The sequence below is a fragment of the Atractosteus spatula genome, chromosome 6, assembly GCF_055471065.1.
Source record: "Atractosteus spatula isolate fAtrSpa1 chromosome 6, fAtrSpa1.hap1, whole genome shotgun sequence".
In the NCBI taxonomy this organism is placed as follows: Eukaryota; Metazoa; Chordata; class Actinopteri; order Semionotiformes; family Lepisosteidae; genus Atractosteus; species Atractosteus spatula.
In genome coordinates this window covers 7,208,206-7,323,498 of record NC_142711.1, presented here as the reverse complement: position 1 = coordinate 7,323,498, position 115,293 = coordinate 7,208,206, and the positions used below count along the sequence as shown (strand labels likewise).

The window sequence follows — 115,293 nt, the reverse complement described above, 5'->3', positions numbered from 1 at the left end:
CTTTTCAACTGCACTGGCAAAAATAAATGATGGTTCACAAAGCTCAGAGGCCAGATACCTGTAGTGTGCACAACTGTAATTGCCAATAAGGAAATAGCCTACATTCTGAAAAAGACTTGCAGCCAAATGGTAGCTAAACGTTTTCTGTCGCAAATTTTTAAAAAGCTAATTGGGCAGCACATTCACATGGTGACTTGTGCTACTGCCTCAGAACTCTATGGTCCTAGGTTTGATTCCAGTTAGAGGTGTCTGTCTGTGGAGAGTTTACATGTTGTCCCTGTGTTTGCATGGCTTTTCCCTGGTTACACTCCCCCTCCAAGGGATCCAATTTAGGCTAGACCAATTTCTCCAGATTGTCCTTGCTCAGGCCTTAATCCTAAACAAGTAGGATTCCTCTGCCAGCTGTGGGATTTGAACCAGCAACCTTCTAGCCATAGGCACAGATCCTTAGCCACAGTGCCACCCCTATTACCACACCTGAAGAAGGTGCCACAGCCAAAATGTTGTGTTTCTTTTCTTCTCTTTTCAGCATGGAATAAACCTTTATTTGTTCCTTTGCAGCCAATGTATGCTGATGCAGCTACCTACAGTACTTGAACTAAGATATATTATGTTAAGTAAATGAAAGATTGGATCATAACTTGAAAAGTCCACAGGTATCTAAACTTATGTTAAATATCCATGGTTAAAAGTCTTCAGACCGAAACTACACTACAGTTCAGCAGTTTCAGCACTGTCTTGGTTCAAGACAAGGAATAAATGTCATGGACAGTCAAATGCATACCGATAGAGTTGTATTAAAGAAAAGGACATAAAAACGAAAACTGTGTTGTACAGCATTCTGTACTAGGGGTTGTCGTAGCTGAGGAAAGTTCCAGAAACATAGCAGAAAGCTTTTCACAGACTGATTGAGAGGGTTACAGAACAAGACAGTCTACCTTCAGGAATCTTGTCTCAGCCTCCTGTTTGAATTTGGTTTTATCAGTAGTATCTGAAAGTAGGTTGGCTTGGAATTGGGAGAAAAGGAATTATGGGTGGGGTACAATAAATGCTTTTAAAAACCTTTTAGATGCTGTCTTACCTCATGGATGATGTACCGATACTAAGAAGAATCTTTGCAAATCTCCTTATACATTGAATAGATTTACATTTGTTGGGTATTGCAAACACACCTTATCACAAAGAAAACAGATTACATTGCTGAATGCCATTTTCCTTAGCCAGTTACTTTATTTATAATAATTGGTCATTCAGGTAGATGGATGTTTGCCCATTATGCTTTCCGACATGTAGGAGCAACAACATCCTGTTGTTGTTACTGTAACATTAGTTTTTTTACAGGCCAGGGTTGTTAGCCTTGTGCCCAACCTCAAGGATGGAGGACCTGGCACCCAACATGGTACACAAACCCACTACCCTGAGATAATGAGTCTCATGCTCTACCAACAGAACTAGTCAGGGCTTCATTCAGGTAGGAGGCTATTCTAAATATATTTTATGAAACATAACTTTATATGATTCAGAATGGATTTGTTCCTTAAACTCAATGCAGTCCTCCTGACCATCTAATTAGGGAAACAAGATTTTATTGTGTCAGGTCAATGTTACTGATTAAAATTTCAGTTGCACTGGGTACTATTCAATAATAGCTTAATATGTAAGATCTGTTTCTTATATACCATACACATACACCTACATATACACTTAGAATAAGTGAACTGAACAATCATCTTTTTTTATCGAGGGCAGCATTTTTACATTATTATTTATATTATAAGATATTTTGTTTCAATTAAAACTTGAACCTTGATTTTGTGTTGCCTTCAGTTGTGAATTAACTGAAATGCCTTTGAAATGCATGTTCTCACAATACGTGGAATGAGACTTGTCAAACTTGAACTGACCACATTGTGAAGGTGAAAGTACCAGTAATTCCAGAAGTACAGCCGTTGTTTGAAAAGTATGAAGCGTCTTCAGGTCCTCAGCATTTCCCTCTCTCCCACATACCTGAAGCAGGCTTGTCATTCTTTCTACTTTTCTGTGTGCAGTTCAACTAGATTTATTCCAGTGCTGGAATCATGTTTTGTTACAGGTGGAAGAACTGCTCCATGGCTCAGATAAATAATGCTCCCTTAAAATCTGCATGCAAGTGTCTCATTACCTGTCTCTTGTTCTCTACAACCACCATCTTTGTCCTTTAGTGTAAAACTATTTCACAAGCTCCAAACCCACATATATAAAACACCTTTTCTGACCACCCCATCATCTCATATAGCCGACCACCTAATCTGTGTAACCTTCTTGTTCACCGCTCCCTTGACCACCCTCAACAATCATCCACACCAGGCACTTTCCCCTGCACTCTCTCCCAGCTTTTGTTCTCCTGCTACATTACCTTTGCTTACTGCCCTGTCTTTCTCACACCTGAAGAAGGCTCCACGGCCGAAATGTTGTGTTTTCTTTCTTCTCTTTTCAATCATGGAATAAACCTATTACTTGTTCTTATATAAAACACCATCCTTATCAGTTGATCTAGAACAAAACAACTCTTTTTTTTCTGATGGTTTGAATTATCCTGGCCATTACTTTTCAGTTTTGCCAACTATTCATACTAGTCCAGAAGGTATGAACCCAGTGGCATAATAACAACACCCCTTTAACAAGCCAGTGTGTGCATGAGGGCTATTTCTGCTAATCCAAATCATAATAACCTTAAAAGGACATATGAAACTGCTAATACTGAGAGTTTCTGGCTGCGGCCCAATCCTGCATGAGAAAGCACAGCTCAATGGAATTCATACTGGATTTCATTGAGGAAACAGAGCACCACTTGATAGAGAAGGCTATATTTTATCATTATGTATGATGCTGCATCATTGTCCCATACACATGCTTATACATTTACATAAACTACTCCTTATATGAATTTCATAAGTGTCTAAATGAGCATTTAATGTATTTTCATCATTATCTACCCATTGTCTATAGCTGCTTCATCCAGAGGGCTGCAGTGTGGCAGAGCCCACTGATGTAGATACAGGGGGCACAGTAGGTCATCATCGGTCACTGGACTCACATAGAGGGAGTGTTTAGACACATCAAATGACATAGTCAGCATGTCTTTGAAAAGCAGCTTGAAGAAACCCCACTTTCACCATTGATGAAAGTTAAAAGCTTCTCATGCCACAGCATTTTAAAATAATTTAATGGACACTGAGAAGTAGAAAGAAAAATCACAGTTTTAACTGTTGAGTCTTCTCTGGGTGTCCACCTCTCTGGCACCCTTGCCCTCCTCTCTTATTAAACTCATGTCTTGTCTCTTCACAGCAAGTTTACCCAAGACCAGACCCTCCAACCACCTCCGATTCCTCTAAGGACACTGTCTCGGCATCCTCACGCTGAAACATTTCCCGAAGAAGCTCCACAGCCGAAACAATCCTTTTTGCTTTTCAGTGTTACAGTTCCACCTGCTCTTTTGTAGCCAACACATGCTGACACAGCTCCCCACTCAAACTGCCAAGAATATAAATACATTTATAGATGCCTTTAAAATAAATTAAAATTCAATGGACAGGTACTATCTAATATCTGCATTAGACATCTATCATATGTGGGATGGAGCCCACTCTGAGTTTAATTTAATTGATAGGTCAGTTGTACCCACTACTGAACTGACAATACCACTGGTATCTAATGTAAACACCAAGAAATTATATTTTTATGATAAAACTCTCTATTGTAAAGACACATTTTTTTTTAGTTTTAGACTTCATACGTAACACTTCCTCCTATCACACGTCCTGAATGAAGTGGCATGTAACGTGTACGGATTTTCCAAGCTTCTGCTCTCTGTGTTATGTCTGAAGAAGGGTTTTCGTCCTGACTAAAATCACTCTGGGCTGAAAAGTGAACTTTTCAAAGGCGACCGACTGACCTTTAGAGAATTCCAAACTCGGCACTAAACAGCAGGATTCCAGTGGCAAGACGCAGGCAGTATCTGACCAGAAGAAATGAAATCCCACATCCACTGACATGTTTGGAATTTGTGGACGGCAGTGGGTTAAGGTTTGAATTGATCTGATGAGGGCCTTAGTCCGCCTGTATAAGGAGTGGATGTAAATTGTCAGCTTTGTGAATTTCCATTCAGACAAACACATGCCTGATCGTGCACAATAGGAGCTTTCACTTTTGGGAAATGGAACTTTGGAAGTTGCTGCGCAGACTCCACTTGTTAAGATGCTGGGGTGGTATGTGCAGGAAAGAGCTAACGATGTCATTCTACAGAGCTTATAGTGATGGCATTCAGGATTCAGTGCAACTTTCATTCCTCGGTTCCTTTTTATTTTGGGGTAAATTAAGCACTGTTTGACTACGAATGTATGTGGAGGGTCTGAAAGCAACTCTAATAATTTTTGCCTCTCCGAGGAAAATTCAGAAATGTATAGACAATTGCGTATATTATAACCTGACATTTCAGCAGTGTGATCCTCATGTCAGGCCTTTAATATGAAATGCAAAGACTAATTAAATGCCTATAGATGCTTTTGTATGTTTCTTGCTACTACATTACCTTTTGCATGATTTAATCATTTCTATTACTGTCGTCCAGCTGACATAGAGGTCTTATCAAGTAATTAGATGACCTGCGATACTGTACTAAGCACTGCAAAATTTGAATTTCCACCAATCCTTTTTTGGAATCCACGAATGGGTAAGAAAATATATCTTGTATTTTGTATATTTATTAAAAAGTTAAAGAGGATTATCATGTACTCACTGCTTTTGCAGTACAATTATCACTACATTATTATTGCAGTATTCTGTAATATCTTTGGAAATATTTCAAACTCACATCCAAGTACTTGTATTGCCAATAGTGATACAATTGAACCACAAGAAATGCTGAACATGATTAAGATTTTTGACATCTAGTTATTAGACAATTTAAAAAAATATAACGAAACAAATATTATATGTAAAAAAACAGCAATAAGTCTAATTAACCCTCACTGCAGTAATGAGTATCAGAACTATAATGCAACAGGTGAGCAAATGTGCTAGAGTCAAAAAACGGGTGTGATTCTTTTAGGAGAGGGAACTGTTCCAAATAAAATAAGTAAATTAATCACCTTTTTGGAAACGGACAGAAATGGGTAATTGGTCCTCTGTTGTGCGTAATAAAGTGATTCACTCATGAAAATCTAATTATCTTAGAAGGAGAGAACTTTTCTCTGGTATTTGCAGACCTTTTAGGTCAAATCACAGCCTTGCAGCAGCCCCTACTGGCCATTCTTATTGAGCTAAACGCTGACCACAGATAAGAAAGCTGTCACTGTGGGCCTCCGCATGTTTACTGCGATAAACCACTGAAAAACTGCTGGGGTTCTAAAAATAATGCTTTGCAGTGCTGAGCTGCCACGGCCCTTGCATTTAGTTTCTTGGAACACAGCTACAATACTTCTGTTTCCACTTGGAGTCTCTGGTTCCCCATCAGCCAGACATGACACATACCGTACCTGATTCCAAAATCTAAGATGCATCATTAATCATTTGGAGTTTTTTTTTATCTCACCACAAACTGCAACACTGTCCCAGTCTCTTTGTTAAATTAGGACATAAATGAAAAAAAAAAAATCTTGTTGAAATGGATTCATTCCAGTGTTTATGTTTTGATTGTTTTATATGGGCATTTTGTGTCATACTTACTCTCAGACTGTTAAGAATATCAATAACTTACATATACACTACTATACATAGAATGGTCTTCTGTTCTCAGAGACCTGGTGTGCCTTTGGGTTTTCTAGTTCTGTTTAAACCAGCAGCACCTGAACAGCTGGGAGAAGTGGTTAAATTGGGCTAATTAAGCTGATTAACTCATTAAGCACTGAGCTGTAATAAAAAGTTGCAGACTCACTAAACATCCAGCACCAGATGAAAGCAATCAATAACTTACATTTTGACCAATATGTACAATAATTTGCACACACCGAGATCGCAAAATAATTAAAACAAGATCAATATAAAATAGTTCTTCTATAAAAGCTTGTACATGTAACTTAATGATCATGCCATTTAAAAAAGAAACATCTGAAGCAGCCACACTACAGATATTTATTTTGTTTTATACAGCAATAAAATGCACTTTCAAGAGCTTTTGAATGCTGAATCCAAACCCAGGCAATTATAGTATTGCAATTTTCTTAGCATGCAATCATGATTGGACACATTTTGTGTGTTCTTATAAAACCAACAACTTTTATGTGTCGAGTAGTACTGTCAGTCCAAGCCAAATAACAGTTCCAAGTAGCAGAGTGAATATATCCTAGGAAATAATTCTGCATAGTACTGCAGTGAAGCAAACTGTTAGGCCAAATAGGTTACGTAAAATAGTTCATGTTTACTCTTGTAAAAAACTTTATTACCCATAAGAAAGGTTGCAAACAAGAGGAAGCAGACCCATCTTGCTCGTCCTGTAGCTAGTAACTTAATGATCAAATCGCAGAAAAGCTTTCTTTCCAATGTTAAAAGTGCTCCAACAATGTAAAGATTCAGTTACAGACTACAATGATCTGCTGTGTAAAGAAGTGTCTCTTCTCTTAAAATTAGTCATTTCCTGGTTTTGGTTTTGTTTCCTCATAAGTATATTTTTATATAAAATTTGCTGTTTCATCATATTCAAGCCTGTGCTTTATTCATGATCAGTGAACTCAGAAACGCATTAGATTGAAACACTTGAATCTTAGAATGTCACTGGACCCCAATCACAAATACATGCACTTGAAGAATGTCATGCAACTGTCACATTATTTATGATAATACAGGTCATGATCGTTAATTGGCTTCTTTCAAGAAATGATGTAATGAGATCTTGGATTAATTTTCTCCTGTCTACTAAAATGGGTTAGAGTGGCCGAATGGCTACATTTTGTTTGTAACTTTTCTTAAAACACTTCAAAATAATTTTGCTTTGTCTAAACTCAAACATCATAATGAATTTTATTGTTTTATAAAAAAACAATGTTAACACATTAAACTACAACAATAAAAATACATTTCCTAATTCCATAATTATCCATTGAACACCAATTAATTCAAGTCAAAAAAGAAACCTAGATACATATTAGATGTAGATTAAATAAGACTTTCCACACAACAGAAAATGTGTATCTGAGCAAAGAAACGATTCAAAAGGTATCATTCCCACAATTTTTGAAAAAGGATCAGCATGTTTTTCCTAACCTGGGAAAATTATGATAAGATCTATGATCAATTTTCAATAACAGCTCAGTGTTAATGGATTTGCTTCATGCATGATTACACAAAGCAAGTACCCCCAACCCTGGCAATGCAGAGCCCCAGTCCAGCAACCTTTAGAGGTAACCACGAAATCACTCATTTATAAAGGCTTGGAAAATATTTTAGATCAATAAAGAAGGTAATTTGTTACATTAAGCAATTGAGTAATTTGGAAATCAAAATCCTAGTACTTCATGGCCCCCTAAGACCACACAGCTTTCTTAACTAAATCGATTGGTTGCTTATTTGATTAATAACGTTGAGATGTTCTCAAATATTAGGAATATGTGACATCAAACCAGGGCTGGAGTATGGTTTAGAAGTCTCGATACACACAGCAGATCTCCACAGTCAGATACAGCCAAATCATTTTATTATAATAAAGTGTCTGATACAACAACAAAAAAAAAGTGGAAATATTTTGTGGCAAAGAAAAAAAATAATATAATGGCAAACAAACCCAAGCAAATTCAGATTTTACACAGCAGACATCCATACGTTATGCTTTCCATCGTATTTGAAATACTATGGCAAACAAAGTTAAATACTAAAAAACAAACTGAAACCTTAGTTCTGATATAATTTATTCAACAATCTAAGAAGTTTGCAGCCATCAGGAGCTCCAGTGCTATCTCTGGTGCAATGGGAAACTCTGGGATTTCTGTTGAGCTGTTGGTGTAACGGACTTTATAGGTAAAGTACATACACACTTTGGAAAGAACATGAGATGGGATCTCCCTGAAATTGACTTCATTGGTTTCGTTTTCAGCAAACTGACCTGTAAAAGATAAAAATAAACACGGGTAAGTTAAAACGCCAGGTGGCGTAACAGCCCAAACGGCCCTCTCATTTGTAACTTTCATCCCTAACGGTGTTTTTTATGTATATGCACAATCTCTGCAGTGGTCACTGGCTCTTCACAATTTTAATAAAGTCATAAAATCACAACTTGAGATGTACTTCATTTAGCAGAGAGAAAGACTTATTGAACTTGGTTTCATTACCATCGTAGAAGCACTACACTTAAAATGACTGCTTTAAGGAGAGGTCTGTGCAGGCCTAGGGAGCTGCAAATGCTACAAACCAATCTAGAACTGTGGTAAACATGGCCGGTGAAAGGCAGTGCAAATGTAATCGACAGTAGGATGGGTCACAAACAATGGGCTCACAGTTTAGATATAAGAAGATCTTGTATTGGGAATTTGTCTTTTCGCATACCCCAGCTTGCTCTCCATGAGACGCACAGACACAGAGAGAAGCTTGGGGTCAGAGCACAGGGTCAGCCATTTATATGGCGCCCCTGGAGCAGCTGGGGTGAAGGGCCTTGCTCTGGGGCCCAACAGAGTAGGATCCCTCTGCCGGCTGCGGGATACAAACTGGCAACCTTTCAGCCACAGGCGCAGATCCTGAGCCACAGAGCCACCGCACCATGAGAACATCGCCTTGAGAAGGTCCAAAAGCATTCCCATTGCCTTGGGAAGTTTCCCCCCCCCCCCCCAAAAAACAGATTTGCTTGTGCATGTGCATACGTATTGCTTACTCCTTGCTCACCGTATTTTTGTCAAAACATACAACCAATGCTGTTACCTTACACAACGAGCGGTGAAAACATGAACTCCCCCATGCAAGCCTGTTGTTTGTTGATCTGTTGTTGTCGTTCCATCTCTCTTTTCTGTGCTCCGTCAACTCTGAACATTGTCTACAGACAGTTAATCCTACCATTTAGACTCCCAGTCCTCCCAGGCTGGAGGGGACTCCTCACTCCTAAGCGGGCCTTAGGACATAACCATATCGACTGGACCAGAGCTGGCTCAACATGGCGACTTCTCCTCTAGGCGTTCCTAAGCTGGCTGAGGTCAGAGTCTGCGCTCTGAGCGCAGTGAAGGGCTGGAGCTCTCCACAGACATCACTCACCGGGGCCGCTCAGCATGGCTTTGATGGTGCCAGAGGTCAAGGCGTGCTCTCTCTTCACGATGAACTCGTGGCCATCGGAGGAGATCAGCTTCACGTACATGGCATCAGGGCCTTCACAGCCGCCGTAGGTCTTCTCCTCCCCATCTGAAAGGGCCGATATCAACAGAACAGCTCTTTGAGTACTACAGGTGTGAAGCAAAGAACCCACGCGCACATCTGCAGCTCATGCACGAAACTATACTCGAGAGGTTCCAAGGGCATCCTGGTTTCTCCCTTTTCTCTCCCCTGCCCTCTGGTAAGCACTGTAGGAGCAGAAAGGCACAAACTTCCAGATTCCTCAACAGCTTCTTCCCATAAACTGTCAGATTACTGAACTTTACCCCCACCACTGACTCACACTGATGTTTATACTGCACACTGCGTGTTTTGAGCTTTACTTAAGTTGTAGGTTAACTTTGTTTTTGTTGCTGCTGTTTGTGTTTATGGTTTAGCGTTTCCTTAATGTCTTTGTATTAGAGCATACCTGCAAATAAGCATTTCAGTGTACTTGTCCACATGACAAATAACCTGAAGTGAATGTGGGAAGAATCCTATACTGTAGCAAATGACACATCAGATGTATTTCCAAAGAGCCCCCTTTAGCCACTTCAAAACCCTTCCACATTGGAAGTACAGTGTACTACAAATACGGTTTTACTGATGTGAATAAGCCGCATAAACTACTGGCTTACATAGAAATCAGTCATCAAATGGTATATGTTTTATTGAGATATTATCTGCAAATATGATCAAAATAGCTCACTTAGCTGTACACACTGTGCGCAGTACGCCAGTCCTGCAGGATCTCTGAGAGACCGATGGTTTTTGCTTCAGCCAATGAATTTCAATTTTCTATTACAGGTATGATTTTTAAGCTTTCTTTCAGCTCTTAGAAAGACCAATGAGATTTGTCAATCCGTATGAACTCCATGCAGATCAGTGACTTTCAGAGCTGGCTCTCACTCAGACGTACGAGCAGAAATCTAACTATGTGGTCATGAGCAGAAGGAAAATAATGGATGTGCTGTGGGATTCATCAGTGTCTTTCCCACCTGTGCCTATTCATCTTCAATTGATCCTCTATTAAGAGATAGAAAAATAGAAGCCAATTCTTAATTAGCAAGTTGTCGAGAGACTGCCTTTAGGTCTGTGTGCTGAAGTTGTTGGAAATAAGGACAGACTGTAGAATAAAAATCAAAACAAGCAAGCTGACCAATTAGCAACAGTAATTAAGGGCCCAGACAGAACAAAAACCAGCAGACACAATGATCCCTCAAAAACAGAGATGACAAACCACTGGCATTCTGTCACACACCTGATCGCCAATATCAGCATTTATTTTTGCCCAGTCATCAGCTGAACAGCCCGCCAATAGTTCATGCATAATTTCCCTAAAGCACTTTGTAGGTTTCCAGATTTACAAGGGTGTATTCTGACCACTGGCATAGATAGCTTCAACTTGCCAGTGCTCTCAAAAATACAAACCATTATTTTGCACATCTAATCACTGAGGAATTACTGTATTCATATGGTATGCGTTTTTCAAGAGACTACTTACCCATTATTCTTTAAAAAGCTGAAGATGTCTTTGCGCTTATTCCTCCGAAGAAGCCTCCCGTTCTAGATACAGAAAAAGTAATAAAGCATTCCATGAGCACAACAGCTGCAATCTAAAATTACCAGCACTTTGAAATGTCATTAATAGTTTGAATTCTGAAATGACATAGGAACTAATGTAATTTAAAGGAAGGCTTAAGAACAACAATGTTATAAGCATTTGCTACTGAAGCCCAAACGTATCATTTTTTGTCTTAAAAGGGCCTGTTTTTTTATGGAAGATACGTTCACTTTCCAAGCTGTTAGTTATGTGACACACTGCAAGCTCCACAGTGCCTGACAGGAGAGTCAGTGCTGATTGGAGGAGTGGCCTGTCTCTCACTGATGTCAATGCCTTTAGGCACACAGCAAATCAGGCTTGACAGAACAATCCCAACCTTACTATGAACTCACTCTGTCACGTGTCCAAAGTAAATTAATTCCAAATTAATTTGCAGACTTGCTAGTGTTGGTCAAGGGCAGTTTAAAGCACTCTTTGGTGTTTTCTTGGTATGACAGCAGTCAATTCCAGTGAAGAAGAAAGTGACACTGCTACTGTATTAAGGAAATGAGTAACTACAATGGCAGAATCCATCTTTCGTTCCCTTTCTTGTAAGAAGTGTTAACGAGACATGGATCCTTCTTAAAACATCCGAGATGATCTTGTTACCCCTTAAGAAGCAATGACTTCAACATGCCCTCATGAGAACAGTAATGACTTCTCCACAATGCAAAAAAAAAACCTGCCTCACTGCTCTTGTTTTTTTATTACATTCGTATGACTCTTGCAATCACCATCTTGTGTGTTGTTCTCATCTCCCGTCTACAAATCTCAAGACCACACATGAAGGAGAACGAGGAAGTGTAGTGTGGGAGACTCCTATGGCCCACCGATCTTCGAGCCAGTCATCTTTTAACCAGCTGTGGACCGCAGGCTCAGAGCTGACTGGAGGAGAGGCGTGTAGCCTGCAGGTGCATGGGAGGCTGCAGGGGTTGCAGTGGCTAACTATACCCTACCTGCACCCTTCCAGGCTCGAACCTGTGATGTCCGGATCATAGCTCAACCTGCTCTTGACTGAATACCTTTACTGGCTGAGCCATGTATGACACCCACAACCTGTGATTTTTTAAAGCTTTATTAGACAGTAACTTATACTGAATATGTTACTTAATAGGCAGCCAATGTAGAGACTTAAGCATATATGCTCAGATATATTCTTAGGAGTGATATGCTACCAAGGTCTAGTTGGAGTTAGTCTAGCTGCACAGTTTTGGACACATATTCTATGAAAATCCTACCTTAACTGCTGACTAAATTGTTGGTCGGTTCCAAATCAAAAACCAGCACATGAAATTGAAGTGATAAAGTGACTCAGAAATTGTCACTTAGTATAAAAAAAGTCACTGAGAAAAACTGCGGAATGTCACAAGTCCACTACAAGCTTAAGATATCTGAACAGAAACCGGAGATCCCCTGCAGGTACCCAGTGCTCCTCTGTTCCCCTGTAATGTGTTTATGACATGTCTAAGGTTTACCATGCAAGACAAAGGCCAAAACAGTGTGTGTGTGTGTCTTAAACATTTTTCAAAAAGATAAGTGTCTCTGCCCCTATGATGAACAATTTCCTGCAGCCCTGCCTATGATGAGCACCAAACCATAAGGAAAGGCCAACGTGAAGAGAGCAGAAGAACATTTCAGTGAGACAAAACAGTGGCTGAACTTCTCAAACGCGAGAGGAAACTTGAGAAAAGGGCGAGATGGCGAAAAAGTAGAAGGACTACAGTACAGATGAAAACAGAAGGCACTTTGGAAAGGAAAATTATGTATTGCCACTAGGAAGGCAACCGGATTGCAAAAGGTCTGTTCCTAGTATATTCAACCTCACATAATGAAAGCCAGGTAAAATCCAGATTACCAAACTTCATAAGAAAAGCAACAGGGATTGAAATGGACAGCCTGGCCTCTTCAGCCAGTTCACCTTAACTCCGATGACGTGTTACAGCTCCAACTTGACATGCGAAAGAGGAAGACAACTGAAGCCAAATGGAAATATGCGCAGCAGAACGATTAAGATTATTGCTTGCGGAAGCGGAGTGTAATTTGTAAACACTGGACTGAAGTAACAGCAAAACAAAACCCTGAAAAAGGATTCAGACCCTTTCTGTGGTTTTATGGCCAGATGATACCAAAATAAACATCTATCAAAGTGATGGAAAGACTAAACTGTGGAGAAAAACAGGAACAGCAAATGACCATAAGCATAGCACATCATCAATAAAGCAGAGTGGAGGCAGTATCATAGCTTGGGCGTGTATGGCTGCTTCCAGAACAGGCTCAACGGTCTTTACTGACGATTTAATTAAAGATGTCAGCAGCAGGATGAATTCAGAGATATACAAACAGATCTTGTCTGGTGCCAGACTTATTGGGCTGCAGTTCATTATGCAGCAGGACAAAGACCTGAAACATACTGCACGCTTAACACAGGAGTTCATCAGTGGACCACTTGAACTGACCAAGTCCATCACCAGATCTGAATCTAATTGAGCATGCATTTCATTTGTTCAAAAGGACACTGAAGGCAGAAAGCCTGACCAACAAGCATCAATTTAAAGAGACTGCAGTTAAAGGCTGGCAAAGCATCCCAAGTGAAGAAACAAAAAGTTTGGTGGTCAATTGCACAGAGGCTTGATGCAGTTATTGCAGGCTTGGGATTTGCTACACAAACTGAATTTTACTTTAGGTTAAGTGTCCCAATACTTATGATCACCTAAGTTTGGAGGGACTGTACACAACATATGCTTTTGGTGAGAAATGATTGTGTTTGCAAAATATATCCAAAAAAATCAAAGGTAACCTTCTGAACTCTGACTCAGAATAATTTGTTTAATGTGAATTTAAATTTCTTGTGTATACAACAGGGAAACACCAGTTTTAGGTTTTTGTACTTTTGGAGGGCACTGCATATCTCAGTTCTTAACTGTCTAATTGCATTTATTAAATTACCATCTCTCCTGCAATATGATGGGTTCCCTCAAAGCTACTTCCAGAGGGCCAGTGTCTCTATAGGTTTTGAATCCACCTGGACTCATAATAACCTGAATCAGATCATTATTGTGTTACTGTACTGGTTTAACAGTTTGTCCCTGTAGAATACTAGCCTTCCAGTATTGGGACTGGGGATGCCTGATTTAAGACATATGAGTGCAAGAAGCTTCGTATATAAAATGTACATGATACCTATACCTGACAGCTAAAGAGGAATATATAAACGGCTTGTAAAATCTGCTTTTTGACAAATGACAATACTAGAAAGAGGTTAACGGATTCAATGAACTCATCCAGCTCTGTCTTGGAAGAAGCCAGTGCACAAAAACAGAACCTAATACAGTACATTGTAACTACAGCTCGATGTAACACAGGCTCATTGAAATAACATTTTAATTGCTACCACAGTTAGACTTAAAACACCTATTTACGGGGCTTCCTGAAGGCATCCAGCGTTAAAGGCACTTGACTGAGTGCAGGCTGAGCTCTGTGATCGCAGGTTCGAGCCTGGGTCATGCCATTACCCTACTGTGACTGGGATTTCCCAAGTAGCAGCTTGTTATCATGTCTCCTCCATTCTGCCCGAGGTGTGAGGTGGCCAGTGGCCGGTTTGTTCGATAGTTAGCAGTTAACTCAGATCCAAGGATCTCATCCAGCCTTTTCCCGAAAGAAGCCAGACACGAAACTAAAACAATAAACTGTATCTTCTGCTACATCACTGCACATTTTACAGACACCTCAAATAAGTGGTGTTTTTTTTAGAACAAATGTACATTAACATCTACAGACTCTCTCTCCGCTCGTAGTCCAAGCCTCTTCACACGTCCCCTTGGCTAGCCTCCCTGCCTCTCCGACTGACCCACACCTGTGATCTTAATATAGCAGGACTCTGTGTCTCGCTATATCGCATGTCACTACATCTCACCAGACTCGGAGCTGCGCTATACTTAGATCACAGGTCCTTGAAAAACAATGAAGCTGATCTCTACCAAGATGGATTTTAATTAGTCCTCGAGATGTTGTATACAGGCCGCAATCACGATCATTTAAACCATGAGGAGTCTGGCCTTCACTTGACTTGTGAATGCTCCTTGCTCCTCCCACCTGCCCACTGGGATGTGCTGGCTTCTCTTTAGATATTGCTGCTTTGACCTGCTGCCTTCCATCACTCCGACCTCTCTACTGCTACCTCTCTTCACTCACACCTGGGGTGGCACTGGATTCCTAGAAGGATCGGGACTGTTCCGTCTCCCCAAACACCCTCTACCCTCTATCCCCTCCCGCCTCCCCCCCAAGATCCACTTGTCCAGGCTGAGCCTTTGCAGCTTGTACTGCAGGCGTATCTGTATTGGCCCACTGAGGACTAGAAAACTGATGTCCTGCAAGACAAAAACATCAGCTGCATTGAGAAAATGAGCTAATTTCCCCCACCACCGGTCCTCAGCTGGAGGAAAACAAAACTAGAAGGAACAGGGAGCACCTGTACAGGGGATCCCGTCATTAGCAATACAATTTCTTGAACTAAACAGATATATGCAATAATAGTCCATTTTTAATATTAAAGTGGGGGAAATAATTCGTTTCCACTCCCTTTTTATTATAGTTTGATACCATGAATGTTAGTTGGCCTGAAGAGGAAGAAAGGAGGAAGAATTAAATATCTGGAAAGGGTCTGTGCTGATGCAGCAGGTCAGCGTTTTGCAACGAGATATACCCCTCGGAACAAAGGAGTAAACCCACACCGTCTCAGACGTACACTTCTGCTTTTGAGGTTATGCGTAGAAAACAGACAAACTACCTACATCATGTTGGAAAGCATGGTCATTTATATGAAGTATACGTTTCAGATGGACCCGACTTCGTGTCGAGAAAGCGATCACTAGAGACGGGGTCGTCTGAAGAAAACCCACACGAAATGACAAGCAGACCTGATCGACTGCACAGCTGATACTGAAAAGATGGATCGCTGTCCTGCTACTTTATTGGGCTGCTCCGGTGTGACTACGCAAATCTGCAGTACGAAGCGTGTGCCCGGTCTCATCTGCAGCAACGTGACGGGTAAACCGGCCGCTAAAAAAACCCCAAACATTATGAATAAATTAATTACACGATTAAAATTATTTAGTGTATTTTTTCCTACATAAGGGACTTTTCCGGACCACATCTGTATCGAACAGAGACACTGTGAAGACTAGCTATACTTCTGTTCTTTAGGGAATCTATAGTGAAAACAATAAAGGAAATAACGATTAAGTCGACGTCCGTATTGTACAAAGGGCGCAATTTCAAAACAACCTGCTCGGGGCAATTGATCGCCGACAATAAATCTAGAACAAAAAATGTGTATACCTATCACGGTATATAAGGTGTATATAATCTATAAATCGTCTAGTTATGGATCGTTGCTCGTAGTTTGTTAATTACATGGTAGTTAGATACGGCTACAGTAGTTGCCATGGCTTAAAACGAGGCCCCCTCCTTCAAAGGAGAGGGTGCCATTGTATTCGTTCAAAAAAAAAAACAGTTCTCGATGCTCTTTTCACTTTACACATTTGCGATTCATCAAAAGGTATGGAAACCCGTAAACCGCTAATATTTCTAGCTAGGTTTATTTCTCCTTACCACCAGATCCAGTCCAACTGCACCTTTCTCACCCCGCAGTCCGTCTCGGTCGGGAGGAAAGCCCTTCCTGAGAAGAGACATCCACTTCCGGGTGAGCGCTCGAGTTACGGGAAGACGCGCCTCGGGCGGCGCCTGGACCGTGTGACCCCTCGTCCGAGCACACAACTGCGAGAGACGAGTCAATCTTGACTCTCGTTTCGCACACGGCTTCGGCTCTGCCCCACGCACGTTAACTATCGAGTACGGGTTTTTTTTTTCCTCGAGGTTTACAGGTTTCGCCCAGAGTTGATAACTCATTAAAATGGTCTAATTAAAAAAAACTAGGACATTTCTACGAATCGACAGAGGGGGGTTAATAGGATTTGTATGTGAACTTGTTCATCACTGTGTAGTTTCACCCTATGAGGCATTCTTAATTAATCTGTGTACTCGGTGACATTTTATCTATGTCACCGACATAGATTTTTCAATAATTTATTATTATTGTTGTTATTATTATGATTCTTACTATTATTAAATTATTATTACTAAAACATTTTAAATAATTTTGAATCAAAATTCGAATTCTTAAATTACGTAGTTAATTTAAAACTGTATACACTTCTATGGGGACACATAATGCCATTTCAACATTAATGGACATACAAAAACTGTACTGTTGTTCGTACCGTAACTGTATTTATTTAATTATACCGCTATAATATACTTACCATAAATACTTATCATTACTGTTCACTATTGTTCATTATCATGAACAGATATCAATCATCCTTTACCCTAAAGGATTCTGTAGTTTGGTTTAAGACAGGTGGTTATCTGTGATATCCACAAGTATGGCCAAAGGATTTTCCATAAAATCATTTTTTTTACTGAAAGTTTTTTTATTAGATTTTTCATTCTTTTTGTTTTATAATACAGACTCTGTATATCTGACCTGAAAAATCGACTTGACTGGTTTGTCCTTCTTCACTTCCACTTTCTAAGCCCCCTGTGAAATATATATTTTTTTGCCTTTGCATTTTGTATAGCGCTTTTGATGCCAAAGGGTTTACAGGGGACACACAAGATTCAGTACTGAAGTGCAGGTCCACCTACAGTAGGTGAGGCACAGCAGATAAGATTGAGAATAAGAATCCACTGACAGAATTTAGGGGGAAATTTACAGAAACTAAGACTCTGAGAAGGTTCAAATAATTGAGCCAGGAACAACTCAATTCACACCTTTCCTTAGAGAAGTGTAATATCTAACTGGTCTACGTGCACCATTTCCAACAGCAAAAGTAACTGTGTGCATTAAACCGAGCCTGAACCGTGGCCAGTCATCAATTTAGTGATCTGAGATACGAGGTGAGCAAACAAAACGAGAACAGCACCACAACGCCCAACTCCAAAATTTTACTTCCATAAATTCACGTACTGCGGAACTCAAGTTGCTGGGGTGTGTGTTTCCGGGAGCAAATACAGAGTGGCGTACCAGTACTACTGGATACGTTTCCTTCCTGGCCTCATGCAGCCAATGGTTGCAGGTGCTCTGTAGCGTTATTGCTCGGTTTAGAAGGGAATGTCTGTTGATAGCAGAAAATGTTAAGATTTTTGTTAGAAGGCACTAATGGCCTGCAGCGGTTCTCCGGACTGCGCCAGCTTGCCGCAGGATGCTCGGGGCGATTGTCGGCCAATCGCTGCCTGGGCTCTGTGCGTTTGTGCGGCGCGGTCACATCCCCACTCTTCTCAAAACGCCAAGGGGCTGTGCTGGGAGCAGCAGGAAGGTCACTCCTTAGCAGTCGCGGAGTGGAAGAGGTAAAGCCCATTTAACTAGCGGGTAGATGTGCTCTTTCGAGGTAACAAAACTGTGCACATACGCGGAAAAATATATTCTAAAAGTGGCAATGATAGGACAACCACAATTTTGTCCGCTCTTGATATCCTGTATTCTGTTAAGAAAACCATTTGGTATTTTAAATGAGTGGTTTCTGTTTTTTTTTTTAAATTGTCATTTTATGTTCACTGAAAATATAAATTATTTGAAGCCCTATAAATGATGTGAAATTATTTTAACTGTCACACTTGAAAGCAAGCAAGAGACATTCTGTGACCTTCGTTTAGCCTGGAAGCCCTTTTCTTGTACTTAATGTGTATGCATTTTGTAATCAAACTCGTTTAAAAAAAACGTTTCGATTATAAATATGTTTGTCTAGGTGTCTTTGAAGTACCAGAAACGTTTGCACTCCACCATCACTGCTGCAAAACCAGCTGATGAAGGAACACTTATATATACCGGAAATCTCGCAAAAGCTGTGCTAGGTAATCTTTTCTTGTATATCTTTTTAACAGGATTTCTTATGTGTATGGTAATAGAGTATTTGATTTGTAAGCTGCTGTTATTTTGTTCACAGGATTTCAATTAAGAGCTCTGTATGAGAAACAGTATAAAAACAACAGAATACAAACAAGTGTGTACACAGTGCATCTCTTTCCTCAGAGCATAGCACTAGACCTACGCTTGGTTTAATTTTGACATGTGTGGTTTCAGAACACAAGTATACAAACAAAAGAACACCACAAATCTGGATCCTATACTAGCTGCATGAGCACATTTGACCACATAATATACTGTTTCTACTTTCTTCACTATGTTGGTAACTTCCTTACACAATTTCAGCATGTGGTTTATGTACAGTCATGCCTGAAAGTTTGTGAACTCTTCAAGATGGTCATTATTTTAGATATAATATGAACTCTTAATGAATATATAGAATGAATATCCTTCCCACTTCCCACACATAAAAAGGGATTTGAACTTATAGATTATTAGACTGTGATATTTAACAAATCACCAGATATTCTTGTGTGCAAAAGTAAATTTTCAGTCAGTAACTTGTGGCGCCTCTTTTAGCAGCAATAACTTCACACAGTCGCCTCCTATAACCAATTATCAGTCTCTGACATCTTGCTGGAGGGATTTTTTCCCCACTCCTCTTTACAAAACTCCGCCAGCTCTGTAAGGTTTGAAGGATGTCGTGCATGAACGGCCCTCTTCAGGTCCTGCCACAGCATTTCAATAGGATTCAGGTCAGGGCTTTGGCTTGGCCATTCCAGGACACGGAACCTCTTCTTCCAAAGCCATTCTTTGGTGGACTTACTTGAATGTTTAGGACAAGGACACTCACATCACCATACTTGACAGTAGGGATAAGGTTTTGTTGGTGGTAGGCTGTGTTGGCTCTTCGCCAAACATGGGCCCCTCTTGTTTTGCCCAAATAGTTAAATTTTGGACTCATCTGTCCAGAGAACAGACTTCCAGAACTCTTCAGGCTTGTCCAGGTGGTCTTTGGCAAATTTCAGATGGGCCGCTTTGTTCTTTTTTGACAGAAGAGGCTTCTTCCTGGCGACCCTTCCATAGATGGCATTTCTGTTCAGCGTTCTTCTTATTGTTGATCTATGCACCACTGCTCCAGAGGCAGCTAGAGAGGCTTGTAGATCTCTGGATGTTATTTTAGGATCACCCTTTACCTCTATTATTATTCTCCTTGTGGCCCTGGGTGAAAGTTTAGGTAGACATCCACTTCTTGGCAGGGTTACCAGTGTTTTAAATGCCATCCACTTGTGTACTATTTGCCTAGCAGTGGATTCACGGAGTCCGAATCTTTTTGAAATGGCTTTATAACCTTGTCCAGATTGATGAGCATCCACTACTTTTTTCCACAGTTCTGCTGATGTTTCCTTAGTTCGAGGCATGATGCTAGACTCGTAGGAAGAGTAACAGACCTGTTTTCTTGCAATTATTTATGTTTGCTCCTCCCTAACATCATTTCAGATCTTCAGTTTAATCTCGGTTAATTGGTTCACACTGTCATTGACCCACCTGATCCTGCTTTGCCTTGATGTACGTCGTAGAACTAAGGGTTCACTTATTTTTGCACCTGCACAATTTCTGTATATTCTGTACATTTTCTGTCAAAACTCTCAAATTGGTGAATAATTATACTTACTTCAATTAGGAAGTGACAAACTCTGATTAAATATGCATTTTGTGGTTAAAAAAACGAAAAAAATATTCAAATTATGCAATGGGTTCACAAACATTCAAGCGTGACTGTATTTTCTGCCAGAAGTCACGGTTCGTGCTTATTTTGGTTGTAGAGTTCCAGTGCAGCCAAAGCTGATTTAACAAGCTTGGCGATTCAGGTATGTTGTTACAGTTGCTGTTTTAAAGACATGGAACTTGTCTTTCCAGGGGTGAAATTCTTTTCCTACTCCACCACCATGTTCAGCCTGTGCGTGATGCCTTACGTCTTCCTGAAAACAGGCACCGGAGTTCAGAGTCTGGCTTTGCAAGTGGCATTTTGCGGCATCGTGGGCGTCTTCACTTTTTTAACGCCCATCCTGTTGCACTTGATCACCAGAGGCTACGTGGTGCGCTTGTACCACAACGCGGACACTGACACCTACACCGCCGTCACCTACAGCGCCCTCCTCCTGGAGAAGAAGACTGTGTTCCACCAGCAGGAGGTGAAGATTCCCAACGTGAGCAGGATGTTCACATCCTTCTATGCCAATCAGAAGTCACTGCTGGTGAATCCTATGAGTTTCCCATTACCACACGACTACAACCACCTAATGGGTTATGACAAGCCCTTTATGTTTGACATGGATGAGCTACCTGACCAGGATAAAGGAAAACAGAGTTGAGAGATAATAAAAGTGTAACGAGGGAGAGTTATTTTTTTAAAGACTGCAATACATTGCAATACATACATTTTTTCTTCTCGCTTTACGAAAGATCCCAAAGCATGTTCAGTTTGGAGCTCTTGTGTTGCGGTCTCTGGAGTGAAGGTTTGAGCCAGACGTCTCTGGTTCTCTGGTTTATTTAGGAAGTTGTTCTGTGGGTTTTTTACCCTTTTTTGAACAAAAAAAAATCTTATGACAGGGTCATATCAACCATGTTTTATTCTGATTTCAGAGGTAAAATATCATTTTTTTAAAAAAAAGAGGAAAGAGAAAATTGCACATTGATTACTTAGTATTAGAAAAGTTTTAAAATTTAAGCAGCAGCTTGGACCTAAAATGCAATTTAAGCGCAGCTGGTAAAACAGGATTTTTATCTTGAAAATGAAAAATGATCTCACCCATTACTTTGGCCTGTAATGAAAGGCGGTGTACTTGCCCCTCTCCTTTCAAAATACTGTATTTACTTTGTACATGTAACATACCTGAAATGACCAATTAATGTGTGAATAAATAAAACTGATAATTCCTAGTTGTTCAACACTATTTGTATACTTTACCTAGTGTACTGCCACATTTGAATTAAGCTGAGCTTGCTACATTCTGTGTGAAGTGACTTTTGTGTAGGTGGAAGCAAAAATACTGATTTTATGTTGTTATTTATGTACACATTTATGTACAGTGAACTATAAACACGCCTCTTTTAAAAGAAGGAAAAAGCAGTTTTCTGTGAAAATATCCTGCAGACCTTTATAATCCCTTATTTGCTTTGGTTGTGCTGTAAATTGAAATTATATAGCCTCAGATCTTTTATTTAAATAAACCATTATCCAAAGTGGAAACAGAATTGTCAAGTTACAGTTGCACAGTCTGTAAATGAATGTATTGGGGATTATGTTTAATGAGAAAAACATTCTGCTTTCAAAATGAGATAGCTGTATCGGGGGAAGGGCTTCACGTACTGAACTCTCTAGATGCATGCTGGTCTAAAATACAGGGACGCTGTAGTGTTTTAGGTGACGGGTTACAGGTGAAGGGAAGTGAAATTCAGAAATGCAGAAGCCAGCACCACAGAGAAGATTCTGTCGACTTACTACTCTTGCTAAAATGTTTTGGATTCTGATGATCTTTTTCATAAATCTCCCTTGTGTATTTTGAGAGAGGCTTTAATGTGCTCTTCAGAAGTCAGTGAGATTTGGTTCTCTTATATGGGTAAGTTTTGATATTTCATTTAATTCCTTTTGCCATCTGAGTGTCTTTGTGCACTCTCATTGTATTTTTCAAAAGTAACCTGGCTAAATTCCACCCTACGGTTGTATAATCCGTTCTTCCTAAATGTCCCCTTTTCACCACCTGATGTGCTGTGTAGTGGGGCCGCTAGTGAATAAAGGCCACACAACTCTTGGGGGCTGTGCTTCACTGCACCTGGGATGTAGGCAGGCGAGCTGGGGGACAGTAGTGCAGGGACAGGACAAGGAGAGCCACTGGTGTGTGGAGCTGTGCTTAGTTCCAGGGGTCTGGAATACATGGGATTGTTACAATACAAGATACTTGCCAGATACCAGAGACCAGTCAGGACAGTCATCCACAGGACACCTCTATTACCAGGCTGAACAGGATGCACGATCGTTGGGGGGGGTCTTGTCCAGAGACCAGGCCAGCGCGCACCACAGGCCGGGCCGAAGGAGTCATCTGCTCAGCAGACTGGAGAAGCCTTGGATTGCACAGCTGAGCTCTCTCCCAGGCGGACTCCAGCGGACTAGTAACAGGAAAGGCTCCGCTGAGATGCTGGGAGGTGAAGTAATGTGAACATCAAAGCCGGATCGCTGAGCGGAGATTCTGAGCATGGTTTAAAAACCCCAGAGCACCTGCTACCAGGAGAGTCCTCTCTGCTGTCAGGAGCTCTGTCTCAGCCGCCTCCATGCAATCAGGGCAGAGCAAAGGAAGTATATAATTCCTGCATGTATTTGATCTTCTGCTTGGTCTCTAGAAAATAAGAGTCATGTTACAAGAGGTCTTGGTTGGCTCATTCTGTAAAGCCTTGGGTCCACTATGGTCACATAATAGTGTGCCAGGGCAGGAGATAGTCGGCTCTCTCGACACAACACCACGAGGTCTCCCATCAAGGTACTGACCAGGCTCAACTGTGCTTAGCTGCAGTGGGTTGCCAGTTGAGAGCTGCACGGTGATATAGCTGCTGGCTAGGTGTTCAGATGTAAAGTTGCCTAATAGGCAATTCCTTATTGGGTTGACTTACAACACAATTTCATTGATGATTGTATTTCTTGCCATGCGGAAACATATGCATCTTATTTTTGATACTTCTGAAATCTGACCTTGGGAATGAATTCTAATTGTAATTCATGGGAGAAAAACAAGGAGAAATTTCTGTTTGCTAAAAAACAAAAGGAAGGGCAGCACACCAGTGGTCATCACTGCTGCCTTGCAGCTCTGGGGCCTTGGGTTTAATTTTGGACATGGGTTGCTGTCTGGGTGGAGTTTGTTCTTCCCATGTTTACAAGGTTAGAAATGAAAAAGGAGGACATTCAGCTCATATAGCTTGTTTGGTAGTGAGTTGCTAATTGACCCAGCTGTTTCATGAAAGAAGTCAGGGTATCGACTTCAACATCACGTCAAGGTAGGTGTACCATTCACCCACAACTACAAGCTATATAATCACCATTTAAAAACTTCAGGATTATTTAATGGACTTTTAATGTTATCAAAATGATAAAAGGGTTGTATTTCATATATGAAGCATACTTATAGTGAATCGGGTATCGGGTATGAAAAGAGATTTAGACTGAGCTAAAGTTTTCTTTCTGCTTCTCTTCCATCCCTTTCAGAGTCTATAAATAATGAAATCTCAGTGTATTTGGGACCTTACGACCTTGCAATGGTCGGTAGAACAACTCATGTCCTTACTAACTTTCATCTAGTCCCGCCCTGACTGTGTTTTTCACTGACGTGCACAGGAAAGATCCACATTTAAAGCTTTTTTTTTAATTTGAAATACCAGTTCTATCTGTATCCATATGATAAGAATATAATAATTACAAATAAAAGGCGGGCCACTGGGCCAGTCTTGTGTATTAGGTAGCTAGTAGCTTTTAAATGTTGATCACGCTCAAGATGATAGGCCTTTGTCCTGAACAACACTTTTTCCATTTGTGCCCTCTGGGTCATATAGCAGTTCTTCACTCTCATTTTCATGTAGCAGTAATGTGATCAGCATGGGTAAGAGCAAATTAAAAAAAAGATGGAAGGATGTGATCATGACACATGCCAAAATATAAAATTCAAATGAACCGTAAGAGATTTGTTTTTGTGTTCTCTGGGATGCTGGTTGGGAAGGTTTTCAATTAATGACATAAATATTGCTTTTGAACTATACGGATGTCACAATCGATTTCTTGTTCAATTTCTTATTCTGCTTTTGCAGGGAATTTATGAAGTAATGGTAAACTTCTATCAAGGAGGTGAGACGCGCAACCTTGTTTTTTTACTGTGAACTTAACAAGGGTAATCAGAGTGAATGTGCTGAACCTTTACTGAGAAGAGCATCTCAATGAAGTGTCACAGGGCTGAATTGTACATTTTGAATAGGCTCAAGGAAATGTGTCAGTGTGTTGCTTGCAAAGGAACAGGCAAATTCCATGCAGAAAAAATAAATTAAAGAAAAATGTATACAGTGTTTTTGGCTGTAGGACCTTCTTTAGGTCCAGTTAGAAATCTCACCACATTACCTGGAGGAGGCTCCACAGTCAAAACATTTTCTCTTCTTTTTGTTTTTCAGTTTTGAATTAAACTCAACATTTTAAACAGTCCCCTTTCCTAGACAACCTATTCTTCAGTGTATTTATAATCACAGACGACTCGCTTCATTCTCAAGTATTTTGCTCTTATACTTAACAATGATCTTGAGTGCCTGAATTGCAAGGCTTCTGTCTTCTCTCCTTGATCGAGGTTTTAAAATGGTAAATTTGTAGGATATTGCCTAAAACTTGAAGAGACCTCAGAGAGCAGTGTCATTCTAAACCGATCTCTTCTGACAGTTCAAATAAGATAGTACTTCTGTATTTCTTCTGAGTTTGATCAGCAATACACAGCAACTATTGCCACAGAAATCTACTTTGAAAGACAAAATAATGACAGCTTATTTGCATTCTAATGACAACTTCGATTGTGCTGTAAATGATGCAACTTCTGTAAACTGTAAGAAATTTTCCTTAAATGTGCAGCCATGAGTCAGTACCACTTGCTACAGTTTTAATGAAATGTCATATGTAAGTACCTAAAAGCTTTGCAGAAATAAGCACAATATGCACTAAGCAGAAAATAAAGTGAATTACATAATGTGAATTAAGCAAGATTAAATTAGGGTTAGAAAAATTTAACAAAAAAGTTTCAAAAGCTTCAAAACCAAATAATGATGGCTAGATTTCAGGTTTTGTTTGCCCATTTTAAATGCATTGTACTCTAACAATAAATAGAAGAGAAATACTAATTCGCTACTTGTTTTTCAGTTACTCAAAAATGTAATTCTATGTGTAAGTTTTTTTTAAAAAAAACCTTCTGAAATTCACTGGAGGTTATTTCTGACAGAAAGCAATTAACTATGGCATTGAACCAGAAAAGTAAAGACAGCCAATTGAAGTAAAATAATTTATCCTGAATGGGCTAACAAGTTGGACAGGAAAATAATAGATTTTGGCTGAGAAAATGCGCCCTGTTATGACTGTGACATTGTAATTATCAGATCTGTGCAAACACAGTAAGCTGTTAGGAATGAGACAAAGTGGTGGGCTGTTATTACAGCCCTGTCTGCTCTGTGGCCTTTGCATGCCTCTTTGGCTTCTGGCTGTTGAAGCAAATAAGTAGCACCCTCCAACAGTTAATCACACATGCTCTAATACCAGGGTGCCAAAATGAGGGATACCCTTATAAACTTCTCATTAAACAGAAGACAAGTGTCAAGAGTTTTTCTGATCTCTGACAGTTGGTGTAAAAGAACTAAATGTCCCCCAGTTTTAAACAACGATATACTCATCACAATGAACAATAATAATTCAAAATTTTCTGATCACTAAAATACAAAGGAGGTGTGTTTCCTTTTTCACAATGACAGGACCTACTGTAGGTTCTTCCTAGAAAACAGCATTTGTTTTCCACTTCAATCTAATCTTTTCTTACCAGATTCATTGTTAAATTGCAATATGAGCATAATACCTATTGCTGGTGACAAGGAATACTGCAGAGCATGAGCAAATGTCTACAGCCATGTGACAGTAAAAATAGTACATAGACATCTTTAAAACGTTTGCTATTGAAAGCAGCCAAAATATTATAAATGAAACAGCGGTAATGGGGTACTAACTTTAGCACCACTTCAATCTCTAAGAATACACCACAGTCCTTGGAAGAACATGCAACGATGAAGTTTTTATACTCTATTATACAGAGCTCAAGACAGTGAAGCTAAATTTTATAGGTAACAAAACCTGTAATCTATAGGATGAGCAACTTACTCCATAAGGTAAGGTCCACACTCTTATTTGTGAACAAAGGTTTGGTATATATGTTAATGATAGTATGTTAATTAGTTCAACATATGATTTGAATTGTCCCCTCAAATGATTAACATAATTTCTTATCCTCATTCAAGTATTCTACATATTGGGGGCACTACGCCATTTACAGTATCTCTATCTGTGACTTTATTCTGTGTGTCTTTTCCAAACCGCTTTATACATACAGCGTCGTGGTCAGTCCATCGCAGGGCAAATGCAAGCCAATCATACATAGGAATGATTTGGAGGCTGAGGGGGGAAATTTGGCCCTGACACCAGGACAACTCCCTACTCTTATCGAGAAATGCCTGGGAATCTTTAATGACCACCGAGAGTCAGGACCTCAGTTTAACGTCCCTGTCCCTAACCCTAACCCGAAAGATAGCACCCACTACAGTATAGTATAATGTCCCTCTCACTAAACCGGGGCATTAGGACCCACACAGACCCTCGCTGGTCCCACTAACACCACTTCCAGCGGCAACCATAGCTTCCCAGGAAGTCTCCCATCCAGGTACTGACCAGGCTCACACCTGCTGAGCTTCAGTGGGCTGCCAGTTGTGAGTTGCAGGGTGATATGGCTGCTAACTGACTTTATTCTTTGTGAACTGTATATCCTAGCCTAACCTCTGTTTACTTATTGATTGTTTACCCATGTGGTCTAGAAGATGTAAATGATGTATCAATATTTGAGTATAAAGAAATCTCCAGGCTCCCTCCAGGCATGTTGTACTTAGTGTTGTACTTAAGAAAAGAAAGGTTATTCACGGCCACAAAACTCTTTTTACAGTTGCTCAAGACAGGGGTGATACCCATTGACTGGAAAATCGGTAATGTAACACCCATCCATAAAAGAGTGACAAAACTGAGTAATTATACACCAAAAAGTCCGACTTCTATTACATGTATAGAAATAGAGGATAATCTTTGTGATAATAGGATTCTGGAGAATATCCCACAAGTATATAGAAAAGGCAAGTCCCATGAAACAAGCTTGATAGGGTTCTTTAAACAACATGTGTATTTATGTTTTCAGAAGACTTTTGATCAAGCTTCTCATAAAATTACCAAACGTCCCTAATTCCCATCTTTAAGGCATTAAACTTCACAGTATCTTGTTAATATACACATAAAAATGAGTGAGGCTTTTCTAAAATAATTTGATATCTAGGCAACTGATACTTCTGCAATATAATAATAATTCCTATTAACTGTCAGTTACTCGTATAGATCTGGGTGGTTTATTACTAGAATTACTGATTATTCGGGCTGTGGCTTTAACTACCACTAGGGTGTGCTAAGCAGCAAGCATACTGCTCTTTTTAGCTCTAGATATATTGCTTTGCAAAAGCCTTCTCCCCTTCCAAAGATGTTCCATTTTGTTGAATTACAAATGATGTATTCACACTTTTTAAAGTGAATATTGTTTAATCAAAACATGCACTTTTATGGGTGAATGAAGTAAATGTAAGCAATAACTGCAAATAAAACCCCCAAACTAAAATGATTGCACAAGTGTGCTTTTGGCAAGCCTTAATTTGTTCATGTGCACAGAGTTACTTTGCCAATGAGTTGAGTGGCCTCTGTGTATAATGACAGTGGTTTACATAATTCCTGAATACATAAACCTGTCTGTGTAAGGTTCCTTGGTGAGGTACTGAATTTCAAACTATTTCAATGATGAGCACCAAGGTGCTTTCAAAACAACTTTGGAAAAAAAAGATCAGGAGAAGGGCATAAAAACTCAAACTCCAGGGCCACCTTTCCCAGAAGCCAATTGACCTAGTAGTACACTTTTGGCTTGTGGGAGGAAACCAGAGCACCTGAAGGAAACCCATGCAAACATGAGGAGAACATACAAACTCCACCCAGACAGCACCCCAGGTCCAGAATTGAACCCAGAGCCCCAGAGATGCAGCAATGACAACCACTGTGTCCACCACTAGACCACTAGACCACTCTTCCTTTTGTTTTTTAACAAATTACTCCTGTTTTTTTTCTGCCATACAATTTGTATTCCTTCCCAAGGTTAGCAAATATTTGGATTTTAAACCTTCTCATTTCCTTTTTAAGGACATATTCTTCAAGTAGATTCCATCACAGCTCACTCCCTTGTTTACTGAACAGGTGTGCACATTTTAAACAAATCAGGTAAAGCTTTTTTATTACATGCAATGCTGTTTTTTTCTCCCAGAAAACTGCCCATTACGCCAGTTAATTTTGCTGACTCTGTAAAATCGAATAATTGAAAAAAAAATGGACAAAAGGAAGGCAGATATTCTTTAGCATTTTATACAGTTCTCAAGAATGTAAGCGTAAATGAATATTAAATGAAATATTTAGTTAAAAGACACCCAGAAATGTCTGCTTAAGTCAATATTAGAATATAAATATCTTCATGTTTAAGTATATGTTGTTTTTTAACACAAATATGTCAATATACAACTAAACTTTAGTTTTATAAATAATTCTTATTTTGTTTTGAGAAATGTATTAGGCCAGTTGTATTAGGTATTTAATATTGGTGAGGGAGTGAAATATCACCTTATAATGAAATGAGATTAAAAACAACAAACATTTTTGACCTCTGTAAATTAAATCTAGCCTAACTACTCCTCCTTAGGGGGAAAAAATGTTTGAAAACAAACCAACTCCCCAGTGATAAGAGTGTCAAATTCTTGAAAACCTTATTTCTTGAATGGGGGAAAGATGTCTGGCACAAGAGAAGACGAAGGAGCAGTATAAATCTGATGATTGAATAGCTGTGTTTGTTTAAACAATCAAACAAAACAGTCATTTATGGTTGTACAATTCAGAGCAAAAACAGAATTTTATGCTGCTCTGCACTGCTTAAACTACAGAATTCAAGAGATGTTTCAAAAAGTAATATTCTTATGCACACAAAAATATGTGAAGTCCAGAAAATATTTATATTTGTAATGGAACATTTAATATTCCTTCAAATCAAATACGCAACCCAACAATATTTTTTCTGTGGGGGGGGGGGGGTTGTTGGGTTATTTTTGTTATGCATGTTAATCAATATCATAATTTAAATAATTAACTTCACTCTTTAAATTTGGATTGTTTTCTGAGGGTAAATTTTTCATCTTTTAATCCTTTAATCTCATGCAGTATTCCTTTATTAGGTGGTAAATCCATTACCCTTGTTTTCTGTCTGCAATATGCTACTGTATGTTGAATTATTTCTGAGGTATATTTTATGTGGAAATTTTGTAGAACACTACACTGTGTGTAATACTACATTGTCCCACACTTGCATTATCACTTTGTGTAAAGACGAGCCTCCTCCTTTCTGACTGGAGGATCTCATCCAGCAGTTTCTTGAAAGAAACCAGGGAACTGGCTTCAACAACATGGCTGGGTAGCTTGTTCCATACTCCCACAACCCTTTAAAAATATAGTACCTCCCCACATAGGAACTTCAATAAACAATCCCTGGTTTAGGAGACCTGTACTTTATCCATTAGGCTAGTGGAACTACCATGTTATTAATCATGTTAAGGCTAAAGGGTCTCTGTTGCTGTAATATAGAGATAACAGGATTTATGGACAAGTAACTTGTATTTTTTAGTTAAAGTAGCTTTGATGATCTCTGATGGGAGAACACAGGTTTTTGGGTTTTACCAGTCACTGAATGGTAATCTTATAACATATTTGCATCATTTTTAAATACGGTAATTAATCATTACATTTCTAAACTGTTCCAAAAGAGATGTCAACTGCATCCTTGTGCCACAGAACTATTTTAAAGGGATTTGTTTTTAAAAAACTAAGCATTTTTGTTTTGCTTATCTTCCAGTACAAATAATAACAATAATACTAATCCCATGGGGGCAGGTTATTTATGGTCTTGTGACCCGAATGGAAGAGTGTTCACATGACCCTAGTTATTGACCTCACAGTGTACCTCCCCCAATAGAGCTCAGGAGAAGACACAGGCAATTATTAAGTCAATCACAGGCAAATCAATCAATCGCAGTTTACAAGAAAAATAACGCTTTCTTCCCATTTTTAGGAAGGAAACCTTGTCACGCACACTTGCTAGATTAATTATTTAGGATTTAGAGACAAAATAATAAAGTATTAATTACTTTAATTACTTTTTTCCTTAGCCAGCAGCTATATCATCCTGCAGCTCTCAATTGGCTACCCACTTGGTACCTGCATGGGAGACCTTTTGGGAAGCTATGGTTGCTGCTGGAAGTGGTGTTAGTGGAACCAGCAGAGGGCGCCCACCCTGCGGTCTGTGTGGATCCTAATGCCCCAGTATTGTGGAGGGGACACTATACTGTAGTGGGTGCCGTCTTTCAGATGAGCCGTTAAACTAAGGTCCTGACTCTCAGTGGTCATTAAAGATCCCTGGGCATTTCTCGATAAGAGAAGGGAGTTTTCCCGGTGTCCGGGCCAAATTCGGCCTTTACTGTGGCCTCCATGTGTGATTGTCTTGCACTGGCCCTGTGATCGACTGGCGCCCCGTCCAGGGTGTAATCTGCCTTGCACTCGTTGCTTGCCGGGTAGGCTCCGGCTTCCCGTGACATCATATGGTATTGTAGCTCCCTTAGTGCGTGCTCCATTTTCTTGCAATCGCTCGCTACCTGACTTCCTAGCTTGTTCCCTGGTTTATGGTTTTTGTCTTTGTGATTCGGTTTGGTAACTCTCGGTATTTACTGGCTTCTCGTCTAAAGATTTGTTCTTTTGTTGCGGATCCACCTAAGGTTTTCTTTTGAGCCCTGCACAGGGTCTATACCTCCTCTTCTGCTATTAGTGACACTCATGAGGTGTAAGCACTTAGAGCATTATCGGCTGTAACAAGATGGACAGATTTTTAATGGACGCTGTGGCAGAATGAACAAATTCATTAACCAAAAAGTAGGAACCCACCACACTTCGCCCTAGCTAGTGTCTTGTTTTCCCTTATTCACAAATACAGAACTTGATATTTAAATTAAATGCTTTTCCATTGATGGTGTACTTCTTCTTCCATTCCACTTCATGCACCATAAAATATGGTTCACAAGGACTCATGCCACCTGAGAATGCTATGTGTTTGAGGATGTGTATAGAGTTATTAGATCTAGTGAGATTTGGTTTCACCCGCCTGTCTGATGTCCAGCGCGACAGGAGGCTGGGACCCCCTGCAGGACGAGGGGAGACCAAGGGGCAGCTGCCCAGGTGGAGGCCTGGGTGGAGGAGGAATTTAGGAAACAAAATGCAAACAAAAAGAGAAGCGTTTGCTTAAGACGTGTCTAGCTTTGAGAAGTAACATCAGAAAGGGTTCTGATTTAGAACAGCTGGGATCACAGTGGCATGGTTAGTATTGTCTCTCTAGAACTTAAGTTATGAACTTCCATTTTTTAAGACAATGGAGTAACTGTGGGCGTCATTGAGCTAGCTGTAATACATCTCAGAGTTGACAAAGGTTTTGGGGGATGTAGTGGCATTTCAATATTGAAAGTAGCCAATCTGTCAAACAAAATTAAGAAATAACACCCCCCCCCCCCCTCAGGTCTCCGGTGTTGTATTGTATCTTGTGATGACAAACATGCATTACAAAACATAAGATGCAGTAAAATGCAGCCATCGTATGTGATTGACATACTTCTTGTCTGTACAGCTTCAATTTCCTATTTAATAAAATGAAGTGGTTCAGGAATGGTATCAACACCTTGTGAAGGTGTTTAACCCCAGGGCTTTAAAATGTGGGGGAAATGGCAAAGGGTGAGTTGAATATAATATTTAAAGTTTGAGATGTTTCATAGGACAGAAATGCACTTGCTGCTAACTCCATTAGGGGAGACCTGTCAAGAATGTGTGGGCCAGGCAAAAGGAATTTTGTGCTGCTTTTCTTTACTCCCAGTGCATGGCCATGACTCACAAGGACATGGCATTCCCAGTTGTTGTTGCCACCCATTGCCATTCAAGCTGAGTCCAGATCTTACTCCTAACCTCAAACGCCTGCAAGCAAAGGGCAGTCTCATTAGGAAATTAATTAGACTTTTATTATCATTTCCTGGCGCATTTGCTTTTCGTCTACAGGAGAAGTTCACAGCAGCCCCCCTGCCTTGCCTGTTTAATGTTAACTATTTAGTCACGTCAATCACTGAATTATTGTGACTAAAGGAATATTCTGTGTCTTTCTCGAGGGCTGGGCCTCTGGAATGTTTACTGAGTTGCAGACAGTAACTTGGACAAATTCCTTTCCCCGCTGTCACAAGTTAATTTTGATGGGCATGGGGAGAAAAGAGGCCAGCCCAGCTGATCTCCTGTGTCCATAAAAAGCAAGTGTAGCACATGTATCAGTGAACCCGTTGAATGTCACTGACTTCACTGAAAAAAAACATGTTATGGACCAATACCAATATGAAATACTATTTTCCAAATTTTTTTTTTTACTAAATGGTGTTTTTAAACAAAAGTTTAAAATTAGGACAAATTTCTAATCTTGCCCACTTTGTCTCTTGTTCTTTAATTTGACCTTCTGAGCCCCCTCCTTTGCGCTTCGTTCTTGCACCCCTTCCTCCGCCCCATCTTCACCCCCAGAGCGGCTCCCTGGCTCATTCCTTGTGAAGAGAGAGGGGGCCTTGTCAGCCTTGTCCCTCAGCAAGGCTGCTTTGCGGCTCTTCCTGTCTCATGGCGATGACGATATTTATTTTCACTTGACTACCTCCATCCGATGAGCGCTTTTTGTTAGTAATTCATGTACTGTAATTTTGGTTAAGGCCTTCTATAAATTGCCCAAATCAAATGTGATTTGAATGCAATTGATTTGTTTGGTTGCTGCATTTCCTCCTTTACATAACTGACCTACAAATAACCTGATGAATATGAGCAAAACCTGGTGGAAGTAAATTGGTCTCCTTTGAAGTATCAATCACAAGCACTCAAGCAGAATTCAGGTGGTTTGCCAGTAGGAAAATACATTTTGCATCTCACCACAGAGGGAGGAAACTGAAAGGTACAGGGTAAGAGAATAAACTATTTCCACTTAATTTAACCTCTACTTCCCTGAAACTACTCTCACAAATCTCACTACTTCTAAGAAAGAGAAAAACAGTGTCAATCCCATCATAAATTGCAATAAATTGCATGTCCGCTTCAGCTCCATGTCTGCTCCCTGTGTGGGTACCCAGAATAAAAATCGATTTGTTAATTGTATGTGGCAGGATGCACAAAAAAAAGAGGGAAATGATTCAGTATATAAAGAGGGCAAAAGACAGCTCAATTACGTAGGAAGAAAGCCCTGCAATTGAACATAGCCTCTATGCAAATAAAACATACAGTATGTGTAGTACAATACAATCTGTGTAAACCTCCACAGGGTGGTTGCTCAGAGTGTGATTTGAAATCCCACCTCAGCACAAGAATATATCCCTGCTTGGCTTGGGCTACAGTGGCACACGGCTGTATGTGGCAGAATGTCTGAATCTAAGTGCTGACAGACAGGAGCAGGTGCAGCAGCACAGGCCGACATCAGAGCTCTGACCCCACAGGTCTATTAATCTAGCTCTAATGGCTGCCAGATAGAACAGGGTTAATTAAGGAACTTCCAAGGCACACAGAATGTGCTTCAGGTGAAAAGGTGAGGAAGGAAATTTGCTGACGCAGTACAATCGGAAGCAGCTGTCCCTTCAGCTTTGAAATGGAACAGCGCTAGCCTGTATAAGTATTATCGAGTACTATTTTGGAAACATTTCATGTGTGTGTGCGCGCCACTGTTTAAACAGTATTAAGTTCAAGTGGTGTATTATCGTTACAAAGGGCACAGGCCTTTAAACAACCTTTGCAGTTCCTGGCCTCCAAAAATATTTTAACAAACTAATGGCTCAACATAAAAAAAGCTCATTTTGTGTAATGTGGGTGTGTGTTGTGTGCTTAGTCAACTTAATTTGTATTTAGAAATTATATTATACTGTGTCTGATTTGCAAAATGAGAACTTCCTGCCATAAGGCTTCAATGTCATATTATCAATTTAACTTTTCCAACGTTATTTTAAAGTTTGGAAACAGCTAAAAATTATTCTAGTTCATTTTACACAGAATGGATGCAATTTTGCATGTTCTATTTTTTGTCTGAAGTTAAAGAAACAATTAGTGTTTTACAGTTCTTTATAATTTAATCTTTAATCTTTACCACCTTTTGCGTGTCGCACTTGTGCTTTGCATTTAAGGCTCACATATGCCAAACTATTTTATCTGCAACACAAAATATCATCTCACTCTGGCTTCTGATACACCTTTGTGAGCTGCAGTAAGTATACCAAAACTAAAACCCAGGAAGCATTACTATAGCCCATACAGCCCATTCATTCTGTTTCACTTTTTATCCATCTTCAGGCTTGATTGCTGTTACTCCATGGCTGTGATGTCGCACAAGTGACAAAAACAATTGAGTTGCACTTAGAAAAAGCAATTACAAACCCTGACCCAGAGTGTCTTCTAAAATGGATATGTTGGTTTAATCATGAGACGATCTCAGTGAGTTTTAACAACAAACACCGAACTGGAGCACCAGAGAAAATCATCTCCGGGTACAGAAACATATTTTAATTTTCCATTTACTCATCACAGGAGGTTCAGTTCTGCAAAACTCTCGCTCAAACACAAAGGACCTTACATTTCCACATTATTCTAAACGTGTTCAACTCATCTACCATCAGGATGGCATTCTGTGCCGAAAGCTCTGATTAAATTGGTACGTTGCTGCTGTACGAATCGGCTGTTGTTAAGAAAGGGACTTTTACTCCCTGAGGACTTTTATACACAAGAAATGATGACTTGTGAAATATGATGTGGTCTGTGTAGTTGGAGATGGGTGAGGTTTGTTGCACCCTCTCAGTACACATGCCACAGATGGCCTGTAACCAGACCAAAATAATCTCTCAAAATGGGGATTCAAAACTTTTAAGCTCCTTTTTAATATGATAGGTCTTTTTCATTCTCAAAGGAAAAAACAGGGTCATCTTTAAAGCGCCCATCGTTTACTTAAATGGAAAGGCAATGCATTCCCACTGTAGACCAGCCAATCATTAAACTTCTATACGTTTTTAGAAGAGATTGTTTATGAAAAGCAAACATCTACTGAACTGTGGATCAGCGGTACATAAGAAATAGATTCGGGGGAATACCTTTGCTGCTTTTCATTCTGAAGGCTATTTTTAAGGTTACCATGGAAGATATTGGCATGTTTGACATTTACATGCAGTAGATCACTCTTTATATCCTGAGCGAGGTACTTCCTTCAAACTGTTCCGGTCCAGCCAGTTGTACGAACAGGAACCAGCATTGCTAAGGGTTGGCTGAACGAGGGACTGATGTCTCATCCCGGGAGGGGAATCTTGTGCTCTGTGATCACTTCATGCCTAGACATTTAGCCCAGTGAGCTGCTGTGTGTTGCTTGACTGGAATTGACTGGAAACCTGCCTACCTCAGTCTTTCAGAAAGAAACCCCTCTTACTTGTTAAATGAATCAATCATCCAGCACCCTAGGGGGGAAGGGGTTGTCAGATTTACAAGAACTATCGATAATCACAAAGGTTTCATATTACCTCATTCCTTTGCATATACCTTTTCCAAACACTGTATTTGAGTTTACACAAATGGTTTTTTAATTTATTGTACAATCATTTTTATTAATAACTTAAAAACAAACAGACCACAGTACATATAAAGTAACTCTTTAAAGTAGAGCTTTGCATTACTTCCGCTTGTTTGACAAGATTTTCAATCTTCATTTCAACAAACAATGGTTTGTCTCACTTTCCATCAAGCACCGGATCATGATCAACCACTATTTTATCAGTAACTCTTCCAGCTGATCCTGTTTGGCCAGGGACAGGGCTCTTTAATCAAGAGGTGCATCCCTGACCCAGCTCCAGCCAGTTTATAGTTTTCTCTCTCATCACACATTGAAACCACTGGTACAGCTGGCTACTCTCCCCTCCCCAACTACTACAGCTCCCATTCACTCTCGCCTAAAAGCCGGGAGTCTAGACCCTCTGAAACCCTTTTCCTCCCAGCTTTTCTCATAAGCCTCTTAATTAGCCCAGAGGCCAGACTAATTCCACACAGAGCCTATCCTGTCAGGTCCTTTCCCTCTTGCGGAACCTCATTCCCTCTGTATATCAATTACACAGACCAGGTGTGCCTTGCTCCACAATCCAACCCCCCACCTCCTCCCCAATCAGCAGGTGGTTCTTTCTCAATGTCACCTCTTGCTTCCTCACAAATACATTTGGTACATGTTACAGACACTACCCTCAAGCAGGGTGGCCCCCAGAGTCTGCAGGCACAAGAGGACATGATGTATCAATACCCAATGGCCAGGAGAAGCAAAGTCCAGGAGGCGATATGGTTTGCTTTTTCAGGCCAAAAGGAAAACACTAAAAAACACAGCTAGCACCTTGCACACCCTATGTATACACAACAAGCTTATTTGTATCAATGTGATAATGTGAAATTCTAAACCCTTTACCAACTAACCGATAATTACACAATGAATCCCCACTGTGGCTATTTACAAAGATTAGAGGATGAATAGCAGCCTCTAGTGGTAGGTCAACTGTAACTGCAGCCCCTTCTTAAGCCGGCCTTCCACAATACTGAACCTATTTAAGGATAAGTAAAATATTATTTGTAATATAAGTAATCCGAATTAATTTAAAGGGAATTTCACGAGGAATGACAACACCCAAGATGAAAGCGTCATGGAGCGAAATTGTGGCTTAACCCACTTGGCTGAGGGCTGACCTCCCGGCCATAGGCCAAGGAGACCAGGACCCTGGGGTAGCCTGGGGTGACCAAGGGGTAGCTGCAGAGGAGGAGATGGGGTGGAGGTGGGATGCAAGAGACAGAGATAGGGATCTCGTAGGTATTTATATGATTGCGATTGCTAATTACTGACAGCTGAGTCTGATTTACCTTGGTTGTTGTCATCCCTCCCAAACTTTTGTTATAAACTCCATAAATCCTGGACCTGTTATCAGAATTGATTTAAAAAAAGGACTTAGGAATTGACTTTGGAATGCATAAAAAGGGAATCTTTCCTATGATAGTTAGCAAGTGTAAAGTGTGTGATTACAGTACACTTCTTGGTGAGAGAACATCTTGGCCTTGGAAAAGATTGAAGACCTAAAATCACTGATACAGTTTGTGACACCTCTGTAGCGCCGTATGGGTGACACACAATGTTTTCGGTTTTGATGTGAACACCACCATGGCCCTCTTTCTGCTATAGCCATTGAAAGATACAGTTGTGTTGCCGCCCCTTTTAAAACATTTTGTGCACAGCCTCATGGCCAATCTAGTCAAAGGTAAAAACCATTTGGCCTGGCAACACGATATTTATAGGATTGGACAGTATTATGCTTTGGTCCTTGTGTGTGGCACTGATGCAAGCCCAGTTTAAATACTATGATTGCTGTTTTGCGATCAGCTGGATTATTGCTTGTTGGAGTTTCATTGTGTGATGGAATATGGCTTGCCACAATTTACTTTTCCCTCACTGCAGTATTATTGCACAGACAATCAAGCTTTGTTTGTTGAAAGATGAAAGAATTTCCTTGGATCTCTAAACGGATAGAGGAGCCGGCAGATTCTCTTTTATGTAGCAAAAAGTCTCATAGCAAATTGTGCCTGTTTGTGAGTCTCCCATAAAAGTACCTTTCTTCTGCCATTGGACACAAGAAACTAAAACTGTTCTTAAAAGATTGTGAGGGTGACTAACTGGAACCAGCACTAACAATAGAACAGAAAATGCTTGTCTTGGGGGAAATCTCAGAAATATTTATAATCAGATCTGCAAAACTTTCACAGTGTTTATAAGCTTCATTTTGAATGACTTAAGCTCTTCTTTTTCCTCTCTTTGTTAAAAAAAATGTAGATTCACATAGATGAAAAGGAACCTTTTCTTTTTCACTAATCATATCTTTCCTTTATTTTCTTACTTATTCCTTTTCCATTCTTTATTTTGTCATATATTTTATTTTTGGTTGTAAATTCTATCCTTCCAATTAAGCTACTGATTGCTTTCATTGATTTAGATATACAGTATTAGTGACAGTGTTAGATTTGTTTTCCAATTACAGTATGTCTCTCATTTGTGTGCGGTCAATACCTAATGTACACGTGCTAATAATGGGATGAAAAGCACATATGCCCAGTACATCATAACATTGCTGGATTGGTGGGTTTTGTTCACATCATATGGGCTATATAAACCCACCTGTGCTCTGGGCAAGACAAAGAAGAAGACAAGGGAAATAGCAGAAGACGAGACTACAGCCAGAGGGCACTGACTGAGGACCTAGAGGGACACCATGAACAACCTCTTCTGCTCTACAGAAAAAAAGGGTGATATCTCATTCTGTGGGCAAGCAGGCACTAAATGTTATGAATTTCAATACTTTTTGAGTAATTATATTTTTTTCGATAGTTAAAAAAGTATTTTTTTTTACTCTGTCTTGGGCCTCTGCCCTCTCCTTCAAATACAGAGAAGAGAAATTAATCTTAAGAAAGGGAACGTAAACTGTCAAGTTAAATTTTAATGTCACCCCCCAAAATTATCTTGTTTTACTTCAGGTTCAAAGTAAATACTATATATTCCACAACCAAAACCAGAAAAGTCAGAACTACACTAATAAAAAGGACAAAAAACAATTAAAAATAAAATAATTCTGATGAAGTATGATTATTGCTGTGCATATACAGCACCACTTAGTGAGACATTTGAAAAGATAAACAAACCCGTTTGATAGTTATTACTAGTTAAATCAGTTTTAAGCAGTTTAAATATTTTGGTTTATGAGTCATAAACCTGCTTTAAAAATATTAATCAGTTCTGTATGGTTATTAACAAATCACTGCATGTTACATTTGCATGGCAAATTCAGGAGACTAGGAAATGAATACTGTTACACTTCACCAGAAATTAAACTACTCCCACAAAGTGCATGTATAAACAAGTTCTGAGCAGCCTCTTACCCAGAAATGAAGCACAGCTCTTCAAAAATATTTCAGCATTGACACCATTACACTTTCCTTTAATTATTTCCTTAACCAAATAGCTCAGTATACTGACTTTTGTAATTGCTACAGTAGTTACTAATTGGAACCCTGTCATTCTAAAAGATTACACTGCTAAACATTTGATTTACGTCGTTAGTAATACTTCAGGTGTATAAAGTACACATTCAGTATGGACTTGTTCACTTTATGAATCCCAATTTGATCAGACAATGGAATATCACATGCATAAATTGGGGACAACTTCCTTGTTTGACTGAACACGTCTTCACTATAGCTGAAAACACAATAATTTAATAGCATTAATACCAAACCAAAAGACTTCTGGCTCTGAAGGAGATACAAAAACACACAACAATAAAATTAATTTCATACATTCAAAATGCCAGCCAGCATACTATTTTAAATTCCAGATTATAATCCATTTTGGACTTAAATCTGTACATATAGTACACTACCAATTACGTTTTTCAAAGCCTCTCTTTTCCTTGTGTTTCCAGTTAATGGGATTAATCAATGACAGAAGGCAGCATTGCACATGAAAGAAAATAATGAAAGGATATCTCTGGGATATACAAGTGCCACTCTTGACTGGGCTTGTAACTAGGAGTGGATTTCCTGTAAAGAAGGCTTTGTAATGTGAATTATTGTAAGAACTGTTTTGAAATATCATACCTTATACTACCCACATGCAGTTTTCTCTGAATAACTCATATTTGTTTTCACGGCAGATAGTGACAAAGAACTATCTACAGTATCTTAAAATGACTTTTGTTTCATAAAATACTGTAAACTTTCCAACTGTAAGATCCATGTGGAAGAAATCATTCTCCAACAAAGCTTACTGAATTAAAAATATAATTACTCTGAAACTATTATAATTAAAGATGGTATTAACAATAAAATATTAGTAATAACTGCAGATCAACACGTCCACTGTAAGCAGCATGTGAGAAGGTGTTTGTGATTGTTTCTTTTTCATACTGCTAATGAGAACCTTTTCTTTCTTTGGGGAGCTACCTGCACAATCTCTGAGAATCTCATGAAATTCTGGGATACCCCTGTTTTGGGTAATCTGTGATTTGTGGGTGCTTAAGGTTAAGGGTTAACCACAGCTCTTTTTACAGAGCAGTACCACAAGAAAGAAATGATTGAAGGAATAGATTCCATATTCCTCACTGAAACAGCACCATTTTTCAATAAAACCAAAATATATTGAATCGGTCAGGGTTTTTTGCATTTCAATTCTGGCTTAAGCAAATAAAAACACATAAAAGGACTTGTTTGACTTGCTGGTTCCTTCAGCCTGGCCCACTTTCCATCTGGCAAATTACTATTTTACAAATTAAAAGACCAGAACAATCATTGTGATCGTTCCAGAATCCGACTTCAGAAAATTTTGGGATTTAAGGACAAATAGGTGTGAGGCAATGTGTTTTGATCTCTTGGTCATTTAATTTTTCAGACACTGTATTGCTGCACAATGAAGGATGCAGTATATAACTCTATCTAGTACCCTTAATTAGAAGTACATTCTTATAATCTGTAGATCAATAGATTTGGCTGCAATAACAGGTCTCCCTAATGACAGGTTTAGCAGTGTTATCAAGATGGCTTATCGACATGCTCACAGAAACAGCTGCCTTTTGAACACAGATGTCATCAGCAACCAGGAAATGGTATGTGTATGTAGTACTTCACTTCCAAACACGGAGGCAGAAATTCTAAGGCCGGTGATTGCTGGCTTGTTGCCTGAAGTAGAGGTAAGGTCTAAGAGGAAAATGCAGAGGAAGAACTGCAGTTCAGAGAGGCCCAAAGGATATCAGGAGAAAAAAACAAAAACAAAAAAAAACAATCAAGGAATGATCTTCCAAATGCTACTTACACTGTTTGTGTAGAGTAAATGATCAAACGAAACCAGGGTCTGGTGCTGCTCTAAGTGCTAACAAATATGAGACTCTCACAGCAGCTGTTGTGCACTATTTTAGTCGAAGGATAACCGGAGCAATTTTTCTGACAAGGGTCTCTTTTCACACTTGGGGTTTTGAGAGTTCTAAATTAAGTCATCTTCTGCCATCATGGCAAATGATCTTTCACATGGTGGAAAAAAAATTCAACAAGTTTACTTAGTTTGTATCACATTTATTAAAGAAGACAGAAAAAGACTTCGGCTTGGATGAAAAAGTCTGAAGAGTAGTGAGATTAGGAAAAGTGTGCTTTAATTATGGAAAACCGAAAGAGGGCAATCCTCTTTCGAGACACCCCTTTGACTTATAGAAGTGCTGGGGCTCATTCTAAATTAACAGCTGTATAGTTACTTTTGAAATGCATTGAAAGGTTGTTAGAGACTTGTCTGGAAGCCAGTGACCGGCCATAAAAGACTTGACCAGAATTTGATCTGTATCATCATATTAGGTTCAGTGCCAATGGATCTCATCTGTTTAGAAAGAAAAGGATCTGTCACATCTGATAAAATAAGCACATCCACTGAACAGCACAGTGCGTATTATGTATATTATTTTAGACGTTTTGACAAAGAAATTAAAAAAAGAACCAAAATCAATAATTACAAACAAGGAAACAAAAAACACAAGCAGTCAGACAATGAACCGCAAGCACAGACTTGCCTATGCCATTTAATAATGTTCTTGTTGGAGTAAGAATAAAGTCAAAATTTGCGATAGAACCACAATAATGACTTGATGTATAAAACAGTCAAGGATAAGTACTATACAAAGTACATTCTTTTTCAAAACATTCAAGAAAGAGACCCCAGATCCTATGGAATTGCTCCAGAGTAACTGTCCTATAGCAGAAAATGCTCTACATTGTAATTAAGGACATCATCTCATCGAGACAGCTCTCGAAACAGAGTATGATGGCACTTTTCCATTCTTTATGCATATTTTTTTGGCCACAACCATGCTAAACATCCAGTGCTGATTGTTCTGTCTTTAGTGAGTTTCATTGTCTCTGAAACACTTAAGAGTGCTAATTCAGGACTTGTGTATATGTTCTTTCTAAACACTTTTAAGTACCACTGAAATATTTCTACCTACAATTTAGATGATCTAGAACACAGCCAGATGTGTGTAAGTGTGCCATCAGAAGACCTGCACCTGTTGCAAAAAGAAGAGACTGAGGGATCTATATTGTTCAATTTTGTTTCACTCGATAACTGACCTTGTATTGAAATATTTGGTGTCTAGCATTAGTAGAGCACATGTGAATATTGCTCAAGCCCTCTTCCTCATTAGAAATTTCAGTATTGAGGTACACGCACCCAGCAAATTTCAGTAGATTAATAGACACTTCCATATGATAAGAAAAAAAGGACACAAACTGTCAAATCGAGCTGGGAGGCCGTTGCACAAAGGTCATAGAATAGATTGGCTCTGGGAGGATTTTCAAATTGAGGTGTTTTGCACAACAAAGTGCCTGACGAAGACAGAGTGTAACGAAGCGTAGTTCTGGACCCTATGCAGACGGTATGATCCGGAAGTAAGTGGAGAAGGACGACGGTGAGGAGACGACGAGGATCAGGAGGGGTTGACAGACAGGGGGGCATGACGACGGTGAGCTGGTGCTTGGGGAGGGGCGTAGCCAGGGCGAACAAGTCCAAGGAGTCCAGGGGGGAAATCCTGGGCAAAGTCCAAAAGTCCAAACGGGGTGATCCAGCCGAGACATGACATAACAGAGTTAAAAACCGGAACGGGATCCGGTGCAGGGACAGGGAATAAAAACGGGATGACGAGGCCAGGCGCTCTGAGACCCGGACTCAGCTGGGTCAGGACGCTGATAAGAGACCTATGCCCTCAAGCCGCGGGCATAGGGCAACTTGATGTAGGCGGGCCTCCAGGCCTCCGTCTTCCAATGCAGAGCCAGGAGTAGCGAGAACGCCCGGCTTACATAAGGAGGGGCAGGATTGGGGGCAGGTGCACGGAAACGCCCTTAAGAGGAGGTATTACGATCGTGACAGGGTGTTTGTGGTTGGTCAAATATTTAAGCCTTTTAACAGATTAAATAATGCAAATACAACATTTATATATTATGCAAAGGAACAAGTAAAGGTGTATTCCATACTGAAAAGAGAAGAGAAGAAACACAACGTTTCGGCTGTGGAGCCTTCTTCACCCGAGGTCTACACATGCTGACGCAGCTACCTACTTGAACTATTTATATATTATATTAATATTATATGAAATATTATACTATACAGTATAAAGTATATAAATGCCATATATTATATATAGTATATCATGTATTAACTCTTAAACAGCTGCATTTGTTGACATTTATAACAATGAATAAATGATTATTGCTTTTAAGGCAAACTTTTTGTGAGTGTGAATTTGTTTTTAACCCTTCATTGTGGCTGTCCACTGAACAAGACTTTACCCAGAGAAATATTTGAGATATTTGTGTGGCACTGAAATAAAGTCTCCAAACTTACAATCTGCTATTTTCAGAAAGAAAGCAAATTTCTAATATACTCTATTTGAACGTCATACATATCTTTTATTTTTTCTAATCTCATTCAGGACATTAACTGCTGCCCAGGATGGGCTCAATACTCCACTTCACTACATCACAGATATTTTTCCTCTGTTTTATTTATGTAAAATGTTTTAAATTTGAGCAATTTGGACATTTATTTCTAGTATAACACATTTTCAGAGGTATTTTTGAAAAATTCCTCACATTGAGACTCATTCTACCAACATTACAATGTAATTAATTAAGGTGCCATTTTAAGCATTAAACACTTACATTATTAATGCATATGTAATGTTACTTCTTTTATAAGTTCTGTAAGTGGAGATAATGCATGTTCAGTTGATTGTTAATGTGATTTTTCTCTCACTATTGCCTTTCTGGAATGACACCCCAACCTCCTAATTGTGTTTTCACTTAACAGAGGAGGCCTCTCAGGTCTTGGTTCCTGGGCTTAAGTCTGGAATTCTGTGTGGAATTTGCATGTTCTCTCAATGGATTATTCAAAAACATGCTGTCTAGGTTAATTGATGTCTGTTAATATTCACTGTGTCCTGCATTCGATGGGTGTTCTGTCTGGGGTGTGGTCTGGCCATGGGCCCTAAGCTTCCTTGCTCCAGGTTGCTGTGACTCTAACAGGGAAGTGCTTTCTAACAATAGATGGATGAATAGGAAAAGAGTATCTCTGGGAAGTCCCATTTGATCATGAATGAGGAAACAGTCAGGGAAAATATTTGACTATGACAGAGGTCTGGGCATGTTATAGTCTAAAAGACAAGAAGAAAGACTAAAAACTACATGAGAAGAAAATGCTGAGGTTAGCAGCCTCTGTGTGGACACAGAGGCTGAGTGAAAACAAGCATTCCAGTCTGTGTATATCTATGGCAGTTTAGTGGTGTAGTTTAGTAGCTCGCACATTTGTATGGTAGAAAGCACAGTTGCTTGTCGAAATGGATTTACTCTGCGGTCATCACGATGACTATAGTGGTGACTGGAACTTCATTTTCTTTCAAACGACATAACATGTGTGTTCATATCAAACATCTGACCCCGGGCTTAGCTTAGTTAAAAGGATTTCATTGTTTATCGATCTGGCAACTTAATAACATGAAAGGCTTTAAACATACAAGTTATTGATTACTGGGTATAGATTATTTTAGAGGATGTCACAAGGAAAGTAGGAATTTTGCTTCTTTGCTTTAATTTGTTATTTATTTTTGTGTACTTTTGTGTGTAGCACTTACACACTTTTCTAAGACATCATTGTGAAATATCCTGTATCACACCATGAACATCTCAGCTTGTTTTTCTTCATGCCACAGCTGGTGGTGATCCAAACCAGAGACACTTGAAGTGATTCAGTCATTCTGAGGTCACAGCAGGTCGGGACCGAGAACTAAATTAAAGAGACGCTCCTCCCTGTTTACAGAATCACCCTCATCACTGGAATTTATTTAAGTGATTCTATTAGAAGGGATTGTTTTCAGAAAAAAATGGTCAGTCCCTGCATCAGAGGAAACCAAAAGTACACTATACAATATACAGAATAACACAATTATATTATTTTTCAGATGACAATTATTTAAAAAAAGTATTCAAGACAAAAACAAACTGTTTCACCTGCATTTCTGTAAGTAGGCATTTGTCCGTTCAAGAAAACTCTTTTTTTTTGTTCCTGATTAACTCCATTTTAATGGCCTGAAAAGAATTTGCATATTTTCATAAGAGCAAAAACATAGGAGGACGTACTTGTGATGTAAGCGTAGGGGTATACTTAATTTCCTCTATTTTAACTTATTGTGCTGAGCCTAGCTTTCCCCTGGTGTGTGTTCAGATCTGCAAAGTCCAACTTCAATGTCTACAGGCTGCCATGATATTTAGTCCCAAAGGTGTGTGTAGAATGGTCGCCTCTCAAATACAGGTTTGTTACTTGGCAGGGCTGATCCAGTAGGCGCAAGGCGCCGACAGACACATCTTCCTGGATACCTTGAGAAGGTGTGGTGGCACAAGTGCTTTCAGACCCAAATCTGCATCGACCCATTTTCACCCAGGGTGCCTGAAAGCATTGCAAGGGAAACCGTAAATCAGCTCCCACTCATCCATCGTGGTCACATAACATGAACCAAAATGAAGGGGGGCCAGACTCATGCCCCCCATATTGATGACATGAAGGGCAACAGGGGACACAGCCCTGTAGTAACTCACCAGTGCCACAGTCATCATCAGGACTAATAACCCTGACATGAGGGGTTCGTGTTGGTTTTTTGCCATTGCTACTAAGACACTTTGACTTTTTAAATGTATCCAAGAACCCACATCAAGGAGACAATCTGAGCCGACGAGAAATTATTAGTTTTATCCTCAGGGAATTCACGACTGCCGTCAAAGCAAAGAGCAATCCAACGGCGTTTGGAGAAAAAATTAACGGCAGAACAGCCAGATGCATTTCTTAAACCAGACTTGTATGTGTAGGCTTAGCATAGCAACAATACAAGCTCAGGTCTCTAAATTGGCTACCTGATTTTATTCCTGTGATTTATTTAAACAGGCTACAACAGGAGCACCCTAGAGCTTGAGGTGAACTTAATAATCTGCTTTTCTTTTCATCGTTCATTGTTCTCTGTCCTGAAATAAAATTTAACAAGTCAAAATATGTCTGAGAAACAAAGGATCCATCATTATAGATTTCACATATTCAGTAAAGTGCTAGCATGTACACAATAGATATGCACACTTTATTACAATGTAGTACACTAAATCAGCATTTAGCAAATCCATTCTTGCTATGAATATTGAAGCAAATGGCATCAACAATTATATGTATCTGGTGCAATTAATATCATGACCTGAAGACCTGGTGACAGAAATAAAAGGGAAGATTAAAATGGAACGAAGGGCCTTGAAAAAATGATTCTTTGTGCCTTGAAAGGGAGGGACTTGGATGACTGTGTACTGCTCACATTAACATAGGGATGTGAAACTTAGGCCCTGAATGCAAAAATGATCCAGATATTCCAGATGGCGGGGATGCAGCTCAGGAAGATGTGTGCCTGGAATAACAAGAAGGGATGGGAACAAGGAAGAGTAAAAAGTGAAAGGGATTGGGAACAAGCAGGAGTCTATGACTCCTAAAAATCCGATGGGCTCAGACACAGTGCAAGTGTTGGACCGAGGTGATCCAGAAAAAAAAAAAGCACACGCAGGTGTCGCACAGACACATAAAACATCCCGAAGGAATCCCTTTAAAAACTTTTGAATCAGCTCAGATTTAGTGGGGCTATTTAAAGTAGCAGTAAATATTATATTGCCCATGAAGTTATGCTCAGCACGGAAAGAGGAGCCACATACTACATGCATCTTAGCAACAGTTTGAAAAAACACATTGCGGATGATATCCTTTCACTGCTTACAAGCCTTAATCCAATTTTAGAACCACACTACAGTACAGTTTTGGTAGGTAGTGTGGGTTTCTTGCTCTGCTCCTAAAGGAGTTTAAAATTACAGGCTTGAATCTGTGGGGCTTTATGCCTGCCTCCGTGTCACGCTCCAGGTGGCTGCGTTTTAGATCATTTTTAAGATGAAGATAAGCGATAAGCATTTCATCATTTCGTCACTTACATACAGTATATGTAAACCGTTCAGACACCAGGGGGATAGTAGAGGTCTGTTGAGCAATCTTTGCATTTTCAAAACAACAGACAATAAACAAGTTGTAACTGATATTGTGGTGGCCTTTTATCTGCTCTCTTTCTGGCTCCTGTTTATCAGTTAAATCTTCACTTTTTCATCACTTGCCTGTATATATGAGTATAGAAAGATTTTCTTGCTGTTATCATTGCAGGATTATTTAGTATCGGACTGAGGTGCCTCACTATCATTACCTGACTGGAGATTAATGACACAGAGTTTAATATCCTTGTCATTTTCCCTCACTTATCATAACAACAATAATGGCCCCTTGATGACGATACTGTACCAATGCCACTACTAAGAAATAAGAACAGAAATGTACTGAATACAATACCATGGTAGACTAAAAAAAACATCAGATTGGTTCGTGTATAATCTCAGTTGGAGAGCTAAAGTTAGACGTTCTGTTTTTAGTGGGATGCAGAAATGTCACGTGAAGGATCCCTGAATATCACTCCAAATCAGCCCGCTCACTGATCAGCTACAATGCAAACCCAACTCCTGCTCCTGCAAGGGGATCCTCAGATTGTAATCCTTGAATGATTTTCATGTGGCAGGCCTAGCTGTCTGATCAAAAAAGGGAGAGAGAGAGGCAGGGTGGGGGGCATTTTCTCTCGCTATTAAAAATGAATCCCAGCTGTTGTTAGTTCACTAGTTCAAGTGCTGCATTCTCTGCTGCTCAAAATGCTAAAACTGCCACCTTATACTGCCGGCAATAATGGGTTATGGTTGCCACAGTAACAAGTGTGAATGCCTATTGTCTCAGTGGCACACATTTGCTGTATCTACCTGAAGTAGAGTTCACTTAAAAGGCAGCAGTGTATATTTATAATGGGTGGTCCATAAATTGAACTGAATCAGCTCCAGTATTCTGTGTATGAAAAGCTAGCCAGCAGGTATAATTAATGTGCTGTTGTTATAATAGTAGCAGATATTTCATACAGCTACTGACAACACCGTGCTTCGGACTAGAGTGATCTTATATCATAAATCACTGTCTGCTGACTTTCCAATCTCTACACTTCTGTAATAACATTTTAATTTATTATTTTTAAGAATCTCAGCAACAAATACATATATAAGTATAGAAATTAAAGGGAAACAATTGTTTTGCCCTTTTTGTTCATGTTGTAAAACATAGAGTACATAACCAAGTCTGGCTTAGTTTCCCTTCACCCAGATCAAGCACAATAGTATCATCTCCTCTGTCCTCGCCACAGAAACTTCATCAGTCTTTAAAACAACGTACAACATATAGTAAAGAATACAGTATATCAAGAAAATGTAGGACTGTCCATGTTTCCATAATCGTTCTGACAGACAGTGCACATTAAAAGCAAAATTCTTTAATACTTTCTGAATTTTTTTCTGATTTTCATGTCATTGCACATTAATAAGCTGAACACATTAAAATATGCATAAATGTTTGGCAAGCTATGGAGACTTTCAAATACAATATCTTTAATGCGTACTGACTTGGTTGAGATGCCTCCCACTTTACACACTGCTTGCTAATGAGAGTGTTTGGAGCTCGGTTTAATTATGCCACGGATTAGTTCCTGGCATAATTATTGATCCAATTATTGAGCTGAATATAAAGTGCTTCAAAAAATGAAAATGTAGTGTGTTGATGGAAATCATAAGCAATACTGAAAGTTGTTTTTGCTACTGTATTTACTTCAAAGGGGGGTGGGTTACTAATTTTGTATTGTTAATATAATTAATTCAAAGTGGGTGGGTTATTGTTTGCGTATTAATAAAATTAATTAAAAGGGGTGGGTTATTGATTGTGAGCTGTTAATTAATTAAGAGGGGGTGGGTTGTTGTGTATTGTTAATTTAATTAAAACGATTGGGTTATTCTTTAGGTATTATTCATAGAATTATTTAAAAAGATGTGAGTTATTGTTTGTGTATTGTAAGGGCTCTTTACAGAAATAATTGCTCCTTTTTGTGGTGGGAGTCTTGGCATCTGTCGCTTGCCAAGAGACAACGTTCTTATAATAACTGTGGCGCACAGGGCAGCCTGTAAAACTGGCGCACCTTAGCATGGGTATATTGTTGAAGTGAGAGCCTTTGTAGGGGTGATCTTTGTCTCCTCTTTTGAAGCACACATTTCCCACTATTGGTTTATCTTCTTATTCACACTGTGTCTAGATCTAAGGTGGGGACTGCTGGCCTGCGTTTGCCTAAACATTCCAATGAAGAACCTACTGAAACTTCTGGTTTCGTCACTGTTTCGTGGTCCCATTTTCACTTTGGAGCAGAGGAAGATGTGCACGACAATAGAATTCTAGGGAACAGTCAATATAGATTTAGAAAATGCATGCCTAACTTTCATGGAAGCCAATCATAATTGGCTGTGAGGTATAGCCAAGGATAATGATTAAATTTTCAGTAGGCATTTGATAAAATTCCTCACAAAGATTCATTTACAGAATCCAGGAGGCAGGTATTCAATGAAATGAATGTAGTTAGATTTAAAACTAGTGGATGCTGTAGAGTGCCACAGGACTCTAATAAAACCAGCGCTCTTCCTGATTTGTCAATAATCTAGGCTCTGGTAAAGTGAGTAAAACAAGTCATGTTTGAAAGTGATATTAAAAATATGATAGAAGCAGTTAATGATATTTAACAAGATTTAGATTGAACTCAGGACTGGGCAGATGGCATTTGATTATGTCAAGTGCAGGGTGTTACATGCAGGTTTTTATGTGGTCACAAACTTCTGAAGGGTTTCAGAGAGAGATGTGAATAAGAAGCTGTTTGCTCTGAAGACCGTAAGCAGCTTAGCTGTCCAGCTGTTAGCTAAGGCCTGAAGAAGTTCTCTAGCAGCTCAAATAAGAGCTCAGGCTTTTGTTTTGGTGTTTGGTTTGTAGTGTTTTTTATTTTCCCTCACTGCACTGTTAATAAAAGAGCCTTTTTTTTTCAGCTGTGTCTCTCTTATTCTGGACCCACCTATTTTAAACATCCTGTTACAACACGCCCAATAGGATGTCTTTGTGTACTACTCTTCATTTTTAAATAAAGGATTTGGTCTTAAATTTCAGACAGTATGTATCTGAGTAGTGAATGTATTTAGTTTGTCACAGATGAGGAGTGAAACCTCCGATTGTAGTGATATTTGTGGAGTATCACATTTGTGGAGTGTCATTTCTATCAGTGGTCTAGATGCTGCTAGACCAGGAGAATTTGCAAACACTGTAGAGACAAACCGTTGAAGAGAGCAAATAAAACACAAAAAAACTCAAGAGTGGATACACACCTGGAAGATGATGTAAATGAGCACAATATTACCTTCTTATAGAAACAAACTACGAATGGAAGATGGGAAACAGAACTCAAAGATGATACCTTCAAAAAAGACTGAGGTCTTTATATTGTTAATCATTTACCTCTTCAAGCTAATGTGAGGAAGCCATTAAAAAGGGAAAACAAAACATTAGGATATATAGTTAAAACTGTAGAATTCAAATCAAGGGATGTTAGGTTAGGTCCCCCCACAGTCCAAAGCTCTACTAGTAGATTAACTGGCTCTGGGAAGGTTGGCTCTGGTGTAAGTGTGTGTGTGTTTGTGTGTCTGTGGATCTGCCTTGCAAGGGGTTGGCGTCCCATCCAGGATTTATCCTGCCTTGTGCACACTTCTTTCCAGGATAGGCTCCGGCTCCTCCAGCAACCCTGTACTGAATAAAGCGGTTTAAAAGTGGATGGATACTGCTCCTCTGGAATAAGTCCATGTATTTCTAGGCACAAATGAATGTCTGTCTGACATGGTGCAGGAACTGAATCTTTTTAGTCTAGAAAGATTACAAGAGGACCTGATTCAAGTGTTGAAACTCCTCTGGTGCCTGCACAGTCAACCAAGCTGACTTCTTCAGACCCAAGAGAGAAACATGACCCAGAGCACAAAAATGGAAACTATGTGCAAATGACTATGAAACTGAGAATGCAAGGCACTTTTTTACACGAAGCAGTGTGGAGACTGGAAGAAACTACTCAGCTGTGCAGTTAAACCCCATACTCTGGGTTCCTGTGAGGTCCCTCCCCTCACACCTCACAAGAAGGCTTCACAGATGAAACGTTTTGTTTTCTCTCTTCTCTTTTCAGCATGGAATAAGCCTATTACTTGTTCCTTTGCTTACTCTGGGTTCTTTCAAGAAACATCTCTTGGTTGTAACCATTTTTGTGCTCTTAAACTGATTCTGCCACAGCCTGTTGCTATAAAATTATTCCTTATTCCTATAAATGAAATTCAGCACTAGCAGGAGGCAGGCTCTTCATTTTCTGTTTTATTTTCTGCATTTATTTTGTACTAGCAAGGGGACGGGTGATCATTAACACAGTTGTCCAGCTTTTTGTCACAATCATAAGGGTCACATTTTGTTCTGTTTATATGTTCAACATTTGAGTATTATTTTGGTTAGATAAATCCGGACTGAGGAAAGTTTATGGTTTGTCTTGCCATGCTGGTACTGATGCATGAAATGTCTGTGAGGAGTGCAGCTAAAATCCCTTTTATCAGATACAGAACAATCACCTGTAGCATGCCTTACAGAAACCTAGCTGATATGTTTTTTTTATAAGAACGTTACACCTCCACTATGTGTGGCAGTGGGTTGCTTGTTTATGCAGGTAATGGATGATGTAATGGAATATTGCATCACAGCTGTGTAGATACATACAGTAGGTGAAAGTACTTTGGACTTCAAAGTGATAGTGCACTGCTTTTCTAGTGACCTGAAAATTGAGGTTGACATGAGATATGAAACTGAAGCAGATAAGTAGTTTTTTTCCCAGCTTACCTTGTCTTACCTTGATACATTCATGCTGGACTGACTACAAAGATGAGTACAGACATATACAGGAAGCAAAAAAAACCCAACCAAAGCACAGATGATAGCTTTTTTTTACTGAATTTTATTTGTGGAAATAACAGCTCCAAAAACTTTACAGAAAAAAATGCTTGGGGTTTGGGGTTTAAAATATCGAAACTCATACAGCTGAGTTCATTAACAGCAGTAAACATTTTCAATGTTGTTAATCTTTCTTATTGAAATAAGCAAAACTTTTAAGAAGCTTATTGGCAGCTGGCAGCTGTCCAAAATGTAGTGTATATTACAGTAACCAATTACAAAGTCTCTTTTTAATGTCAAAATACAGCTGTTCACATTTTAGAAAAATACCAACAGATTTTGGATTGTGCTCTGTAAAAATGCTTACAAATAGTATATAATCTATATATAAATTTTACCAACATGCTTAGTTTACTTTTTTTAAAAACATTCCCAATATTGTCTTTTTAGTCATTACAGGTCTTATCAGTTCTTCGTCAAGACAAAAGAGAGAACAAAATAAAATCAAAACAAAAAAAGTGCCATACACAGTTGTCAGGAAAGGGGTTAAACATCTGGACATGTCCACAAAAATAGCCATCTCTATAACATTTGCAAATATTACAGTTTTAAGAATTTGGCAGATTTCTACATCTGAAGCACAATTATTTAAAAAACATTTAAGTTGCCACTTTTTCATTTGTTGTGTCTGATCTCTTCTTCATTCCACACAGGTCACACATAGGATTCTGAACATACTTCTGCAAAAAACACCTTTGTGTTACTGGTGTGAAATCCGTAGATTTCAGCCTACACAGCCCTGACCTGTCATACAGATAGACCCAGATTATTGACTTCACAAAGCTTTAGCTTTTATAATAATATCTTGTGGATAAACCATGCAAACTAGTAAAATGTTTACAAATCAATTGCACTAAAAAGTAAAATCCCATTACAATAATTAATAATTAAAAGCATTTTTTCAAGTACTTTGCATTGACCAGTACTTGAAACTACAATGCCTGTATACACACAGAAATATATATAAAAACAAACAAGCATATATATTTCTATATGTAATGTAGGTATAAATATAATCTCGTTTTCAAGCACTTTGCTTTGACCTCTACTTGAAATTACAATGCATGTATATATACATAGAAATATATATACACATTCACACATATATATTGCTACAGTATATGTATAATATAGATATAATCTCTTGCTTTGAAGTGATATATTCACATACAGTGTTTCAGAAATTAAAATAAAATTATCATGCTGAGCTGGCAACAAAGAAAACAACAGTGACAATGAAATGGCACATTGTTTTAAAAAAATGTTTCTAATGATTACAGTGGCCAGACTTTCCACAGTACAAGATTAAGACAAACACTTCATTCCATTTTGAGGCTTGTATTTTCTGAGGTAAACGGTAGAACTGTTTTGAAAAATAACGGGTAAAGGCATCAACCCTGCCATTCATCCTACCGTACCAAGCAGCTTCACCTGAATGTATTCAACACAAGGTCCAATGACGTTAATTCAGAAAGGGGTTGTGGATCTCCAATCACGCAAACATGCAAACGAGCACAGCACTAATCTGGTGAGATCTCAGGAACAGGTTGCTCATTAATTTGGCTAACTGCCAGCATTTGACTATTAAAGGTGTCACAATGAAAGCAGAAATGATAGTCATTTGTCAACAAAATCCCATGCATAATAGTCTATGTTACAATACTATGACATCATATATTAATTAGCATTATTCATTAAATAAATAACACAGTTTTGTTAGGCTTTTAAATTCAATCAAGTAGTATTCCTATCTATTACAAGAATATGAACTCAAACAAACAAATCAAATATGTTATCCCTTTTGCTTCTCACATACCAGTTTTAAGTAAGTTTTCACCTTCTAGGCAGTAGGACAAACAGGTGACAAATTCTGCAACCGTTAGCGATGATAAAAAAAATCTATAAACCCATTGCTTGCAAAGTAACTTCTTAACAAAAAAAAACTTTTATTGAATTAAGAGGGCTGTTATCGGTGGTTATTACCGTTATGCCAACTAAAAGAAAGAAGGGAAAGAACTCTTTGCTGAGCAGCGTCTATTACGTCACACACCAAACAAAAGGCTTCAATTCTTACGAGTCAGAAATAAATAACAATTGGGAAAAAAAACAACTAACAGTACCATGCACAAGCCTGTAAGAAGTGAATCTCCTAAAACAATGTAGGAGATGTCAGGGAAAGCAGCAGCAGAAGTAGGTCATGGAATAAGACTTGTGAGTGATGCTGCTAAACGCGTACGATTTCTTCTAGTGGGGGAAGATTGAACACTGGAAACTGATTCCCCAGCAGCAAAGTCCTCTGAACAAATTCCTCTGGCAGCCACTTGCACATCTCCTCACTAAAACGTCAGATGGTAAAATAGTAAGGCAGCTGTTAGCTTCCGTCAGCTAAAAGTGCATCTCCGTGCATTTCCAGTTATGTCTCTCTCTGCCAGAACAGATGAAGTAGCCGTGCAGTTGAGTGATTAGGCGGGATCAGCAGATTTTTATTTTGTTTTTCCCAACATGGCTGCTTGCTTCAGCTTTCATGGGGACCCAAAAGAGCCACAAATCATCGCCAGGGAGCTCAGCAGCCCCTGCCTCAATGTTCACGTCTCATCTTTCTCCTGCGTTTCACTCTAAATCCATTCCTCCTTTGCCTGTGTCTGAGTCTGACTGGCGCCATTTTTTTTTAAAGGCCGTTGACACGACTGCAGAGAATTAGGGCCTACGCCACTAGTTTTCACGCCTTCACTGAAGGGTCAAAACAGTTAGATGGTTAAGTAAATTATGTTGAATCACATTCAGGCACAGCTTAATATTACAATGAGGGTATTTGGGCTTTTTCTTTCTTTTTTTTTGCAAAGAAAAACAAACAAAAGGTACAAATACGCAGAAAATGTGACTGAGAAGAAGACAAGAATGAAAAAGAACATACCCTCTCAACAAACGCAAAGACAGTGCTTACCTGAGCTATTGTTGCATCAAGTCAGGAAGTGGACGAAAAGAATAGCTAGACCAATGTTCAACAGCATTACAAGGGCAACCAAAATTGAGTTAGGACCCTGCAAAAAACACCAGACAACAGAATGTTAGAAGGAGTGATAATTATGTTCTACAGGACTGTACTTCTGAGAAAATATGTACAGAAAATGACAATATCTTTGCCTTATGGCTTGGAGAAGGACTTCGCTAACAGGCGTTTCAATGCAACATTCAATCTGCTACAAACCTCTGAGAATATTCGACATTATAACTCATGTTACTTTTATCACTGAACACAGAGAAGCTCTTGAATTCAATGCCGGCAATATTTTTGGTGATAGACAAAAAAAAGTAAAGTAACGGCATTTACTGTCTCATATATGACAAACACCTCCAGTCTTAAATTCTGTATTATTTGAGAATGTGAGAACCAAAGAAAGGTTACAAACGAGGTGAGGCCATTTGACCCATAAAAGTTGATCTCTTTCCTATTTGATTCATCCATTTTCCAGAGGAATCCAAGGTATTGGCTTCGACGCCATGGCTAGGTAGCTTGTTCCACAATACTTTGAATAAAAATGTGCCTCCTGTGCTAAGTCTTAACTGCATCTTATTTGTTTGGTAATTCACGGGATAAGTACTGGAGCGAAATAAAATTTTTTAGCTGTTTCTTAAAAGTGCCCAGAGCTGGCCATAACTCTTTATGTAAAGAAGTGTTTCCTATTCACCACCTTAAATGGATTCCTAGTTTCTTATTATGATCCAGAGTCCTTGTTTCCCTATTGTGTGTGAAATAGTCTCTGGCATTAACCCTATCTATACCCCTTAGGGTCCTCCTCTCAATCTCCTTTGTTCTAGAGGCGCCGTAACCTGTGTGGTTTTTTCCCCGAGTCCAGGACTCATTATTGCTGCTCTTTTTTTAACTCAATACAAAAGAATGTAGTTCAATTAGGAGATTAAAATGAGAGATTAATAAAAAAGAGGCCCGAGAGTTCAGAAACAACTTTAGATTACAATTCCTTTAACAGACCTGATAATTGATCATCTTTGGCACTAATCCATAATAACCTGCTTATATAAAGTGCTTTAATGGAAGGAAGCTAGCCTCCTTACAACAGCTGTAGTGGACAGCCTCTTTAATTAGAGAGCTCTTTAATTAAAGAGCTCTGCTAAGAGTAATACACCATTACATCATCAGGATCATTTTAGACTTTGTAATAAAGTACATGTAGTCACCACTTTCTGGAAGTAAGATGCTAAATGAGATGTTTTACAAGTTACTGATATCAAAACAATGCTGACACCAGACCAGACGTAAGTAAACAGAAGCTCACATCTTGAACTGGAAATCTTACTTCACATAGTATTCACAAAATATGAGCTGGGTTCATGTGCAGTGTCTGAGCCCTGAGAAATTGATTTTACTGCAATACTTTGAAGTGTTTCATCAAGGATAGCCCAGGTGTGTTACAGCTCATATCTGGGAACTGGCCAGCAGGATCTGTTCCATTATTGCAATGTGCAAACAGTGTGAGCTTGTAAACTGGTTCCAATACCAAATGGCTCATTCTGAAAAGCTGATCCCTGACCTTAAACTCAGGCAGAAGCTTTCCGGGCGAGTTCTTATATGAAGCAGATAATAGAGTTCCTTAACAGAAGACCAGCTGTGATTACCCAGTTGTCCAAATAGTATCTAACACCAAAAGCAGACGGGACAACTCTTTAATCCCCAGTCCTGGTCCTGTGTCTGCAGGTTTTACAGCCGCCCTCCAGGACTGGGACTGCAGATTAGAGGGTTGCCTGACTCAGTTTAATTCTATTATAATTAAAATCACATATAATTACAATGGCAGACAGTTACAGTACCTTCAATTACAATAGTCACAACTGGAAATTGAAAACTCTAAATTGAATATCTTTAAATTAACTAAGAAAGCATGTATGAGTTCACGTAAAGTACCAGGAATCAATGAAAACAATGAAAATATATCACACAATTTTGCTTTCACACTCGGAAACTTGTTGAATCACTCTGATACTATGGTCAAAACCAGATGGTTTCTGCAGAGCTAACCTTATTTGAATTGAAAGTGCAGAAGGCTCTCTATCCCTGTGTAGGTTAGGTGAAAGGCACAGAACTACTCTACCAGTAAGATTCCCCACCATAACTCTACCAATACAAACATTCCCAAATGTCTAAATTTGTCTAACCAGCTCCTTCTCCTGTTTCTGAGAGAGGTTGGTGTGGATGTCTCACATATCATGAGCTAAAACATCAACAACCATTCTCAAAACAAGGGAAACATGGGAAAGGTTAGAGGTGCTACTGTACATCATTTCATCACCAGGAGTTAAAGTTTATTGTCTTGTAGGGATCAGCAACTCCCTGTGTGATCAGAGTCAGGGAATTATTAGGCATTAAGATGAAAGTACAGACTGGCTGGATTATTATGATAATACATACAACTGAAAGATAATTTGAACATGGAAAAGAACACTTAAAAATAAAAAATGCTGGGGGTACATTTAGCACATTACTAGCACATTTCCTCTGCTATGCAAATGCAAAGCTGCTACAGTAGGTACGTAAACACACAAGCAGATTTTCTCTGGATCTGCAAACCTTCTGGGTTCCTGTTATTAAAAATGATCAAATGCAGTTCAGCTACATTGTGCTGTTGTATTTTGTCATCCACATTCCATGCAAGATTTTACCCACTTCTCCATAACTATCAAAGCTCTTCGTACACGATAAAACCTCTTGAGATGGATCACTTTCAGATATAAGAAAAGAGAGAGGATTAATTAATGTGTGTTCGGATCTGTGCTAAGCACCGGCCGAGACTCTGGTAAGAAAAATCCTCCTTTAAAAGCAGACTTACCGATTCGGCCTCTGCAACGTCGCTGGCGGCCTCCATGCTGGCTTTCTTGGTTTCTGCTAGGCTCTTTGGTTTTATAGACTCCTGCCTCTTGGCTTTTGGCTCGGTTTTGCTTTCTTTGGCGGCTGGCTTGGCCTTCGCGGGCTTCGCTGGGGCCGAGCGGCTCTGCTTCGGAGGGGGGGGCATCCTGGCGAGGGCAGTCTGGGAGATGGAGGCGTCGGTGTCGTCGGGCTCTTCCGGCGGGATCTTCACCTCCGCCTTCACGTAATATCCATGGTACTGGGAGTGGAGCTGTCCGTTTCCGGAGCTGACTCTGGGATTGTGCGCTGGCTCGGGTTTCTTGGCGGGTTTCGGGGGCGGTGCTTCCTGTCTCATCGAGGTCCGCGACGCCGACTTCCTGATGGTGGTCGCCGGGGCGTCGGTCACCGTGGGCAGTTTTTCTTCTTTGCTGGGCTTCCCTCCAGGCCCACTGTTGTGTTGCGGCTGCGGCTGTTTTTTCTTGGTGCCTAGGGGGGAGGGTGGAGGTGTGGGGCCTGGGCTCTCATGAGGGGTCTCGGGAGGGGTCGTCCCCTTCCGGTAGAAATGGGGACTGTGAGACGGGGATGGATTTTCCTTTAATTTTTCTTCTGGGGCCTCCTTAATCTCCACAGGTTCGTTGAACCTCTGCTTGATATAATCAGGGCCTACAAAGTAAAGAGAGACAGGGGTCTTTAAGTCACAGGGGGAAAGGCTGTTAAGATGAGGTTTTCCATTAAAGGACAGATATCAGAAATAACATGAGATTCGTACGCTGTGTAATTCACTGTGAAATCCTTAATAAAACACCTGTAACGTTTCCGTGTACTACTGATCCTGCCTTGATCAAAGCAGAAATGAGTATTTTCGATACAGGCCGACACTCTCGCTGTCTCTGCCTGGGATAGGGGTGTCGGACTTGGTTCCTGGAGGGCCTAGTGTCTTGATTTGTTGTTTACAAATTCCAAATTTGTTGTTTGTTAACCAGCTCTTGATTCACATGCGCACAACTTTCAATTTGATACTTAACCTTGTATGAGGCACTTATCAAAATCTAAATACATGATGTCTTTTTATTTAGTTTTATCAGCTGTCGTAGCTGCTTGTTTAAAGAATTCTAGCAAGTGAAACAATGCTACCCCTTTCTAAAATCCATGCTGGCTGTATCTTCAAATGTCTTTGTTTTGTAAGTAATGTTGCAGTTTAGGTCTAGCTTCTGTTTCCAGAGGTATAGTAAAGAAGTAAGACTTGATATGCCAATGATAGATAGAGTCCTGGTTCTCGTTTTTAGAAATTGGTTTTACATTGGCAATTTTCTGGTCAGTGAGTAAAGCTCCCATCCTTAGTGAAAGTTAAAATATTCCTGCTAGGGTTCTATGCACAGCAAAATTGACTGGGTGCACACTCTTTCTTATTTATGCTAACAGTTTGGCTTATATCAACCTCAATAACGTTGGGGGTGCGCATATTCTTTCTCTTTTTTGTGGGATTCTATGAATCATTTCCTTAAATATGATTTATAAAGGGACAGAACCCAGCAAGTCATTAGTTATAAGATGTTCTAGCCCCTGTGGAACCTCAGCATTATTCTGTATTAAATCATTTAGGCTATATTTTCCTGAAACTGGATTTATTTCTTTGAAGGATTAATTTGTTGAGAGACTTTATTTTTGAAGTACTGTACAGTATAACCAGCCTATTTCTTCTGACTGAATTAGTCTGTTCTCACATTTCTTAGTACTTCTATAAGACTACAAAGAAAAAAACATTGTTACCTCAAGTATATTCTGACACACTCAAAACTAATCCTCACACTACTGCCTACAGTCCAATGAGTGAATACAAACTCAGGATGGCAAGAATTTTGCTTTGAAAGATTCACAGGAGCGACACAAACAAAATGAAAGCAAAGGAGAGTATGAAATGAAGGACACTACAAAACACCCGGATTTGTACACAGCAGACAGAACAGTAAGTCCTGTAACTCATTCTAAGTTAATTTATCTCTATAAATAGGAATTCATAGTGTGCTTGTGAACAGCAACAAAAAGAAACACATTACAAAGGACAACAGGTAGAGGGTTTTAACCTTCAACGAGCTTAAAATACCAAGTGAACACAATTACGTGCTACAATCCAATGCGCACAGGAGGCTACTGATATTTATTAGTAGTGGTCCGACACGGTTTGGCTTGGTTTAGACACAGATGGTTTTACTGGGGCTGCAGGCGGTTTCAGGGTTGTCCTTGTCTCCAGCCCCAGCACTGCTGCCAGGCCGACAGCCACTGTCTCCTCAGCCCCAGCCCGCTGTTCCTCACCCTGCAGCCCAGCCTCAGGCTCACTCCTCACATGAACCGGCCCGCTCTTCTTCATATGAAATATTTAGATTTGGTTCCTTTACTGTGCGCACAATGCCTGCATACTGCATAGCTTTTCTTTGAAAAACAAATGCCATCATTTTTTTGTGCTAAGCCACCGCCATCACCAGCTTCAGTTCTGATGCCAGAGATTTAAATTGCACACTGTCAAGTGTGATATGAAAAAGAAAACTGAATACTGCTGGTTAAAAGAAGCTATGTAAATGCTAAAGAATGATTTTTCTTAGGACATACTAAGAGGCTGGTACAGTTCAATCCGCTGTCCCATTTACAGTTGGAAATTCTGTCATGGTCTTTTCATGTTTATGTGGCCTATATATATTTGGCAGGTTTCAGTAATGAATTTGAATTCAATTTCTAGGTCTCCAGGGAGGTCATAAAAAAGAATCATAGTCTGCAGTCATTTCTGATGTACTGACCGATGGCGACACCTCTCATGGGAACGGAAGTGTGTGTTTTAAAGGTCTTTCAATGCAAACCAGCAAAGACCACTTTTGGTCTATTCCATGAGACAGAAAGTAACAAAAAAGACGGTATTTTTTTTTGTTTTAACATTATGGCATTAAGAAGCTAAACCCCCCACCTTGAAGATAATAAAATAAAGAGAAATGGCTTAAAAAAGCTGGATTTAAAAGAATTCTAACATTCTCTCGATAAAAAAAAAATACAATGAATAGGTTAGCATACAAGACCTAAGATGGAATTGAAGTTTCTGAATAATCCTTTTAAGTCAGTTTTTAGATATTTATATTATGCCAACTGAATAATGATATTCAGTATTGGCTAGGGAGTGAAATGTCACCTCACAATAAGCAATTTCAATGAAATGTGATTAAAAACAACAAACATGTTTGACCTCTGTGAATTAAAACATGTCGCCTAAGTTCTCCTCCTCAAGGGGAAAAACGTATTAAAACAAATCAGCTCGCCGGTGGCAAGAGTGTCAAATTCTTTAAAATGTCTTATTGCCTGACTGGGGGAAAGAGGTCAGCTGGAAGAGGAGACGAAGCCTGTGCTGTAACGACCGCACAACTGCTGCACACATCCACTGCAGGCTTCTTAAAACCGTCCAGCAGCATGATCACTCATGGCTCATTTCAATACAATAATTTCAATACAATGCTTCTTCACAGTACACTAGTGTAATAATGTGTAATAATCCTTTTTCTATTTCTCCACAATGACTTGGCTTTGGCAATACCTTCGATATTATGACATTGCAAACCAAATGCCTTTAGGTCCATTTACTTTTAGTGCAGCAAAGCTGAATACTTTCAAAAATATCTACCATGGAAAAAACGTTGTTCAAAGTGTACGCTGACATTATTGTGTCACTGTGATCTAGTAACAGATATAGAGAAGAATCAAGCTCTACTTCACTCTGCACTAGTAATAATGCTGCACATTATGCAAGTAAACATGTTTTTAAAAGGGGAATGTTAGTGGGCCGGTGTGTCTGCATAATCTCAGCAGGAGTGAACAAACATTTGTACAGTAGCTCAATGTTAAAAGAGTGTGCGGCAACAGAACAATGGGAACTCTGAGATAATTATCTCCACAGTACCATCCTTTAGCCTCTACGTTAAAAAAATATTCCACGAATAAAATACTTAATTCCCTAAAAAGCACAAAAGGTTAAGATATTCACCCTAATCAACCTTCTGTGTGAAAAGATCACACAACTGAGGAACAAACAAACAGGAAGATGGCTCAATGACATTTTTCCATGAGGGATTATGGATTACACATATTCAGAATAGAATACAGAGAAGATGTGCTTCAGCATCAAGATACATTACTACCCTATTCAAGGAGGATCTAAATTAATGAGTCTGTGGTCTTGAGGAATTAGGTTACGGCACTTAACATGTCATACAAATGTGAGACGTTCAAATGAGAATCTGAACTCAAGATGAAGCTGACTTTCAGTTAAAAAAAACGAGGTCAAATAATACAAAAACACAAGTCCCCAGGCATCCACCTATAACATTACTTCAGAAGTAAATACACACAGAGCAACAACAGACAAACAGCATAATCTAAAAAAATTCACAACAGCTCGATCCGATGTTGAGACAATTTTATCATTGTTCATAGATTTAACCCAACATTGCATTACCCATGTTTAGTGTACAACATAAAAATTATTTTTATATACTGTAAATACGTCATACAACTAAAAATGTTGTTTCATTAGCAGAAGATACTTCCCTTAGAAATCAGAAGGTTTCTCATTTTTGTATTCCGTGTTTTTTTCTGTGGTATTTCATTTGTTTAACAATTAAATACATGTAAAATGCAGCCACTTTTTATATATATTAAAAAATATAATTAATAAATAATCTTTTTATGGACACTCCACTCAAAGCGCTTTACAGGTAATGGGGACTCCCCTCCACCACCACCAATGTGCAGCCCCACCTGGATGATTTACAGTAGCCATAGTGCACCAGAACGCTCACCTCACACCAGCTCTCAGTGGGGAGGAGAACAGAGTGATGAAGCCAGATCACAGAGGGGGATTATTAGGAGGCCATGATTGCTATAGGCCAATGGGAAATTTGGCCATGATAAATTCGAGTCACATTTTAATGTAATGATACCAAAGACATGTGTCTAATAACTGTATAATTGTTACACAACAAAACTGGACAACAAGGTGAAACAAAGAAATACTAAACAATCTCAATTTATTGTCATTGTATACCACTGGGCCAAAGCTAATGCTACTGTGCATGAGATGAAACAGATTTCTAGGAGGCTGTGTCACATATACCCCCATATGATTGAAACTACACAACTTCAGATATTCAGATAAGACTCCAGACTAACAAGAACTGCTTTTTTTAGATAAGTGGGGTCAGAACAGAGCATTTCGTTTCTAAAATAGAGTACCTGCCAGCTGCAAATAAAAGTGAGGAAAATACACATCTGTTTCTTTTTTATTGTTTTATATTGTTTACAATATTCCAGCTGTATTCCAAAAATGTACAATCATGTTCATTTACTTGTTTCAGCACGTGATATGTCCCTCTAAGAAATGACACAATAAGGTTTACTGTTATCACAAAAAAGACTAAATAGCCTTAGCACTGTTTCAGATTATAAAAAAGCAAACACAACTTTACACTTGTCAGAGTGTATTACCACAGTCATAGGGACAGAAGACTTTAAGATGATGCAAGATCAACTTATGAACAAAGGATTCAACTTGAGTGTGCTGGAGTATTTATTCGTGTGCATTAACAGACCTGTTGTAGTTCTGTAGAGAGTGTCAGCTCTGCAGACAGAGTGGCAAGAGCTTAGCTACTATCTTTCCCTGAGAGCCAACAGGCCGCTACACATTTACAAGTGCAGAGATATGGCAGTCTAGACCTCTGAGAGGTAATGATCAGGTTCCCAGACTCAGAAAGGGGAAACTCCTATCAGGTCGTATGAGAATGAAGCTGAATCACTTCATTCATTTTAAATCTGTAGTCGTTGAGGGCCAGAGCGCTGGAGGTTTCACAGGTAGTTTTTAATTAGCAACGGAATAAGAAGTTGTGATTTGCCTTTTTATACAAAATAGTTATTGGAATTAAGATCAGAACACTACTAAAGCCTGCAACCCCAATCCTGGATTTAAAGTGCAGGAATTAGCACTGTCACAGACTCAGTGATTATGGTCACTCTTGGTCTTTTGTTCTATGTTGTAAACTTTTTTTTTGGTTGTTGGTTATTTTGGCTGCATTGGCATCACAATTCTGTACAGCAGCAGAAAACTTTAAAGGCGAGAACCATAATTAATAATAATAATTGCTTACAATTATATAGCACTATTCTGGACACTCCACTCAAAGTGCTTTACAGGTAATGGGGATCCCCTCCACCACCACCAATGTGCAGCCCCACCTGGATGATGCACCAGTATGCTCCCCACACACCAGCTCTCAGTGGGGAGGAGAACGGAGTGATTGAGCCAGTTCATAGATGAGGATTGTTAGGAGGCCGTGATTGGTAAAGGCCAATGGGTTCTAGATCTAGTATGATCTACAACCATAAAAGATCAGTAACTGAGGATGCATGGGTGATATTTAGTAATATATTTTCCAGCACCTACAGTATTTGGTACAAATTTTCAAATATACATTATTACTGACACATGATTTTCCATTTCCATCCAGGATATGTTTCAACCCATTTCAATCTCAGAATGGGCAGATGGTTCCTATTTTCAATCATGTGGAAACCTTTTGTTAATGAGCTGTTGTTAGTACCCGGTTTAAGGAGCACCACACCATCATTCCCTTCTAAAGCATAAGAGCGCTTTAAAGAAAAACCTGGTCATTTCTTCAGTAGTTTTATCTTGGTTGACTCATCTTTATTTTCTGAAGAAAACATCTCTCATGGTGCAAATACAAAGCTCATGTTCCAGCCAGCTGTATTAGCAAGTACAGGGCTCACAGATTAAACTCTGCAGTTGTTTTGTAAAGCAGTCTCTTTCTGGGGTAAAGAGGGGTAAAGAATGTCTGTGCATTGAATGCAAAACTTTTTAAGAAAAGGACCATTAGTTAATTTATTGGCTAGGGACATAGTTCACACTTGTACAACCTTCAGAATTTATATTAAATTCGGATTTAATATAGTTTTTCTATATATGTTTTTTCCCCTACAATTTAATATCCTCAAAACTAGATCACGAGAAAGCTGCAAACATCTTCCAGCATGGACAAGGAGACTAGATGCAGTAGTACCGGATCCCAATGTACCAATGCAATGATAAAAAGGAATTCTTATTAAGACGAAAAACACGGTAGCTGACACGAGCCAGAATTACGAACATTATCACCACAACTCCGTCCCGGGGCCTACCTACAGTACTCAGGCTCAGCTGAAAGGAAATACACTATTTTTAATGTCTTGAAAGGGTTAGCACTAATCAGGATAGTGCTTATTTTAGATGAAGGCAACTGCAATTTCCCGTGCAAAGTTTTGACTCAACTGTAAGCCGATAACTCTAAGCGCTTGTCAACAAGGAGGTACATTTTAAGGTCCCGAGTTTCTTTGATTCGTGGTCTTCTGTGTACGGGTAAATGAAGGAATGAACAGCTGCTTTGAGGCTCTCTGAGCTGAGAGCGAAGTTATATTTGTTGGCTGCCCTACCCCATCCCCCCTCGCTCCAGAGCACATACACTTTGCTTCAAGCTCAGTGGGATTTCAGCTATGTCTCCATTGGCCATCACTAAGGACATATACACTCCAAATTTAGCTTGATTAACGTCATTTAATAAACCTCTGCCAAGGCAGCATTTCTAAATACCCTTTGCAAACAAATTCACATGTACAGTATAGAGGTCACCATTTAAAATGTTACAGTATGCAACCTTCATAATTTCCATAGCCATAGCAAAAGGCACAGGCAATATAGATGAATACCTAAATTGTGATTTTTATTTAGAGAAGGGGCAAGTCAGGAGGGTTCAAGACATTTCTTGAAGAGAGGCAGAAGAATACAACTTGTACCACACACACCTAAGACATTTTTTACCTATAAACAAGATCATAACTTTTGGGGACATTTAGTATCATCACCAAAAAAAACCCAACTTCTGGTGATTGTATTTATTTTTCCATTTGAACAACTGAAATATCTGTTTATTAAAATGGAAGGGGAATGTTTTATTTTCAGATGTTAGTTGTTTGTATTATGTCCTACATTTCTGAAGTCTGTTTTTGTTAATTTGTTTTTTATACAGAACAGAAGCAGGCAGGTTAAAGTCAACTTTAAGTTTAAATGCTACATTAAAGTGGGGAAGGCTGATTCTGTAAACAGGAGTACTGCTATGGAACCTATTAACATTTTTTTTTCAAATAACATTCCCTTAAATGGGTAGACCCAGCTAGTAGGAGGTAAAGCTGGGTGTACAGTAGTCTTAAAGTACACCAAGAGATTACCATCAATTTCCATCACAAGGGGTCATTCATTTAAACCATTCTGACAGATTCCAGGGAGGAAGGTGGGGACAGGGGAATCGTTTTAGTTTGAGATTAAGCATTTTACACTGAGAGCACTGCATTTTTTTGGTGCATCTATTAACATGTGGTAGCTTGATCAAAATATTAATTGTGATTCATTTTTACATCAATTCTGAGAGTTAATTTATCGTCACAGATGTAAAAAAACATTTGAGGAAAAAATACCTTTAAACTTATGCTGGGTTCTAAACAGACTTGCACCTTTTCCATATTATCCTGTGGAAAATCACTCACCTTTGATTTTCATGTCATTTTGAAGTCCTTGTTGTTGTTAGATTTAAGCCCAGTCTGCTCATTAAGCTGTCAGTCTGGCAGGTGGGGATGGAGTTTATCTATTTAAAGTGATGGCATTTCAGTCAATACCTATTTCTCTCTGTCTTAAATGATTTTAATTCTGAAACTACTTTCCTTGATTAAAGCTAATGCAGAGAAAGATGTGTCTTTGAGTGAGATATTAGTCAAAAAGGGAGAGGATTTAAATAAAACAGACCCTCAGTTTCTTAACATTGCAGTTTTGATTTGTATGTTGTCTCATAAAAGTATTTTTTTGAGTCCACGTGAAAAGTTAACAATTTTAAGAAAACAGACTTTGAAGAAATGAAACTTAAGCCAAGCAGAATAGGACGGGGAAGAAAGAACTTTCATCAAGAAATGACTGGATGAGATTCTCTTACTTACGAACTACCAAGCAGGCTAGATGTGCTGAATGAACTCCTGCTGGCTATAACATTTCTTGTGTTTTTACAGAAGGATGAATCTATTGCGCATGTGCTGTTAGTTCCAAGCAGGTAGAAAATACATTGATTGTCACATATTATACAGTTAAGTGTTAGGTATGACTATTTAAAGACCCCTTGGCACCGCCTGTAAGAGCAGGGGTGTTAAACCCAGCATCCTGGTTAAATTCCCTTCTGGACGTGTAACGTTGGCCAATGTAAAGATCCCTTTTAACTCGCCTGCTGAAGCAGTTTCACTCTCCTCCACCTGATATGCTGTGTGATGTGACTGTTGGTGCAGAATGGCTGCTGCCTGCCAGCCGGGGGGAGCTGCGCTTTCAGTAGCAGATGAAATAGATCCTTTCCTACCGTATATGTAAGGTTCAGCTCTTTTAAACAACCTGTATAGCAAAGATGTTTGATAATACAACTTTTCACTTAGTCATGGAGAACACCGAATAATATTTAAAGCATATTTGGTCACTTGCTAAAATTTCAATGCAATCATAAATGCTCATTTCACCCTTTCCTGTTGCCAACTGAGATACTGCCCATTTGAAAAATCATGAAGAAATTGTTTGATAGCATATACAGTACCCATTCAGAAGCATTTTCCTACTTTCTTCCTCTGTGTTGCACTATGTTATTAATTGCATTGTGCATCACTGATTCTCTTAGAATTTCTTTTTGTACAGCCGATACCAGCATACAAAAGTAAAAAAAGGGGCCTTTCTTAATATATAATGCTCTCTGGGTTTATTTATACCACCGATGAAATAAGAACAACAAAGATAAATTAACGGAACAATTTATAGATATGATAATGGTGTCTTGCCTAATTAATTAAAAAACATACAGGAATCTGAAGAGCATTTCTAGAACTATTTTCACACTGCTGAGTGTCTTTTGGTACAGAACCTGTGCTTAAACACACACAAACTCATCTAGTAGTTTTAGCCTATTCACTCTCCCTGTATTAAGTGGTGAGGAGATATGCTGTTTGCTAAATTGCTGGAAGGAAAACCTGAACTCAGTGGAGCCAGCAGGCATTACCCTCTTTTTCCACAACACAATCAACAAGCAGGACCTCTCCTCTGCTGAGCTCCTGGCTCCTGCTTATACAGAGGTACCTGCTTAAATGGGTTCTAGTGACAACCTATTACTCACATGTGATTTAACTTGTTAACAAGACATGTTTCGGCAAATAGCTGTGAGCTTTAACATTTACTGGAGTTAGAGACGCAAAAATCTGCCTTCCCTTGCAAACTATCACACTCAAGAGAATTGCTGAGAATCTTATCAGAGACACAAATAGCATTATGCACTGAACAAGACATCCGGCTGTGCTTAAAACTGTGTCCATCATTCTTCAAAGGAACAGTACAGATATGTGACACTGTTATCATTCAACTGACAGATCAGAGAATGCAAGTGGATTGGTAATAACCATTCCTGTAGGATATATTTAGGATATATTTAATCCTCCTTTATGTATTTTGTAAGAATATTTGACAAAGAGAGCACAGAACGGTGTTAATTCCGAACATTTGCATGTCTGGATTTTAAAAGTAATGACCTACACTAAAAAACAACCTATTATAAAGCACAATGGAAGAAAAATGAAAAGGGTAAGATGATGACCACACAGCATTTGGAAAACAAAGACATCTTTTATGTCATGCCTCATTACATCTGTCGTCCTTGGCCTCTTTATGCTCTGCTATTCACTTTTTTACACAGTGAAGCATCCAGACTTGCGATCTTTTTTTTCCATTCCACCTATTTTCTACTCCTTAGGGTGTTTTATGCCACTTGCATCAAAGTGTGAATCTGCACACACTGAGTACCAAGAACATTTCACTCCATGTTGCAATAAACAAGAAGGCTAAACTTTTTTATATGCAAAGTATGTCCTTAAAATAACTACACATAATACAGTCAAAGGAACCTGGATCTATTTAAAATAAGCATTTAGAAGGCTGCACAGTGTATGTATGTAACCTCACAATTAAAGCTCTGGATGATGTTTTGTTTTAATTATGTAACCAATCAATGCATCATCTAAGTGATTTTACAAAACATAAAAGGAAGAAACAGATGCCAAAATATTGCACCTGTTTTTACTTTGTATTCGGGTATTGTAGTGTTCTAACAACAACATATATTAAGCCATTAAACTTTTTTAGCATAATCCATTATACTTTTTAAAGTCCTGCAGAACTAACTGTAATGTTCTGTAGAGTTAGTTACATTGGTTAATTGTTGTCTGATTGTGTCGCTTCCAGAGGCTGACAGTGTACGATTATATTGGCTGCATTCATTTCATTCACAAGGAAATGGCTTTTTGAAACTTTTTTCATCCCATCTGTTCCTGGCAGCTCTTTTCCTCTACAAATACCTCATTGTGAAAAGTGACATACTTTTCACTGGCAACAGGCTAACATTACAGTTTTGTGGAATATCTATTTCAGGGCTATTCACCCCTAACAAAACCTTACTATGGTTGAATTATATAACATTGTCTTCTATAGCTGCATTATGGAAATGCTGGCTTTACTTGATCTGAAGATCAGTTTAATAAATAGCAGCTTTTAAAGGATATTATGTCTTTGTTTTGTTTTTGCATTTGTAATTATGACTTCACTTTCAGCAAGAATACAATTTATACTTGAAATAGATGTTCACTAGATATTTCAATTCAGGCTTTGTTTGAACTCAGGAGAATTGCTGGCAAACGGATATTGTACCCCTAAGTGATAGCCTTCAGCTGGAAACAACAATGTTCTGCTTTCTGTCCAAGCCATAGCAAATGAATGGGTCTGTAGATAAATGAAGGACAAGTGACTATTTCTTCACAAATAATGGCAACATCTTCCAGCTTTGGCTTTCTTTTCAAAAAAAGTTCAGCATGCCTGGCACTTCGCTGACAATAAATCTTTCTCAGCTTCGAAAAACAGAAGATTTTATAGAAGAAATAAGGAAAAAATGCTTGTCTACACGATCCTGCTCTGATAAAACAAATTGATCAGATTTTAAAAACAGGGAAGGCAATGTGCTACGAGCTTAAACATGTATATATAGTGTTGTTGACCAGCAGACTGGCTGTGCAGTATTTGCAATTTTAATTCTCTGTGAATTGTGCATATGATGAAAATAAACTCTACAATATCTTATCTATAGGTTAAACTATTGTTTATTTTATACATACAGTGCCTTGTAAAAGTATTCAGACACTGCTTGTAGGATTCAATTTTGTGAAATTACAAAACTGAGGCATGCACATCTTTTTAAACTTGCTGTTCTATTCAAATTCCGAATGCTTGAACTGAAGACTTCCAGGGGGAAGATCAGTAACGACTATGCCAGCAAAAACTAAAGAGAAAAAAACTGAGATGTTGATTTCGGAATGAGGTATTCAGGCATAGCTTGGGGATTGGTTATAGGCAAGTTTTCAAGCCTTTCAACAGATTCTCAATAAGACTTTGACTGGGTCACTGAAGGACATTCCTGTTCTTATTCTTAAGTCACTCCAGTGTACCGCTGACCTTGTGCTTTGGATCACTGAAAGGTAAATTTTGGACCCGGTTTTAAGCCTTTCTAGACTGAAACATGTTTTCCTCTATTATTTGTCCATACTTTATTCCATCTGCTGTATATTCCCATCAGTCTTGACAAGCTTCCCAGTCCCTGCTGATGAGAATGCACAATGATGATAATGCATGATGCTGCCACCATCATGCTTGGCAGTAGCGATGGTGTTGACTGGGTGGATGTTCTGGTTGTTTGGACTTGATGGTTTTGCATGTACTGTAGATCAAAATGTTTCAATATTTCCTGCCTGACAACAAAACAGATTTTGCCACTGTTTGCGGTATCACTTGAATGCTCACTTGTGAATTCTGTACAGGATCTGAGAGTGTTTTTAAGTAACAGCTTCCTTCTTGCCTGTCTGCCAGCTTTGACTCATGGAAATTTTCTCCGAACTCAGCCATTGAACTCTGTAGCTTTTTCAAAATCACTGTCGAACTCTCCAGTCTCCTCCTTTCCTCCCTTCTCTCAGCTCAGTTTGGAGTTACAGCCTGATCCAGGTAGTGTCCAGGTGGTACAATATATATTTCACTTCTTAATGGTAGACTTCACCAATGTCTTTTAATTTTTTATACCTTCTTCTTGGAATGTATCTATACTGTACACAAATTTACCCCAGGGTAGTTTTGAAAGCTCGTTAGTGTTCATGGTTGAATCCTAGTTTGATATTCACCACCTCACTGAAGGACATTATACTGTAGATAGAGATGTAGAGATGTATTTATTCTGAAATCATGTGAACCACTATCACTGCACACAGACAGAGGCTACTCAACTCATTAAGTACATTTTGTGCACCTAAATTAATTTAGGAACAAGGAAAGCTTTATCCAATGCTGAAAAGAGAAGAAACGAAACGCAATTTTTCAGCTATGGACCCTTCTTTGGGTGTACATGTTGTGTTTCTTTTCTTCTCTTTTCAGCATGGAATAAACCTTTACTTGTTCCTTTGCAGCCCACACATGCTGACGCAGCTACAGTAGCTACAAGTAGCTACCTACTTGAACTACAGTAAATTAATTTAGGTTTTCCACAGTTTAAATACTTATGCAATCATTACTTTTTTATTTTATCTTTTTTATTAATTATTTACTTCTTTCTGTTTATTACTTTTAAAATAATAGGGAGTACATTGTGTAAATATGTAACAAATCTGAATTGCAACTTCAAAGTGTCATGAGTGCAAGCTTTAGAGCAACAAAATGTGAGAACTGCGAGATGTTCACTATTAATGAGAAAGTAAGATATGGATTTTGTCTAAAGGTAGAAAATGCAGGACAAATGAATAATTTTTGGCTTTGCAGAAGGGGTAACTGGGATAGTTTATGTTGTTTTTTAAAAACAACTGCATGTAGGATCAAGCACATACATTAGTGGAGAGGGAAGATGTGTCATTTTCATCACAGTAAAGGCCACCACATATGTATCACACTGGCTTTAAAGGAGAAAGTGGCTGTAGGCAAGCTAGGGCATGTGCAACAATCATAGAAACAACCTCTTCTTGTGAGATGGCTACTTTTGTCATTTAAAAATGATCCGGACGCTTTGCTTGAAGACTTGGGAACCATGAGACAGCTTGTTTTGCTCAGCATTCAGTACATGCACATAGCCAGCAAAGGGAGTGGATCATATTACTATGCGGACCTAAAAAAATGAACACGTGCTCCGGTCAGCGATATAAAAAAATCGCTAGCCTTATATTATTGGCATGTATTCTACGGGAACCACTGGGACAGACAAGATATTGAAGTTAACAAGCAGCAAAAGTAGACCAAAAGCCGTTACAACACATTCAGACCTTGAAAGGGACTGAACAGAAACTAGACAAACCTAAAGTTAAATAGCAACAGGGACAGCAAGATACAAAAACAGATCATTAATGATAAAGACAAATTAGTCTTTACCATGGATTTTACCCTTTCAATGACTTATTTCCAGCCAAGGGGTACGTGTCAGTTCTCAGATGACAGCAACCTAGGCTGCCAGTACACCTAACAAGCACATCTAATAACCACACTGATCTGCACCTCATTTTACACCAGAACTCTAGGCATTTTTAACATGAAAACATATTTTAATTATCTGAAAACACTAGAAAAAAGTACTTTTAAAACCAGGCCCACATTGTTACTAATGGGATAAAGTAAGTAAAACACTGAGACTCTTTGTGTAAAATAATATTACAGACTATCTGCACCTACTCTACTGGTATGCAGGAGCAGATAAGAGTCCAAGGAAATCAATCAAGTCAGGGAAACCAGACAACTTCCTCAAAGATAATTAATATAAAATCATATGTCTGCCCTGGAATAGTGTTGAGATCGGAGGAAAGTTAATCCAAGAATATTCTACAATTATCACAATATCCACAGTCATCACAATTCCAATCTATTCCACAATTACAAGTCAGGTGTCTCCCAGTGCGATGCCTAGCACATCCCCTCTTGTCCTTGCTACTTAAAAGTGACAGCAGGCAACACTCGCACTCAAACAGAAAACGCCATGCTACGGTATTCCCAGCGGCCGGGGCGCGTTGACTGTGCAGGTGTCTGGAGGGCCTGTGGTTTCCTCTGATTTACCTGGCTGGTGGAAGGTTGGAGAAAGTTCCCTGGCAACAGCTCTGGCAATTTCAGATTCCTGGCAGGCAGCCTGAGCAGCCTGGTCTGCCGCATCTCCCTTAGCCCTTGCGTGAGCAGTTCTAGACAAAGCAGAAACAAGCTTATTAGGGTGGATGGCGCAGCTCTGGGCACCAGGTCAGGACGCTGGAGTCAGCATGGCTGTCACTAAGTAAAATCGCGGAGGGGCGCCTCTTCTGTTATGGACAGACAAGGCAACAGGAATAAAACAAACAGCTTGAAAGTAACGTTGTCGAGCGTTGGTGTATAATTGTGGTCACCACGTTACAGAAGAGATATGTCTGCTCTGAAATCATTCTAGAGAAGCGCAAACAGATACAGTACATTGCCTTCAGAAAGCACTCATCCCCACGAATGATCGAATATTTTATATAATATAATATTAATATTATTTTAAATTTAATATTTTTTGTGCTGGATCAGAATTTTTAATGTTTTTAAAAGACTTTTTTCCCTCCCCTTGATTCACACATAGACAACAACCTAAAGGGGCAGAAATATTTTTATTCTGCAACCAAAAGTTCTGCAAACAGGAAATATCTTGTTAACTCAATGATTAACACCCCCCGTAGACAATACTTTACAGAAGTACCTTTTTCTGCAATTATAGCTTTGAATTTTAATGGCTCTGTACATGTGGAATTGGGGATTGTTCCCATTGTTCCTTGCGTATTAGAACTGTCAGAGAGGATTGTATGTGAGCCACAATCTTCAAGTCCTTCCACGGATTCACAATGGGCTTTGGCTGGGCTCCTCAAGGACATTCACCTTTTTCTTCTGAAGACACTACAGTGTCACTTTGTCTGTATACTTGGACTCCTTGTCCTGTTGGAACATGAATCTTAGCCCCAGTCTAAGGTCTTCTTGCTGACTGAAGCAGGTTCTCCTCAAGGATTTGTCTCGATCTGGTTCCATTCGTTGTTCCCTCTATTCTGACAAGTCCCTGCCGCTGAAAAGCCCTCCCATAAGGTGATGCTGCCACCAGCATGCTTCATGGCAGGGGAGGTGTTACGCAGGTGATCAGCTGGGCTTGGTCTGCGCCAGGCATACTGCTTTCCATTCAGGCTAAAGAGTTCAATCAGACAAGAGAGTGTTTCGCCACGTTTTCAGGTTTTAGCACATAACCTCCTTGCAAACTCTAGAAGTGCTATTGACGTCTGTCAAGCCTCTCTTCCATAGAGGATCTGTGTTGAGTGGCAGAGAATGTTGTCCTTGAACAGGTTCTCTTTCTCTAAGATCATAGCCATGTCAGTGTGATCACTGAGTTCTGACCAAGGTCCTTCTTGCCCAGCTCCTCAGTGTGGGAGTATGATCTGCTCTAGGGAGTTTTTGTATTCTTTACATTTCCTAAAGATGGACTGACTGTGCTCCTGGAAACTCTCGACACCCTTTATGACTTAATAACCCCTCCCCAGATGGAATTTATGCAATTATGCAATTGAGTCTCCATGCAGTTCTTCACAGTGTTGTAGAAACAGCTCCTTAGTCTTCATTATAGCGTTTCTACTCTAACATGCACTGTTAACTGAAGGACATGATAGAGAGAGATGTATTTCTTTTGAGATATACTCCATTCAAGTTTTAGAGTGATCTTCCAAGGAAATTAGATACACTTGGGCTCATTTTGGAGTGACATAGCAAAGGGGTTAAATACATATCAAAACATTTCAGTGTTCTCTTTTAAATTACATGAAACATTTTTCAGACCATTTATTCCACTTTGACTTTACAGAGTAAATTGTGGAGATGAGTAACAAAAATTCCATCTAAATATTTCATATTTCTGTTTGAGTTTGCAAACTTAAATTGTGAAAAATCCAAAGGGGTGAATACTTTCTGGAGTGTAAGGGAATGTCCTCAACTTTCCCTCCTGGGAAAATCTAAGGTTGCTGCTGGAAGAGGTGTTAGTGGGGCCAGCAGGGGGCGCTCACCCTGCGGTCCACATGGGTCCTAATGCCCCAGTATAGTGACGGGGACACTATACTGTAAAAAGGCACTGTCCTTCGGATGAGACATAAAACCGAGGTCCTGACTCTCTGTGGTCATTAAAAATCCCAGGGCGTTTCTCGAAAAGAGTAGGAGTGTTACCCCGGCGTCCTGGCCAAATTTCCCATTGGCCCTTACCAGTCATGGCCTCCTAACAATCCCCATCTCTGAACTGGCTTCATTACTCTGCTCTCCTCCCCACTGATAGCTGATATGTGGTGAGCGTTCTGGCGCACTATGGCTGCCATCGCATCATCCAGGTGGTGGAGGGGATCCCCATTACCTGTAAAGCGCTTTGAGTGGAGTGTCCAGAAAAGCGCTATATAAATGTAAGTAATTATTAATTATTATTATTATTATTATTATTATTAAGTGAACCTTTTAGTCTTCAACAGAGAAGACTACAAGGGGACCTGATACAAGTATTAAAGATTCCCAATAATTCAGCATCTGTGGTGAGAAATGAGTGCTCAAGTGGGAACTGTGGTTTGTTGCATTTAAAACCAAACACAGAAGTCAGGTCTTTACCCAAAAGGTTGTGGGAATATGGAACAATCTTCCCAGCCATCTTCTTGAAACCAATACCCTCGTTTATTTTTCAGGAATTGGCTGGAAGAGATCTTTGGACAAACTGCTAACTACCAGACAGGCTAAGTGGGCCAAATGTCCTCCTCTTGTTTGTTTTCTTTCCTATGTTCTGACAAATTATGTTAAAAAATGGCTCTGGTGTGCCAGGTCCTAAATTCCAAAAATACTGGATACAGCCTTCTCCTCCAGAGAATATTAATTATTTATTTGGAATTCATATTGACACTTCTGATATGGCTTACTCCAAAAAAGGAGCTGTTCAGAGCACCAGCAGAGCCCTTTTGACCAGATGTTGGCGTTCTGAGTTTAGACAAACTCCATAGACTGATTGATTAGATATTAGTTTATTATTAACGTTATTTACTTGTTTAAGCTTTAACTCTAAGTCTGGGACTCCCCAGAGACTGGCACAAAACCAGCCAGGTGCCCCTCCCTCAGCAAAGCCTGGTGCCCATGGTCTCATATGCAGTGTTACTGGTGAGAGCTGCATCAGTTAGCTAACTGATGCCAACTCTGCTGTGGGCACTGCAGGGTCACAGAGTGTGAACTGGCAGACAGCTCCTACAATGTACAGTGGTAAGACTGAGTGGATTAACCACTGCTGATTCTAAATCAGTGCACAAAGAACAACAACTGACAAACCCTAACTCGAAAAAAAGAAAATGTGCTATCGTTGACAGGCACAGTGTAGTATTATTCACTAAGTACTAAGGGTCAGAAAAATGGCTAAAGCAGAGCAATGGATACAAATACAACATTAGTGGATCCACAGCATTGCAGAAATAAGAAAGATGGAAAGAGATCTACTGTTGCAAAACACAGCAAGAGGAAAATTCAGACACCTAGATGAATCAAGGAATTCAGAAATTTATATGGTTAGATTTCAACATTCAAAGGTATAGAGAGTTACAGTATATATCAAAACCTACCATCTGTTTTACTGTGGTAAAACATTATTTTGTGTTACCATCTTGATCTGCCCGTTTTTGATTCCTAAATGTTTAGTGGCATGATAGTTGTATTACTGTGACAAAAGGCAATACAGCCAAAATCCCTCTGGTCCCCCACTAGCATATACTGAATGTTATTCATAGACAATTTTGCTGCTATGAAAACCATCACATTTTCAACTGCTGACAGTAAAAGTAGGCTGGTCAATAGGAAACGTTTAATGTCTCTGATGTGACAGTTTTTCTTATCAATGTTAAATTAATGCATACATGTGTCATTGCATCAGTAAAGTACTGTAATGAAATCTGGAAGCAATTTTCACTTGTGATGGTAACAGGAGTACAATGGAGATACTGTAGTTAAGGCTGTTAGGAGATAAGGACTTTACAAAATTTTTAACTCAAGTTTGGCCCATAACTTTCAACTACAGACTGACCAATTCTCTGTTTCTGACCATGTCAGGATAAAGGCTTTGGCTCAACAGACAAAATGTTGAATCTGTCAGACACTGGACAGATAAAGAGATTTGCTTTGTGGAATTGTTATTGGATCTCTATAGAAACTTGGGGGATTATACTCTGGGAATAGAACTAATATTAAAGTTTATATAACATCCTATTTTTCTGATCCCAAAATCTATCATTGATACAACTATTATAATTGCCTCATTTTCACAATAGATCAAATTTATAATATTGCCTATAATTGTATCATGACAATATCACCTTTGATTACTTTTCATAGTTAAACTTAATTATATTTTTCAAGTGCATTGCTTCTTTTTTGTAAATTGATTACCTATGTTGTTACCTATTTTATGCTGAAATTCCCATCTCAGCAGCAGATGTGGTTGCCCATAGACAGCCCCCTTTGCTTACTTCAGATGTGACTCTAATATGGGTTTGAAATGAATCCTGATACAGAGTAGTCAGAGCTAATGGCTAGTTATCATCAAAGAAATATGGTATTTTTTATATCTACTGCACAAAGAGTGATGGCAGTGTGGAACATGCTACTCAGCCATGTGGGGAGACTCTGCCTGCTTTGAGGTAAAAGCTGGATCAGATCCTGAGATCAATTAACTACGAGGAACCAAAAGGTATGGGCAGAAAGACCTCCTCTTGTTTGTGACATTTCTTATGTTCTTACTATTTAACTTGTTTCACCCAGCCTAAGCTTTTACTTGAAACACTGAATATCTAGAGAAAATTCCAAACAAATTAAAACTATATAAGTATTTAATGAAGGTACTGGAAAAACACTTCTGCCTCTGTATTATGAAACAATAATGATTAGTGTGGAGCACAACATTCCTATAATGTGCTGCCAAGCATGTGTGATTCTTTCACACATTTTTTCCGTCTGCACTTTAAACAATACGAACATAGCAGCAATTTCCTAGAGGACCTAGAGTGAGCAATGCCAAATGAAATGTGGAGCCTTAATATTAATACCCATTTCACTCACATTAATCAAATCACAGGCAGATCACAAGTTGTAACCATCTCAGCATTGATCGTGCCAGATGTGTTTTTTTCATTCAGACACGATTTTAACTGATGCACTAAATTAATACTTCACTCAAATGTTTACCAATGTACAAACTGACAACATGTCTCAGGCTAAGCTACAGCAAAGAAGCAAAGACAAACTTCTTTATTGAAAAATATTAGCATACAAGAGCCCCTAGCAAATGTACAATTTCGGCGAAACTGACAATGTTTGTGCGTTGCTTTCTGATTTGTCCATTATTATCCATCTCAAACATGATGTAGCTTCTTTCTGTACCTTCTTTATGTATTGCATAACTCTCCACAAGCTGAGCAGCCTACTTCTGCAATTAGTCTTTTGGTATGCGCTAAGTGTGAAGCACTTCGACATTGATATACATTATATTTTTAATTACACAAAGAAATGCAGAACATGACAAAGCTCCTGTGGGTGTTTATCATGTCTCAGATAATTTATGTTGTCATGGAAGGAGGTCTCTTTGAGACCTGATGAACAAGCTCTGGTAACCATGTTCCCCAAATAGCTTTCTGTAAAATAAACACATAGTTTTTAAATGTGCCTAGAATCTAAGGCATACATTTTTAATATTGAAGCTGTACACTTTATTTGTATCAAATGTGGGAGTTCCAATGTGGTACCTAATTACCATTTCAACTACTGAATCAGCAATGCCTACATATTTATTTTAGAATGCTTATATTTCATTCTTATTTCAAAAATGAATTTCTCACACTTTTATGCCTTTGATTAATAATACTGTTGCAGTCTTGTATAACTTGAGTTCAAAGGGATCACAATTCTTTGTAGTGTGTGCATTGTCCTTTGGGAACTTTACTGAAGATATTGATGAAAAAAACAAAACTTTGGTTATTGATGGGGAAAAATGAAAACAAATAATTATTAAATAAAGTACTTAAGACTATAGGACTAATACTAAACATTTAAGATTAATACACAGTATATAATTTTAAAGCTGTTAAAAAGGTAGTACTTTGCATCTTTTATTGCAAAATAAAATTCAAAATAAAAAGCATTTTTTAAGTAGCTGGAGGATTGTTGACATCTCAGGTTAATGGTAAATAAAAGGCAATTTAATTAGAATAAAAGGCAGTTGCTGTGTGATGGTTAAAAAACAGTGACTGGGAAAGAAAAAGCATGATGACTGAGACATGTTATGATGGGGAACAAAATAAACATGGGCTACCATCCTAAAAAACACAAACATAAGATTACATTACGTCCTAGTGATTACAAAATGTAGCTCTCACACTGTTTGGACGTACAGTATAAAACACCCATCTGAACAAAGTTAACAGTTTCAGAAGAGCTGTACAGAGTTAAGATATTTAACTTAGATTAGCTCCTTTCACTATTAACAGACATCCCTACCTTTCCCTTCACAGACAGGGAATGTGAATGGATTAATGATGAATGGTCACAATACGCAGAAGGACTACACAGACAATAAAAATGACTAGTGACCAAGCTCTGCACAAGCCAGGGGAGAAATTGCAAAGTGTGTTTTTGACTATTTAAGATAGCAAGCATACATGTATAGAGATAAATATGCCATGACATATGTTTGATTGTAAAAGCATGGAGGTTTTTAAAGTGTTTATCAATTCAATGTATTGGTAGTAAAATAATATTACTGGCACAGCAGCATCCGATAAAACGTGTTACTGCTTGTTCTTTGCTGAATGCAACAAGACAACAAAAGAACTAACAAAGTTTTTTTCTCCTATAGTGACTTAACCTGTTCTTAGATTTACATCTTTATAGTTTTACCATAACATTCACAAAAGTGTGAGCAGAAAGCTGAAAAGACTTTAAAATGTGCTGCACACCTCTGCTTAAACCCCTTATGTGTGTAGGCAGGATGGGCCACACCTGGGGAGAGCGGTGGCACTGTGGCTAAGGATCTGTGCCTGAGGATCTGCGCCTGAGGCTGGAAGGTTGCTGGTTCAAATCAAACGGCTGGCAGAGGAATCCTACTCTGGTGGGCCCCTGAGCAAGGCCCTTAACCCCAACTGCCCCAGGGGTGCTGACCCTGTGCTCTAACCCCAAGCTTCTCTCCCTGTCTGTGTGTCTCATGGAGAGCAAGCTGGGGTATGTGAAAAGACAAATTCTTAATACAAGAAATTGTATATGGCCAATAAGGTGATCTCTTATCTCTAAAAACTCCAGTACAGTATGCCATGTCAAATAGAACGCACCTATCAAATTTCCAAATGAGAAAGCTAAACATTTTAATGAGTTTTCATAACAGTGATGAGCTTAGCATTATTCTGCGCCTCATTATTATTAAAGCAGACCAGAGAGAAATAGCAGCTTATACCCAGGAGCTAAGGGATGACCTGCTTCATAAATCCCTTAAAAAGAGCATGACAGGCATTTTCCCAGCCCACTGCAAAGCCATAGAGCTCTGATAAATGGGGACTGTAAATGATGCATTAGAGATGAAGGACTTTTCTTTTAAAGAGCTCTTTCAAGCAGAACTAATCACACAACACTGTGATTACATGACAAAAAAAATCAATGCTACAAAATGATACGGATTAGACTTAATCAGTGCATTTAGGAGAGCCTATATGAAAATTGTCCTAATGTATAATGAATGGTGCTCTCACTCTGCTGGCTAGGCCCTTAAACGCTGTGCCATCACTTGACACACTGGTAACCAAATGAGAGTGAAGCTCCCTTTTCAAACCTGCCTGGGAAACATATTCTCACACCACGACAGGTGTTGTTATAAGATCTGCACAGACTTCTTCCCTTTGATCAAGATTAACTTGCAATTTTCACCCTCTTTGAAAGCTGCCAAGACAAAGCCTTTCTAAGTGACGACAAAAAAAGCAGATGCTAATTTGACTCTGAAAACAAAAAAGAAGAATGAATCACTTGCTTCTCCTTCAGAGACATCTTCACTGGGAAAGAGAATGGAGAAATGACAGAAAGCAAATGAGACAGGATAAAAACAAAAATAATAAATTTAAATTACTTTATGCTGGATATGGGCAAGTAGTTTTCTGGAAATCTTATAAAAAGTCCAGAATATTTCTTTTGAAGTAGAGAGCTAAACATGATGATGATACATACGCCATGCTGAATACACAAATCACTTCTAAGAAAACAAGGTCTTCTACAAAGCGTATGTTGCAGGAAAAGACAATGTTCAATATTGTCTATCACTGACCAGGGTGTCACTGACCAGACACTGACAATTATAAATGGGAACTGTTTTCACATTCTTGGGTCAGATTCAGAAATTATGGCCTGTTCAGTGATCTCTCTCACATTAAAACATTTCACTGAATAAAAGAGTAAATAACTGTTTCTCAGAAACATTATGCTAATATTAATCTTTGTAACTCTGTAAACAAATGTACTGCAATCCAGACCTACGTGTGACAAACCATGTCATTGTGTTGGACTCAAAAGGGAAAGGTGCCTGCAATGATATACACACACAAGGAAATCACCTTACTTAGATATTTGAATCATTAATTTCTTCTGTGAAGATGTACTTCTTTGATGTTGCATATCGAATTGTCCAAAAATCATGAGGAAAGGAAGTTTTTTTTCACCATCTTTTTGTTAAACATTTTCAGATTTCTTCTTTACTGTAGCGGTCAGGGTATCGATGTCAATAATCTGGAAAACAATCAATCACTCCCTGATAATCCATGTTCCACAGTGTTGCCACCCAGGCTGCTGGAAGACCTTTAAAAGCCCCCCTTCAAGATTCTCTTTCAGAGAAACTGCGTGACCCTCTCTTCAGTACTTCATAGCATGTCAGTCTGTGTTAGCGTTCTGGAAGGTAATGGGTTAAACTCCGAGGTGAGAAGACTGCTTTTTCACCCTTGTGCAATGTATGTCAACTGGATTGATCCAGTAAAATACCCAGTGGAAAAATACTGGTACAAAGGTAAATGTAAGCGCAATTACAACTGAGAACAGGAGGCACGTCTTTACCCCAATAGCTGTGGGAGTGTGGAACAAGCTACCCAGCCATGTTGTTGAAACTGAAAACCAAATGGCCTGCTCTTGTTTGTAACCTTGTAAACGTTCTTATATTATTATTATATTAAGGCTAAAAGAAGGAAACTCTTCTGCTTTAGTTCCTTCTTAAATTTCAACCCATTAGAGAGGCATCTTTTCAAATTTCTCATGTCAGATTTCTTAAGTCACACAGGCTCTAGTTCATCTTTCTGTGTTGCTCCTCAGGCAATTCACAATTTAAAGAGTTACACATGCCAATACAGTTTAGTTAGCCTTGTATTTTCAGTGCATTCTCTAATTCACATTTGCACCATTTACTGTCTTGCCAACAAAGGTGTTTCATGCTCTGTCTCTGGTATTGCTGTAGCGGGTTTTGGATTCCTCTCAGGTAATTTAATTTTCAGTTATTTTAATGTAGCCTGTTAATTAAAGAACATTAATTAATTTCAGCTAATTAAAATGATCTAGTGTTCCCGTATATTAAAGTAATTTAAGACTCGAAAAACCAACTCACTTAACGCAGTACTGAGGCACTTTGAAAATAAAAATGCTGCTGACATATAGTTAACTGCAACTTCAAATGTATAAAATGATACAATCCCAGAGGAAGACTTGAAAAAAATGGTCATTGAATTAAAAAAAATGTTCATGGTCTATGCAAATATAACCATGAACCATGTACAGCGTCTGCTTTCAGAAAAAGAGCTCACATTCTAAAAAATATGAATGGATTTGTTGATCGGTCAGGCAGAATTCTGTGTTCTTTCATACAAAACCAGAGTCTCCAAAAAAGGCCCCAAATTTTTTTTTTAACCATTACCTGTTTATCATCACTTTGCACTCTATCTTTTTTGCACCTTTATCTTTAGTAGACACATGAATACTGGCTGATGCCAATACTGATTATTAATGTCAGCAGAGGCATGTCTCCCAGCGACACCCCAACATGCTTGTAAGCACCAGGGAGACCACAGGGGGGCACTCTGTCGGGGAGCGCAGACTAATCCCGCCCCATGCTCGGCCATGCTCAGACACTGCTTTGGGGGCCGCTGCTTGGGGAATTCCATTCGCAGGCAGTTAGTGACGTGACCCACCAAGCTCGAACCCGTGATTATAGACCACCGGGTTCCGCCACTCAGGAGGCCCAGGAAGTATCACTCCTACTTCAACCTCCACCTGTGGTCCCCTTCAGGCAGGACGTGGGAGCCGTCTTGCTGGGCGGGCCACAATCTCTAAAGGGTTGCATTTTAGCTCGGAACATTGCTTTTACATTTTATAGGCTATCTGAAGTTTCAGCAATGTTATGCCATTTTACTGGCAGGAGATAAAGGACACACTCACAAATGAATGTTAATAATAACTAAGAATATTCCAAGGGGATGCATATTACTGTAGTTGGGCTTGAATACCCACATGGTGCATTGAAATGCAGGACATGGGAAGAAAGAGCCTATATATTTCATTTGGGAGGTTTTGGCCCTGCTGGGACCCGCAGTGAGATGGTTCATAACGTGGCAGAATTTGGACATTAATCTCACTCTATCATTCCTGCAGCACAAAGCACTAAACTTCATTTTTTGATGAAGAAAACTTTGTTTTCCCTCTGTTTTCCAATATACATGCACAGGGGTTTGTAACACCACAAAACAAATTGGCATCTCTAAAAGAGAAAACAGGCCTGTGTTTTTCACGCTGTGAAAGAACATGTCTGTACTAACAAAAGCAAAGCGTACTGTGCAAGTCTGTACAAGGTGCGCCCTACTTAAACAATTACTTCATAGACTCCTGTTTGAACCTCCTATACCTGCTATTTCCATACAGGTGGCTTGTGTCTGCATAGCTTGAGTGAACATTTCTCTTCCTCCTCTTTGGTTTACTTTTCCAAAGTCGTAAGAATAACATTATTTGCATGAACTGAAATCCTCCATAATATACTATAAATGTCTGGACGTTTCACAGAGATGTAAACGCACATAGAAAAAAGATATAGTAGATTACTCTGGAGTTCATTGAGGCACAGATGAATGCATCTGCATGATACAAATTGGACTATTCTGTTTTTTCAAGTGTTGCAACTACACATGAGTAGTACTGCTGAAGGACATAGATGAAGTCTAACATTGTTGTTTCATAAATTTAATATGCACTTTTCAAAACAATTTTCTAGCATATTTGTGAAAAAATGATTTACATTTTAGAGACAATTAGAATTTTTCTAATTTCGGTTGATGTTTTCTGCTGGTTTATTTTTCTAATCTTGGCTTTAATGCACGTGCACAGGTAATTTAATTTATGTATAGGCCGAGCCCACAGTAAAGTAATTTGTACAATATTGTAATGTAAGTAATTTGTCATTTGTATCCTTTTCTTTTCCACTGATTCAGTTAAAAATCAGTTAAATCAGTTAAAACTGTTCATTTATCATCTACAGATAGACTATAGACTATATTACTGTAAGCCAATGAATACAGAAGTATTCATAATAAAGCAATTACATACTGTATGATATATTGTAAATAAATAAAGTGTTTGAACAGTCCTGCATGCTTAAAGACTAGCAAAACATGATTTTGTATCAGAGCTGTTTGGTCAGCCATTGGCAGTCTTCATTGCTAAAGAAAGTGTCTAAAAAGCAGAAGGCACCAGCCAGGTGTATTATATAGTGTTTAGGTTTTCATGTGTACATCACCATCCAGTTCGGGATCCTAAACATTTCAATTCTATGACAATTTCCAGTTACAATGAGAAGGGGGGATGCTTTTGTTAAACATTTGAACAAAATGTGATTCTATAAATCAGAGATGAAATAGATAGTTACACATTAGCCATATTTACAGTATGTGCATGCAGGTAGTTAAAAATGGGAAATTAAAGGGCACAGATTATACATTATGTTGTGCTCTGTGTTAGCAGGCATGGCAGACAGCTGCACAGCAGCCGAAAATGAGTCAAACATCTTTATTGGCCTCTAGCCACTGGTAAAGGAATGCCTGAGGTGTGGTCCAGATTGCCAACTGAGTGCTTAAACATAATAGACAAATCTACTGCATTGTGCAATGTTAATGGACTTTTACCAACCTAAGCACAACTGTACACTTTGTTAGTTTCCTGCTTGCATTTTTATCAATGTGTACTTTATCGTTTTCCTCTTTGCACCTCAGTTAAAAAAATATAGTATCATCTGTGCAGGTCTGTTCACAATTCAGTATTATTATTATTAATACATTATTATGTAATAATTATTATTATTATTCTAAAGGGTATTTGGGAATGCTGTACATAAATAGCTGATAACTGCTTGCATTTTTACTGAAAATGTTTAAAGTAAAATTTAATGCATCTCTTTATTGGAAGATAAAGAACATCTTCAGTTTACACCTAGCTGCAATTAAAGAACCTTAACACTGCAATAAATAAACTGAAAAATGCCTTTATCCTTCATTGAGAAATAAAGTGTGCAGAGGACCTTTGGATTAAAAAATAAGAATACAATTGTATATGTTTATATGTGGATAGACTGTTTTTAAAGTAGAGATCCCAATTAAATAGCAGACCTTCTTGTTATAGAGGATTGCTGACATCTGAATATTTTAACATTTTTTGAGAAAAAAGATTTCTGAAAAAATGTGCTTTCGTAAAGCTGTATAGATCAATTTTGAACAAGTTGTATATTTTCAAATGTGTCAGTTTCAATCAGACATCTTGAGGCATCCTACTGATGCTCGCTGAAAGTAGAGAACTCAGCCTTCAATCACTGGCATAAAGCAGACAATTTCTGTCCTCAGGCAGAAGGAGAATTTCTTTTATTTTGAGTTTCATCGTTAATTGCAAAACAGAATGACACACATTGTCCAGAATGCATTTTTAATAGCACTACTGGTACCAGTACTACCACGAAATACTGTAGTTCACCTAGGATCAGGGCTGACTTTTAGTGAAAGTCACACGTTAAACAGGTAATAGTCTGAGGTAATCCCTTGGAATCATGTCATCAAACATACAAAGACACTTCTTTTATTTTATTTTGTGAAATGGGCTCAAGCACCAGGTGTGCTGGAATGTGGTTCTTATTTTAAAATATAAAATATAAAATATTTTTATATTGGAATGTCATTATATTTTCCCCATGATCAGAAAGATGGGTTTTAACATACAGTAGTGTCACACACATAGTAAAATAATAAAATCTCAGAAGATAAGGGGCTACATATGACAGATCAGATGGATGAGTCCCAAAATGCATTTTATGTTGCTCCAGAGACCAATGTATCAAAAATAGTGAATCATTATAAAGAAAATGTTGGGGTTACTAAGATCATAATGAATAAGTAACAACAGAAAAATCTGCTTATTTAGAAAACACTATCTACTATATTCATCTTATTTGGTACTTAAGAGTATTTAAATAGATGGAGTGCTACCAAAAATTAAATTACAAGCTAAACAATTGTATTTTTTATTATTTTTTATAAATGATTATTAAGATTATTTATTATATTTTTAATGTACTTCTGTATTTATCAGATTTGCTTAAGGGGCTATCATACAAGTGATAGCATATGCCTGTTATCTTCTGTTCATTTTAATGTCTCAGGTCTAGTGGGTCATCATTTAACACAATAACTACAGGACTCCTTGTGAGATAGTGTCTTGCTGCAAGATGATTTTCTCATTTTGTAAAAAGCTTTATATGTGGCTAAATCACAACTACTATCATTTTTAACAGAACCGGGAAATGTGTCCCTGTATGAACTTTATAAACCTATACATGACATAATACCATTTCAATTTATATTCATTTAAAAACAGTGCAAATCCTAGTCCTGGCAAACCTGCTGTTTCCGTATTATAATAATGGACATCCACTTTCTGATATTCAGTTCAGATCAGGAAGCTCTGGAGCTGCATGAATTTTATGATTTGAAGAAAGTGACAAAGAGCTGCTCAAGGACTGTTGAATCTTAAAACAAGTGTCAGAACACTTGCAGACAAAGAAGCCTACGAGCAACACTATGTGCTAATCTGAGCAAAGTGATGTAATTAATCCAAAGTAAAAAAACTGTTTATCCAGCAGATACATCTAAATTAAGTGTCTAAAAAAAAAAACACCAAATTAACAAGCATACTGTACATTAAGGAAAAGTAACATAAAAGTTAACTGCAATTAAGATAATCTAGAGATGCCAATTAACCTTGGCAGCAGGTCACTGGACTATAGGAGGACACTTGGAGCACCTAGTCAGAACCCAAAGAACATGCAAACTCCCCACGGAATGCACCCCAGGCTGAAATGGAATCAAGAACTCAAGAGCTGTGAGGCAGCAGAGCTAAAACTCCACCAAGCTATTTTCATACTCAAATATTATATACATAAATACATATATTCAAATATTATTTTGACTCATCCTGGCGATTTCTTCAGACTTTGTCAGACGAATCCAGCATAGAACAATATGTAATGAAATTCCTTGATACACCATTTTTAAACATGGTGGTAGTTTAAGCATTATTTATATACACACACACAGGGAATGGACTGGACCATGTCCTTTTGATGAAGAAACAATCACCAATAACCAGAAGTTACGAATTGCCTAACAGAAGTCAATTTATTAACTTTATTACACTGTTATTAGAAGATTTATTTGGTAAGAACGTTATTGGACACAGTCAGAAAGGATTTACAAGGTGTTGATTTATTGGTGCTGGTTTCTTTGGATACAAACAAATCCTATGATATAGTATATTTACAATTTCAGAAAGCTTTCAAAGAGGTTCTAGATATAAAGTTAACTGTAAAATGTAAGTCTTTGGAAAACCATGGTAATACATATGCACAGATTAAGAACAGAAATTGTAGTAGGGAGAGAACTCAAGCTGCGCTTTGTTTAATAGTAGTATACTACAACCCCTATTTAGGTCAAGTGCTCCTTCCAATTTATATCAACGATCTGGTACAGTGAAGTAAATCAAATCTTTACGAGACAAAACATGTGGATTGGCAAACTCTGGAAGAGAAGCAAAGGAGTAAAAAAATTAGACATCATCTACTGAGAATGAGTAGAATTGATAGAGTAGATATTTGGCAAATAATCTGATGTACAGTAGACCAGTGCAGACTGTTAGATGCAAATAGTAAGAATGATTTTGAAGGATTTTGAAGATGCAGTTTAAACTCCAGCTCATTTGGCAAAGCCAAATCAAGGGTCTCAATCGGCTGAGAAGCCGGGTGTTGTCTTTCACAGGATGGCTGGGTAGCTTGTTCCACACCCCTACACCCCATTGTGTAAAGAAAGGTTTTAATTTATCGTGTTTAAAACGCACTGCAACACAGTTTCTATTTGTGACCTCTGGTATGTGTTTCACTGTTGATCCTAAAAAAGTCTGTTGGGCTGACAATACCTTTGAGGAATTGGGATACTTGTATCAGGTCCCTTTGCAGTCTTCCCTGTTCAAAACTAAAAAAAAAATACAGTTTTTTAAGCTCAATGATGCATACCTCTAGTCATGGAAGGCCATAGTGTCGGTGGGTTTCCGTTACACATGTACTCTTAATGACTTAACGGAGAGGATCATTAGTTTATCTGGACCAATTTAACACTTTACAAAAGACTTCAGCTGTGAAGAATTTAAAGTATTAGAAACATCTAGAAATCCTGCTGGATACTATCCCCTGAGGATGGGAACTGTGCACCTACTGTATGTTTTGACCTGTCACTATATGACATTTCTTTGAAGTTAGGAATGTGTCTGTCTGTGAAAATATCTTGTTTTTGTACTGCGGTGATCTAACTTGTACATATTCTAAATGTGGTCTTTCTTGTGCAATTCTAACACAGTTTTTTACTGAATTTAAATTCTACAGCTTTAATTAGGCTATATATCCTAACAATCGATTTGCCTTGCTGACTAGAAGATGAAAATGATGTGTATATGTTAAAGTCTTCCAACTCAACCCTCCTGAAACACAGCAAGCTTAGAAACCTCACATCCGGGTGCAGAAGGCAGGCTTTCACTGAATGCCATGACTCTGCCCTCAGGAGCAGTTACTGAACGCTTCACCAAATCTGATTTGCTGAATTAACTTGGGTTTAAGAGGCTGCCAGGCAGTGCATTTTCTCTTTGCTTGTGTGATCGTTATGAAACACATCATCACAATTAAGTGTGGATATCCAAATCATGTCAGTTGGAAATTACCAATATTGCCGTTTTGACACAAATGTGCCATATAAACAATCTTGCATCTGCAGGCATGTTACACTTTATGTTTACCTTAAAAAAGGAAAATATTTTTAACTTGTTTTTGTAAAGCATTTGTCTCTCTAGGAAAAAAGGACCCATTGCAGATTTAACCTTTAATTTTAAAGTTCCATTACATCTTTCAGCTAGCCCCATTTCTTTTTACTCAGTGTTGCAGATTAACTCATTTTTATCAGTACTGTTTTTATCAGAACAGCAAAATGCTGGAATTATTACAGGAACAAAAAGCTCCAGCTTCTTTCTATCTTTTAATTCAAACATAAATCCTGTCGTCTTATACAGAGATTGTCTACAGCTCTTCAGCGAGTGACTCTACAATTTAATGTGAAAAAAAAACAGTTTTAAGTAAACGTTTTCTTTGCTTACAGCTACTCAGCTGATGTGGAAAACCAGAGTACGGCTGTTAAGATGACTAGAGCAGTCACCATGGCAACCTTCTACCACTAACTATACAGGGGGAAGGGCAGGCAGTTCAACACTATCTGGCCAGCGTAACAGATCAAACCACGATCCACAATGAAGCAGGAGAGCTGTGTGCGGAACACCAATGACACCCACAATGCCCCTCAGGAGGACACACAATCCTTGGCAAAATGAAACGGACTTTTATTTAAATACGTAACGACATGCCCGGCTTCGGTTTTTGAACCTGGTACAAAAGGAATACATCCGCCGGCCAGAGACTTTCAGCCCCCTTTTCAGTATGTTTGCTGTGTGCTGCTGAAAATGTTAGCAGTTAAGTTGTCCACTTGTACTTCTACAAAATACCAGGTACCTGCGGCACTTTCAAGTAAAAATCACAAACTTAGCAACTCGGAAGGCAGCTGATGTTCACTCGCCCTGCGGGGTCGTGTCAGCAGGACTTGCTGTCGAGTAACTGTGAAAGACACCTGCAATATGCCAAACAAGAACAAAAAACACAAACTCCATTCCTGGCGTAGCAGTTCACAGATATGCGTTTTCCAGCAGTTAGGGATGTTGAATTGTTTCTTTACACTGGCCCAAACATGACATTGATACTTGGTAACAGGATATTATATTTTTATTTATATAACAGCGTCCCAGTTTGTAATCCGAAAACTCGGTTTGCACATTCTAGAGACTAATTCACAAAGGGAACACGAGATCGCACCACACATGTCACACTGGTGTGATGCAAGATGCAATGGAAATCCCCACCAAAGAACATCGACAATACATCGCGCTATTTTGAAACTAACAAGAAACAGCCGAGAGCAATGCTGTAACAACTCCTACGAAAAACCTGTGCTGCTTCTTGTATAAATTATTCTAATTATTAGCTTTTAACAGAAATTGACCTTACCTTGTACCTGTTGGAGATAAATTTAACAGAGATGTTAAATTTAGCAGACTTTGACAATTACGAAAGTTAGGCAGTAGGCCCATTAAATCCCAACTGCATGTAACCAATTATAACAGAGTTTCAATAAATGATGCAGTTTTATCCTACAGATCCAAAGGCCTAATTCAGGTTCAACGAGTAATTCTAAAAGAACAGGTCAAAGGCACTAAATGCAAACAGTAAGGAGAGATTACATTTCTTAAGTAAACCCAGAAGGTTAAATAAAAGTCAGGATCACCTCTGGACACCTCAAAAGGAAGGAATAAATAAAATATGTTATGGCCATGAGTGAGAGTCTTTGATGACTAAAACTTCCTGCAAAAGGTGGAAGTCTGCAATTGTCCATTCGCTAATCTTTTGAGAGCAGAAGTGAGATGGAAGAGCAGGAAGTGCCGCATGTCCGAACAATGCAGCTGGCTTCTCAGAGGTATGCATTTACCAGGGCTTTTAATAGCAAAGATGATCAGTGTAATCCATCAGATGTTTTTACATTATGAGATTAAAAAGAAGCAACATTGCATAATTAAATTCCTGAATGAAAAAAAATGCATTTAAATGGCTCGGCATGAATTAAACACAACCACAAATGCAAAATACATGTACATGTAATACATATTTTTCTGCATTTGTGAAAAATAGGCCCTACACTAAAGTCTTCAAAGTGCAAGTCAAATCTAAAACCACTGTCTGATAGGAACACACAAAGTAAGTGTAAATTGTAGTTATTAAAGATTGATTCATCGTTTTCGCTTACTTCTGTAAATTAATCTTTATCACGAATAGTCAAACACTGTCATGCTTGAGGCAGAATTTAGAACTTGTGGTTTGAAGTGATTTATTAGTATTCCCTAGGATCCACATAAAAGCAGCTGTGTATGCACTGATTTTTATCTGAAGATTCTTCTGTTTAAATTAAATATCAGTGATAAATGCAAAGCTATAGAATTCATTGCAATCATACACAGAGATCTGACATATTCCACAGAGCGCCCTCCTCCCCATGTCCTGTCCCAGAAAGGAAATTGTGGAATTGTCTGGTTTTCCTGTGGTATTCCATACTCCATGCAAATACTGAACTTCTGAACGATCATCTGCATAAGGCTCTGCAGGACGAAAAAAGGTCAAAACTATTAATACAGCTGTATAATGATAGCAGCTGTATTTTTTAAAGAACAGCACTGTGCTGGCCTAGCAGTTGGAGCCTTGTCTGTGGATTTGGGAGATCTCATGTGGGGCAGAAACGGTCAGAAATGAAACAAGGCTGGATGGCCCATCTTGAAAATAACAGCAGGAATGGGAACTAGCTTACAGTAAAGTATGTGAAAATGCATATGAACTGAGAACAGAAGCCCCAACTTTACACAAAGAGTTGTAAGAAAGTGGATCAAGCTGCCCAGCCATGTTGTTGAAGCCGATACCCCGGCGCCTTTCAAGAAACGGCCAAATGAGATCCTCCAGTCAGGACAGGAGGCTCTTCTTTACACAAACAGTGGTGGGAGTGTGGGACAAGTTACCCAGCCATGTTGTTGAGGCCGATACCCTGGATTCATCTGGAAACATCTGGGTGAGATCCTTGGATCTATTAGTCATTAACTACAAAAAAGGGCAAGACGGGTCGAATGGCCTCTCGGTTGGGGACCTGTTTGATGTCCTGTTGTCTAAGAGTGCTGCTTCTGTGTGGCCAGCAGCAGCTTCCACACTATGAGCATGCTCGTGCCTCAGCTGTGAGCTGCTTTTACTGGAAGGAGTGGCACCATTGTGATCACCCTAGGAACACCACCCAGTCTACCCAAGGTCACTGTCTATTTAAGTCTGAGTAAATCATACAACAATAACTTTTTATTACACGTAAAAGCAAACAAATGTCAACACCTTCCCAGCAATACAATACCACAACAACGTATCACTCATTTTGCCCAAGTTGCAACGAACAACATCCTCCCATCTTCAATAATCACTTAGTCCAATGAATGAAAAATGAGTGTGAAAACAATTCTAAATAGTATGCATCTTTCATTTTACCTTTCATTCCTGTTATTACCACATTTTCCTGGTGTTCATATTAAGTCACTTATTCGGTATTAAATAATCCTCTTCTTGGCTGGGAAGAGAAAACCCCTAAACGGCAGCAGATCGATGAGAACAGATACACATGTTGAGAAGGATGCCTTTGATATAAATCTTTTCCTTTGAGAAAGTCCACGTGTCTATATTCTCCTCAACTTGACTAGAAAAGTGGTTGAGTAGTAAGGAGGCTGCTTCACTAAACTACACCCTACTAGCTGTAAAATACAAAAACAACGTTAATCCAGTTTTAAAACAGAGCGCTGGGGTATGTCTGGAATCAGGGAATGGAATGAATGAATGATTGATCATCAATGATGATGAAATGGAATCATTTCCATGATTTAAGGAAATGACCAGGCTGAGGCATTGAAACTCTAATTCCAACACAATGTCAACATGCTTTCAAACATTATTGGTACTGCATTAGCAAATTAATTGACTGTTAAGTTGTTGCATTCTTTAAATTGGGAACATTTAATTTTTTTTATTCTTAATACATTATATATTAATTATTGGCAACTAATCAAGTAAAATGATTTCCATCTTATTCTGATGTAAACTACAGAACGTTATAAGAACTAAAATAAATTAGAAATGTCTATTTTTTCACTTGGTAAGCAACAGCATTTTGATTATAAAAAAATGTACAGTATAATCAAATACTGCTACACAATAAAGCAAGCTTTGGTGACAGGAAATAACAACAAGCATATCAGTATGCTAGTTCAGTGAATCAAACACTGAAATAGCATACTTTTGAGACTGGAAGATAAATTTACGTCAGGAGCATGTTTTATTGCCCAATAGCAATTCTGACTCATTATCTTTAAATCCTCAATGCTTGGTTTCATGGGTATAAAATGCAATGTCAATTTCTTACAAATTCTAGTTACATAACTGCAAAACAGATAGAAGAATAAGTAAACAGAGATAATTACACATGCAGTAAGGCTAATGCACTGGAGTATAATTTGTGATGAAATAATTTAGGATTAAACATCCATTGTGGGTCTCTGGAGATAGATGTGTTTGAGGTTTCAGAAAATTATTATAACCGCAATCTAATACCAAAATACTAGTAATAGGATTTGAAATGTACTCCTCTTACACTGCATTTAATTAATGAGGCTAAAATGAGCTTATAGAGCTTTGTAATGTTGGTTCAGGGGTCTGCAGACATTACTAGATTTCGGAGAGATGAGGAAATTTGGGGAGTGAACAAAAAAAGGTGATAAACTGCTGGACAACATGCAAATAATGCATTGTACTGTAAAAGGAAAAAAGGTACAGTAAGGTGATCCATCTGTATAGGTCCGTGTATCCATTATAAAAACTGAACATGAAACAAAAGAGAAGAGAATTGGTTTTATCTTAAACGTGTTTGGATCAGATTACTTTTGTGCATTCTGAATTAATAGCTTTTAAACTAAATTAAGAATCCTTCATAAACGCACAGATTCCACAACGGAAAGCTGAAGATTGTTATGATATTTGCAAAACTGGAGCAATACCATCAAATACATGTTTCACAGGAAACGGTTAAAAAACAAAATATATTCTTTTGACCACACTTAACTTGAGAGGGTTAACTTAAGCTTCAAACTTTTACAGACTTATAAAGACTTCTTTTTTCAACCTTCTAAAATATTACTGAAATTGTGTGAATGAATTCTCCAAGAAGAATCTGTCTTGACAGACCGTCCTCATTTTTAATTGAATCCTGGTCTGTCATTATTGTAAAGCATTCACCAGGCAATGCAGGGACAGCATTATCTTCTCAGTCATTATTTTGGAAAAGTTCCACCCCCTGGCAGTTGCCCATGTGTAGAGATTGAGCCATAAAAACTCATAATAACTAAGGTTCATGATTTTTACTAAAAGCGAAGATTTAGACGCACATCCATTACATTTTCCAAAGTGCACAGCCAAACAGTTCACAATGGTGGGAGTGTGGAACAAGCTGGCCAGCATGTTGCTGAAGCTGACACCCTTGTCTCTTTCAAGAAACAGCTGGATGAGATCAATGAACTACCCAACAGGCTAAATGGGCCAAATACCTTCCTCTCCTCTCATTTGTAACCTTTCTTATGTCCGAATGCAGGGGCAAAATGGGATATTTAAACACATATACCGAATTAAAAAAAAGTAAAATGATATTCCATTTATTGTGGGCCTGTCCATAAGCCCTAATGAACACTCATTCATCTCATTCAGATCCAACGCTTCTCTCCAGTTCCATGTTTCTGTGCTTACCACTTACCAGGGCCATGCTTACCACTTCATTCTGTGATACCTCTTCTGTCAATATTATGAAGAGACATGAGTGTAAGGCCACAGCACCAAAAAACAAACGCAGAGCTCCAGGTGGGGACATCCCACAGAGTGATGGAAGAGGACTAGTGGTGGACACAAAAATGGAGATAAAAAGATATCTGGACGGTTCTTGAAAATAAAGTAAAGTATGTAAGGCATGAGGTTTTATAAAACTTTGAAAGCAACCTGTTTTTAAAGGGATTGTTTTTTAAATAAGTCTAATATTACATTCAGTATTGCCTTCATTCCCCCCCCCCACCAATTCCTTTTCTCTTAAAAACAAGAACTCCAGAGGAAATGTCTTAAGGCATACATTTGTCACAGACAAAACAGTGGTATCTTTCGAGTCAAACACTAGATGACACCCTACTGTATGTTTGATCTCCAGTCTTGTTCAAAGGGTCACCATCTTTTCCCCTTGAAGCTTCTCAGAAGCATTTGGAGGTCAATGGATAAGTGACCTGAGCTTGGCTATTTGTGCTGTTTGCTCTCTACAGAGATGGAGAAAATATTATCCTCTAAAGCAGCTTATAACATGCAATGTTTAGACATAACAGCAGGTAAGTGAAATCCATTCTTCCAGCAGTTAATTCTGCTGGTAAGAAATGTGATTGAGATGGATATTATCAAACCTATCAGAAACATGAAGCTGGGATTCAAGTCTACAAAGCGTTACTATTGTAGCACAACCTTCACACTCATGCCAATTATTGATGATGGTTTTGGAATGGGTGTACAGTATGGGATCACTGCCTATTTGCAGACTAAAGGTAAAACTGTAATAGTTAACCAGATGGAAGCCTTACAATACAGAATATGACCCGGACTAAGTCACTATCATTGACATCATGCTTGACAGACTCATCTTCCATCATAGTTTCCAGACATAATTGTTGCTGCCAGTGCATCTCGACCCTGAGCAAATGTATTGCCGTTCTATGTCTGAGAAGAGAGGCTTCTCATTTGCACTATAATATGGGACATTATACTGTACTTAAAGGAGTAACAAAAATACACAAAAGGGAGAGATCAGGGAAATTGCTATTTTTCCATTAGTCACAACTGAATGTAGGCATTAGGCCAGCAAATAAAATACAGTATCTGCAGCTAGAACCTCCCTAGAAACCATCCATCTATAATCAGTAAGCTGCTTATCCTGGAAAGGGTCATACTTTGAAGCACAAAGCACAGGCGGGACAGAGAGCACATGACTGCTCTCCCCGTGGAAAGGAATAATTTAGAATACCTAATCCAATCTAGCCAGCATGCCTTTGGGAGGTGAGAGGAGATGGGAGCGCCCACAGCGAGACCATGCAGACTCCTTACAGACAGGTACCCGAGGTCTGAATCAAACCCGGGGCCCTTGAGCAGTGCTAACCACCCAGACACCTTCCTTTAAGGAACAGATAAGAGGAAATTCCAAATGAGACCCAGGGAAACGGCAGAGAACTCGTTGCTGGGGGTCCCTACAGTCCTGCTGGTTTCTGTTTCAAATACCAAATGAAGTACAGGGCTGAGCTGAAAGCTGGAGGTTTTAAGCTACTTACTGTATGAAACACTATAGTCAAAAGACAGTCTCTATGTTTAAAAGCTGAAAACAAATAATTAAAATAAATAATATTATTAGCTTAATTAATGGCCCAACTATATACAGGTAACGCTCAACTACAACAAACATCATCAGTTGTGTAGATTTCCAGGCACTAGACCGAGAATCAATGTCTTAAATGATCCATCCTGTACAACTTTACCTATGAAACCTTTACAATAAAATCAAATACATACACCAAATTTAGATTCCCTGGTACTTAAATTTCCTTCAGAGTGTTTACAATGCTATATCCTGTGTTACGAGCGCAGAAAATTTTCCAAGCCTTCTATATGTTCTGTCTATAGTTTTTGTTTGATGTACTTGTTTGCTTAATTCATTATTTTACACAAATTTGTTTAGAAGATAGAAACGTGCATAATAAAAAATAAAAAACTGGCAAATTCTGAATTTACAGAAAGATAGCATTCTAAATCTGAACTACATGCCAAAGCAACTCAAAGAAATCAGAAATAAATAAATTATTCACAGCTGTTCTGTACTGTTGACATACTGTTTTTTTTTTCAAAATATAAAATGGTAGAATAGTTTTGTCTAATTTTAAATTTTCCTGGAACTCAGATGGCACTAAATAAGTCAAAGTCTGGCAAAATATAATCAAAAGAGTTTAATGGAGATATTATCAATTAATTCAAAAGAGGAACGCTTAAGATAAAACAAGGGTCGAAGATAGAGATAAAAAGAGAGTGCAGAGTTTAAGGTTCATCTGAAATATATACTAGAATAGCTGACAGAGAGACAGGAAAGAATACTGCAATAGAAGCAAAACATAATGTTTTTCCAGTACTAAAACAGCGAAAGAACAGTAAAAGCAGAAGTAGTTAGGATATATCTGGGGATTAATAATAGAAGACAAAACTCCATGGATATACAAATTATGTATTTCACAGAGGTTTTTTTTATAAAGATGTGAATAATTCAAGTCATATCACAGAACAAGCTCCATCTACGTTGCACATTTTTAACATACTGTAACTGACGATGAAGTTTTATATATAGCAGGGGAACTACAAATCAATAAATCATCAGGCGCTGATAGTAATTTTCCATTCATACTCAAGGACATTCACAGACTGCCACTTAGGATATTGCAACTCTCAGTACCATGGGAGCTGTACCTAGACTGGAGAACAGCAGATGTGACACCAATTTATGAAAAGAGGGAGAGAACTGGACTAGGAAACTATAAACATATAATTTGTACTTGTTACAGGTGAAGTTTTAGAAATGATAGCTATGATTAAATTAGAACAATACACCTAATAATACACAATGAAAATGATGGCATTTTAAGATACAGCTATCAAGGAATTAGAAAGAAAATGTCCCATTTATCTAATGAGCTAGAATTTGTCTACCAAGCGAAATGGATGGCACATAAAACTAAAATATACCATACTGTACATTTAGACTTGCAGAAAGCTTTGGTGAAGTGCTAACAAAAACCTGGTTCTCAAAAGCTATAAGAATCCAAGGAAATGTGTGCATATGGAAAGAAAAATAGTTAATGGATACAAAGCAGCCCTGATGTAAGCATTGGTGTACTGCAGGGATCCATTCAGACACATCCTGAATATTTAGAGTCTGGTGTATTTAGCAAATAAGATCAATTTGCAGATGCAGTGAAAGCAGGTGGCGTTGCAAATGCAGAAACAGGGAATTATAGAGACTTAGACAAAATTATGGAGCGACAGACACGTGGCGGAAGAAATCTAATATCGATCAGGATAAAAGCATCCACACAGCCAGTAGGAGCATGTATAGTGTAAAGTGTATGGGAGATGTGTAGCTGCAGGTAGCTAGATGTGAAAAGGATACCACTCAAGACCAGGTGGGGAAGCAAACAAAAAACTCTCCTAATACTTGGATAGTATATCTCTAATAGTATCCTAGTAAATACTAATAGTATACTGTATCTCCTAATACTTGCCACTTGGTGTGGAATTTACTGTATATCCAAAGTTATGCTTAGGTTTGCAATGCTCTAGCAATACCTTACAATACTGGTCAGTTTTGGTCGCCATACCACAAAATGTGTATTAAAACCATGGAAAGAGATGAAAGAAGAGCAAGAAGAATGATCCTCCTGGTCTCAGGAGACTGTTGTACAGTATATGGACAGGCTAATGGCAATAAATCTCTTCCGTCGAGAACACAGGAGATTAACAGGAGATCTGATTCAAGGATTTAAGATCCAAAGGGGTAAAGACGGACTCCGGGGACTGTTGCACTCTTGGCAGCGAAAGCAGAGGCACGGGATCGCGGGGAAAGAGATAGAAAAAAGGAATTCATTTCGGATAGAAAACGGGAAACACTTCATTACACAAAGAGTTGTGTGTAAATGGAATAGGCTTCCCAGCCAGGTGGTTGAGGCAGAAGCTCAGGCTTTGCATATTCAATACACTGAACCGCTTATGGCTTTTAAGGTAAAGATTTAGACATACTGCAGTAACTTCTGTTATAGTGAAGTGGGACATTCAAAGAAACTTAGCTGAACAGTGGGATAAAAAAATCTTACAGTACCATTAATCCTTCTGTTCCACCTGCCCTCATCCAGGTGGCAATTTTCAAAACTTTCACCTCCTGTGCAAAATTTGCTGGGAATGTTCCTCCCAAAACAGAACAACGCACATAAGGGAGAACGAAATGAACAGATAATGGTGACAGCATTCCCAAATATTTCACTTCAATGAATCACCGTGTTTCTTGCAGAGGGTGTGAATACTATTGTGTGGGACTGCGCACGTCCCTTAAAAAGAGTTTGCGAGACTATCAATGGATTTGATATAACGACAACAAGGGCTGGGTTCATTGCACACTGAAGTGGTAGGACAGTCATGCAAGCCCAGGACACACTGGCATCTGTTTTATGTCTTGAATCAAGGGCTTTAGAGACCAAGTACTCCTAAAAAGCCCACTTGAACCACACCTGAAGTGGGTAGCTGTGGAATTAAACTCCGATGGAAGTCAGCAGCATAGCAAGCGATAAACACACATTTGAATGGACGAGCAGATGATAGCACAGCAAACATGGGCTACTGTATCAGCTGTTGGTGGTCTATATTCCTGTCAAATGCTGATAAGCCAACTTGGGCTTTGCCTTATTTAGTCAGAGTACAGTGCTGACACACCACAGCAGAGCTGCACGTGCGACTGCTACTCTCAAGCAAGGGGCAATTTTCTCATTCTGAGCCGCCCTCTCAGGACCAGCCAGGCTGAGCTCCATGCAGCTGGCCTTCTCCAGAACGGCTCCCCTGTGCTGACAAGGAAGGAAATTCCGACCAAGGAAAAGCGAAGCTTTAGAAATGAACAACATGGAAAAGTGAAAAAAAAAATGTCTTTGGTGTTTAAGATAAAAATAGAGGTCTGTTAATTTGGAAATTCCATAAGAAGTGTGCACTGTGTGCTTAGATTGAAATTTCTAAGGTTTAGAATACAAATGCTAAGAAACATGTAGACTATCAATATGCCAGAGGAACATCTCTAAAAACTGAAACTGCACAACATACAGTATCATGTCAGTTTAAGATGAAACATAATACCTACACTGATATTATAGTAAGTCTATTTTAAGTCATACAAGAACAACTAATATTAGGGAAACATCAATTTACAAGAATGATTTGTGTGCAGTGACCAAAATAAATCTGTATGTTTTTACTCTGCATTGACCACTTGGCCTTGTCACCATCCTGGGGATACTATTAATATAGTCATAGTGTGTCCTAGATGAATTAAACCATCTCAATCTCTTTACACGTCCACAAAAATTTACGGGAAAGCTTGCTTAAGAAATCATATACGATATACAATCTGGAGGTTAAATCTGGAGTTTAGAAAGGTTAAATCCACATAGATCATTCTGTTGAGCTCTAGTGTGAAAGTTGGGGTGCTCCTAATGTAGAGAAGATTAACCACAAACAGCTGGTCGCTGGGAGCTGCCAGTTATTCATACTTCATATTTTCAACACGTGTATCATAACTTAACACAAATAACTTAAAACAATTAAAGTTTAATTTCATATGCTCAGCTTTGCAGGCAACACTATGTCGAAGGAGGAATCCATTTAGGATATATTTCAAAGTTTTTGTCTCATTTATCCATCTTTGCGACTTCACACACACCAATATCCCCAATGTAATAGCCAGTGAGTGATATACTGCTCCCGTTTCCACATTTCTTATTTGATGGAATGTATTTATGCAGGCAGAGTTTTCACAAGTTTCAATAACAGCACATTTAGCTCCTGCACACTCTTGCTAAATTTAAGCAGTGCATGTTCAGCAGGAGTTATTTTCTTAGCATTCAGGGGCAATAACATATCGAACAGATGTCATGTCAGTCCCCATGCTAATTTCTAACCAGCTTATGCAACCTGGCATGTAACTTTTTTTCACGTAATACAATTCATAATGATAGAGAAAGTGTTTTTCAAATCTGTTATCTTTTTACGTGATAATGTTTAAAGTTTTACAGGAGATCAGTAAATCCAGGTTTGGCGATGCCTCCAAAAAGTATGAAAATGTATTAAAACATTAATTAAAATAATTGTTTTTAAAAGTCCACTTTATGACACAGAACTTAATTATTTTTTAATGTTAATGCTTTATGTCATTCATAATACCCTAGTTAAGATTATAGGATGAAGAGGCATTAAGGTACTTACGGCATTATTATTTTTTTAAATAAGTGTACAACCTACCTCCTGTACATATATAATGACATGCACAAATGATTGCTGTAGACTAGAGATTTTTTTTGTAAGACTCATTCAGTATGTAAAAATATCCCACATCATCATCATCTAAATGTTTTAGTCCTTAGATAAAATAAAATGCATAAAACATGCCAGTATTCTATGTTAATGAACACAAATTATATAAACATAGAAATAGTTGATATAAACTTCACTGAAAAACAAACACGCTTTTCATTGCTTAGCAAAATTCACAAAGGTGGAGAAATTCAATTAATACTTATGCTTAAATATTATCTTTTTTTTTCCACCAGAAATATCTGGATTCCTAATGCATGTCTTAATGATCTAAATCATGATCTAAATAAATAAGATTTCACAGCAGTAAATACATTGAAATTACAGCTGTGTCTAAAATTACTATGCGTTTTCTGAAGCTAGATTTTCAGTTTGATAAACTTATTTTTACTAGTTGAACCGGAGGGCTACAGCACTCCAAGACAGCAATGCTAACTGCTGTGCCACCATGCCACCCCGGTCTACGTTATCTCCACATTATTTTTTATAAATCCAAAGAATACACGATCAAAGGCCCTGATGCAGTGAGGAATGAAGAGAATGTTTTCTTCATTGTGCTGAGCTAATTCACTGATCTACAAGCAGTAACACAATCTGTAATATGAAGTTGTTTTAGTAGGATGGTTGCAAAAATATATTTGCAATAGTCTTTGGCACCTCAATCTTCCATTTTTGTTAAGAATACATCAACAATATGTTGACAGATAATGTTTAATATAAGATTACATATACTGTACATCTCATTTGACCATTACTGAATTTATTATTATTTGTTATTTTTTTGTTTAGCAGTTTTGCTTTGGCTGTTGATAAGGACTGCGAAAAACTTTTAAATACATTTGTATATATGGTTTATATAAAATATATGTGTATTAGATGGGTTGGGATTTTGACATCGAACATACCTACAGTGTATTTGTGGTCTAATCTTTCATGGGGTGTTTGTGATTCCCTTCTACACAATCTAGTTCACTTACCTGCACACATTTCTGTGACTGTGAAAGTGGGCTGGTGTTTATTTAAAAATAAAAAGTCAGTGTGTTTTTTCTCAAATCCTTTAACCTGCACTGGAATACTGGAACCTGCACGATATATTTCACAGATATGATATACTGCATCTAGAACACCAAACCTCTAAAAAAATGTTAAGTTCAAAATTCACATGAAAGTCAATCTCACAAAAATTATATTTTGTGTAATATAATAACCTTGAATAAGGGAACAGCCCTTCATGAATTTCAAATGGAAAACTTGAGAATGAAAAAGCTTTGACATCAGTAACCTTGAATGACCCAAGGGACTAATTTGTGTCAGAATATGTGGCACGTGTAATTTTATTTTATTGAGGAAGGAGAAGGAAAAAAATCAACATAATACTTAAAGACGTTGAGCAGTGTACTTACTATATTAAGTCCTCTACAATTTCTTTATGAGTTTTTGATCTCTCATTGGTACAGTCCTTGCTCAAGAGCAGCTACATGCTCTACAAAACATGTTAATGATTGGATGTTCATCATGAACCCGTGCCTCCAGGGCAATAGCTCTTTGGTGAAAGTATAACCAAAGTTACAAAAACTAAATGCTATTTGTTGTTTTTTTTCAGGTGAACAGGCCATAGCTGGGTTATTAAATTGTCCGTAACCTGCTTGAAAACACACCTGGAAATCCATTGCTTTCTAGTCCCAAACGTCAACTCTGTCTTCAGTCCTACTGCACTTTCCCCATTCACTGTACAGTAGTTCTGTGAAACTTGTGTCACATGAGTTCAATCAATACAATCATAACGCACCCTCTAACATTATGCAACCTCCAGTAATGCCACAAATGTTTTTTTTAGACACAAAGTTGAAACACTGCAAAATACTTTAAAGTACATTGCACAAATATCTCCAAAAGTTACCGTTTTTCTTTACCTCCACTGAATTACCAGCACTCTTAATATTTGTGTTGCAAGCTGCTGTATATTCTGTTAATAAAACACTTGGCTGACCCTTTTTCTCTGTGCGCATGTCTCACAGTCATTTTCGAGTCAGCGGGAAAACTCAATTCCCTGCTGTTTGCGATCAAAATAATCTGAGCAACAGACTTTTACAAATTGTTTTGCAAAGTCGCCTCCGACCTAGGTTATTACACTAAGTAATGACAATCCTTTAATGGGGAAGGCTGAGGGCACTGCTTGCACATCAGAATATTGCGAAGCATTATCTCATGACTTTTTGCACGAGGGCTCTGATTATATAAATGTTTTCCAATGTGACCACTCTCAAGTGTCAGACGCAGTAGCTGGAAAGGATAATCCTTGTCGTCTCCCTAATAGCACTCGGATTGCTGTTCAAAACCCAGCAGGTGCATGAAACGGTGAAGATGGGGATGCTTTTCGAAAGTAATGTTAAAGCAACATCCAAAACATCAATTTGTCTGTGCAAGGAGTACAGCTGTTGTAATTGAATAATTCTTCACTATGTTTCTTTACTACGTAATCTGGTACCTGTTTTTGTATTTGCCAAAGAGAATGAAAAAATAGACAAAACCTTAGGAACAACAACTTTAGCTTTGGATACCTATTTTTTGTCACACTTGGAGAAAGGTACTTGTTAATAACAGGCCATTTTCAATAGCTAATGACACCTTAAATTCTTATTTCTGTGTCTTTATTCTTAAATTGGATATTTGTATAAACGAAGACTTATCTGTATTTTTTGTCTTTAACATATTTGTTACAGAGGGACTACTGACTAATGTCTGAACACCTCTAGAAATCTGTATAATAGAGGAACGACATGCAGTGATTTGTTTCTTTGTGGTTGAAAGGACAGTAGACCTGTGGCATAAACAAAAAATGTCCGTCTAGCACAGATTCAATGTGTGACACGAAGAAATGTTCACAAACAGACAAAGACTCTGAATCATCAGCGGGCTCTGGTTCATACTTCACAAGTGGAAACTACAGTGTATGTGGAAGTGCATTTAACTCGGAGAACACAAGGCACTTTTTTACACAAGGGGTTGTAGGACTGTGGACCGTGGCCCATCCATGTTGTAGAAGCTGATATCCTAGTTTCATTCAAACAGCTGGATACAATTCTCCAGTCAGGAAAGGAGGCCTTTCTTTCCACAAAGAGCTGTGGGAGCATGCACTAAGCTGCTGTGACCGTCGCGGTTCCACGCGGGCTCCTGCCCCGCCGGTTCATCCCGCAACACCTGGGCGCGAACCCGGGGCTCCGGCGGAACTGCTATGAGGTCCCTGCTATGCGCAGGGAGGGCGATGACGCCACCGTGCCCAAACTAGCTCCGCTACACCCTCCGCTGCCGACTTCACCTCGGCGAAGGACACTCCCATCCGGGTCACGGCACCAATGGGACCGTCGCGGTTCCGCGTGAAGCTCGTGCCCCTGCCGCTCCACCCCGCCGGTTCGTCCCACAACACCTGGGTGCGAACCCGGGTCTCCAGTGTAACGCAACAGGGAACCAGCCGAGTGAGCTAAAGGAGACCTCTCCCAGCCCTGGCAGCTGAGGTCCCTGCTATGCGCAGGGAGGGCGCTGACGCCACCGTGCCCAAACTAGCTCCGCTACACCCTCCGCTGCCGACTTCACCTCGGCGAAGGACACTCCCATCCGGGTCACGGCACCAATGGGACCGTCGCGGTTCCGCGTGAAGCTCGTGCCCCTGCCGCTCCACCCCGCCGGTTCGTCCCACAACACCTGGGTGCGAACCCGGGTCTCCAGTGTAACGCAACAGGGAACCAGCCGAGTGAGCTAAAGGAGACCTCTCCCAGCCCAGGCAGCTGAGGTCCCTGCTACGCGCAGAGAGGGCGCTGACGTCACCGTGCCCAAACTAGCTCCGCTACACTGCCAAACATTTGTTGAAGTTGATACCCTAGTAAAGAAGAAACGTCAGGATGATTTCTTCAGATACATTTGCTAGTAAGTACTCAAAGGGCCTTGAGGACAGAATGGTATCCTCTCATTTGTGAACTCTCTTATGTTCTTACAAATAACACAGGTGGGAAAGGTTCTAGACTAATTTCAAGCACTGTAGGTCACCCCTGAAGCATGGCTGTCTGCCAGTTCCTTGGTAAAAAAGATATTAAGACTTAATATTAAGATATTAAGTTCAACCTGATGTATTCCATGATTGTCTTCCTTCGGTAAAAGCAAGCAACCCTTGTTTGAGGTATAAAACAATTGCCTCAATTACAGTATTGATATTACGATATAATAATAATGGGCCAAACCAAACTAGTGCAAGAAGATTTCTCCAGGTTTAGTGGGTCTAAAACAGAGTGCCTTTGTGTAAAAAACATATGTTTTTAAATTGAACAGAATATAATTACAAAATATACCAAACTCTTGTTTTGTATGAATTCAGTGTAGCACACAGCCACTAATATTCGTTTTACACATAACTTGTATTAAATTGTCAAAGTGTACTTGAAAGTCATGGTGCAATAGAGTGTAGTGAATTAGTTCAGCATGTCCATTACAATTTGATACCTTATTATCCTGTTATCTCCTGGTTCTACAGGTAGCCAAGCATTAATCTGTTTCAAGGAGACACATTTCAAAAGACCTGCAATTGTTTCTTTTATCATCCTATTAGAGCACCTGAAGAATTTAAAATGAGTTCTAAAACCTTTTCATGCAGCTTTTAGGGCCTTAACTGACCTAACAAAACAAGAAAACTATACAGAGTCTGCAGTTATTTCTGGTTTTGAGAAAACAAAGCCAGCCCACATCCAACATGGGAAGGATATAGCGCCCATTCAAGCCTGAAACAACATCCCTTCACAGAGGCGTTTCCACATAATCGCCAAAAAGCTTCCCTCAGGTGACGCTCGAATTCTACACGACATTTTCCGAGGTGTGAAAAAGCCACCTTTCCACGTTAGCAGACATACGGAGAAGAGGGGCCGCACTCACCTTGAGGCTGCGATTTCCACTTTGGTTCGAGCTATAGCTGCTGCCCGCTGCGCTCCCTCCACCGCTCTATCCACTTTCTCTTTTGTTTTTGTGTTTTTGAGCGGAATAAGCTGCTTCCTAATCCCCCGCACCAGGACATTGTTTTTGTACTTTCCTTCCTCCTTTGTGCCGTCGGGAAACGTCGTGCACCCGTATCCGTGCCGCTTGTTGTTCATCCACTCGCCCTCGTATTTCATGCCGTTCGAGCGCTCGCTGACGCCGAAGCCGTTGCGCTTGTCGTTCTTCCACTCGCCCATGTACGACTCGGTGGTGGTGGCGTCGACGTGGTCTTCCATGGGGAAGTACTCGTCGGGCAGGTCCCCGTCCCCGAAGCTGATCGTCGAGTTGGCGTCGCTGGAGCTGATGCGGCTCATCGTGGCGTCGCTCCGCGCCGAGCTGCGCTTGCTCGAGATGGACGTCCGCGACTCCGACTTCCGGAGCTGCTTCAGGCTGCCGAGCAGCGACCCCCTTCGGAACAGGCCCTTCTTCTTCCCGGTCATTACCTCGCTGTCGCTGTGAAAGTTCAGAACGAACCCCCCTCTCGTCCCGGCGGGGCTGTCGGCTGTAATGTCATGTAGGACAGTGCCATTGCTTTGCTCGCTGCGGAGCGAGGCCAGGGACGTTCGCAGCGGCGAACGGATAACCGTAGCCATTCCGTAAGGCACACTCTGCCGCACCCCGTATCCATGTCGCATTCCTCCCATCCACTGCCCCTGGTAAGTACCTTGTAGAACGACAAAAGAATCATAAGAGTTACTGCGCAACCCCACAATTCAAATACGTCACACAGCTCAGCCATGAGAACCCTCAACAACATACCGAGGACACCTAAACTTTGCCTACCATGGCTTTTGATTTACAAGATGGTTTCAGGCTCTCTTGATGGGTCTAACAACAGCAACCCTACTAAGAAAGCTTCCAATGTTAAGGTTCCTTACCCCGTTTTAATCTGACGTCCCATCAGAAGTGAAGCAACCAACCCAGCCACTTCTCTTAAGACTTCCGTGGTTTGGAGTCGAATTTCAAAAGTTTCTCAGTTTTCTTAATGGCATTTGATAGACCTGATCTTAGATCTGACAGAATGCTAAGTTAGTTCTTGTTTTCATAAAGAAATTTCCCAGTTCTGAACTGCATGAGTTCTAAATACTTCACCTCTGACAAATTAAATAATTCATATGTAAAACATTTGTGCCATCCAAACACATAACGTATTATTTCCAATACTATTTCAGAGTGCAGGTAAATTGGACAGTACGGATTACATTAACTTCATTAAAACTTTGTATCCCTCACCTCTTATCATTAGTCTCTTTTGAAACTTCATCTTTGCTCAAAACACCCAATCTGAGGTCATCTCAGTTTTTATTTAAAATAAAAAGTTGGTTATAAAAAATAAATAAATATTCATATTACACATTGCACCATATTTTAAGCTAGCATACATCACTTGAGATTTAATGGAACCCATTAAGAATGCATATTGAGCAAAGAGCCGGGAAATTTAATCTTGCACTTTAAAAGTCCACTTCTCTAAAACCATTTTTAAAACATGTGTAAGCTAAAAAGTAAATCAATAGACCTTCTTTATCGGATGCGAGTTAAACTACCTCATAAATATTGCCATGCTCCGTCTAGTAAAGTACGTTGTTGTTTGGTGTCCTTTCCCCCTCTAGATTTAAAGAAATGTAACTTTTTGCCAAAGCTGAAAACATCCTACAATAGTGTGTGAATATAACTTGTGATAGTCAATTCAGAAATTCCACTCCGAGTACAACTCAGGATGAATGTAATGCTGGGAAACATAATTGCTGTTCAGGAAAATTTTAACACATAACAATATCCAGTAAGAGGAAAGAGTGAACCTCACCAAATTTACAGGACATGCAGAATGTACTTGTATTCTGCCACAGAAATGGCCTGTTAGGTTTATATTATTACTAATTCCACCAATGATCAGAAAGCTATGTCTCCTTGCAAGGGTAGTGGCGAGCCAGGACTTAAAACTGGGTAGAGGAGCCACTCTGTACACAAAGAGGGGTGGGAGTAGGGAACAATCTGCCCAGCCAGATGTTGAAGATGATAGCTTGGCTTCCTTCAAGAAACGGTTGGGTGACATCACTGGATCAGTTCACCACTGAAAACAACATCTAGATGGGTATAATGGTCACCTCTCATTTGTAGCCTCTCCTATTTGTTTTTATCACTCTACCCTGGGAGCAAAGGGCCCAGGGAGGCACTACTGATACACAACCACTCTTCCCCTGAAAGGAACAGCAGTATGAGGAAGGGCCACAAAGAAAGGCACAATGTGGAAAGGCCAGTCCGACTTACAGTGTCTAGCACGTCTCTGGGAGGCAGAAGACCTGGAACACCTGATGAAAACACACCAGATCGAACCTGGGACCCTGGATCTGTAGGGCACTTCTGTCCATCACCCCACTACGCCACCCACCCTTGGCAGGGCCATCCCTCTGTAAGTTAATAAACGCTAAGAGCATAATCTGTTTCGGTGGCGTTTTTTTGCCATTTTGATTCTGAAGAAACCTTCTTCTGCTTCTTCGGGATGGTTGTTGGTGGGAGTCAAGGCAGTGAGTGGAAGGGCTCTGTCAAAACCGCAGTGGTAACTAATTTTGGTTGCACTTTCAACTAGTTGTATAAATAGGGGTGTAAGATATTCTGTTAATGATCAAATTACGATACATTTGCATTCTATTGAACGTGACTTAAGCACCCACTGATACAAAGACAGGTGCGGGGCTGACTAATGTGCACCTCTCGGGTTTCACACTTTTTTTAAAAAGTAAAACCTGACCAATTAATTTGGTCACTAAGTAGTGAGCATTAGAGAGATTTTCTGGAGTTAACATCTTCTGCGTGTGGGATATGACGTTGTTTGACACAACAGCTTCTGTTGGGCCATGTCCCTTCAGTCCTGAATACAGTGAGAAAAGCAGTTGTTTCCCCCCACCTGCCCACAGAAAGACGAGTGCAGAGTGAATATTTACTCGGGCTGATCTAGAGGCTTCCAGTGATAAATTCTGACACAGGAGCAAACTGAACTTTGTGGCAAACGGAGAAATTCTAACGGTTGTATTGTTGCTAATATTAACAGCGTTAAGGAGACCCTAGAAGAAGCTGCGGCAGTGATTCCTGTGCAATAGGATACTCTCATTATTGTTCTTCACAGATCTGCGAGAGTTCGCGTTTATTATTACAAAAGCCGATATGTTGTTTAACGTTTTGTATGAAGTCATGTACAGTACATGCGCATGCTTGCATTGTTTTTAGGATGTCATGTCATTTCTTCTTCAAACTATAGCTCTAGCTGCTACTAATGCTATGACTTTTGAATAAATGTTGGAAAATGTTTTCCAATTGACAATGCAGCTTTTGGTTCTTTATATCTGAACAGTCCGTTAACAAAACAATACACCTCGCTACTGTTTTTATCGATCTTCTCTTAAGATTTTTCAACGAAGCCTAATATTTTGGACGCACGAAACGCTCAAAACAAAAAGACAAGTGTAGAATCTTACAGATTCCAGTAAATAAAGAAAATAACCACTATAACCCAAGATAACATGAATAGTTTGCTTGCTAAATGACAGCAAGACATCGGAATTAGCTCCTAGGGGTATAACCTGGATAATATATATATGAGTTATACAACTTGATAAATGCCAAGATATCGATCATAGGTCTGATTTAACTAACTCCCACTTCATTAAACACTTGTCAAGTCTTAAGAAAAAACATAGTATCCATAAGTCTATTAACTGTCGATATAGTTTATGACTACAAAATCACGATTACGCTCAATATTGGAATTAACGTTTGTTTCTACGCGAAACATTTTAACGGAGAGGCGTCAATGTAAAATATTATAAAATTATTATAAAAAGCAAATTGATAGTTATCCAGTCTAGGATACTCCTCGGTCTTGAGCTATGGGGCTATCACACCGAGAGAGATAACATCTCTCCAAGTGCTCCTGCCAAACGTCAGAGGTGTCGAGATGAAAGTTTTAGCTACAGCAACTATTTCTGTCGCCTTTGCATGAAAACACACTGGTATCTGATTACACCACAAAAATGCATTTCTGGTTGCAAAACGAACAAGCTAATGCCAATATTTAATTCGGCTTTTCCTTTAGTTCAAAACCGGTCTAGTTTTACTGTACGTGTTGCAGTAGCTACCAACTATTATTAGACATGACCTCTATGAAAAATCTCTGCGCTGACCTGTCCAATTCGAAACCACATATATCAATAACACGCTGCCACAGCACACATTAAAATGGCTGTGCTGGACCTATAAGTGCTCAATGTCATATAAACGCTAGTCGATTCCGTGCAATTTGGGTCTTTCTGATTACTGCAAAAGAACTTAATTTAACGGACTGTATACATTTTTACTAACTGCGAACAAAAAAAGTGGAGCCCTCACAATGTCGCTGTGTCAGTGCAGAACTGTGGGCAGGCTATCGCCTTTCCCTTAACGTGGCTGTATACAACCGCGTTAATTTCCAGAGCTCACACCGACGCTCATGATGGATGTGCTTTCCCAGTACGATAGCTGGCAATCACTTTATTTACGTGATGCCTTCGTGAAGGTTAACCTCACTCGCTCGCTCGTGGAAGCGCTCTGCTCCACGTGCTTTTAAGGTATTTTTTTAAGGTATCTACTTGAGCTCCAGCTTTTTTTTTTTTTTTGCCCGTCGGGATTTCATCCTGGAGCGACTGCCTCCCAGTTTACTTTTATCATCTGGCTGTCATTCCCTGCGTGCCACCGTCACATCCAGCCGCGGCAGCCGGGGAGGTGTGCTGCCCATGCACCGAGCAGCACCTAGAGACGACAGACATGAAGAGCGCCGCTTACCCCCGTCTCCATAGGTCTCAATCCCATAGCCGTCCTGCAGACCGTTGCTCCACGTACCCTCGTACCTCGCAGGTGTGTTGAGGCTCTGCCGGATCCCATAGCGACCCTTAAACCCATGACTCCACTCTCCCCGGTACATCCACTTGCCCTTCGTCTCCACGCCCAGCCCATGCCTCTTGCCCTGCGCCCAGTAGCCCTGGTACAGATTCCCGCTGGGCCAGGTGTACACTCCCACTATCTCGAAGCCGTGGGACCAAGAACCGCAGTACTCGCCCTGGCTCTTGGGTCCGGTGCAGATGCCGTGCCCGTGCGCTTTCCCATCCTCCCATCCGCCGCAGTAGGTGCCGCCGTCGTCGAAGTCGAACCGTCCGCCCGTCATTCAGAAGAGGGGGGCAAGAAGAGAAAAGAAAGCAAACCAAACCCGCCGTACAGTCTTGATGTAGTATTTTCCTACGGTGGGTGAAGAGGGGGACGAGGAGGAGGAGGAGGGGTGGTGGAGGGATGGGGAGGGGGGGGGGGGTCCGGGATCCAGAGACCAGAGAGTGCGATGAAGAAGGATGAAGGAAAAAAAAAAAGGAGCGACCGGAGAATGAATTGCGCAGCGTTGACGGTTGTTGTTGTTGTTGTTGTTTTTTTTTTCCCGGTAACCCCCCACAGCCGTGTTATCCGTGAGTGCGCGCCTGTGTGTCTGAATGGGGGCAAGCAGGATGTGAACAGTTACCGGAGCCGCACGCCGCTCGTCTGCTGTAGTGACTCCCCTCTCACTCGCTCGCTCGCTGCGCCGGGGAAGAGAGAGAGAGAGAGAAGCGGCGAGCGACCTCCGCCAGGGAAGACATAGCCAATTCCTGACGTCAGCCCCGTAGCGCCGCCCCGCCGCACGCCTTCACTAACGAGCAAAATACGGGGGTTAATCCTTCGCCGGGTTAGGGAAAACTTCAGATTTATTAATGAGGCTGCCTGGGCGCCGACGGTTAGGATCGCTCGCTTCGGAAACACCAGGGGACGCCCCGAGAATGGCCCTCTACCACATTCTCCCTTCCATTTGAATGAACCAACTCTGTTCATGACTTTATTTTATAGACAACAATAAAAAAACAACAGCAATAATAATATTAATAATAATTGTCGTCACTAATATTATTATTATTATTATTATTATTATTATTATTTCAAGTGTGTTGCTTTTGAACCTTAGATTGTTTCCTGTGTTTATACAATACACCTTACTATTAGAATTGTGAAAATGTTTAAGGCCCTAGTAATTTTTTTTAAACTTGTACAGTGTTTTTAAAGCGTATTAAACCAAAGTGTTTCATAGTTGTGTGTGTTGGTTGTAATAGATGGTAAGATGGCAAGCGTTCCCCAGGGAGAGCTGCTATGAATGATCTCAATCATCTGTTACTGTAGGCACTCCGAAGTGATAAAGGCATTTACAACGCAGGTGACTGCGAGTTGAAACAGTTTAAATCGACTGGAATGCTGAAGTACATCTGAGACTATTAAAAAGTAACGCACTGTTATTCATACAGTATGTTTCTTTTTCTTGCTTGTCGGAGTTTTGTTTTTTCTTCCAGCCTCACAAAGAGAGTTTGGATGTTTTATTGTCTCGAAAAGATGTTAGAGATTTCATAAATGCCCTCCTCCCTTTTCTTCAAAACTCTCTTATTTTGTTCTTTCTATTTTTTTAAAATAGTGTTGAAATCTCGACTGTCAGCTCACACGTTCCCAATTAAATCTGCGATGTATTGATAAAATACTGTGATGGGTTTGTTATGAGTACTCAGTTGACAATGGCGACGTCGAACACATTTTGAATTACTGTAGGTGTAACTCTTTCCATTTTATTCAAGAACATTTTCTCTTGGCAGGTTATCTGAATCTGAATTCACCTAATTTGAGATGACTGCAGTTTCAAGACATCCGGGAATGATCTGGCACAAAAGATTTCTTGTGCCAAACATGTATATTTACATTTTTCACACAGTAAAACTTTGATTTGGTTCATATAACATGAATTGCGTGTCATACACAAGTTGCGTATTTTAGAAATACCAAAACATTTTATTTTTTCAATGCCTCCATAAGATTATAAAAATCTCATTACCTGTAATTCGATCCATTGCAACACAGTTAAACCACATACTAAGAATGAAATTAGGTTTACGTTTCATCAGTTTTTATAAGAAAATATTGTCCATTAAATTGTTTTTACTATTAATAAGTGGAATCTTGTGATCACGCAGATATAACCAGATTTTTACTTTGACAAATACAGTCTCTGTTTACATATTTTACAATTTACAGTTATACAGTTTTCATATATACAGTTTACACGTTATTTCACATTTCGAACAATGTAGCGAACTACAGACAACAATACAATATTGCAAGGGAAAAAATTTAAATTAATTTTACTCTTGCCAAAATCTAAGGATTTAAAAATCCAAACGTTTCATTTAATACAACATCTGCTGTTTGAGAAAATCACTTGTTTTAGGGCACAAGAAAATGATTTGTTTGCTCCATGGAAGCAGAGACATCCTGGAATTTGCTGTTAGTCGTTCGCAGGCAGTGAGAGGAATTTGAACATCCTCTTCTGTTCATCACAGAGACCTTACCCTGCCCCTATAGTTCACTCATCATTAGGTTCATCACAGGTTAATGCAGGTTGTAGTACTTACAAACTCATATCACCATTGTTTCAGCTTCTACTCTATGGACAGAAACCATGTCCATCACCCCCAAACAATGCGGCACGGATGACCATTTCGTTAGGAACTAATATGTTTCCTCTCTCCTTTTAGTTTAGAAAACGGCCTTTCAAAGAAAATGAACTCAGCAGCATATTCTCTATAATATATGTCACTCCTAATTCTAAAACGCAAAAACCA

General features: G+C 39.1%; 3 protein-coding genes across 4 annotated transcripts; 1 reads left to right on the top strand and 2 right to left on the bottom strand.

Annotated features, from left to right (window-relative positions):
• Window positions 1-6,972: 6,972 nt before the first annotated feature.
• Window positions 6,973-16,739, bottom strand: LOC148831745 (elongin-C). The gene is made up of 4 exons (XM_088919244.1): window positions 16,517-16,739; window positions 10,808-10,869; window positions 9,211-9,354; window positions 6,973-8,074 (listed from the first exon to the last, which is right to left on the bottom strand). Exons 2-4 carry the CDS (start codon window positions 10,809-10,811, stop codon window positions 7,884-7,886), a joined length of 339 nt encoding a protein of 112 aa, XP_088775370.1. The 5' UTR covers window positions 10,812-10,869; window positions 16,517-16,739; the 3' UTR covers window positions 6,973-7,883.
• Window positions 16,740-17,997: 1,258 nt separating this feature from the next.
• tmem70 (transmembrane protein 70) lies at window positions 17,998-21,781 on the top strand. Its single transcript, XM_088918912.1, has 3 exons — window positions 17,998-18,313; window positions 18,712-18,817; window positions 20,751-21,781. Exons 1-3 carry the CDS (start codon window positions 18,098-18,100, stop codon window positions 21,203-21,205), a joined length of 777 nt encoding a protein of 258 aa, XP_088775038.1. The 5' UTR covers window positions 17,998-18,097; the 3' UTR covers window positions 21,206-21,781.
• A 31,156-nt stretch (window positions 21,782-52,937) lies between these two features.
• On the bottom strand, window positions 52,938-113,201 carry LOC148831743 (junctophilin-1-like). 2 transcript variants are annotated; one of them, XM_088918939.1, is made up of 6 exons: window positions 112,403-113,201; window positions 107,486-108,248; window positions 74,083-74,201; window positions 58,795-59,474; window positions 55,896-55,992; window positions 52,938-53,631 (listed from the first exon to the last, which is right to left on the bottom strand). In XM_088918939.1, exons 1-5 carry the CDS (start codon window positions 112,779-112,781, stop codon window positions 55,912-55,914), a joined length of 2,022 nt encoding a protein of 673 aa, XP_088775065.1. In that variant the 5' UTR covers window positions 112,782-113,201; the 3' UTR covers window positions 52,938-53,631; window positions 55,896-55,911. The 2 variants fall into 2 exon arrangements, with proteins under 2 accessions (XP_088775065.1, XP_088775066.1); XM_088918940.1 differs by having other exon boundaries at window positions 52,938-55,681; window positions 112,403-113,154.
• Window positions 113,202-115,293: the final 2,092 nt, after the last annotated feature.

Bases quoted from the DNA above. Each gene is read 5' to 3' on its own strand.
- LOC148831745 (XM_088919244.1), bottom strand. The intron at 8,075-9,210 runs GTGAGTGATGTC...TATCTTTTACAG, and splicing joins AGCCATGCTGAGCGGCCCCG to GTCAGTTTGCTGAAAACGAA.
- tmem70 (XM_088918912.1), top strand. From the start codon at position 18,098: ATGTTAAGATTTTTGTTAGAAGGCACTAATGGCCTGCAGCGGTTCTCC. The intron at 18,314-18,711 runs GTAAAGCCCATT...ATGTTTGTCTAG, and splicing joins GCAGTCGCGGAGTGGAAGAG to GTGTCTTTGAAGTACCAGAA. The intron at 18,818-20,750 runs GTAATCTTTTCT...TTGTCTTTCCAG, and splicing joins TCTCGCAAAAGCTGTGCTAG to GGGTGAAATTCTTTTCCTAC.
- LOC148831743 (XM_088918939.1), bottom strand. From the start codon at position 112,781: ATGACGGGCGGACGGTTCGACTTCGACGACGGCGGCACCTACTGCGGC. The intron at 108,249-112,402 runs GTAAGCGGCGCT...TCGTTCTACAAG, and splicing joins TGAGACCTATGGAGACGGGG to GTACTTACCAGGGGCAGTGG. The intron at 59,475-74,082 runs GTAAATCAGAGG...TTTACTTTGTAG, and splicing joins TCCAACCTTCCACCAGCCAG to GCCCTGATTATATCAAGCAG.